The following is a 121,896-nucleotide window of genomic DNA, read 5'->3' as shown; positions in this document are numbered from 1 at the left end:
TCCTTCCCCCAACGCTGGCCATCGTCTGGCCTCTCCCTTGACCATTCATTTGCTCGCCTGCTCTCTTTGCCACTGCATGCGCCATCCAAGAGAGGGGGGCCTCATTCCCCCCACCCCCGTTCACAGCGTATCCTCAGTGCCCAGAACACTGCCCGCAGCCCATATATGTCCCAAATGTCCTTGTTGAACAGTGACTGTGGCAGAGGACATATCGGACCCTGGGCCTGACACCAAAGTTCTTGTTCTGTCCACCGGGCACAGGACTGGCTTCAGGACCCGGAGCAGCATGGAAACGCAGGGCCTTCTGGAGCACAGAGCCCCGGGTGACCGCCCAGGCCACACGCCCTCGTCGGGGGGGGCGGGGGCGGGTAGCTGGCACCATTTTACAGCACTGGCCGCTGATGCTGGGACATGACTTGTGGCCACACTGCAGTGCTCACGGAACTAAGGTAGGGCCAGCCCAGGGCCTGCGTTCCATGGAGTGGGGGGCTTGAGACCCTGCCCCACTCGGCCACCTCCTCCGTCACCAGAGAGCCGTGGCTGGGAGAGGGCGGGTGGGAAGGACCGAGTGCCAGGGAAGGCAGCGCTGTCCTCCCGGGCCAGGTGCACTTTGTCTCTGTCCAAACAGCTGTCGCAAATCCAGAGACTTTGGAGAGTCCTGTGTTTTTCCTCTTCTATTTTTATTTCCTCAAATCTAAGACCAAGAGAGGCCGGGGCCAGAGTCTTGAAGGGGTCTGAGCCAGGAGGACCCGATCCACAGGCAGAGGGGAAGCATGTCTAGGTCACGGTCAGTATCCCTAGAAGGGGTGGACGGGCTCCAACCTGAGTGCAGGGCTGGGGCCCCGAGAAGGACTGGGTCCTGGGAGAGAGGGTAGGAAGTTGCCCAAGGTCCCACAGCTAACAAAATGAGTTAGGCTTTGAGCTGGCGCTGATCCCAGGCCCCTCTGCCCAGCATGCACTCCCTCTGTGGCCCGAGGATTCACCTCCATCTCAAATAAATATGTGTAAGAAGGCAGCAGAGGTCTTCTCCCAGGGGAAGCGAGCGTGCTCTCAGCTGCCTCCGTGTGTGACCTTGACCGGGTGCCACTTCCCATCCCAAACGCCAGGTAGAGGGGTCTGAGTGCTCACCCCACCTCCAGCCTCTGCAGATGGGAGACGGGAAAGGCTCAACTGGGGCAGGGAAGATTAAAATGCCACGTCCTCCTTGAAGCCCTCCCTTATTCCCTTACCCCCCCCCCCAGCTCTTCCCATCAAGTCCTCTCCTGCTCTTAGCACGTCCTATGACCCCACTGCCAAGTCCCTCTGGGGCACTCAAAGCCTTTGCCTCGCTGACTTCATTCCTGCCTGACTCACTCCGCTCCGGCCACAAGGGCGGGCTTCCTTGCTGTTCCTCCAACCTGGCAAGCAAGTCCCACCTCAGGGCCTTTGCACGTGCAAATCCTTCAGGCAGAAATGCTCTTGCCCATGGGGACCCCCATCGCTCCCCACTCAGAGTCCTTCCCTGACCATGCTTTCCAAGAGCCTCTCTGCTGACACCACCCACCCCTCCCTGGCTCACTCTTTCTTCCCAGCACTCATCACTAAATGGGTCACCCCCAGCCGGCTTGTCCATCAGGCACAGCAGACACCGTGCTCGGGAGCCACGGTACTTTTAGGAGCCCACAAAAAATATTTTAATATCTTCTGAAATGAGAAGATAAAAAAATATGATGCAGCCTGGTTAATATTCATCTCTATACCAACACAATCGTGAAGGAAAATCTGTATTATTTTATACGGAGGAAGAAGCCCGCGCAGCCGTGGTGCGGTACCAGATACTATTTGTTTCCTGTGCCCTCGAACATGTGCTTCCCTGAGCGGATGCTTTGCTCCTGTATCTCCAGCGCCCGCAGCCTGGCACACAGAGGACGCACAAGGAACTAGTGAATGAGCGAATGAATGAATGAAGGCTCCTGGCCAAAGAGGAAGCCTGTGCAGCCCTCAGAGACACCTTTGCACCTGTGAAGGGCACTGTGGTTCAGCCATCCTTGTTTATGGTCTGCCCACTCCTCCAGAGCTGACACGGCCCGGCACCCTGTGCTGCACCTGGCTGCAGCATGACTGGGTGAAGGCTCAGAGCTGGGGGGAAGCTGGGCTGGGCTCCCAAGCCCCTTTCTAGTCGTGGGACGAGACAAGGAGCTGCAGCGCTCACACAGCAGCACGGACGGCAGCCAGGGGCATTGTGAGGACCACGGTGCTCTACGAGGTCCCAAAACTCTGCAGCAGGAAAGCGGGGGCAAGGCCTCAGGGGCGGCACGTGTAGCTTCATGATAGTGGACTGAACGGTGGTACCCCAAAAGATACGTCCACATCCTAATCCCTAGTACCCGGGAATGTGACCTTATTTGGAAAAAAGGTCTTTGCAGATGTAATTAAGGATCTCAAGGCGAGGAGATCATCCTGGATTATCTGGGTGAACCCTAAATCCAGTGACAAGTGTCCTTTTAAGAGACATGCAGAGGAGGACATAGAAAAATGGAGAAGCCATGTGAAGACAGTGGCAGAGATTGGAGAGATGCAGCCACAAGCCAAGGATGCCGGCAGCCACCAAAGGATGGAAGAGACACGGAAGGTTCCTCCCCTGAAGCATCTGTAGGGAGTATGGCCCCAAGGACACCTTGAGTTTGGACTTACAGCCTCCAGAACTGTGAGGATAAATTTCTAGTTTTTTAAATCACTAGTTTGTACTTTGTGATGGCAGCCTCAGGAAATTAATACACTCAGCTTCTCCAAAAGATCTGGACAGAGGGAAGGACTCAAAATGTACATGTGAGAATTTTCCGAGCAGATGGCCCCAGTGACCACTGCTGACCCTCCCAGGCTCCCAGCAAGGTCCACACACTACCGTCACCAGGCAACGAGGCAGAAATCGGAGGTCAGGCAAGCTATACTGTACAGCAGGCAGGGCTGGCGGGCCCAGCCAGGGGGGAAGCTAGAAGTTCGGCAACACGCTCACAGATGAAGGCCCTCGAGCTGCTTGGAAGCAGGAGGGAGACCAAAAGCCTGAGCTTGTGGTCCAGGAACTTGGCATGGGTTCAGGGATGGACGTAGGGAATTGGGGAAGGTCGTTTGGAGAGTAAGGGCTGGGGGCCGGGAATCCCCACATTTCGTGAGCAGACCCAGGAGACTCTTAACTCAGGGAAGCATGGGATCGAGCCCAGGCTTTGGGTCCCAATTCCGGTTCCAGCAATTATTAGCCGGTGAGTAAATTCCTTCACTTTTTCAGGCCCTCTCAGCACGGCCAGCGACGATGTCAGGCCAAGTGGTGGGAGCCGTGGTCCCTGACAGAGGTGCTCTGTGAGCGGGACAGGGAGAAGAGGCGCCAACGCAAAATGCTCCAAGGTAACAATGAGCAAGAGAGGTGGGAACCAGGAGAGGGCAAGGTGAAGGCCAAAGATGAGGCCACCTGTGGTGCTGCAGCCACAGACACACCTGCTTACAGGGGTCCAGCTGGAAAGGGGAAAGTGAGCCAGAAGTGAACAAAAGGCTTCTCCTCTTCCCCCAGAGTGTGTGGCTCTTTCAGTCCAGCCTTTACTTTCCTACTCTTAATAGAGACATGGGGACAAATCAATAAATACCTACAATTTTTAAAACAGCAACTGACATTCGCACCTTCATGAGATAGACAATAGGGAGCAGTGGAGACTGTGGCAACAACTGCTCTTTGGCTCCAGCCGGGAGCTGCCACGCAGGAACGGGGCCCAGGGTGGCCAGATCTGCAGGCTGCTCAAGGGAAGGCAGAATCTGAGGGTTTTTTTCACCCCAATCTTCTGAGTTTCAAAAATGTGTTGGCAACGAATTCAACCATGCAGGAGGAATAAGATACGTCTGCAGGCTGCATCTGGCCCTCTGGTTTGCAGCTCTGGTCTTCAGCCTGGAAACAGAACAAAAGCTAGATCACGCATCAGGACAATGACAGGAGGGTTTGGAAATCACAGGGGCTGGAACTTGTTAGGAGCGGCTGCTTCATTTGAGGCAACAGGGCAAGAGCAAGCAGCCGGCCAGGGAATGGGCCCAGATTCTAACCATCAGGTGACCTCAGCGTGCACTTCAAAGCGGAAGGGGACCCAAGACGCTGCTCCACGCTGCACGGCTGCATGTTGCTGCATGCACAGCGGGTCCCTGGCTACCTTCACCAGGCCCGCTGTGGGCCATCGACGGCTCAAGCCGGGAGCCAGCAGCAGCCCCCAAGCCGCTGAAATAATCTGCACTGGACAGTGTTGGCTCCGGGGTCTGCGCCGCTTTAAAGTTTTGGGTGTACACTCCCCCTACCCCCACTACTATTTCTTTTTCTTTCTTGTGCCTCTATTTTATTGGGATGACTAAATCTTTCAACTATGTTAGCAGTAAACACAGCTAATTTACCCCCTGCCTCTTTGAAACAGCTGCTGACAGCTGCACTGTAATTCAATCAAGGATCTTTGTAGTTGAGCCTACCAAATCCACATTTGCCGTTTGGTTCCGTCTCTCCTGCCCGGAGCCCCACACAGCTGCATCAAATATTGACGAGCGTCCCTCTCTCCCCAGGGCCTGAATGATAAACAGCGTGTTAATGGTGGAGGCCAAGGCAAAGAGTTCTCAGCACACCAAGAGAACTCCAATATCCAGGCGCTAAGAGAAAAAAACAACACAGACATACACAGGCCCAAAACCAGAACCCTTTTTATTTTGTCTATTTATACAGCATTTTCTCTGAGGACTGCTCTATGTAACGGCTGAAGGTACATTGGTCTGACCATTAATAAATAGTCTTAAATAAGAAAATAAACAGGTTGGAGGGAAGCGAGTAAGCTCATCGTCCTGAACAAGGGATTGGAGAGGGTCTAAAATGAGCTTCAGACGGACATAAATAATTTCTTTGTTTAGTAACAACTATTTACATGCTTCAGTGTACAAATGATGCTAGCCAGATGTCGGCCGGGGTATACGTGGTGACAAAACTTGCACCAGGAGGGAATCACAGCAAAATCCCCAGATCTGTCAACAGACAAAACAAAATGTAACAAAAACACCGACTCTTCCCCATTGACCAGGCAGAGTGAAGGCTGCAGCCCAAGCTACTGAAGAAGAAAACATAAAAGAAAATGAAAACAGGGTCCCTGTGTTTCCAGGAACCAACTTAATCAACACGGAGAAGCAGTTTCCCACTAGACCAGATCCCAGGGGCCACAGGCCTTGCCGGGATAATCCTGTTCTTTGTTCACAGAGAGCTTGATCGTCTCCAAGGCTGTACTGCAGCTGGAGGTGGGGTGCACACCATTTAGGGGACCCACCAGCTAAGGCAAGGGAGGCTCATGGCAAGAGCCACGTCAGAAATGGCACCTTCGAGTCAGGACACTCTCACGACAGCGTCTGGAGCCTTCTGTTTGAGATTCACATCTGCACACCCTGCATCCAGCAGACCTCCCACCGTGTCACCTTTCCCTTACTTCAAGGGGCCGATTCTTGCACAGAGACTTCTAAAAGCGGTCTGCAAATGAAAAGAGGTGACCACGGAGGCCCTCGTCAGAGCCCAGACTCCAGGACGCTGCTATCGATGACCAACTTGGGAGACTGACGGTCCCCCTGCCCACCCACCCCTGCTGAAGGCTAGCGTGCTTCTGAAAATAGGGCTATGGTGGCCGGAACTCAGGATCAAGCTGCAAGTTCTGTCCTGAGTTGTCCTCCTCCATCTGCCAACCCTCACTGACTTCCTACCATGGGGAGTGTTGGAAAACCAATTCCAGGCGTCTGCCGGTGCGTCACATGCCTATTTTAATTTCTGCCACCACGCACTGGGCTGAATGATGGAACCTATTTATTCTTCAAGGTCAACTCCAAGCAGAAAATTTCCGTCTCCCCTGCTGGCCAAATCTTGGCTTTTGGGTGAGTTTACGTAAACAGTGGGCTTCGGCAAGCCTCAGAATGAAACCGGAATGGCACGGAGAGGGGGCCTCCCCTCCCTCCGCCGGCCACAGCTTCTGTTTATGGAAATCAGAGTAAACCAAGAAATGGGGATAAATTGTTTAGGAAAATATATCTCTACCATCCTAACCATTTTCATTCATTCGTTTTATTGTGACATTTATTACAGGGACTTCCGCGTTAGTCTTCCTCTCGCACAGAGACGGACGTGCCCACCCCTGGCCGCGCCCCCTTCCTCTCGCTGCTGGTGGCCGGGCTGAAGGGTGTCATCATTACCCCTGGGAACGAGTCGGTGCACAGCTGAGACTTCACAGCCAGCGATCGGGGCCCGGCAATTTTTCCTGATATATGTTTTCCCTGTTAGGTTTTGCCTGCAGCAGCTTGCAGGATCTTGTCTGTAGGATGCCGACGAAAAATGGATCAAAAGCCATCTGCCTCTCAAATTCCTTAACACTCCTACAGCGCTGCAGTTGGGGAGGGGGACGGGAAGGCCTCGCGAAAGGCAGTTGGTCTGCGGGCTCCTCGCCGAGGTGGTGGGAGAGACCCAGGATCTGGAAAAACGTGGCCCCGAAGCGTCTGACTTCCAGGAGGGGCTAGTGGCAACCACAGGCCCGGACAACCATGTTTCTGTATTTCTTCAGGATGACGTTGGAACTGTCATCGAAGTAGAGCACGGAAATGGCATTGAGCTGAGTCGGAGCACAGCAAGGCTTGGGCACCGTTTCCGGGTTGATGAAGTGCACCTGGAACACACACCAAAACGGTGGCAGTGGTGAGACCCGGTGAGTCACGCCTCCCTGGCCTCAGTACTTCTAAAAGGAACAGGTACTGCTTGGACAAAAATCCCCGCAGGTGACACTTACCGCTCACTCCCAGTTCTAAGCGCTTGATGGGTAACTAACTCAGTTCTGGGGTTATTCTTGATTCACAGATGAGAGAACCAAAGCATAGAGGGTCACACAGCACACGGCTAGGAAGACACTTGGGGCCAGGATGTGGGGCTGTCCTGTGCACTGCGGGAGGTTTAACAGCATCCCTGGGCTGCACCCACTAGAGGTCGGAGGCACGCCACCCCCCCCACCCCCACTGTGACAACTAAAAATGTCTCCAGACATTGTCAAATATCCCCTGGGAGGCAAAACTGCCCCAACTGGAGAACCACTGGGCTAGATGAGGGTCGGCCTGCAGGCCGATCCCTGCTCCACCACCTGTTTGTACGAATAAAGTTTTATTGGCACACGGCCACGCCCATTCGTCTACACAGCATCTGTGTCTGCTTCTGCTTCTGCATTACACAGCATCTGTGGTGAAAAGGTGCAGCATAGACTTTCAACTCTCAAAGTTGAAAATATTTACTATCTGGCCCTTTCCAGAAAAAGGTTGCTGACCTCTGGGCCAGTCCTGTCCTGTCCAAGAAAAATATCATGCAAATCACATGTGTAATTTAAAATGTTCTAGTAGCCACATTTTAAAAGTTGAAAAAGAAAGAGGTGAAATTAATTTAAACAGTATATTTACTCTAACCCCAGATTTCAAAAAATTATCATTTCAACATATACTTAGCATAAGAAATCATTAATGAGATATTTTACATTTTTTTATACTAAGTCTTCAAAACCCAGTGTGTATTTTGTAGTTGTAAAACAGCTCGATTCAGACTGGCCACGTTTCAAGTACTCAAGAGCCACACTTAAAAGTGGTTACTCTATTGGATGGTGTGAGTCTAGACTATATTAGGCTATTCTGCATCTTGAGCAATAACAATGAGAGGAAAAGAATTCGGGCAAACACTTGAGTGGACGTCAACAAGAAAGGAGAAGGTCCAGAAGGTAAGAATGAAGAAAGAAGTCAGCCAGTTGCCCAGGTTTATTGTTCCTTCTGGCTCGTGGGCTCCTACGCACGTTACAGGTGGTGGGGCTCAGGGACAAACAAATTCAAACGACGGCAGGGGCCACGCAAGTGCCACGGATGACCAAACTGGGCCAGGAGTCAGACCATAGGGTCCAGTGAGGACTGGGGCAAACCAAAGGGAGACGGACACGAGCTGCCCAAAGCCAGTGCGATCAGATGTACCGAGTGCTCAGGACAGGCCAGCTGTCAGTCCTGTTTTGTTTTTATGAGAAACTTCCAGGTTTCTAACACAGCACGTGGGCCAACCGAAAACCCTGTGGATGACCCACTGCCCCCAAGGCCCAGTCTATGACCTCCCACGTAGGTCAGCGCGCTTTTTAAACTGTTTTTTATGGATCGCCTCAAACCTTACAAATCTAAACCCTCCCCCATCTCCTCCATCCTTGAATAATGTTAAAGCAAATCCCAGATGTTAGCTCACTTCCTCTGTATTTCACTAGGACTCTCTAGAAAGCAAGGATTCACCTCCTTTTCAAACATGACCTTCGTTTCAGAATAATCAAAGGACTCATTCTGATCCTGGAGCTTTCTGGTGAATTGCAGATTGAGAGGGTGTCACAGGGCGGCCGGGCTTCTGCTCCGTGGGCCATGAAGGCAGGGCTCAAAGAAGGGTGGAGGTGTGCTCCTGGCAGCCTGGGAGACACCCCCGTCACTCTGGTCCTCGGAGCAGGACAGAACAGGGGGACACTGGCACGGGGGACAAGTTCAGGCCAAGGAACAGGCTGGGGTGACTATTCATTTCCAGCCTGAAGACCTTCAGTCCTGAATAGGGCTTCAGAGTTTACTGCTGTGGGAGAGGGGGTCCTGGCAAAGCAATGCTTAAAAAAAGAGGCCTTCCCTCAAAGGGCAGAGCCTGATCCAAACAAACGGAACAGGGGAGTGAGAAGTAACATATGGGGCAGGGACAGGGAAGAGGAAGGCAGGTTACTAAGCAAAAGAAGCACAAAGCTCTGCAACAAACAGACCCGCGGTACAGAGGAGATGGGCCTGGGTAGTGAGCTCTCTGTCACTAGAAGCATTCAAGCCAGAGAGATGACCAGTTGTCAGGGAAGGCCCAGATAATGTTCACAGCAAGGAGGAAGATAACCAACGTCTCTGAACCTCAGATTCTAAGCTAAAGAACAAAGTCTCTAACTCGTATCACTCTTGTTGTTGGTAAAGTAGTAAAAATAACATCTATTGAGTGTCCTCCGCGCTGGATACCCCGTTAAGAGCTTTAATTGCATCATCACACTGAATCCTCCAATGACCCCGTGAAAGTTCAAAGAGCCCCACGGCTACCCCCCATCTCTCTATCCTATTATCCTGTTTGCCATCTTCCTGTCGTTCCCCTCTCCCTGAAGTTCCCGCATTTGTTTACTTGACTGTTTCCTTGCCTGGAAAATGAGGCTCTGAGTGCAGGGACCACGTCTGTGATGTTCCCTGTATGCTGTTCCCTGCAGCGTCCCCAGCTGCCAGTGCAGGGTCTACATGTAGTAGATGCTCAATAAACACCCTTGAATGGCCGAATCACAAAGTTCAAGGCTAGGAGGCAAAGCCATGAGCTCTGGGAGGGGATGAGCCCTCAAGCCTACCCAACCTGGAGGAAGCCCAGACGTTGCAGGGCCTGTGGATGTGGATGCTGACAACCAGGGACAACGGTCGCCTGACAGAGGCAGGGCCAGCGCGACTGCCGTTAGGCACAGGACCTTTACCCATGACACCTTTAGAAGCCCGTGAAACTGTTCTAACTGCTTTTACAATTAGGAGAAATAAATGCACTCTGGGGTTGCAGACATACACGAAGATTATAATGCATGTTACTAAATATAATTTTTAATCTTGTTTTATGGAGGTAGGGCCCACGAAAGCAAAAGTGCCCTGGGCTCCTGAAAGTCATGACATGGTCTTGCCCAGAGACCTGCTGTGGCCCCAGCTCGGAGGAGCACGAGGCGGGATCTGGTGGCCCTGCCCCCCCAGCTGCCCACAGCCCGGCCGGCGCGCAGGCTACTCACCAGCGTCTGCACGATGGCATGGTTGGTGGCGTTCATGTAGGAGTTCAGAGGGAAGGCACACTCCCCCTCGCAGTAGTAGGCGGCATAGCCTTCGGGCGCTATGATCCAGTCCTGCGGGAGAGAGCGGAGGACCAGGCGGGGCGCGGGTTCAGAACCACGTGGAAAGTGGGAGCCACAGGGTCCTGCCCTCTAGGCCGAAACATTCCTCCTGTGGGCCGGACCCCGAAGCTCCCAGAGGTCAAAGGCATGGCCCACCTCCTCCTGGGCAGCTGGGGCTCCTACAGAGGTAGCCTTTCATGGTCCCAACAGACTGCAGAGTGAGGGAAAGACCACCGGGGGCTGGGCTGAGCCCAGAAGGAACACTTGATCTTCATCGGAAGGTGGCACCGGGAGGGGTGATTAGGGTGGCATCACCCTTACCCCTACTAGGTGGTAACCCGTGGGCGGTTTGCTTTAAACAAAGCCTCCAGGCCTCACTTCAGCCACCCAGGAGAGAGACGACAGTATAGCCAAGCCAGCACAGTGCCCGGTACACGTGTGCGACTCAGTAAAGGACGCACGTGGTCGGGTTAGCACAGAAATGTTGTGGTAGCAATACATATACCCCTCAGGGACCCAAGTGCATCTGGGGGCTCTGTTCCAGCACTAGAACGTAAGCGCGGCCTGGCACCTCTTAGACCATGGATGTTGTCATAAGAGTGAGGACACAGTCACAGGAGGACTCCAAGCCGGCTGTGTGCACAAGTGCCCTGGGGGTGTATCTGAGGACATGATGCCCTGGGAAGAATCTGGACCCTCCCACTGAACTACAAGCTCGCTGAAGGGAGAACAACAAAACCAGTGGCCCTGATGATCTTATGACGACACCCTGTCCGGGGATATTTGGGCTCCATGAGGGCAGGCACATTGCTATGCCCAGGGCTGCACCTCTAGTGCCTAGAAAAGGGCCCAGAATGTCATAGATACTCATAAATAGTGGAGATAACTCTTTTTCTAGGATTCAACCCCTGCCCTTTGCCCTGCTCCAGTCAAATGATTCCAGAGGGGCAGCCATGGTCCTAGGACATGATCCCAGCCCTAAAACAGCTGATTGGTTCAGGAACAAGCACCTGACCCGAGCTGGGCCAATCAGCACCTTCTCTGGGAATTGGAATCACAGACGGGGGAAGGAGGAGGAGACAGGGCAGAGGGTGGAAGCCCGTCCCCCAGGCAGCTGGATTCCAGCACACGGACTCGGCCATGTCTGAGAGAAGCAGCCAGTGCAGGATGGAAATGGGGTTCACGTGGAGAATGAGGTCCAGAGTCCCCATTGTTTGGGTTTCTGGTTCTAGCTTGAGTCTCAACCATGTTTCTGCTCTTGGGTTTCATGGGGCATCCCTGGAGCCTCTAGCTAGGACGCGATACCGGAGTCTCAAGAGATGAGAAACACGGCTCACTGCACATGTGGGGCCCAGCCCCACCACCGGGGGAGCACGGGGGAGCCCACACTAGAGGCCTCACACATCCGGGGCCGATCCAGCCACCCCCCACCCCCTTACCTGCCAGCCCAGGTCCCGGAAGCTGACGTACAGCTCGTGCTTCTTACAGGCCTGCCTCTGGTCGCTGCTGCTGTTTTCTGAGGAGCAGCACCGGGGAGAGGAAAAGGAGACACACACAGATTAGAGTTTCCTCAATCTAAGACAGTGGTGTGATCCCAAGCAAACTCTGAAAGCTGGAGGGTGACCTTCCTGACACAGAAGCCGTTCAAGCACCTGTAGCCTCAAAACTCATTTCCATCCCCAGCAAACGGCCTCTGTAAGGGAGGTACCAATGTCCCCGTCTCCCTTACGCAGTCTTGGCTCACAGCTCTCTCTGGACCCTTCTGTGGACGCTGTTTTCTCTTGTTTGGATGCTGACATCTGCGTGGGTTCCATCTCCATCCACCTCCCACACGCTGGCTGCAAGAGGCTGCCCAGAGGGGCTGCTTCCACTCAACCTCGCTTTGTGAGGCCCGCCCGCCTCACCATGCTCAGCCCCGTGGAGCGGGCAGGAGGAGACACGGACAGGGCCTGGGACAAAGCCCCACCATCGAGAAGAAATAAGAGGGCAAAAAGTCAAGTCCCACTGACCTTCCAGAAAAACACAATACTGAGGTTTCTCTGAGGAACGAAAATGATGCACTGGGGTTTTCCAGAAGTATGTAAAGTTTGTAGGAACTTTGGGTTAGGAATTGAGCCCTTGTAAACACGTAGAAATCTGTTTCTCTATCTCTCTCTTTGTGTCTATGTCTCTCTCTGTCTCTATCTCTCTCTGACACACACACACACACACACACACATACACACACACCTGCCACTGCACAACCTTCCTGAACCCAGAAGCCAGAGGGATTCATTTTTTTTCTTAACCACGACCTGTCTCTCCTCCACCTAAAACTTCCCAGGGGCTTCCTATCAGCTTTTTTGAATATCCCCAACTGTACACGTATCTTTATGTCTAGAGTTCAGAAAAGCAATTTTTTAAAATGTACACACCAATGAGGAAAGGACACAATTGATTACGACAGAATTGCGTGTGTCTTTCTAGGAGGGATCCTGGCTCCTAGGAGACACTCAGAAGCAGTGAGAGGATCTCAGTGAGGGGGGCATAGACTGGGGGGGGGGAAGCACCCACCTTCGGGTATCTCGGGCCCTCATGACCTTGGTGCCTGGTGAGTCACTGATTCATTCATTCATACAAATTGTTAATGTCTACAGGTTTGCAGATGCTGTTTTGGGCAGTGGAGCTACAAGTGTGAACAAAACAAAGCCCTGCCACTGAGGGGCTTATCTTCCAGCGAGAGAGGCAGATAATCACCAAATGAGGAAACACCAATTACGTTCCATCTAGATGAGCACCGTGGAGGAACTAAGGGAGGAGAGGAGGACAGGAAGGGCGGCCGAGGGGTCCGTGCCACGGGCGCTAACCAAGGCCTCCCGAGGAAGTGATGCTCGTGTGAGAACAAAGGAAGTGAGAGGGCGGGCCAGGGAGGAATCCAAGGGAGGCGATTCCAGGATGAGGACGGAGCAGGATGGAGAGGAGGGTTAGGAGGTCGGCAAGAACCAGGACGGGAGTGGCGGTTGGCAGAGGGACAGGCAGCAGGCACTAGAGCCTTCCAGGAATGAGGAGGCAGCGCCGGGGTCAGCGGCCGGCAGCGCGGAGGGGGGAGGTCTGCTTCGCTGGACTGAGTTCCACGGCTGGGGGTGGGGAGGTTAGGGAGGATGGAGCAGGAATGAGGAGTCCTGGGCCCCCCTTCCCCACTTTGGGACCTAGCCTGAGGGCCTTGAGAGAGAGAAAACCAGCTGCAGGGGTAGTAGGGCTGCTGGAGGGCCAGGTGGTCATCGATATACAAAGGTCAAGGTCAAGGGAACCATCAGAGGCGAGCCCAGGAACCTCCTGGACCATTCACTGTGCCATATGGAAGGCACAGACACTGAGCGGAAATCCAGGAAGGCCTCCATTGCTGTGGCCGTGCCTGTGGCCCCAGGCGGCAGCCCCACAAGCCTTCTTCCCCTCCTTCCCTGTAGGGAGGCAGAAGGTAGGGGGGAGAGGGGGGAGCAGCCTCAGCCCGGTGATGTTGTGTGAAGCAACCTGAACAAGACAAAGGTCTGAGCACGTTAGCCTAGGCCAGGGATGTGGCAAAGAAGGCGTGCGTGGAGGGCCAACACTGCTGGTTGTTTGTTGCCCTGAGTAAAGAAGGATCCGAAGCTTTGTGCGGGCTCGGTGAGAAGAATGTGCCAGGATTGATTAGCAATGTCTGCCATGAGCAGAGGAAGGGCGAGTAGGGACCTTACTGCCACTTTTCCCAACCCTGTCTGAAAACAAAGCAATGATATGTGGCTTCATGTTGAAGCCCAAGGGCCAACAGACCAAGGACAAGAGCAGCTCATGAAGCTAGCTGTGGGCATATCAGTATGGGGTGGGCCCTGGCCCTGCCATCAGGGACCTCAGACACCTGGGTCCTTCAGGCCTCCTTGGAACATGGCTGCTCCAGGAAGAAGTGGTTGGAACTCCTATTTCACTCTGACCTCTTATTAGCAGAAAGACGAGGAAAGGGAAGAAAAGAGATGCTCAACAAGTAGAACCCCAGTTCCCCCGTCCCTCCTGCCCTGCCCACCCATCCCAGGCCGCAGCAGGCGGGCAGCAGGAGTGGAGGGGCTGCTGCTCACGCACCTCCGCGAGCCCGGCCTGAGCAGCTGCCAAGTTATAACCGGTGCTGGGGCTCGGCGCCCACCCCCGTGGGTCGTCTGGTGAAAACGCCTAACGACTAGGGAGTGGGGTCCAGTCGTGGGTGAGAAGCAAGTGGAAGGGAGGCGAGGGACCCACTTTCTCACCCCAAACCACACGGTCTGAAGAGCAGTTGAAGGCCTTTGCGGGGTGGGGCTGGCCTGCAGGACGTGTCTCTCCAGCACACAAGGGCTGCCGTGGGCGAGAGGATTCTACTCGTGTGGCCCTGCAGCAGGATTCCCAGCTCATCACAGGGGGCACAGCACTTCAACCGGGCACGTGTGCACAAACTCACACTCAGAGATTCTGGTTTACTAAGCCTGCAGCGGGGCCCAGGCTTCGGTGTTCTTTTAAAATTAAACTTCCAGGCAGGGTTTAGATGAACTTCAAACAGGGCCAGGAAGTAGAAATCCAGAGCAAGGAAGTAGACCCCAGGCAAGGTAGAACAGCTGCCACGTGAGATAGTGAGAGCTCCGTCCTGTGGGGTTATGTAAGTGGAGACCTGATGGGGGTCTGGTGAGGATGCAGTGGGGGAAGCTGAGTGTCCAATTTTAAGATTTTGAGACCCGTCCCTCCCCTTTCATTACCTCGGTTAGACCGTTACACCTGACAGACCTCCGAACCACGGGAGTCTCTGCGGGGATGACGTTTGCTAGCCCTTCCTGCCTGATTGATATAGAAAAGCCTCTCACAAATCTTCCTATTCCAACCCTCCCTGAGTGCCCCGCCCTGCTCCCCACCATTCTCAGAGCAGCCAGAATGAGCTTCTTATCAACCCCACCCTGCATCATAGCTGGAAACTCTGCAAAGGCTTCCAAATTTGCTTTGGATGAAATTCAAACTCAAGATGTGGCTCCCGAGAGGACACTCCCCAGCCCAGCCACGTGGCCTGCCCCGCTCCACCCTCCCTCCCAGAGCTGCCACAAAAACTCCCTCCACCTGCAGGTCCCACTGCCTGCAGCGCTGGCCTCCAGCCCACCCGGCCTGGCCCCTGGGGCACCAGCTCGCCTCGGAGCTCTCAGCTGGAAAGTCTTCTCTGAACCACCCCCTAAAGAGTCCCTCGTCACCACATTCCAACTCCCCGGCCTGGTGTCAGTGTGGCTGCGAAGGACGGCAGCCTCCTGCCCATCCTGAACCATCTCTGCACCACGGCTGGGCTTTCACTGTTGAATCCCAGCCCCCCAGAGCCCAGCGCAGAGGAGGCTCCTAATACAAATGAAGAGATTCAGTTGGGTTTTAATTTGCGGGATCACAGATTCCCTTTGAGCAGCCTAAAAAAGAATGGATGCACCTGCCAGAAGAGAATCTAAAGATTCTTTCAGATTCAAAATCTCTCCACACAAACTCTGGAGCCACACGTACCCACTAGGATCCACCCAGCAGGATGACCTGCTCTTAAAAATATCACCAACCACAGTAACTATAATTTTCTTTTCCCTCGGAAAGGAAAACGAACAGAAATTTCCAAATTGTCCAGGTAAGGCAGAAGAAGCTATTGACAATATAAGTGAATTTGAGGGCGGCGGCTCCTTTCCCACCTCACCATCACCCTTCTAAACACCCCCATGTCCCCCTTCCACGCTTCCTCCGACCAGCCCCAGGCCTCTCCCAGGTCACGATGAACCCAGAGCCGGGACGGCTCCACAAGAAAATCGTACCAGCCATATTCAACAAGTGTTAAAATTTGCCATGAGTTTCAAATGTTTTTCACTTGAAGAAATAAAATTAAAGATACAGAAAACTCCCCTCTTTTCCTCCTCCCCTCTCCCCGGGCAGCAGCCTCTGTCCCTCCGGAGGCTGGTGTGAAGTCTTCCCTCCATTTATTTGTAGCTATTGTTTCGTCCGCTTAGAAATTTACATGATTGGCATCTTGTTATACTCATGTTTTGCTACTTGCATTTCGAAATGAATTTATGGCACAATTTATACCCTGAAGATGGTGAGCTCTGGGGTGGAAGGGATTCTGTGCTTCTTGCTGCATTGGTTCCAGAACCATCTGTCAAGCACATGCATGGATTTTGAGTCCCACCCCAACTGGGGTCCCACAGGGGGCCCCCTGTGGGCTCCTCGGTGGGGGGGGTGTCCATGTGTTAACCCTCCAGCCCCCAGGCGTACCTGCGACGTTGGCCACACGCAGGGCTTCCTGGTTCTTGGGTGTCTTGGAGCGGTTCTGGCTGCGCTGCTTGCCCCCCGTGGAACGGGTGCTGCGGAGGTGGACCTCGGTGGCCTTGAAGAAGGCCACCATGAAGGGCTGCTTGTTCTGGGGCCCCTGCCGCCCGATCAGGCCTGCCAACTTGGGGTTGATGCTCTGCCCTAGACGGGAAGGAGTCAAAGGCACAGAGGAGCGGTTACAGGAGAGGCGGTTAGTGGGAAGGGCTGCACAGACGCCGGTTCATCCGAGGTTCACGACCCATCCGCGCGCCCACCACCCGTCCATCGCAAGTGTGGCCTCAGCTCTGACCCTACGCCAGGTTGCTCTAGGAGCTTGGAACACGGTGGGAACCACAGAGAGGAAACTCCCTGGCCCCTGGGTGCGCCCACTGGTGGGGAAGGCGGCCAGGAAACACGCAGGGCAGGGAGCCCGTGGTGATACGTGTGTGGAGACAAATGGAGCAGGGGAGGGGCAGGACGAGGAGGTTTGCAGAAGGACTCCAGCTGGTGCAAGTTCCACTCACATCTCATTGGCCAAATCAGGTCATGTGATCCACCTAAATTCAAAGGGTGGGGTCAGTCCCGCTTGGTGCCCAGGGGGGTGGGAGCAGTCACAAGCAGCCCCAGTGACTGCCACCTTCTGCGCGGAGGGACCTCTTGAGCAGAGAGGTGGGTAACAGCGAGGGAGGGAGCCACATGGATGTCAGGGACGGGGGCACTGCAAAGGCAAAGGCCCGGAGGTGGCGGGGGGGCAGTGAGGAAACTGGCCTCCTCTTGGAGCAGAGACTAAGGGCGAGAGGGCCGGGGGAGTTCAGGGGAAAAGTGGTGGGCACAGCAGGGGGCAGAAGCAACGCAGGGTCCTGGGGGCATCAGCAAGCCCTTTACCTTCATTCCGTTTACTCCCGCAAGTTCACGTCCACCCAGAACCTCAGGATGCGACCTTATTTGAAAATAGCATCTTTGTAGATGTAATTAGTTAAGATCATACTGGATTAGGGTGGGTCCTAATCCAATGACTGGTGTCCTTAGAAGAAGGTCACGTGAAGACAGGGAGATGCATACACACACACACACACACACACACACACACACACACACACACAGACACGGCAGCCGTGTGAAGACAGAGCCCAAGGAACACCAATGGCCACCAGAAGCTGGAAGAGGCCAGGAAGGACTCTTCCCTGGTGCCTTTGGAAGGAGTGTGGCCCAGGACACCTTGGTTTTGGACTTGCAGCCTCCTGACTGTGACAGAATAAAGCTCTGCTGCTTTAAGTCCCAGGACACACACCCTGTCTGCATGAAGTGGAAACCACGGGGTGTTTGGCTGAGGAGTGGGCAGCTGGAATTGTTTGTAAAAGACCAACCCAGGCCACTGCGGGAGACTGAACTGCAGGGGGCGAGGCTGGAAGTGCGCGTCCAGGCAGAGGCGACGGAATAGCGCAGGAAGACGTGACAGGGACAGGACGGGGGGCAGTGAGGGCAGAGGCGGCCGCAAACCCTCAGATCCTCGATGGTTCATTTTTAAATCCATCTTTAGAATTTATTTTATTTTCAATGTCTTGTTTTGGAATAATTACAGATTCACAGGAAATTGTGATAAAAATGTACAGGGAGGCCCCATGTACCCTTCAGGAGGTGGGGAAACCAAGGCGGGGTTAGTAGGCGTGGGGAGAAGACCTGGGAAGGGGAGGGCAGAGGACAAAACGGTGTGACTGAGCGGCTCCTGTCTGAAATCCCCAACAGACGCACAAGGAAAACGGGCAGTGGACAGCAGAACATTCCAGCCCGGGCCTGGCTCCTGATCCAGGGGGAGAGACAGCCTTGGAGACAAGACGCGCTCTGGCCCAGGGCCCGCCTTCCCGGGTTCGCATCCCACCTCCGCCATTCAACACACAGACGCTCCTCCCAGCAGAGCTCTGCACACCGGAAGTGCTCACTAACCACCAGCTGAGGGCAGCGGTCCAGGCCGGAGCGGAGACTGGACGCGTGCACCCCGGGGAGAGTGTGTAGCTAGACAAGCAACGTGAGGACTGAGCCCAGATGCCCTGTCTCCACCTGAGAGATCCGGGGAATGCAGCAGAGGCTGTGCACGAGTGCCCGGCGGGGAAGGATCTGGAAGAAGCTTGAACAGGAGGAAAGGGGGATGCCAGGAGGATATGGGGCTCTGGATTCTGGGGGAGAAGGCGGATGAAGCAGTCATAGTGTCCTGTGCTCTGCGGGCGGGTCGAGTGTGACGGGGGCCTAGAACAGGCTACCAGCTCCGGCAACCATGAGACCATTGGCCAGTATATACTTAACATCACATCTGGTGGTGATAAGTATTCCAAAGGAAGGTAAAGCAAGAGGACAAAGAAAGCCCATCTCACTCATGACAAAACAGCTCAGAGAGGCTGAATCACTTGCCCAAGGACACCCAGCTTGGAAACAAGGGAGCTGAATCTGAACCCAGGTGAGGCGGCTTAACCACAACAAATATGGTGCCTGCAAGCTGGGTGAGAAGAGTCAGAGGTCAGCGAAAGCAGTGCTTCTGAAGGCCCTGGGCCCATCCACATCTGGAATCAGCTTCACCTGGAGCCCTCCAGACGGGCCAGATGTCCCGAAACCCAGCCTCCCAAGGACCAGATCAGCAGCAGGGGGTTCACTCTGGTTGTTTAACAACAAACGTTTAAAAGAGCGAGCTCCTTCACCCACCACTACTTCACCTTAGTCCCTTTTAACGCCGGCTTTCCTGCATTCTTTAGCGGGGTTTCCTCGAGTTCACCCATCTATAATTTGAATGATTCTATAAAAGAAACCATTAAAGCCGAGCCCTTCGGAATTGTGTCCCCCCTGGAAGGCTTTTAGGGCAAAATAAAAATGCCTCCCTGAAAACCTGACGCTGTTCCAGATCCAGTGAATCCAACAAGCACTGCTGGCAGTCGCCGTGCATCCGAGGGAGGGTGTCTGGCTCGCTCTGGCCACTGTCAGGACAGCCACGTCCAGGGACTCACAGCCTCAGCTGAGACATGGGCAGACAGAGAGGAAAGAGGAGGGTCTCCAGGGGCTTGAAACCCACATCTGCCGCTGACCAGCCTGTGTGGGCTGAGAGAGGGGAAGTCACGTGCTGGGGCCTCCATTTCCTCATCTGTGAAATAGGGATGATGCCATTTGTCTCACCCATGCCCTCTTTTTCTTCCTACCCCACCCAATTGTTATTTAGGCAGCCGTGCCTTAGAGTGACTCCAGCCTGGCCATAGAGGGCAGGACCTGCGGTCTTATACGTGGCAACCAACCCTCCAGCTACAGCGACTGGTTCAGGAACGGGCACATGACCCAATTTAGTCAATGAATGGAGCACAGGTATCCTGGAAGTTTCCAAGTCCAGAGCAGCCCTCTCTTTCCCTGGACAGCATTGAGGGAGGAGGGATGGAGAGAGTCCCAGAAACAGCTTCCATCTGGCAACCACGAGTAGACCACATTTCCAAATGGGGCTGACCTGGTGGAAGGAAGAGCAGAGAGACAAACAGACACGCGTGATCTCTGGTGGTATCACCGAGCCACTGGATCACACCATTCCTGAAGCTGATTCTTGCCCCAGCCAGCCAAACGAATAAACCCCTTTGATTGTTCAGTCCGAGTTGCCATTTTAGGGTTGTCCTTGCCCCTTTTTTAGAGGCTGGAGAACTAGGGAACAGGGTAGCAAGCCATCTTGGGCCTGGTAGAGAGCAGGCACTCACAGGGCAGGTGTGGACCATTCCCCTTCTATCACCAAGTGTGAGAAAAGATGAAAGCTTTCAAGGTAAAACTGACTGTCACCACAACAGACATTCACCTTCAACAAAAAACAGGCATATGGAACACTACGGTGAAATATCACTTCGCTCCCACTAAAATGGCGAAAATAAAGGCAGACAAAAGACAAGTATTGGTGAGGATGTGGAGAGAGTGGAACCCTCTTACACTGCTGATGGGGTTATAAAAATGCCTCAGATATTTTGGAAAACAGTTTGGCAGTTCCTCGAAGAGTTAAATGGAGAGCTCTCATTCGACCCAGCAATTCCATCCCTAAGTACATACCCAAGAGAACTAAAAACACAGGTTCACAAGTGTTCACAGCAGCATTATTCATAATAGCCAGAACGTGGAAACAACCCAAGTGTCCATTAGCTAATGAGTGGATAAACAAAACATGGTGTATCTATACAATGGAATATTATTCTCCATAAAAAGAAATGAAGGGCTTCCCTGGTGGTGCAGTGGTTGAGAGTCCACCTGCCAATGCAGGGGACGCGGGTTCGAGCCCTGGTCTGGGAAGATCCCACATGCCACGGAGCAACTGGGCCCGTGAGCCACAACTGCTGAGCCTGCGCGTCTGGAGCCTGTGCTCCACAACGAGAGGCCGCGATAGTGAGAGGCCCGCGCACCGCGATGAAGAGTGGCCCCCGCTTGCCACAACTAGAGAAAGCCCTCGCACAGAAACGAAGACCCAACACAGCCAAAACTAAATAAATAAATAAATAAATTTATAAAAACCAAACTCTTTAAAAAAAAAAAAAGATATGAAGTACGGATCCATGTTACAACATGTATGAACTTTGAAAACATTATGCTACGTGAAAGAAACCAGTCAAAAACATCCCATGTTGTATGATTTCCAGAATAGGTAAATCCATAGAAACAGAAAGTAGATTAGTGGTTGCCAGGGCCCAGGAGAAGGAAGGGAATGGGGTGAGTGCTAATGGATAGGAAGTGTCTTCTGGGGATGACGGAAATATTCTGGAATTGGACAGTGGGATGGCTGCACAACAAGGCGAATGTACTAAAAAGCACTAGACGGTACCCTTTAAGATGGTGAATTCCATGTATGTGAATTATATCTTAACTTTTGAAGCACATAAATTACAAAAAAAAAACAGGAGTAGGAATGACCCATCAACCAAACCCCGGGGGATAGTTTTCGTTAATAAACAGTATAAGGATGTCCGTCATAGTGCCTGGCACTCGTGGGCTCCTGATGACCGTTTACTAAATGAACACACGTCTCCTGTGCCAACAGTGGACCGAGAGCTCACAGCCCAGCCAACCCTCTACACGGCCCCATGGGGCAGACATCGTGATGTCACTTTTCAAAGAGGAACAAGGCTCCCGCGATAAAGGCCTTGCAGCAGGTCAGTGGTGGAGCCAGTATTCGAACCCTGTTCTGCTGGAAGCCAAAGTCTGAGTTCTCAGCTTCACACCAGTGTGTCCTGGGCTGCCCCATGTGCTAAAAAGGGGTCAAGGTTCCCCAACACAGGGTGGGAGCTGCATGTGAGCTCGGAGGCTCCCCTGGCCCAGGACCACATCGCAAAGAGCCACCTGGAGGTGGAGAGGAGACGGCTTTCTCCCAGGCTGGTCTTCATCTCCCTGGTATTCCTTGAAACGTCAACTATGCGACCACGGTCATTTGGAAGAATGTGGAATGAAGGACCCTGAACTGAGTGCATCCCCCTGGCTTCCTCTTGGGGTGGGAGGGTTATAAAAACTCTGCCTGGTGTCTGCAACCAGAGCAAAGTGCAGAGAAGAAAGTGGGTCCTCCTGTTCACAGCCCATTTGGGGTTCTAGAAGATGGACTGATCTCCCAGCCGTCCCCGGGCACCAGGACTGGCTACAGAATCTGCGGGTCCCAGTGCAAAGTGCAAATGCAGGACCTCTTGACCTAATGTTATTAAAAATCGCAAGACGGAGACAGCAGAGCATCAAACCAAACATGGGGTCCTAGTACAGGGTCCTGTGCAGGTCACACACCCGTGAAGCCATTCCCGTCATGCACGTATAGACACACGGAAACACGTGTGTGCAATTCCTCATAACTGGGATGTGTGTCCCTGCTGATTCACATAAACCTGGGTTGGGGGCAATGTACTGTGGACATCTTTCCTCGTCAATGAAACACATGCTGATCTCGTCTCTTGCAGCTGCAGAGGGGCCTCGCATTTGGAAATCCCTTTGCCTCATCCTCTTCCGTCCCAGGCTTGAACAAACAACTTGTTTATTCATTTAGCAGCTCAGTCAACAACGATTCATGAAGCCCCCTCTGTGTGCCAGGCACCGTGCCAGGTGCGGGTACAGCAGCAAACAAGGTGACAGCCCCCAGGAGCTGACCAGAGAGGTAGATGCGCTCAGGGACAAGGGGGGGACCGGTCAGGGGCCGGGTCATGCGGGGCCTCGGATCACGTTCTAGGTCTGGCAGGGGGACATGGCCAGAGTTCTGTGATGAGAGGCCCCCTGGGGCTGGTGTGTGGCGAACAGATAGGGTGGGGAGAGAGGAAGCCGCGTGGAGGTCCAGAAACCAGCCCCCTCCCACCACGCCCTCCTCTGGACCCCCGTAACGCTCAGGGCGGTCTCTCGGGGCCCTGCACACATGTTGTCTTCCTCCAGAAGCTCAGTAACTCAGGGCAGGGATGGTCCCCTTCACCCACCGTCCCTGCACAGGTGAGAGCTCTAAGATGGGGCCCAAAGCACGTTCACCAAGCAGGCGATTGCAAACACAGCCGGCCTCTCCACCTGGCACCGGGCGTTTGGGCTGATGGTCCTCTGGGGTGCTGTCGTGGGCACTGCAGGAGGTGCAGCACCCCTGGCTGCTCCCAAAAATGCATCCCCAAAATGTTTCCCGACCTTGCCAAGCGTCCCTGGGAGGCAAAACGTCCCAGGTCGAGAGCCAGGTGTTACATATACCCTTCCTAAAGTAAGCCAGGCAGCACAGACATGCAAAGATAAGTTACTGCGGTCAAGTTTTTCGCTGCGAAACCCACAGACAATGTGGTGCTTTATTAAGACACGATAATTAAATGAGGGGGCACGGGCATGAAGTACCAACCAGTCACCTAAACAATTTACTCATCTATTTACAAATATTCCTGGCTCACACGCCCCGAGCCCAGCAAAGCTCTGCACCCTGGGGGTTACCACGGGGACAAGACAGGTCCAGGCTCTCGTGGGACCGACAGAAGGAAGGGCTGCCAAGTGAGGGGCAGAACATGATACAGTGTGATTCCACATGGGAGAAAAGAAATTTGAAGCATATACCAACATATGTGGATATGTATATACGTAAAGTTTATTTCTGTTTTAATACTCCCACAAAGAGCAGAGAAAGGTTACACTGGGGGAGAGGACCTGTGGGTTAGCTGAGAGAGGGATTCCTTTTCGTTTTATGCTGTTACAATATAAAGGCTTCACTTAGCACTTGCAAGTATTTGTTTTGATTATTTGTATTTAAACCTCCAGAGCAAGCCACACTGAATAGGGAGCCAGGCCAAACGTATTAGGCAGAGGGACTGAGGTGGGTGAATTCATTAAGCTAGGCAGGAAGAAAAGATACACGTAATATTTTAACATAGGCCTGTATCTTCGGGAAAGTTGAAAAAGATTTATATTCTAGACAAGGATTAATAGGTTAAAAAAACCCTGAAGATTTGCCCAAGGATGGGGTTATCCAATTTTGCAAATAAAAATACAGGATGCCCAGTTAAGTTTGAATTTCAGATAAATGAATAACGTTTGCAATATGTGGGACAAACTTATATTAAGCAATTATTTGTTGTTTATCTGAAATTTAAATTTAAGCGTGCATCTGTATTTTATCTGCCAAGAGGTGCTCCTTAAGTCAGGAAAGAAAGCCTTTCTTGGCCTATGATGGTAACTGACCCTGCTATACTGTAGCAACCATGATGGGGTCTCTGGCCCACCCAACAAGCAGGTAACAACTCTGCCGATTTCTTCATCCTTAGGATTCATGGCTTGCCTCTAGCAGAGTAAGTGTTTTGTTTCTGTTCCTGTTTTTTGGCTTTTCTTAAATTTTAGTTTTCAGATTAACATCTAGTAAAATTGACTTTTATTTGGTATCCAGATCTGTCAGTTTTAACGCGTGTATAGGTTCACGTTAGCACCACTTCTCTCAGGATACAGAGCAGCTCCTGCATCCCAAAGAACTCCCTTGTGCTGCTTTACCGCAAAGCTTTACGTTGGTGCATCCAACCAGGGGTGAGCCCGCCCCCCGCAGGGGACATTGGCAACGTCTGGAGACATTTTTGGTTTTCGCAGCTTGGGGCAGGGGTGCTACTGGCATCAAGCGGGTGGAGGCCAGAGCTGCCGCTGAACATCCTACAGCGCACAGGACGCACCCCGTCCCAACGCACACACAGAGGTTGCCCAGGCACGGATGTGGGCAGCCTACGGGGGCCTCCAGGGGAAGGAAGGATCCACCGAGGCTCTGAGGGGAGGTCCCTCCAGAGGCGAGCCAGGTGGGCAGGGCTGTGGATGCAGGGCTCCGGGAAGTTGAGCTGAGGACAGGGACGAGCCAGCGCATCAGGCCACCCCTGGCAGGCCTGGGCGGCCTGGGCAGAAAGAGCACGCCCAGTCCAGAAGAGCCCCGGAGCAGGCAGGGAGCACAAATGGGGCCTCTTAGGGAAGGAGGGGATGTAACTCGCCCACAGAGAGGGTGGCATCTTGGTTTTCTTGTGGTTTCTCTGTTTTCCAGGGCTAGAGCCATCGGGTGCCCCTCGGAGGCCCACAGCATAAGAATGTTCCTCCTTGATTGTGCAAAACGCATTAATTCCAGCCACTTCTGATGGACCAAGGCCTGAGTGACAAGTGAGAACGCAGTTAATACTTGTGACATCTGCCTGGCCCAGTTACCTAAGGCCTCCCCAGCCGCCACTGCCCACTGGCCCTGGAAGTTCCCAGCCCAGCCTCTGGGTCACCAAGGCCTCTTCTTCGCTCTCTTGCTTAGGCTTCTGGACAAACAGGATGTGAAGCAATCGCAAGGGCGAAGGCACCTGGAAGCCAGCTGCGCCGTGGGCGGGATCGCTCACCAACCTCGGCTTTACGGGGCTTCGTCTCCGCAGCCTCCGTGGGCGAAGGCTCACTCCCGGGTCCCGTCTTCAGCTGCCGCGGCCGGCATCACACTTACACGGCATACGCCCTCAATCCTTTAAATGCCTCACAATCCCATTTGATCCCATCTGGGATGATCAAGAACAGGGATACGTGCTCTCGCGGGCCCCAGAGAGAAGCTCGAGGCCCTCTTTGCATGCAGACGTCCAGGATGTGCCTGCGTCTGCCCTCCTGGAGGCAGAAGAAGGGGCCCTCCTGGTCTTGGAGCTCCGGGGATGTCGAGCAGCAGCTGGAGGCCCCCAGCGAGGGAGCGTGGGAGGGGGAAATGAGGCCCCCAGTTCGTCTTCTTGGATCAGAGAGCCAGGGCCGATCGACACCACGGGCCTCCTGAGCCGTCAAGTGATCTCTTCTGTGGACAAGGGAGAGGAGGAAGACCCTGTCAACGAGGACAAGATGTTGGAGGCCTCGCCTTGGGAACAAAGGACTAGGTGCTTCTGTATCTGCAAAGACGATGGAGTCTCCAGCCCAAAGCAGTCTTCACCTCCCCGCCGCTTTGGGATGGACAGCGGCACCAGGAACACCGTGTGCAGGAAGCCCTCCGGAGCCGTCCTCGGAACCTCAGAACTTGTCTTCAGGGCCTCATCCCTGACCTTCAGCATATGGTCCCTTCACCATCTGCCTCTTCCTATGAGAATGTGAGCAAAAGCCTTGTCCTATCCAAGCCGTAGCCCCGGTGCCTGCCACAGTCCCGGGTCCATCATAGCTCCACACAAATGTTTGTTGAGTGAATAAATGTGCTTTCAACACGGGCAAAAGGCTCTTGACTGTAGGAAGCCGGTTCTGACCACCAGGTGCTGGGGCTGGGAAGGTTCAACATTGCTCTACAGGCTGGGATCCGTCAGGCACCGTGGCCAGACCCACAGCACTTTTAGGGGCCTGGGAAAACGTTATAACGTCTCTTAAAATCAGAAGAAAAAACATGAACTTTTTAGGGTTGGAGAAAATGTTTTCATTTTTAATCCAGCCAGGATTATATTCATCGTTATACCAAGATGGTCATAAGCCAAGTTTTAACATTTTTGAATGCAGGGAGGACCCCCTGGCCACTTCTGAGACGCTGCCTCCTCCACTTAGTCCTGTGGGAAGCCCACTGTCTTCCGGGTCCTTTTTCAAACTCTCTTCCCAGGAAAGGGATGTGGAGAGAAGAGCCAGGCAGAAACCAGGATGCTATAGGGTCCCAGGCTCTCTGTCTGGGTGGCCCAGCCGTGCACCCAGCAGGGGCCTGTTAATTACACACTGCCCCTCAAGGTGTGGCCACTGGTGACCACATTCCTTGAAAGGCTTTCCAGCAACGAGCAAGTCTGGAGTCAGTCAGAATCTGCAGCAAAGCCCAGGTCTACCCTGGGAGTAGAGTAACTTTAGTCAAGTTGCTTGGCCTTCTCGGCCTCTGTCTCCTCACCTGTAAGATGCTGGCCATAACAAACGTGCTACCTGGGCAGGGTCACTGTGAGAATTAAACACATCGATAACAGCAATAATAATATCTAACACTCACGCATGTGGACAGGGTGCCGGCCCAGGGCTCAGCATTTTTACATGAATTCACTCTTTTCTTCCTCCCAGCCATAATTATGCCCGAGGAACAGATGAAGGGACAAGGCATCAGGAGGTTGGACCAGCCGTCCCAGATTACATGAGGCCGCCCCGCGGAGCATCAGGCTATCGGGCACTGGAGTCAGTGCAGGAGCCGCCAGAATGTCCCCACTCTTGTCCTGTACCAGAACTGGGCACGGGGCCTGGCCGGCAGCGAGGGCACAGCTCTCACCGGCACCGCCTAGACAGCCCCCTTGCCAGCTGGCGAGCCCTCCACACTGGTGTCAGGTCCCCTCTGCTCAGGGTGCCTCTTCTCCCCTCTCCCACTGCCCTGGGGGTTCAGGGGGCCGCAGCCTGTGTGGCTTGGGAGGTGGAGGGGCTGCCTCCCCTCTTGTCCTCCGTACAAGGAAAGACAGAAGACGCCAGCCCTCCTTCCCGCAGCGTCCTGTCCTCAGAGATGAGACGAGGCTCCCTGCTGGGCTCCTGATGAGCCCCAGGTGCCCAGGGGGTTTACGGGCTTCTCCCCACACAGGCTCGCTGGCTGGCGGAGGCCTCAGCTGTGCCGCTCCGCTCTACTCCGAGGGGTGACTAACAGAAGGGCCGCAGCTGGAGGAAGGGGGAACAGGCACACGCTTCCCGGGTGGTCTCAGGCCGCATTTGGAGACCCGGTGAGCTGGGGCTCACCTCACGTCGCACCAAATATCAGGAAAGAGGGTCTGTGACGTCTGTGCCTCACTAAGCAAGCTGGCCCGAATTACTATCATCAACGTGCCCATTGTATGGGTGAGGAAACTGAGGCCCCGGAGGTGACCTGGCTGCATATTCTGGCAGGTGCCCAGTGGCTGCAGGATGCTGTACCCCGACTCAGTGCCCCATCTCCTCCCCTCCCAGACGGGGCACTGGGAGCTGGGCACGGGTGCCACGCCCTGAAACCCCGTCTTCTCCAGGTGCTGTCGGAGTTTAGGTTAATGCTAGTAGGTGGTCCCAGGGCAGGGGCCCGGCTGTCCCTACAGGCAACACAGGGCTGGCACACAGTATGTGCGCATCGGCCTGCCCATCAAATGCACCCCAGAATCCACGGACTCCCCAGCAGCCCCTGCTGGTCTTTCACCCGTGTAGGCATCCAACATGAAAAGGTTCTGACTCAGGTTTAGACCTGAATGGAGTTGGCCAGCCCAGGCACCATCTTATAAACAGGGTACCCCAAAACACGGGGCAGAGTGTTATCACTGGGCCAGACCCCAAGTTACAAGGAGCCTGTGAGAAAAGGCAGATTCCTGGGCCCATCCTTGGGGAATCGCCATCAGTGGGTCTGGGAGTGGAGCCCGGGAATCCGCATGCTCAGTGTGCCACCCAGGGGGATTGTGACGGACAACACGTGGGAGAAACACCATGGAGGGAAACGATGTCCCAGCCAGGAGCCTGTGGTCTCAGAGATGCTGGGCTCACTTGCTTCTTATCTCATCCCCCAAAAGATGTAAAAACTCATACGCCCAGTTGGCCATTGAATACTTTCCTCCTCCCTGACGGTCTGGGTGGGCGGTCCTTCCCTGACCCAGGCAACCAGGCTAAACTTGCCGCGTCGGCGTGCACAGCACCTGGACAAGCCGGGTCCTAGGGCGGCAGCATCCATGCCCGGCCCCCAGGGCCCCATGTAGGAGGGGAGGAGATGCGGCATCAAGTCAGGGGCATGGCGTCTAATCCTTACCCTGGCTCTAGGCAGCATCTTGCGGCCACTAGGCTACGCTCCCCCTGGATGGAGAGGGGTCCCCAGGCCTCAGCACCTCTCAGGGGCCCCAGTTTCGTCACCTGTCCCTCGGGGATGTTAATGATAGCATCTGCCCCGCTGGTAATGGTGAGGATCACAGGAGACAATGGCAGAAAGCACTTACTTTGTGCTTAGCAGCTACCACATGTTAAGCAATTAAGCTCTTCACTTGCATGAGCTCATCTAATCCTTTGCAACCACCCTGGGAGGTGGAAACTATTATTAACCCCATTTTCCAGATGAGGGACATTAAGTGACTCACTCTGGGTCATGTGGCTAGAAACAGCAGAGCTGGGACTTGAACCTGGGGAGTCTGGCCAGCTCCTGAGCCCGAGCCCATGTCACCATCAGGCTGTGCCACGTCAGTAAACACTGAGCCTCAGCCACAGGTTGGGGGGAGCAGACGCTGGAGGCAAAAGGGGGACAAAGTCCCTGACTGTGGGGGAGAAAGGGGATGGCAGGCCTGGGTTGAGTGTCACTTAAGAGAAAAACCAAACCTGTGCCACCCTGAGCCAGAAAGGCAGGCAGGATAAAGGAGCACATGACCCACTGGATCAAGTTGGCAGGTCAAGCCCAATACCCACAAGTTCAGGGAAACGGTCACTCTGAAGAGGTCAATCAAGTCTCCCTTAGCCTCATTTGTGCCTCATCTCCACTATGTTCCACTTTTTTTTAAAAAAGGGGCTTTTAAGGACAAACAAGGGTTGAATGATTCTATCGCCAAATAAGTTTGGAATTCTTCTATGCTGTATACCCTATCAGGAGATTCACAATGGATATCAGCAAAATAAAGGCTCTGATAAGTCCTGCAGTGAAACCTGTTTAGTTTATCCAACCTAGCATTTCTTGCACTTAACTGATCATGACTCTTCACGGAACACAGTTTGAGAAATTCTGGTATAGAGCAGAGGTTGCAAACTCCTTCTGTAAATAGTATTTCTGAAAATAATATTTTCAGCTTTGTGGGCCATAGCGTCTCTGTTACAACTACTCAACTCTGCTGCTGCAGCACAAAAGCAGGCCCAGGTGATATACATAAACCAGTAAGTGTGACTGTGTACTAATAAAACTTTATTTATGGACATCAAAACGTGAATTTCCTATAATTCTATGTGTCACAAAATATTCTTCTTTTTAAAATTTTTCTTAGCCATTTAAAATTTTGAAAACTACTCTTAGCGCACAGGCACCCAAAAACAGGCTGGAGGCTGAATTTGGTCCACCGTGCATAGTTTGCCAACCCACTATAGAGCAATGGGAAACTCCAGCATCTTCTAGGACCCCACTATAAAGTGTCAGGGGTATGAAAAGGGGAAGGTTTGGAGGGGTGGGGAGCCTGGGGGAGACCATCAGTAAAAAGAAGACCAGACTGGAAAGAAGACAAGTGTGGTCCTAAACTCTGTGGCCCCCTCCCACATAGCATGTGACCTTAGGCGGATAATTCTGGGGAAAACATTATAAAATTTATCTATATTTTCCAAATCCACTTAGCCAAACCCAGCATTAACCACAGTAAAAAGAAGAACTAAAAGCTGGAACAATATTTGCAGCTCAAATCGCAAAGGGCAAAATGTCCCTAAAATATAAAGCAGAAAAAGACCGACACCCTATGCAAGCAATGGGCAGAGGAGACAGAGGTTCGCAGGGAGGGAACTGCAAACGGCGTATTCGAGAAAGGGCCCAGCCTCGCACAGAGGAGAGAAAAGCAAAGCAAAACTACAAGATCCCACGCATCATCTATCGGATTAGCAAAGACAGGTACATTTGAGAGGTTGTCCCGACAAAGAAGGGGACACGGGTGCCCTCGTGCATTGCCGGTGGCGGGTGCAAATGGAAAGACCTCTCCGGAGGGTAAACTGGCAATACTGATCAAAACTACAAACAGGGACTTCCCTGGGGGTCCAGTGGGTAAGACTCTGAGCTCCCAATGCAGGGGGCCCGGGTTCAATCCCTGCTCGGGGAACTAGATCCCACATGCGTGCCGCAACGAAGAGCCTGCATGCCGCAACTAAAAGATCCTGTGTGCCGCCTAAACAAATAAATAAAATATTACAAAAAAAAAAAAAACTACAGACATGTCACTTTCAGGAATTGTTCCTAGACCTACACCTACTCAAGTGTCCAAGGACATGTGCGCTGAGGTTCTCCACTGCAGCCCTGTTTATGGGAGCGGAAGATGGGAAAACCCTAGACGTCCATCCCGGGTGGATTGGATGTGTTACTCTTGGTGGTAGTAAAACAACAAAAACAACAACGACAACGACTTCTCTCATTTAGGGCACGTGTATTACGAGCCGGGCCCTGTTCTCAGCCCTCACTACTCAAAGCACTGTCCAGGGACCGGCAGCCTCTGCATCACTTGGGGGCTGTTTGGACCACAGCCTCCCATCCGTCCCAGACCTGCTGAAACAGAATCTGCATTTTCGCAAGAGTCCCAGGGAATTCCTTTGTACCTTCGGGCATTATTTTTAAAACTCTTCCTGTATTAACTCACTCATTCTCAGAACAACCTGATAACCCAGGCTCTCTTATTACCCAAGGGTTGGAGATGAGGAGCCAAGGCTCTGGGACGTAGGCGAAGTTGTCCAAAGTCACACAGTGAGTGAGCGGCAGAGCTGCGTCCACTCCACACGTACACAAAGACACAACAGCCTCTAAAGACTAAGGAAGCTCTTTAACAGCGGAGAAAAGACCAACCTCCGAGATACGTTGTCTGGTGAAAAAAGCAAAGCGAACAACACTGTATATACTATGATAGTATTTGTGGGAGGAAAAAAAAAAAGGAAAGCGGGATCTATATGTAATTGCTTAGATACCCAGAATGCATCTCTGAACAGAAAGACACCCAATAACGTGGAGATAGCTGCCGCTGGGAGGTGGAACTCAGCAGCTGGAGGAAGGAGGTCAGAGGGAAACTACTCACTGTTGCACAGGGCTGTAACTTTTGAATTTTGAGCCAGGCACATGTATTACCTATTCTAAAATAATTCTTTTGTAAACCGGTGTAAGGAAGAAGTTACCCACCCTAAAGGCATCCCCACTTAATAAGAAATATGCTTTGGGGAAGGAGAGATCGGCACAGCCGGGCCCACCCTAGTCCCGCACGCGCTTTCCTGTCTGCCCTTCTCAGAAAAGATGGGCGTGGGGTGCAGGGGAGGTGCTGGGGGAGGGCGGGCGGACAGCGCATTCTCCAAGTATCTGGGACTCAGCACCACATTCAGTCTCTTGGAAGAGGGTTAATGCCTCGTATCAGTGCGGTGGTCCTTAACCGGGGCAACTGTGCCCCGCATGGGACACTTGGCAACGTCTGGAGACATTTTTTGGGTGTCACAAGTGGAAGAGGCTATCTATCTATCTAGTGGGTAGAGGCCGGGGGTACTGTTAAACATCCAACAATGCCCAGGACACCCCAGGATGTCCTGTGTCCTGAGTTTAAGGAGCCTGCATCAGCACGTTCTATGTTCGGGCATCACCGGAGGCTCAGCTAAAGTGCAGGTTCTGATGCAGCAGGCCTGGGACGGGCCAGAGAGTCTGCATTTTGAACAGGGGGAGGCCACCCATGCTGCTGTGAGCAACTAGGCCTCACCCACCCCAGCTCTGGCCAACTGTGTAATCATCTTATGCAAAAGGGGTAGGGACTGCTTTCGTTTTGGATCAAAAAGCTGGACAGTAAGTACTGACGGGGGAGGGGGCAGGGGAAGCCTGGTCCTGATGGAGACGAGCACGTGGACCGCCGAGATCCTCCTCGAGTCCACGGCTGCGGGCCGCACCGGCACGAGCTGGCGTGGTGGCGGGGACTTACCATCCAGGGTCTCCACCGAGAGCTGCAGGCCCAGGTTGTGCCGTGGGTTGACCACCCAGTGGTTGCTGGTGGCCGTGATGTCGAACACCAGCCAGCCCTCCTCCGAGGCCCAGAGGGTGCGGCTGTCGAGCAGGAACAGGTCCGACTCCCTGCAAGAGAGGAGAGAGACGCAGGCTCCGGGTCAGCAGGTCATGGCTCGGTGCCCCCGTCAGCCAGCCAGCCACTGGCGGACAGGAGGACCTTGTGAGGCAGGGGAGCTGGCAGGAGGTCTGTCAGTCCCCCCAAAGTGGGTTCATCAGACCAAGAGCCAGCCATGGAGATCCCCAGGTAGCAGCCGTGGTGGGGAGACGGAATGCAGAAGAGGTGTAAAGAGATACGTGCAGGAGACAGGGAGCTGCTACGAGACAGATGCGCCCTTCAGATTCGTTAGGGGGGATGCCAGTGAGACAGAGCACAGGAAGGCAGCAATTTCACAGCCTCCGTGAGGCCGGAAGTCTCAGGGAACAGCAGTCCCCTTTCGTTGGCTTATTCACCACTCGCCAGGCGCTGTCCCCAGTGTGGTACACACATTCTCATTCAGTTCTCACAACCCTAAGCTGTGGGAGTACTATCATCTCCCATGAATCCATGGTAAAACCATGACATGCCCAAGGTCATGTAGCCAGGAAGTTGCTAGACTGGGGGTTTGAGCCCAGGCAGCTGAGCACCAGTGCAGACGCTCCTCATTTCCACACTGTGCAACTTCTTCATGAGCCCACCAAGTGTTAGGAGGTGGACCCCCATGCAGACTGACATCATTAATAGAGGGAGTCCTTTAATTCTCTCTTCCTCAGATTTGTAGTAGCCAAATGGGTAAAACCACAATTGACCTTGTAGTGGATGGAGGATGGATGGATGGATGGATGGAAGATGGATGGATGGATGGATGGATGGATGGATGGATGGATAGATGGAAGATGGATGGATAGATGGATGGATGGATGGATGGAAGATGGATGGATGGATGGATGGATGGATGGATAGATGGATGGATGGATGGAAGATGGATGGATGGATAGATGGAAGATGGATGGATAGATGGATGGATGTATGGATGAATGGATGAACAGATGGATGGATGGATGGATTTTTACATTCCTAGGTAGTAGAATTCTAGTATGTAAAATATCTTAATGTCTCTTTTGCACTTTTAATTATAAGGATTCAAAGTTTAAATATTTTGAGCCCTTCGATAGTCAATTAGGATATTTGAGCTCCTACACTGTACCAGGCTGTGGGTCCAATGATGAACAGCACCCAACCAGCTCCTGCCCCAGGGTACTGACAGTCTCTATCATACCTGGAGGGATCTAATTTTCCTGGGAATTCAGGTGAATTTTCTCTGCTCACACCTTATCAGATGTACCAACTACTGATTGAGCACTTACCACCTGCCAAGCCCTGGGTTGAACTGCCTGCCCAGATCATGTCACTGAGTTCCTACAATAACTCTCTGAGGTGGGTACTATTAACTGTACCACTGTGCAGGTCTCAGAAGAGAGGCTCAGAAAGGCAAAGCTGTTTGCACAGGGTTACACTGCTAGCACACAGCTGAGGCAGGCCTGGAACCGAACCGGGCCCCCTGTGAGGCTTGCAACCATACAAGAAGAGAAGGTCTTCCGGAAGCTGCCTTTGCTCAAGTGTCGTTGTCATCATTTAAGAGCCTTTGGCGAATTAAACCCATTGTATATAACTCACTAAGCCATCGGCCGAAGCGAGCAGCAGATACCCCCTCCTTGAGATGAGGCACAATCTCCCTATTGACCCCATCCCCTGCTCTCCCTCCTAAAACTAGTGCTGACCACCCTCTTCATCTTTCCTGTGTGGTCTGGAGACCTCCAAGTTTGTGAGATCTCTGTTGCATCATAACACATTAGACATTTACCAAGCATATTAAAATGTACAAGACTCAGAGAAGGCATGCATGCAGAAAACAAATTGGTAATGTTACCCAGTGTCTCAAATTTACTTTCACTCGGAACCCAGCGGAAATGTACTGGGAGATTAACGGGTCACTCAGAGAAGTCTACACAGGGTGGAGAGGCAGGCTCAGAAGCAGACAGGAGCCAAGACAGCTGAGAGGGTGCAGGGCTGTCTCATCAAGGCACAGTTTTTGGGAGTGAGGGAATGAATTTGAGCTGTATTTCCCTCTTTGACTCTCTCCATCCAAAAGTCTGAGGGCAGAGGATCTAGTTGGCCTCGTCAAGTCCCTGCCCCACCCTTGGCCACGGGAGGGCTGGGCACCCCACTCCACGGTGATGGACAACATCACCAGGACCACAAGATGGAAACAGGAGTTATCCCCACCTCACGCCCCCCAAAATCCCACTTTTTAAGTGATACTCAGTAATCGCCAGAACCCAATTCAGAAAATGCTGAATTACATTATGCCACGCACGTGAACGAGATACGACTTCTGATCTTACGGCCAGCAGAACGGAGCCACACTACAGGACAGTGCATTGTCTCTTGACCAGCCAAACCGAAGTCCCTGGTGACTGTAGGACACTTGCTGCCTCTGTAATACAGAGAGAGCAGGGGGGCAAGGACGTCTTTTTAGAGCCACAGAATATTTTGAGGACACTTTGACTTTCATGGCCAAACTGAATTAAAATAACGAGACAATCTTTCATGATCCGTTTACTTCTACTTCTTCCCAGTGCCTTTTCAGAGGTAGTTTCAGAACTGACTTGGGGGGACGTCCACACAGATTTTAAACTTCCAAACAAGAATTTCCACTGTCTTCATCTCCAATCTGCCTTGATGGCTTTCCTGGCTATGGAGATTACCAAGACTGTCAACGAACCAGTTCGCTGCTCTCGATAATTAACAGATGAGAGAAGAAACACCAGTCCGAATCAAAACAATTCCCTCACTCGCTTGGGCTCCCAGGGCCCCGGTAGGCAGCCTCTATACCACAGCACAGAAGTCACAGACCTGGGTGGCGACTTCGCTGGAAAATTATTTGCCGGAAAATGTGACCAGATATCTGGATAGGCCCTGATGGACAGTAAAACAATGAATAGCAACTTAGGGAATGGAATTGGGCCTTTGAACAGTGAACGCCTTGCCAAACGGTACTAAACGTTCTCTTATTACAGCCGGGACGCCGAGGGCCAGATGTTACAGGCGAGCGTTGACTCATCGTGAATCAACATGCGTGCGTGTGTGGACTCCCTCTCCTGAGCCCTAGTTCGCAGTTCGTTCCGGGCTTGCTGGGAAGAGCCGAACCTTCGTGGAAGGCATCGGGACAGGAAAGCCCTGTCGAGGCGGGGGGAGTGAGATGCTAACACAGACTCTGCTTTGAGACAGAAAGCCCAGCCCCAGGTTGGCCGCGTGAACGGGACAAGGGAGCAATTACCCAGCAGCCGCGTCCAGACTGACGGCCGGGGAAGTGGGAATGTCTCGCTGCCACCTCCAGCACCTTATTCGAACACAATGGTTCTTACAACTGGGAGGAACCAACAAGCCCTTTGTGATGTTTTTATTTACCATGAACATACTGGCCTCCCTGACGAGCCCAGGTGACAGCAGAGGCAGAACGGCTCAGGGTGGGAGCCCCGGGGAACCTAAATGCACTCCTTCCCCTTTCCCACTGCTAAGAATCTAGGTGCTTTCCATGCACCAGCTCCCTGATCTCCAACAGTCAGGTTACTGTTCCCATTTTATAGATGAGGGAAGTGAGGTTCAGCGAGGGGAAGCCAACTGCCCACATGGATAAACCTCCTAAGTGACAGGGGCTTCCCTGGTGGCGCAGTGGTTAAGAACTCGCCTGCCAATGCAGGGGACACGGGTTCGAGCCCTGGTCTGGGAAGATCCCACATGCCACGGAGCAACTAAGCCCGTGCGCCACAACTACTGAAGCCTGCGCGCCTAGAGCCTGTGCTCCACAACAAGAGAAGCCACCGCAATGAGAAGCCCGTGCACCGCAACAAAGACCCAATGCAGCCAAAAATAGATAATAAATAAATTAAAAAAAAAAACAAAAACCTTCTAAGTGACAGAACCAGGATACAGCGCCGGAAGTGTGACCTGAGGACTTGGTACTTAAGCCCCATCACCTCCTTAACTCACCCTCTGGCCAAGGGACAAGAGACCCAGGAGGTTGTTCAGTGCTGCACGATGCGTGTTATTGTCACAACACTGTGTGGAGCAGAGAAAATACTAGAGGGGCGATGACGTCCAGGTGGCAGGGAACAGAGAAGGCAAGCTAGCTCATTCCGGAGCCTCACTTTCCTCCTCTGTAAAATGGAGAGAATGCCCTCTTCTTCAGCAGCTGGGGAAGCCGAGTGAAGACTAGCCTAGTGACAAACTCCCACGGCTCCTAGACCATCGCTATAGTTACTACAAGTCATGTAAGTGCTGGTGTACTGTAGGAAATAGGACGGTAGGAAATTGGATGATAGGAAATTCTGTTGGACGGTAGGAAATTCTGGGATGGGAACTTTATCTATGTTGGTCCCGGTCATTACATGACTGCCCAAGATCCATGGAACAACAGACCACATGTCCATTCAAACAACGTTCGCCTCGGGCTCCAGCACTCATCAGACAAGTGTCTCCGGATGTTCGCAGCCGGAGATTTTCTGCAAATATGGCCATCAACCATTCCTCCTCTCCCTCCCCACATGCAGCTCTCTCATAAATCGGGGAGGAGGTCTGCTCCCACCTCTGACGTCTGCGCTGACCACCTGACTTGGTGTGGACTCAGTGGAAGGGAGGCCCTGCCGTGTCCAGGAGGAAGACGGAAGAGGCTTAGCAGATCTGCTTCTGCTGCCCACTGCACTGGCAACTCTGACTCTTCTGTGGGAGAGATGACATGGAAGGGGAAGGGGCAGAGGCTGCGGAGGAGGGGGGGTCTATGAGGGGAGAGAGAGAAAAGCCAAGCCAGCCCTCAGCAGACATGCCATCTAGGGTGTTCCAGCCCCAGCCAAGCTCTCAGCTTCATCAGGGACTACAGCAGACGCTACCAAGAGTAGAAAAACTGCCCAGCTGAGCCCTGCCCAAATTCCTGAGCAATTAAATGGTTGTTGTTTTAGCCACTGCGTTGTAGGTGGTTTGTTCACCACAGAGATAGAACCCAAACAACAGTCACACTGTTTAGAACAGAAAAACCGAAAACAAACCATCTACCGAGAGGGACGGGTAAAAACAGAGGCTGTATCCAAGCGCTACACAGCTGTGTCAAAGGACCATATAAATCCATACTTCTTGACAAGAGGGAAACACGGTATTAAGTAAAAAGGTGTCATAAAACAGGATGTGTAGTATGCAAATTTCTGGGAAAATACAATATGCTAAGATTGGTTAAAAAAAAAAAAGGAAGTAGAAAATTTGAGTCACCCAATATGCACTAACAAATTGAAATAGAAGTAAAAGGCCTTTCCCCACACCCAGATGGTTTTATACTGTATTTTTACCATATTATCAAGAGATAATTCCTTCTGGACTTCCCTGGTGGCGCAGTGGTTAAGAATCCGCCTGCCAATGCAGGGGACACGGGTTCGAGCCCTGGTCTGGGAAGATCCCACATGCCGCGGAGCAACTAAGCCCATGTGCCACAACTACTGAGCCTGCGCTCTACAGCCCGCGAGCCACAACTACTGAGCCCGCGTGCCACAACTACTGAAGCCCGTGCACCTAGAGCCCGTGCTCCGCAACAAGAGAAGCCACCGCAGTGAGAAGCCCGCGCGCCGCACCAAAGAGTAGCCCTTGCTCGCCGCAACTAGAGAAAGCCTGTGCGCAGCAATGAAGACCCAACGCAGCCAAAAATAAAATATATACATAAATAAATAAATTTTTTAAAAAAGAGATAATTCCTTCTTATACAAATTGGTCAAGAAAATGGAAGAGGGCAAAGTAAGAACCTGTATTGTAAAGCTAGCATGTTATTGATTCCAAAGATGGATAAGGCCAATTTGAACAGACATTTCTTTAAAGATATACAAATGGCCAGTGAACATATGAACAGAGGGTCAACATGATTAGCCATTAGGGAAATGCAAATCAGAACTACAGTAAGTTAGTACTTCACAGCCAGCAGGATAGCTAAAACCAGAAACACAGACAATAGTAAGTGTTGGCCAGGATGTGGAGGAATTGGAACCTTCAGACACTGCTGGTGGGAATGTGAAATAGTGCAGTGAATTTGGAAAATAGAACGGCAGTTTTTTAAGAGATAAAACATAGAGTTACCATATGACCCAATAATTTTACTACCCAAGAGAAATGAAAATCCTATACATGAATGTTCATAGCAGCATTACTCATAAGAGCCAAAAAAAAATGGAAACAACTCATCTATCCATCACATGATGAACAGATTAAACAAAACATACTAAGCCCATACCATGGAATACTATTTGGCAGTAAAAAGGAATGAAGCACTGACACATGCCACGACATGGGTGAACTTTGAAATCATTATGTTAAGTAAAAGAAGTCAGACACAAAGGACCACATATTGTATGATTCCATTTATATGAAATGTCCAGAAGAGGCAAATCCACAGAGACTGAAAAGATTAGTAGTTGCCAATAGCTGAGGATGGGGAAAAATGAGGGGAGGCCGGCTGCTAATGCGTATGGAGTTTGCTTTGGGGTGGTGAATATCATCTAAGATTAAATAGGGTAACCTTAAATAGCACAGCTCTGAATATACTAAAAACCAATGAATAACATACTTTACAAGATTGAAATGGATGGTATGTGAAATATATATCCCAATAAAGCTATATTTTAAAGAGTGAATAAGCCCAAAATATAGAGCACAGTGGCATGATGCTAAGAATTTTTTTAAGGTTAACACACCTATGCGTGGAAAGCCTAGATGCACATACTCGGGAGCTGCAGCAACAATCCCCCTGGGGCTGTTTCTCGCCTCTACACACACACACATCAATGTTGTCGCAAGTCAGCAAGCACAATCTATTTCTGAAAGAAGTGAGATAGTACGAGGTCCACATTGTTTCCATGTTTTACTGCGTCTGTGGAACAAACACAGGCAAGGTGGCTGGCCTGGCTTCACCCCCTCTTCTGGGTGGGGACAGTTCTGCCCGTTCCTCCAGGCTCACAGAGGCAGCCAGGCTGGGGAACAAACCCGGTCTTCCTCCTACTCATGCTGCTTCCGATGAAAGGAACAGCAGGAGACCCAGAAGGCAGACTTCACCCCTCCTGAAACCCAGCCTCCCCCAAAGCCCTGCTCTCCATGAGGCGTGAACCGCCAGTGACCCCAACTCCGTGGCAGAAGGGGTGTTAATATTTAACCACCGGTCTGGGGACACAGTGCTGCTGGGGCTTGCGGGCTCCTCCTGCCAGGGACACCATGAGAGCGGCCGAAATCTAACCCATGGAGGAAGCAGGAGGAAGCCCACACCATCACCTGACCTAGTTTCCAGCATCTCAGCCCACCTTCCCCTGGAAAGTCCGACCACAACGGAAAAGTGGGTATTTTTAAATCTCCAACGTGGGAAGGTGGAAAGTCCTTTTTTTTTTTTTTTGCCCTCTGGCTCCTTAGAGACTATTTAGAGACTGTGATCTCAAGGGCCTTCGCCCACGAGCCTCTCCCGGAGTAGTAAGAGCCCCACGCAGGATGCAAGATGCCACCCGCTGCGACCAGGGCCTCAGAGACATTGTTAATGCTTTGCATACACTCGGCTCCCAGGGAAACAGCCCCGGGACTGAGAATGGAAGCCTGGGGATTCCTCTGGCCCCCGGGGTTTTCCAGGCAGGAACAGGACCCAGGGGAAACGGATTCCCACGGGGCCACCCAGTGCCCATTGCCTGGTCACCTGGGACCGTCCCTGACCAGTCTCAGGACCTAGTTTCACTCTCCTTCCCCCCGACCCTAGAGCACTGTAGGAAGGACACCGCCTTCCACCTGCCAGTGGGGCCCAGCAGTGCAGGGTCTTCACAGCCAAAAAGGACCTTGGAAATCTACTCCGGATGCTTTAATTTTCAGCCCGGAAGACCAGAGTCTGGTGCACAGACCGCTGGTGGCTGCATGGGAATCAGAACCCAGCCCCGGGCCTCAGTCTAGGCCAGTGTGATGGAGGCCGAGACCCAGCTTGACTCCCTCTGGGATCCCTCAGACGCAGCCCATCACTGACAGGGAGCAGACGCAGGCTGGGGTTTGGAAGGGCCACATTCGGAGTCACCCAAGGTCTCTCCAGGAGGCCTCGCCGGTGGCAGGGGGCATCAGCACCCCAGCTCCGCATCCTGGGCACCTACTGTGCGCCAAGCTCTTGAGTGACATTCTTTCACCTAATCATTCCTCTTCCAACCAGGTAGACATAATCACAGCCCCTAGTTTATAGATGAGACAACTGAGCTGCAGGGGAGTTAAGACAGCATCCTCAGCTAGTGACCGGCCGGCCCCCGACCGGAAGTGACATGAAGCACATGGGCCCATTCTTCACATCGCTGCCCCCAGCCAAGAATCCCTCCCTGAGGTTAGAGGCGGTGGAGAGGATCCAAGAGAGAATGTGGCTGGCCCAGTGCCAAGGTTCCCCCCAACGCCACCAGAAAAAGGGAAAAGAACTTGACATTACGTGGTGTGTGGAATGATACCCCCTCAAAGACATCCACATCTAACCCCCAGGACCTGTGGATTACATGGCAAACGGGATTAAATCAAGGATTTCTGAGATGGGAGATTACCCTGGGTTATCCAGGTGGGCCCTTATGAGTGAAAGAAGATGACGGAAGGGTCAGAGAAGGAGATGTCGGACAGAGCAGAGGACCGAGTGATGTGACTGCTGGCGGGGGGCACCAGCCGAGGGGTTCAGGTGCCTCTAGAAGCTGGAAAAGTCAAGGAAACAGATTCTCCCTAGAGCCTGCAGAAGGAAGGTAGCCCTGGAGACATCTCCCTCTTAGCCCAGCGAGACCCATTTCAGACTTCTGACCTCCAGAACTAAAAGATAACAAATTTGTGTTACGCCACTAAGTTCGCGGTAATTTGTTACAGCAGCCAGAAGAACTTAAGAATTTCCCTCCTGAAACACACTCTGAACACCTCCTACGTCTCAGGAGTTCTGCTGGGAACCAGAGGCACAAAGGCAGCCACAGACGGAGCTCTGGGTCCATGGGCCATGGATGCATCCCATCGTGAGGGCAAGTCAACCCTGACTAAGTGGAATGGAGGAGAGGAAGTGCCCTCTGGGTGAGCAAGACAAAGGAAAGCACTGGATTTGGGGGGGTGAGGCTGTCCAGGGAGGACATTCCTTGGGAAGTGTCTCCTGAGGGAGGCCAGAGGGGTGAGCAAGGCCGGTGCAGCCAAGAGGGCAGGAAGGGCATTCCAGCAGAGGGAACAGAACACGCAAAGCCTCATGAGAGAGGCTACCGTGGAGGGGGTGCAGGTACTCGGTGAGCACAGAGGCGTGCGGTGGCACGGAGCTGCAGGGCGGCCTGGCCACGGGAAGGTTCAGATGCTGGGAGAACTGGGAGGCTGGCAAGAGTTTTAACCAGGGAGTGGAAATAACTGGCTTTGGGCAAACTCTCCCTCACCCCTGCTCTGACCCTCACCCTGTGGCTCTTTGGGAAACTGCATGGCTGGACATTTTATTTCAAAACCCTGCACGTTGTAAACCGCTTCTAGGTCCCGAGAACGTTCCTCAGAAGGCAGCGAGTGATGGAGAAGCCAGAGCTTTCCCAGGCTAACATGATGTCACGGAGCGGGGCAGTCATGGCGCTGCTGAGGCTGAGTCAGGCTGGGAAGCCAGCAGCCCGCTGTGCACCTGGAGACAGCCCAGCCTGCAAACACCAGCCCTGCAGGGAAGCCGGGAAGGAGATCAAAGGAGCCGGCAGAGGAAATGGGGCGTGGCTGTCATTCGGCTCCCGGGTCAGGCAGGACCCAGCCCAGGTCCCGCCACCCCACCTGGGGCTTCAGGGAATGCCCCACCTTCTTCCAAGTCACCCAGACAGTCCCTGGTGTCCCCGGGACGGGAAGATGAAGTCAGAGAGGTCCAAAGTTTTTTTTTTAACTTTTTTTTTTTTTTAAGGCTGCACCTATCCAGGAAGACTAAAATTAAGTCATTTGGGGAGAAAGGTGGAAAAATACACAAAGAAGCACAATATTCTCCTCCCGCAGCCAGAGCACGAGTCACCAGCCCACAGCTTCCCTGCCCTAGGACCATCTGCCTGTCTGTCTGTCTGTCTGTCTGTCTCTCCCTCCTCTCTTCCCTTCCCCATCCTCCACCTGGGCATTCACAGAAGGGTCAAGAACACCCCTGTCCAGGGTCCAAGAGGCCTGTGTCACTGGAGTCAGGGAGCAAATCAGCAGCTGTTAAGGCCTGGGTCTCAATCTGTCCGTCTGCAAGAGGAAGGACTTGGAGTTTATCAAGGTCTCAAAAACTGCTCCCCGGGCTTCCCTGATGGCGCAGTGGTTAAGAATCTGCCTGCCAATGCAGGGGACACGGGTTCGAGCCCTGGTCCAGGGAGATGCCACATGCCGCGGAGCAACAAAGCCCGTGCGCCACAACTACTGAGCCTGCAGTCTAGAACCCGCGAGCCACAACTACTGAGCCCGCATGCCACAACTACTGAGCCCGCACAGCACAACTACAGAAGCCCGCGCGCCTAGAGCCCGTGCTCCACAACAAGAGAAGCCACCGCAATGAGAAGCCCACGCACCGCAACGAAGAGTAGCCCCCGCTCGCCACAACTAGAGAAAGCCCACGTGCAGCAACAAAGACCCAACACAGGCAAAAATAAATAAATTAATTAATTAATTAAAAAAAAAAAAAAACTGCCTCCCATGAATAAGATGTCCAAGGGGGGAAATGACAGGGCTGAAAATCACAAAGGGTCTGTATTCAAGTAAGATCAGGAAGCACCACGTGATCACTGCTTCTTAACAGATTTCATGATGCACATTCGCTCTTTAAAGGTTCTGAGAAATCCTGCTGCAAAGAAATGTCTCCTCCAGCCATGGAGTGTGCTTGCAGAGGCTCTCAAACTTGTGTGTGAGAGCAGATCACGGGGGCAGGAGGGGAGAGGGATGAAGTCTGGACCTAAAAATGGGATGCAGCTACCAGCAGGAGGAAACAACCAGGAGGTCTAAGTGGAGCCCAGGATCCTCTTTGTGATGAAGTCGCCGGGGTGGTCCTTGGGTCACACTTTGGGGGGTCAGGGATGTATGCATTATGACACATGGCTTTGGGTCCTAGGAAAGGTGAAATCAAATCCCTGTGGAGTGACCCAGGGCAAGCCAACCTCTGTCCTTCAGGTTCTCTTGTTTGTCACGTGGGGATAACAATCAGGATTGTTCTAAGGATGCATCAGCTGGGATGGTACAGTCGAGGTGCCGGCACAGAGCTGAAGACTCAAGGCTGAAGGCTCCGGGGAGCAGCAGATTCCCTCACAACCACATCGTTCTGACTCTCATTCGAGATGCAATGATCATAGAACAGGTCTGGCGTGGAGACGGCCCACCGAGCCCTACGATACCTGAGAGGCAGGCAGGTGCTCTTGTCCCCTTGCACAGGCGGGAGACTGAGGCTCAGGGAAGCTTACAAATGCTCCCGGGGTGGAGGGAGAGCGGCCACCTGGAGGAACCTCAGAGCCTTCCTTCCACCCTCCTCCTCCCCCACTCCCTCTGTCCCCAGCAGCCGGCTAGGCTGTCAGAACCCCGATTCTAAACAGCTAACTGCCCTGCCCTAAACCCTTTATTAGGTCTTAGGATAAGAAAGCCAAAATTCACTAATGCGTTCCATGATAAGGGAGATGATGTAACTGCCGGTCCAAACTGGGAAACTCTGGGGAGAGGAAGGAGGCACTATTAATTCCAGGTGGGCACATGGGGGCATTTACTCACCCTCCCTATAGGTTCTGGGTGGTCTTGCCCCCTCCCTCCCCGACACCTCCTCTCACTCCACTGTCCTTCCACCTGCCCCCCAGGGCCAGCCACTCCAGCTTCCTTTTAGGCTGCCATCTATACCAGACTCTGGCCCACTCCAGGCCTTGGTACATGCTGTTCGCACTGCCTGGAAGACTGTTCACTATCCTTTCGCCTCTGTCGTACCTGGGCATCCTGCAGCTCCTCAGGGAAGCTTCCACTGACACCCTGATGGGTACATCCTCATTATACATCCTCGCAGCCTCTCCTTTCCAGCTCTCAGGCTAGAGTTTAAATGTGTTCATATGGTTCTTTGGGTTTTCCTCTTTCCCCAACACATTTTAAGCTCCTTATCGGCCAGAACCAGTCCTACTTTGCTCACCTCCGTCAGAGCCCCAGCACCTAGCAAACAACATAGCACATAGTAGGTCTCAAATAGAACACCACTGAATGAATGTGCTGGTATCTTTGGAGTTTCTATCAGCCAAGGAGGTTTTCTGATGTCACTCTCTGTAGTTTGTGTTATTAAAAAGGAAGAGTGAATGTTTTTTCTAAGGACTCAGGTGCTTCCAGAGATGGGTTTGCCTCCAGTGCCCTGGGCCTCAGCCCACCATCCACCCTGTACCCACCGGGAGCCCCTTCCCAGGTCATGGGCACTAGGCTGCCTGGTAACACACACTGGTCTGTCCCCAGGCACCTCCACGCTCTCCACCTTCCACAGGTCCTGGCTAGGTAATCACAGGGTAGCCAAACCTCCCCCAGCCAATCCCCAGCTGGAGGCCGCCCGGCTGCCTGGGCTTCACCTCCTCCATTTCTGTGCCCTCAGCACTCTGTCAAGGTCAGCTCCTTGGTCTGCACCTGTCAGGAGAAACCAAGAGGACGCAGACAGGCAGGGGGCTGCGGCTGGGAAGAAAGTCAATCTCAAATTTACTTTGGGACCCAACTGTTGTTCCTCTTTACTTAAGATCCCAAGGTTTGGGCCCCAGAATTTCCAGAACCCTGGAGACCTGGCATTCTGTTCACCCTGGGTGGGATGCATACGGAAACCAAACAATGAGAAGTGAGCCGCGCTGGGGATTTCAGTGCTCGGAGGTGAAACATAAAGGCCCCCGGGGTCGCCCCAGAACAACCAGGCCTTGTGGGGAGCGCCACGGAACTCTGAGATGGGAAATCCCACGTGGCTGGGCAGCTGCCTGCATCTGGCATCGTGGAGGTGGGCGGGCGAGACGCCGAGGATGGGAGACTCATCTTTCGAGACTTTCCCCGGTTGCCCCATTTCCTCCAGCCTCCAGCTCCAGACCAAAATAGCACAAGGTAAATGCAGCCTCTTTCACGCACACTCAAGGAATAAACACACCAACACAAACCCAGTTTTTGTGCTGTGTCATCTTTCCTACTTTTTTTTTTAAACAACCACAGGCTGTTTTAAGATTCCAAACCCAGACGAAGAAAAGTTAAGTGAACCAGGCAGACAAGGGAGAAAGAAAATGAACTCAGCGGTGCAGTCCGCAGACAGAAGCAAGTGTCGTGAGCACCACAGTCAAGGTTTTCGAAAACAAAGGCCAGATCCAACTCGATGCAGAGGAGGGAGGGGGTGTCTGAGACTGTGGCTCCTTAAACCGAAGAGTGGCGGCAGGAAGAGGCGAGGCTGAGGACATACCTGCTGTGCCAGGTGCCACAGGTGCCTTACGCTGCTGAGCCCCCGACAGCCTACCAGGGGCACACTCTCTCGTCCTCTGTCATATTCGGGGGCCCCCCAGGAGCAGATCCTGAGTCAAGGACTTGAATGCAAGTGGTTCGTCTGAGAAGTGACCCCAGGAACCACCTGGAGCGGGGCGGGAAGTGAGGCAGGGATGGAAAGAGGCCAAAACACGGAGCTGTGGGCATCTGGGGCTCACACCCGCTGGGCCCCTGGGGCGCTGCGTGAACACAGGTCAGCGTGGTGCTTCCTGGGTGCGAGGAGGCTGGGGTATATACCCACCTGCGATGGAAGGTGAGGGGCTTTGACTCTGCAGTGAGCTGCACACCCTCCTGGGGCAGAGAAAGCCCTGGGCAGGAGAGGCCGGTGCTGAGCGGAAGCACCTCGCGTGCAGCGCCAGTCAGCCGTTGCAGTGAGGAAGGACGGAGGCCCTGTCCCAGGTCACAGCTGGCGAGGCCAACACGGCAGGAGTTGCCCACCCTTGGAGGCCAGACATGGGCTTCAGGAGAAATTGCAGGGACCCTCCCCCTCCCACGATGGTCGGTAGGGGTGGGACCTGGGAGAGAAGACCCAGCGCTGAAGGGGAAGCTGGTGGGCGGTCCCTCTTCCAGCCCAGGAATCAAGACTATGGGCCTCACAGATTCTTCTCCTAGGGATTCAGGGTCACAGGGAGGCACCCCGATCCGCTGCACATGTAATGCCTGACAAAGCAGGGCTCTGATGGAAAGCGCTGTCCAAGGAGAATCCCCATTTCCTTTCCTTGGACGATGACCGATTCCTTTGGAGGCTGCTCGTTCTAACTCTTAGTCCCACTCGAAAACCCGGCTCACAAACCACCCCACTCCTCCACTTCCCCAGCCTACAGGCCCAACCCTGGAGTCAAAGGTTGAGCCCAAATCCCTAACCTCACGACATCAAGGGGAAATAAGAAGTCTGCTTTTGGACCCAAGTGTCATCTTTAAAGAGTCCCTAACTAGGTTCTGAGGAAGAGCCAAAAAAATTTAAAATCCTCCCCCCTAAAAGGCCCTCATAATCTAGTTTCCGTTCAAGAAGCGAAACCGCAGGCTTTGTGCCAGGCACCGGAAGGGGGTGGTGTGCAACGGTCGGAAGCCCCGGAGGCCACAGAGTGCTCCAAGCTGAGGACCTAGCGATGCTGACCACCTGCGTCCAGGTTCAGAGGATGCGGGATTCGAGTTGGAGTCTGAAAGAGGTAAGGTTGAGACAGACGAAGCAACAGTGGGAGAGGATTATGTATAAACACTCTGTCAAAAGCTGGTTGAGGGGCTTCCCTGGTGGCGCAGTGGTTAAGAACCCGCCTGCCAATGCAGGGGACCCAGGTTCGAGCCCTGGTCGAGGAAGATCCCACATGCTGCGGAGCAACTAAGTCCGTGCGCCACAACTACTGAAGCCCGAGAGCCACAACTACTGAAGCCCTCACACCACAGCTACTGAAGCCTGAGAGCCACAACTACTGAAGCCCACGCGCCTAGAGCCCGTGCTCTGCAACAAGAGAAGCCACCGCAATGAGAAGCCCGTGCACCGCAACAAAGAGTAGCCCCCGCTCGCCACAACTAGAGAAAACTTGCACGCAGCAACGAAGACCCAACGCAGCTGAAAATAAATAAATAAATTTATTAAAAAAAAAAAAAAGCGGGTTGACTGTCAAGGTCATCAGAAACAAGCAGAGCCTAAGAAACCCACAGGCAAGATGTGCCCAAGGAGAAGTGATGACTAAATGTCATGTGATGTCCTGGATGGGGTCCTGGAGCAGAAGAAAGACACTGGGTACAAACCAAGAAAATCTGGGTCAATTATTGACTTCAGTTCACAATAAAAATGCATCAACATGGGCTCCTTAACTATAGCAAATGCACCAAACTAATGTAAGAGGTTAACAGGGGAGCCCGGGTACAGTGTGTATGGGAGCTCTGTGTGCCATCTAGTCAATGTTTCTGTGAATCTAAACCCATTCTAAAAAGTAAGATCTAGTAATAAAAAGTAAATTATATTTTTCTAAAATCTGGTTTCCAGGGGGGTGGAGGGATTAAACTAGAGTGACAGGACTGAAGAGACAGGGAAGGGAGACCAGCTGGGGGAAAGCAGAGGCCAGAAAACAAGGTATCTCTGGAGAAAAGGGGGGTGTGTGAGAGCCAAGCTGGCTGGGCCATAGGTCGGGTGTGTGTGTGTGTGTGTGTGTGTGTCCCCATCTGTGTGTGTTGTGTGCCTGTGTGTCTCTGTGTGTGTATACATCTGTATGTGTATCTGTGTATGTTGTGTGCCTGTGTGTCTCTGTGTGTGTTGTGTGCCTGTGTGTCTGTGTGTGTGTATACGTCTGTATGTGTATCTGTGTGTGTCATGTGCCTGTGTGTCTCTGTGTGTGTATACGTCTGTATGTGTATCTGTGTGTGTCGTGTGCCTGTGTGTCTCTGTGTATGTATACGTCTGTATATCTGTGTGTGTTGTGTGCCCGTGTGCCTCTGTGTGTGTATACGTCTGTATGTGTATCTGTGTGTGTTGTGTGCCTGTGTGTCTCTGTGTATGTATACGTCTGTATATCTGTGTGTGTTGTGTGCCTGTGTGTCTCTGTGTGTGTATACGTCTGTATGTGTATCTGTGTGTGTTGTGTGCCTGTGTGTATCTGTGTGTGTATATGTCTGTATGTGTATCTCTGTGTGTTGTGTGCCTGTGTGTCTCTGTGTGTGCTGTGTGCCTGTGTGTCTCTGTGTGTGTATACGTCTGTATGTGTATCTGTGTGTGTTGTGTGCCTGTGTGTCTCTGTGTGTGTTGTGTGCCTGTGTGTCTCTGTGTGTGTATACGTCTGTATGTGTATCTGTGTGTGTTGTGTGCCTGTGTGTCTCTGTGTGTGCTGTGTGCCTGTGTGTCTCTGTGTGTGTATACGTCTGTATGTGTATCTGTGTGTGTTGCGTGCCTGTGTGTCTCTGTGTGTGTTGTGTGCCTGTGTGTCTCTGTGTAAACGTCTGTATGTGTATCTGTGTGTGTTGTGTGCCTGTGTGTCTCTGTGTGTGCTGTGTGCCTGTGTGTCTCTGCGTGTGCATACGTCTGTAAGTGTATCTGTGTGTCTCTGTGTGTGTGTGTATACAGGCGGCAGCTGGAGGTGAGGCTGGAGCTGGACTGTGGAAGGTGTGCACCCCTGGACTAAAGCACTGGACTTTCAAGGTACAGATGAGAAGCATTCATATGTGTATAGACAGCAACAGATATCTACACCCAGGTCGCCTGCAGGGCCAGCCTCACGGGCATGTGACCTGGGCGATCACCCAGGGTCCCGCACATACGAGGACTCCGTGCTTGGTTTAATGCTCGGCAGTCACTGCGTTGAAATCCTTAATGCATTTTTTTTTGGCCACGGTGCACGGCATATGGGATCTTACCCTGACCAGGATCGAACCCGGGGCCCCCTGCAGTGGGAGCACAGAGTCTTAACCACTGGACCACCAGGGAAGTCCCCCTTAATGCATTTTTAACAAGTAGTCCCACGTTTCCGTTTTGCACTGGGTCTCACAAAGTATGTGACCAGTCCTGGGAGCTTCTTTTTAACAATTAATAATAATAATTACATACTGTATGATTCTAACTGTATGACATTCTGCAAAAAGCCAATTTATGGAGATGGTAAGAAGATCAGCGGTTGCCAGGAGTTGAGGGGAGGGGAAGGATGAACAGGCAGGGCACAGAGGATTTTTAGGGCAGTGAAAATACTCCACATAAAGATACCGTGATGATGGATACATGTCATACACATCTGTCCAAAGCCATAAACTGTACACCAGGGGTCAATCCTGATGTAAACGAGGGACCCTGGGTGATAATGATGTGTTGATGGAGGTTCCTCAGTTGTAACAAATGTACCATCTCGTGTGGGATGTGGATAATGGGGAGGCTGTGCCCGTGTGGGGAAGGGGGGCTATAGGGGAAGTCTCTGTACCTTCCCTTCAATTTTGCTGTGAACCTGTAACTGCTCTAAAAAAAATCTTTTTAAAAAAGAAGAATACTAACAAAGACTTCTGGTCCTTACACCAGATTGGCTGGGGTTAAACACACGAATCTGAGTTTTTCTCTTTAAACGTGGTCCCGGGGGTCCCAACAACAGCTCAGCTTGGGCCCTCCCATCCCAGACCATGGGGCCGATGGACGCGTGTGAGCAGGTACGTGGCTGGAGCTTAGTGGGGCTTTAGGGGGAGGATAGCAGTGAGCCAGATGAATGGGAGGCAGGAAGGAGACAGGGTGGGGAGGGGCTCCCCACTCAAGCCTGGGTCAGGGCCAGCAGCACCCCCTCCGGCTCATCCACAAGCGCAGCATCTAAGATGCTTCTGCCTGGGCTCCGCGGCTCCCGGGGGCTTTCCCTCCCAGGCGCCAGCACCCCTTCACCTGTGAACATCCAGGGTGGAAGTGCCCCTCCCCCTCCCCAGGGGTCCCGCAGGGGACACGTGACAACGTCTGGAGACATCTTGGGTTGTCGCACCCTGGCAGTGCCACCTCACGAGCGGAGGCCAGGGAGGACGCTAAACACCCTATAGCGCACAGGGCAGCCCCAAATGTCCGTGATGCCAGGTTGAGAAACCTGCCTCAAACAGCGCTGGCGGATGAGGAGGTAGAAGCACTTCAGCTCCTTGACCCGTGAGTGGGGGGAGGGGTACGACTCACCTCCAGAAGTCCCTACAGGACGAGGGAGCCACAGTCACCTTCCGTGGGACTCTGCCCGGCCCCACCCCCTTGCCTGGCTGCCTGTCTTTCCAGGCCCACTTCCCCATGCACCTGCTTTTTCTGGAAACAGTTTCTAATCGTGCACTTTCACACAGTCTTCATCTCAGGGTCTGACTTCAGAGAAGCCTGATCTGAGACCGGTGGCCGGCAGGCTTCACTCGATGGCAGCTTCACTCAACTAGCAGCAGCTGCCTCAGCTAGTGGAGCTGTACTGAGGATTCAGGCCAAGGCCCGGGTAGGCAGGAAGAAGCTCTGTGATCCATTAGCGATGCCTGCCCTGGGTCCCTGAGGGGGTGTGGTGGCACGCTCGCTGGACTGCAGGCCAGGTGTCAGCTTTCCTTCCTCCATTTTCGGAGTGACAAAAGGCAAAGCCTTGGACATTGTGGAGAAAAGAAGAAAATGGTGCTGCTGGGGGCTGGCAACAGGAAGACAAAGGAAGGGCCAGTGTCTGGAAGAGCCTTGAGCATTTACCCAGATGCTGACCTCCAGCCTGAACTTGAAATAACCAAGGGCTTCCTTAACCATGGTTGACTCCTTTAAAACGTCCCTTTCCCGGTGAGCCTGCATTTCCCATCCTTACTGAGTTCACATCTGAGCAGGCACTTTTCTTCCCAGCTACAGATGACCGACTGCTCATGACCAAACTGAAAAATATTAATTCTCTCTGTCTCCTGCCAAAAAGGCTAAAGCAATTACAGGCCCTGATATGAAACACAGATGTTAATACATTTGGAAAAATAGACTCCTATGGACGAGCAGAGGTCCAAGTATGAAGTGCTTTTGGAATTAAAGCTCCGGGATCAAGTTATACAGCCAGCCCCCAATACTGAAGCTCATTCTTCCAAAATTCATTCCAGTGTAGGGAATCCGGGGCCATGGCACACACGCTGACATGTCCCCTACTTGCAGACGAGAACCAATCCACCCTTGGGTACCCACTGGCACACAAGCTCAAAATAATATAATTATAATCATCACAGGGAAACTTCCCTGGGATTGAAAAGTATTATAATTATGGGCAATTTTCACTTTTTGGAAATTGGGCTCAGATGCTGAGGAAAGGTTGCGAACGAGGCGTTCTCGGGTTTCAGCTCTGGAAGAGAGAACGCATTGGAAGGCTTGCTGGGACTGACGGGCCCAAGGTGGGAGGTGTGGGAAGTGTGAGAGGAGGGCCGGCACTCCCCCGGCCAGCAGGGACCTGTTTCACACGGCCTCGTACCAGCCCCCATGCTTGGTGCTGAAACTCCTCTGTGCAAGACGCAGCCACAGTCTGTCAAGTCAGGAAGCCCACAGCTAGAAGGGCAGATCCTTCATGTACACGTGTTTTGCTGAGCACCTACTATACGCCAGGTTCCAGGTACTAAGGATACAACAGTGAGCAAAACACACCAGACGCCTGCCCTCATGGAGAGCTCGTCTCTGGCCCTGCTGCTGGGCCACCATCACGGTCACCACAGCTCCCGCTCAGATCTTTGCTGAAGCCCGATGAGGCTTCTGGGGGGCCACGACCCACCCAAGTTCACGCAGCTTCCAAGTGGTGGAGTGGGAGGCAAATCCAATTGCCTCCAAAGCCCCTGGTCTTTACCAGCTGTCCACACAGCATCACTGGGGCAAGCGGGGCAGGGCTTCCATCTTCTCAGCCTCAGTTTCCTTGTGCAGAAAATACGTTTCCCTCCTATTACCCGATTCCTAGGATTGCTGTGAAGGGAAAAGGAAATGTGTATCCACCAGCCAAGGAGGAAAACCAGAAGTGACTGGGGACAGATGCAAACTTCCTTTCCTTAACCCTAACCTGCTACTGTGCCTCAGTTTCCTTGTCTGTAAAATGGGGTGGGTGATGGTACCTCCCTCAGGGGGTCGTGATGGGAAGGACAGAGTGCTGCATACTGAGTGCTCTGAACAATCAGCTTTGTCATTGTCACCGTCAGCAAAGGCAGCCAACCCTTCTCTCAGTTCGGAGAACTGTGATCCAAATGGGAGCGTGTCTATTACATCGTGAATTCGCAGGCATCTGCCGAATGGACAAGATGTAAAGGAGCGGCCCTTTCTACAAGGCAGGTCTGCAAGGGGACTGACTCACGGGACGTTTGGTCTCCTTGACCTTCACGGTCATTAAGCATTAAATCCATATGGAATGATGGGAACAAGGCAGACACAGAAGAGGCTCCTCATAAAGGCCCCTCATGGTCATCATCTGTAATCTCCTCTCCCGAAGAGGCACCTAGGCTGCCATCCGCTCACCTCGGGGAATCCCACACTGGCACTCGCCAGCATCATCCACATGTCACGCACTCCCGGGAGGGGACGCAGGGCAGGAGTCTCCACCCGCACTCAACGGATGCCGTGACTCCTGCAAGGTCCCACAGATCCTCAAAGGAGCAGGAAAGGACAGGGATCAAGTCCACTCTGGGGACTTTAAAAAAACTCAGTGTCAAGGCGATACAGGGACCCGTTACATCAGAATTCTGGGGGTGGGGACCCAGCACCCGAAATTTTACTTAGTGCCTGGTTTTGAACTGCAGGGAGGGTGGGACCTTGGGAGGGTCATTTGACCTCTCTGTGCCCCAAAGACCACATCCACGGAACGGGAGAATATAGACGTCTCAAGGTCATCGTGAGGACTTAGCGTGCGTGCAACTTGCAAGCACTTGACGCACAAGTTTGTCACCACCGACTCCCTGACCACTGCTAGTATCTTCCCTGTGAAGCCAGTTTGGGGATGAATTACGGAAGGAAACAAAAGGCACCAAGATTTTAAAAAGCACCAAGGCCCACGATGGCCTTAGCCCGCAGGACAGGAAACCAACGGATATGTGGACATTTGGTCCCGGGCTGCCGAGCAGGGCAGCCCAACTGCGATTTGACTGGCACAACACGGGCTGGACGCAGCAGCTTGCCATCTGGTCAGCCGGGGGGCCACTGGATGCAGGTTTTTTCCAGAGTGAGCCCGTTGGACACCTGAGTGGATCCCAAGGGGCCCTGGGTCCTGCTGAAGCCGCCCTGTGCTTGGATTTGGAGGGGGCCTGGGGGAAGGCAGCCAGAAGTGCCTGGGTGCCCTGGACCAAGCCGCTCTCCCTGGACCTTCCAGGACATTCCGGCCGTGCCTGGGCAGCCAGTGCTGCCTCCCTGCCCTCTGCGGAGCTGAACCAGAAACTCCCGAGAAAGCAGCTCAAAACCAGAGCTCACGCCCTGGGGCGGAGGTGTAGTGATGCGAGGTGAAAGCCAGGAGACGTGGAACCGGGCACGTAGGCCTTCCGTGGCAGCAGGAAGGCTCCAGGAGATTCCGGAAGCCTTCAGAACCAGAGCCCGCAGGACCTCCACCCTCAGCCTGCCCCTTCCCTGTGCCACTGAGACTGTTAATCAGGGCCTGGACCACACTTGGGGCTCAGTCCAATGGGAGAGAAACAGTGTTCTTGGAGAGACCAAGGCAAGAGGAACCTGGGGGCCTGGGCTAGAAGAAGTCTCTCCCCTTCTGTCTCCTGGGCGCGTAAGACGGCCCACAGAGGAGGGAGAAGAGAGGGCTCAGCCACCTGTTCTCAGCCCTGGCTACACAGAGAACCACCTGGGAGTTCACAAAATACTGAGGACCAGCCACGCCCCAGACCCTGATGTAGCCAGAGTCGGAAAAGCCCCCCCAGGTGATTCTAATGCACAGCCAAGGCTGAGGACAACAGCTGGGGACTCACAGTCGCCCTGTTTGAGCCTGTTTTCTCCAGGGAAGGAAATCCGTACAAGCAAGAAGCACCAGGGTGCTGCCGTGGCCAGGAACACAGGCCCTGGAGTCTAAGAGACCTGCGGCTGAGTCCTGCCTCTGCCCCATTTGAGCTGTGGGATCTCAGGTAAGTCACTTCCCCTCTGAGCCGGTCTCCACACCTGTAAAATGGGGCTATCAAGCCTTCGCAGGTTCATTTCCAAGGTCCTCAAGGAAGGTGAAGTGCCCTGGGGTGCGACCACGTCCCTCTGTCCAGACATGCTCACGGTGACTGAAGTCAGATTAAAAAGCAGTCTCGTGGGCTTCCCTGGCGGCGCGGTGGTTAGGAATCTGCCTGTCAATGCAGGGGACACGGGTTCGAGCCCTGGTCCGGGAAGATCCCACATGCCGCGGAGCAACTAAGCCCGTGAGCCACAACTACTGAGCCTGCGCTCTGGAGCCCACGAGCCACAACTACTGAGTCCGCGTGCCGCAACTACGGAAGCCAGTGCGCCTAGAGCCCGTGCTCCGCCACAAGAGAAGCCACCGCAATGAGAAGCCCGCGCACCGCAACAAGGAGCGGCCCCCGCTCGCTGCAGCTAGAGAAAGCCCGTGCGCAGCAACGAAGACCCAATGCAGCCAAAAATAAATAAATTAAAAAAAAAAAAAAGAAAAAAAAAAAGCAGTCTCGTTACCAAGTCCTTCACCTTTATCTGATGCGACAAAGACCTGGGAAGGGTCTGATGACCCGCTGCCCTGAGGCCGCCCTGGGGCGTGGGGACCACAATGTCCCCACAGTGGGAGGCCCTGTCCGCCCGGCGCCTTCCCACTCGCTTCTGTGCATCGCATCCCCTGGGAGCTTGTCAGACACACAGAAGCTCAGGCTGCACCCCGGCCACCTGACTTGGAAGCTGCGTTTTCACCTGATGCCGGAGGAGCCATGTCACTGAGCTGAGCTTTTAAAGGGCGAGGATGGCCCTGGGCTTGGGTCAGGGAAGCTCTGGATGAAGCTTCCTTCTCGAGGGAAGGCAGGAGCTGCAGCAGGCGTGCGAGTTCCTGGAGGGTGGGGACACCGGCTGAGGAGAGCCGTGGCATCTCCTCTGTGCGGGGAGCTGAGAGCCCTGAGGCGGGGCTGCTGGCGGGGCTGCAGGTTACAAGGTCCCCACGTGGGCAGCACAGGCACAGCGCTGGCCCCCACCCTCCTCAATGCCCGCGGCTGCCTTGGGGTGAAGGGAACTGGCGAGCAGCCCCTTGGCCCCCCACCCCCTCCGGCCCGTCACGGGGACAGTTCCCTCTTCCTCAGAGTGACTCAGGCTACGGCTGAGCCAATCTTGGCCCCAGAGACCACTCTGAGGTCACCCTCCTGGCAGCCAAGGTCCCTGAGACAGACCGAGGGACAGTTTTTATCCAGCTGTCAGCTTCATCTCGACCTTGGCAGTGACTGACTCCCTGCAAGCGGGTTCTGCTGGCCCGCGGGCCCCAGGGTGTCTCACTGACCAGCTGGACCCCCTACCGGTGGGGCAGCGCTGCGGGGAGAAAGCGTGGACCTGCGAGGAGAGGGCCGGGGCGGGGTGAGGCTGGAAAGTGCCCAGCCTGAGTTCCACGAATGAAGCCCGTTAGCTTGCAGGACGCCCACCTCAAACTGCCTCATCTGGAGCTGGAACCGGAGTTAGAGCCAAGGGGGACAGAAGTGGGAGCAGCTCCTGGAAGCCGAGCCTCGACTGGCCAGCCCCTGACCCGGGGTTCCGAAAAGGAGGGCAAGACTCCAATCCCTTCGCCGCCCTCCACCCTCCCCAGCAAGGCCACTGGAGCCAAGGCCACCATCCCAGACCTGCCTCTCGGCCCCCGCTCACCCCACAGCCGGCCAAGGGCGGCCTCTCCAGCTGCAAGTGGAGCCCAAAGGCTGTGGAAGGCCTCCAGCTCGGCTCATTATCGGAATTTAATCTGGATTCCAAGAGATCAAGAGGAATCTGTGGAAAGTGGCTGCCACAGGGGGAGTGATGCTGAGGCCGACCCGAAGCCAGCTAAGCCCCGGCACGCCCAGGGCTTTCCTGGGGCTCAGGCAGAGGCTCGCCAGATGTCCCAGCTCCGAGCTCTGCGCAGCTGGGCGGTCGGTGTCGGGGAGGCCGCGGCTCCCTTAGCAGAGGGAGCAGGGGGCCACACAGCAGGGCGGCGGGCGCGGGGTCAGGACTCGTCTCGGGGTCAGACGAGCCAAAGGCCTTCTGCTTGAAGAGGATGCGTGGCCCAGGCTGTGGAAATGCAAACAAGCACTCCCCCTCCAAGCCAGTTTAGGCCTCCATCCCCATCAGAAACTGCGAGATTAAGGGATTTAGCATAGAGGGCAAAGGCAGTACCACCACCCAGACCTGGAGCCCTTCCTTTTCCTAAGCAGGTCTCTGCATTCCCAGTGATGGTGGTGGTGATGGTGAGGACGGTGGTGATGGTGAGGACGGTGGTGGTGATGGTGAGGGTGGTGGTGATGGTGAGGGTGGTGGTGGTGATGGTGAGGACGGTGGTGATTGTGAGGGTGGTGGTGGTGATGGTGGCAGTGATGGTGATGATTCCAATATCTGGTAAACCTCTACTGAGCGCTTACTATGTTCTAAGTAAGTATGTTAATTCCCTTTATCCTCACCACAGCCCTGGGAGGTAGATTCAGTTATTATCCCCATTGTATAGAGGAGGAAACTGAGGCTCTGAGGGGTTACTACTTCCCAAGGTCACACTGGTACATAGTGTCGGGATGCGAATCTACACTCTTAAGAGCTGGGTTATCCCACCTGGGGAATAACATAATAGGATCATTTTGCTTCTGGATTCAAAAACAGAACCTACCCAGAAAAAAAATCAGTAATTTTTTGGAAAAAATGTTAACCTTTTAACTCTTGGAGAATGAGGGCCTTGCTTCCTTCTTTCAAGTATAGATAGGGGACTTCCCTGGTGGTGCAGTGGTTAAGAATCCGCCTGCCAAGGCAGGGGACACGGGTTCGGGTCCTGGTCCGGGAAGATCCCACATGTTGTGGTAGCAACAAAGCCCATGCACCACAACTACCGAGCCTGTGCTCTAGAACCCACAAGACACAACTACTGAAGCCCGTGCGTCTAGAGCCTGTGCTCCGCAAGAGAAGCCGCCGCAATGAGAAGCCCGCGCACCGCAACAAAGAGTAGCCCCCGCTCGCCGCAACTAGAGAAAGCCCGCGTGCAGCAACGAAGACCCAACGCAGCCATAAATAAATAAATAAAAAATAAATAAATTTAAAAAAAAAAGTATAGATAGGAAGTTTAGAAATCTAAAGCAAGCAGCCCCTTCGTGCCCTCCTGCTGCCTCTCGGTCCACTCTCTGCTCTGCCGTATGCTTTGCACCTGCCATGTCCTCCTGTGTCTCCTCCTCTGTTTGACTGTGACCTCCTCGAGGGCTCGGACTGGGATCTGGTCACGTCCACCATCGCCCAGAACGGCAGGTACTCAAACATCTGCTGAGGGGGAACTCGGTCTCCCAGCAAAGCCCAAAGCCCCCCTGAGGCAGGAATTCCCAACGCTGGCCTGAGCGTCCCCAGAGATGGCCTGCGGCCAAGCTGCTCTTCGGGGCACCCTGCCACGCCAGCCACAGAGCCACTGACAGCTGTCCTGTCCCTCTTCCAACCACAGTGACTCAGGCCTTCTCCCCTCCCAGGGCCTCTGGATCCACCCCATGGAGCTAAGGCAGGGCCGAGGAGGCAGCCACTTCAAACCGCTACAGGACCAGTGCCCATGAAGTCAGCAGGTTGACATAGGCAGGAGGATGAGGAGCTGCCGGCAGGCGCCAGGGAAGCGAAGGCTTGTGTTTCTTCTAAGTGAGGACCCAGTGGCTCACACGCACCCCAACATCATCACCTCCCTTCTGTCCTTCTAACAAACATGCCTGTCTCCACCTTAGGACGGTGGCCCTTGCGGTTCCCCTGAGATACTCTCCCCGCGCCCCATTTCAGATCTTTCTAGTCCTTCAAATACCCCCAGCTCAACAGGCCGTCAAGGACCACCAGTCACCTTATCTGGCCAGTGGGCCTATTTATTTGCTTATTTGTTGACTGCCCGTCTTCGCCCCCTGTTATGGATGGAATTGTATCTCCTACAAAGATGCGCTCAAGTCCTACCACTGGTGTCTCTGAATGTGACCTTATTTGGAATTAGGGTCTTTATGAATACAATTAGTTAAGTAATGAAAAGTCATGCTGGAGCAGGCCGGCCCCTAAGCCCAGATGACTGGTCTCCTTATCAGAAGAGGAGAGAGGCACGCAGAGAGGATGCCAGAGCCGTGTGACAACGGAGGTGGAGATCGGAGCAGCGCAGCTGAGCGCCAGGAACGCAATCGACGGCCAGCGCCAGAAGCTGGAAGAGGCAGGAAGGATCCTCCCCTGCAAATTTCAGAAGGGACACAGCCCTGCTGACACCCGGATTTCAGACTTCCGGCCCCCAGCACTGTGAGAGAGCACATTTCTGTTGTTTCAAGCCGCCCAGTGTGTGGTGCTTCGTGAGGGCAGGAAACCAGTACACCCCTCACACAGAGTTGAGACGAGGTCCCTGCCCCCGCGACCCGGGCTGGTTTATCCCAGCGGTTTAGCAGCAGTGGTTGAATAAGCAGATGGCTGGGCTCCCACGGGTCTCTCCAAATGCAGTGGCCTCTGCGCAGCCCACCCGCACCGCGAGGGAGGCACGTGCACGCCAGGCCCGTCTCGCCCGTTGCCGGGTCTCCGCTGCTCTTCCCAGCGCGCGGAGTGGAGCGGGCGCGCACGGCAGGCGTGGGGCCGACGGGTGGGGTGCCCCTCGCGTCAAGGGCGGGGCCTGCGGATGCTCCAGTCACGAAGCAAGCTCCCACGCACGTGAGGGCGGGGCCCACATCAGCCGCATCCCAGCTCACCCCAGAGACCACCGGCCAGGCAGGGCGAATGCCTTCCTGCGTGGAGAACTTCGGGGAAGAGCTGCACAGGTGACACCAGGCAACACTCCCTGTCCTGCTCAGCCAAAGCCCATCGGGGCAGCTACATTCCTGAGGTTAAACCTCTGGATGGAGGTTTCTGAGGCAGGTTTGGGGAGCCTGCCAGGAGGCCCTGGGGTGTGAGCAGGGCTTGGCTTTCGCACAAGTGGACCGATGGAGTGCTACTGACAAATAGCCTCTGGGTACCTGCCTCGCCCCCAGTTAGTCAGCCTTCACGAGAAAAAAGTCAAACATGTGCTCTTGTTCAAGAGTCCCGGGGGATCTGTCAGAGTACAGAGCAAACATATGTTACCCTGGGGGACTGAACTCAATGCTTCTTATTGGAATTGGGTCTGGGAGCCAGGGTCCAGCGCACCAGGGTGAAGTGGGGCACCTGAGTGCCTTTAGTAAGATTCGGAGGTGATTGCCAAGGCTGCCTGCTGCCCGCCCCCCCCCCGAGCCACACCCACATTCTAGAAAGGTACCATCCCCTCAGGGAGGGTCTGCCATCGTCTCTAGCAGGGGAGCAGTACAGGGCAGTGCCTTCAAGCGGGGGCTCTAAAATGCAAATTGAATCCACACTGAGATGCCATGTGTCACCCATCAGACAGACTAAGATCGAAACAGTTCGATAAGAGCCCATGCTGGGGAACACATGGGGCCACAGGCCGCCTCTGTGTGGCTGGCAGAAGTATAAATTGACATAACCTCCAAAGGGAGCAGTTCAGCAAAATCTATCAGAGTCACCAATGTATGTGCCCCCGGACCCCACAATTCTATTTCTAGAACTATATCCAACTGATAGACAAGCACATGTGTTATCCGCCCCACCCACACCGTCTATAATTCGGAAAAATTGAGAATCCACCTTGTGCACGCAGGAAACTGGCTAAATACCTTAGAGCACAACCCACACGATTGGAGACGTGCGGTGATGAAAAGAACAGGATGCCCCCTGGGAAGGGACATGGAAGGATGGTCAAGGTTTACTGTCAAGATTGTCAAGGTTTAGTGATAGAAGTAGGTGCAGGAGAGACCCTATGACGAGATACCATTTGTGAAAAGATTTAAATGCACACATATATTTGCTGATTTGAGACAACTCAAGAAACTGTGGGCAGAGGCAGTTGACGAAGGCAAAACACTGGAAACACTCAAGAAAAGCTTGGTTTTCTTAGTATTTAAGATGACCTTCCAAATGACAGTGCTGGCCAACCCAGGTGCTGAGAGTCGCTATGTCCCCAAATGTGCTACGAGGTCCCCTTTGCCGCTGAAGACGCTAGGACAGCCCAGCAGAAGGGGGCGTCCACACCACCTTTCTTCCGTTATGAGGAGTGGCAGGTGGTGCGGGTGGGAGTAAAAGTCCAACAGCCCGCGATGTCCAAAAACCCAGCCACCAGGCGGCACCATCTTGGGACTGCAGGATGTCCCTGTTAGAAGTTCCAGCCCATTCTCTTAGCCTTCTCACCTCTCAGAGGACTTTGAAACGAAACGGAAGGGTCTCAAGAAATTAAAGTCCTTCAACACAAGCTTTTGGTTCCTTACCTCAAGATTCCTGGAAGGCTGAGAGTTCTCTACCTGTTTATTTTTGATTTGGGGATTTTTATCCCCTAGCATTTTATTACAAATGGCCACTTTCATTGGTGGCCTGACATCACAGGCTGGGTTTCAGTGATGAATGGGAGAGAGGCAGACCGTCAAAAACGCTTCTTCCTCTTCCTCGTCCCCCTAAACACAGGCTGACCCAGGCTACCCATCATTACCCACCGGGGCCACCCCATCCCAGGCTCACCTGGCTGTCCCCTATTCCTAACTCGATCTGCTGACGTGATAGTTTGAAGAGGTGGAGACATACACCATACACCATCTCTAAAAAAAGATGCTCCGTACAGGGCCTGGCACGTGGCCGGTGCTCCACGGGGGGAGCAGTCATGACCAGTCCGGTCGCATCCTCTAGCCACCAGCTCCTCTGTAGCTGAAGAAGCTCAGGACCTCTCCCAGGCACCAGTACAGCACCCACCTGCCCAAGTGCTCCTGCAGCACCTGGTAAACGCTGATCCGGAATGTCTCGTTAGCGAAGTGTTCCCGGATGTGGTCCTTGTAGATCCGGAATTCGGCTGCAGTCACCGCTTCCCCTTCTGGGATCTTGGAAAGATCAAACCGGAACTCCCGGTGGTGGTAGCGTGGGTGGAAGAACTCTTTGTCGTGTTCCACTGGAAAGGGGAGAAAACACACATCGGCACCAAAAGCTCATTAGTGACCGGGTTTCACTCTCCCAGCTCAGCGTCCAAGCATCTTGCCTGAGCTCGATAGAGAACTGCCCAGAGCCGGTGACCCCTGGTGATGACTGCCCGTTCCAGGCTGATCTGCAGCAGACTACAGGTCACAGGCTCAGACCCTTGGTCACCCAGGTGGGTCCAGGTGGTCACCTTGGACAGCAAGAACAAGGAACTCTGCATCAACTTGCTGGGGAGAGTGGGGTACCGACCAAGTCATCCCAGAGGCCCTGGACAGGCTGGGGTTCCGGGGACTCAGGCCTGGGCTCAAATCCGGACTCAGCCACTACCTAGCTGGGTGGGCTTGGACAAGTGCCAGGTAAGCTATCCGGACCTCAATTTCCTTATCTGAAAAATGGGAATAATAATCCTCCTTCACGGGTTGTTGTGAGAGTTAAGTGATCTAATTCACATAAATAGTTTAACCACTGGAAGGGCTGGATAGCTGTGAGCTACAGTGTAAACATCAACCTTACTATGCCTGTCACGGGTTACCTTAGGCCAGTGGTACTCAGCCCTGGCTGCCTGTGAGAGTCACCATGGGAACGTGGAGAAAACACTGATGCCCTAGCCCAGTGGGGGCTGGTAAATGTTTAATAACTGGCTCTCTAGGACCCGATCTGTAGTGTTGGCCAATTTTCATCTTGGAAGATTTCAAGCTACCAAAGTGAAGTCACTGAGGACAGAGATGGCAGACGGGCACAAAGTGGGCTCCAGCCCCCTGCCCCTCTCGCAACCAAATGAATCATTATCTTTGGGGAAGGGGCCCAGAAACCTGCACTTTTTAAAGCACCCCAGATGTCTCTAATAGCAGCCAGGGTTTACAAGCACAGCCTTAGTCAAAAAGCAGAAAAACAGGTGAATGGCAGTGTCTTGGCGGGAAGAGTGGGGGGTTCGGGAAAGGACTTCAGGACAAAATAAAGTAAAGGGACCAAGCCCTTCTCCCTTATACTGGCAGTGATACTAGACTAAGCCATTATGTCCACTTCGTAGACGGCGAACACCAAGATGGATAAAAGTCCAAGAACAATGCTTCTGGGAGTGGGCCCCTGGTTCGCAAGGATCATGCATCCTTTGGACTAAGACGGAGCAGCGGTGAAGGTGAGCCTCATCGATGTTGCAAAGATGCAGGACGGCCAAGCCCAGGTGGGCCTGCAGCATCTGCAGACACCCTTCATTTCCTGGGAGCCACAGCCCAATCTCCACTTCCTGCCTCGGGGGTGGGGAACCAGAGAGACAGGGAGGGAGAGTGAAACCAGCTTGGCCGGAAGGGAGGAGAAACATGACCAGCGAGCTTCAGCTTTCCGAGCTTGAAAGCCCTCAGGCTGGGTGGGTTAGGGCCGCCACAGGTACAAGCAGGACGTGAATGCGTGAATGCCCTTGAGGAAGGAGGTTCACAGCACTGGCAGCCCAAAGGCCCTTTAAAAACCAAAAATCTGTTTTAAACCTTAATAATATGACTGGCCCAGGGCATTTCCACTTTGATTTATGGAGAAGATGAGGATGCAGGGTCTACTGTGGCAGCCTCTACGAAGTGCCACCCACTGGGCATCAAGCGAGCCTCGGGAGGGGACCCCAGGGTAAGGGGGCCTCTGTCACTAGGGAAATGCCCCGGGCCAGTCTTGGTCACCCTTCCGGCTCATTCAGCCCTCACATCACCCTAGGAGGAGAGCACAATGCCGCGCTGGTAGGGGTAGGGGGGCACCTGAGACCCAAGAGGCGTGGTGTGGCCTCCCAGGGTCGGGGAGCTGGGACTCAAACCGGGGTACCACCCAACCCGAGGCCTTAACCACACATCTCAGTGGCAGTGCTGACGGCTCAGCAAGGGGAGTTCCTTGGCTTGTCTGTCAGAACGTTTTCACTGCATTACAACGTACGTGTTGTACGTGCACAACCACAGGGGTGCAGTTCAGTGAACTGTCACAGTGAACCCACCGTGGAACCTTCTCCCAGATCAGGAAACAGAACATCACCAGCGCCCCCTTCCTCTCCCCCAACTTCTCAAACCAGAGGTCAGTTTTGCTTGTTTCTGAACATTATAAACAGGGGATGATACAGTATCTATTCTTCTGTGCCAGGCTTCTTTCACTCAACAGCGTTTGTGCGATTCATCCATGTTGCTGTGGACGTCCATTCCTCTTCGTTGCTGTATAATATTCCACACTTCGGTTACAGCCCTGTTCACGGATCCGTCCTACAGGACACGGGCGTTTGCGTAGTTTCCAGTGCGGGGCTCTGAGAGCAGTGCCGCTGGGCACACGCGGGCACCCGTGTTTCCGGGGGGCGGGCACACCCAGAAGTGGAGTTGGGCGTGTTCGCTGTCGCGCCCGAGCACTTCTATGTGCGGGGGGCGGGGGTGACGGAAGAAGGCAAGTCTGTCCTGCCAAAGACGTGGGCACAGTCTGGGGGTGACTCCTGTTGTCCTCAGGCACTTTTCTGCAGGGGACTCTGGGTGGGGGGCTGGGGGGAGGCGACGACTCCTGGAGAGAATCCCTGTGCCCCAGCGAGCAGCCGGAGGGTGCACCCCCCTGCCCCCCCGAGCTCGCTCGCAGTGAACTCAGCCGCGTCGCCCCCAGCCCCAGCCCCGAACCCAAGCCAAGGTCACCAGAGACCTCCCACAACCAAATGGAAAGGACACCCTATGCTCACCATTTTGCTGGACCTCCAGGTAGCAGCCGCCAACATGTGGCTCTTCCAGCCTCGGCAAACCTTGCCTTCCTGCAGTTCCCTTCACTGTGAACACTTAGCTGTCTCCCGCCCACCCCACCCCATCCTTCTGGCTGCTCCTTGAAACATCCCCTTCGATATTTCCATTTACAGGAGTTGGCATGCAGCTCGGGAACATCCGGAGTGGCCCCCCATGCTGACAGACTACAAAGATACAGTCTCCGTTTCCAACCATCTTCCCTTCTCCCCCAGCGGAGCCAAACCCCCAAAGGCCAGAAAGAACCCCTGAGGTGTGCGATGCTTCAATATTCAGCGAGCAAGCCTGCTTCGTGCCGTTGTGCACAGGAGCCTCGGGCACAGTGCCTGGGACTCAGCGAGACCCCGACAGACCCCGGTCCCCCCGCTCCCAGCGCGGGGACAGACCACGCCTCACCACAGCTCCTCCTGGCAAACACAGCCGTCAACCCAAGCAGAGAATGGGGCAGTGGACCCCCCAATTTACAAATGAAGATGGCTGAAGAACCCAGAAGTGCAAAAAGGCACGTGCTCCGTGACGGTTCTCGCATTGAGCACTCTTGGCCGTCACGTGATGGATCCAGGAGAGGCAGGATTGAGCCCCATTTGACAGATGAGGAAACTGAAGCTCAGGGAGGAAAGGTAACTTGCCCAAGGTCACAAGTTAGGTGAGTGCCTGAGCTCCGAAACCCCACTCTTGACCTTTACACTACCTCGAGCCGGGTGGCCTGAGTTCAGATCTCAGCTGTGTGCTGCTTGTGGTCTTGGCCCAGTTACTTAACCTCTGTGCGTGTCCCCTTCCTCCAGGGATGTAACACTGGTCCTTTCTCATAGGGAAGATCACAGGAGGCGGCACTTACAACAGTGCCTGGCAGATGGGAAGTAATTTGTATTGGTCATTTTTACAGGGCCTCTCAAACAATGAGCTGTAAGAGTGACAATCAGTACAGAAAAAATAATATGTGCATGTGGGTATTTACATAGTTCAGCTATGATAACTTTATTTGAAAAAAATTACAATAGATCAAACAGAAAAGAAATGTTTGGATAAGCATGACATTAACACAGGTACAATCACTAAAGTCACAGGCAATGAAGAAAGAAAACACTGATATATAATCACAAATATAGTTTGTTGCAGCAGGTGTAACTTTTTTTAACGTGTAAGATAAAACATATCTTAACTGCTAAGACAGTTAAGATATCAGGGTTATAAGGTTTCTTTTTTAAAAAAAGATAAATGGATAAAGTGTCCCACTAAATTTCTTGCAAACATTTACAGGCTCTTTGGCATGGCTTCCTAAGTGAATTTCTTTCATTAATCATTTTAAGACAATGATTAGCATGAACCATGTCATTATTCTGTTCTTCCTGAAACCTACATAATCTTGTGATTTATCAAAGAAAAAACAGTCATTTTTTAAAAGAAGAGCAGCGACTAATTCAAAGTTCAAAGCAAATCCCAAATCTCCTCTTCCCAAGGTTTCCATTTTATATGGAAACCGCTCCACCGTGTGGAATCTACACCATTTCAGTCTCAGGGATCAAGATGGCTTAACAGTCACCACTAAAGCAGATGGAAACATGCATGTATTTTAGGGAGAAAACTGTCTTCACACTTTGTTGTTAAATTACTGTAGTTGATTACCCAAGACTCGAGTTTTAAAATAAATGCCTAGAGTTGATATCTCCCTGAGCCCATTAAGAAAAGCAACCTAAGGAAACCCAGAACCTAGGAAACCAGCTTTTTCTCCCACTGCCCTTTATATTCTAGAACACCACTGACTGAGAGAACGCACAGGAATGAACAAAGGACTTTCATCTTCAAAAGATTAAAAAAGTCCCAACCCCTGAGACCAAAAGCTAAGTCCAAAGAAAATAGATTCCAGAAAAACCATCCTGACAGCAACCAGCTTCACGACTGTCCCCAAAGCCGATTCTGGTGTCCTTCTTTTACAAAAGCCTGAAATAATAACCCCAAAGCTGGCCCTGGGAGGGCAAATTTTGGGCTGGAGGGTGCCAATAAAGGGTAGAGGCAGGTGGAACAGGAGGCCACTGACCTGGGTATCCCCTCTCATGACCCTCTGACATGTCAGGCAAGACCTCTGCCCCACATACAGGTCAAGCCTGATCCCCAAGCATCACCCAAGAGCGTTTGCCTCCTCTAAGCACCTAGGGTTTCTCTTCCCATTTACAGTCACAAGATATGTACAAGTGTGCCCCTCACTAAGTTAGGGTCCTCTGCACAACTGGATTACGATAACCAAAGGCAGCTTGCCATGCAGACTTGCAGAGGGCAGCAGGCATTTAAAGGGTACCTAAGTGGGGCTTCCCTGGTGGCGCAGTGGTTAAGAATCCGCCTGCCAGTGCAGGGGACACGGGTTCGAGCCCTGGTCCGGGAAGACCCCACGTGCTGAGGAGCAACTAAGCCCGTGAGTCACAACTACTGAGCCCACGTGCTGCAACTACCGAAGCCCGCGCACCTAGAGCCTGTGCTCCGCAGCAATGAGAAGCCCGCACACCGCAACAAAGAGTAGCCCCTGCTCTCCACAACTAGAGAAAGCCCGCGAGCGGCAACGAAGACCCAACGCGGCCAAAAATAAATAAAATTAAAAAATAAATAAATAAAGGGTACCTAATTGGAGGTTTCCAGAGCCATGCTTTATAGAACAGTATTTAACACTCTAAAAATTAGGGGTATGCCCCCCCCGATATACACATACTGATGGGCATACGTAATAATACACAAAGATAAATGAATACAATGAATTCTTATACACGTGAGAAAAGAGACATAGAAGATGCAATATTTCTCCTGCTCCCTAAGGGTTCATTTCGTGCTGAGACACAGCTCACTGTGATGTCACCAGTAGGTGCCACGTTCACGCCACTCTTTCTCTTGGAGAGCTTCATCGTGGCTCTTGCAATCAAGCCAAATGGTCCCAAGGGAGCCACCATCTTGTCCCATGACCTACTTCTCCAGAGTTGAGGGATGGGAGGGAACAAGCCCCAGGCTGGGCCAAACACAAGATTTCTTTTATCTTTACTGGTACCTGGTGGGAAAGAGCCCCGTTGGTTTTCTCTGCCTTAAACCCTAAGGATGTAATGTGGCACTCTGGCCAGCCACACACCACCGCCGCGCAGAGAAAGCTGGTCGGTGAGAAAGAAGATTCCAGGCAAGGAGGACAGAGCTCAGAATTAAGGGGGAAGCCTTCCAGGCTCGATCCCCTGGCCTGGTGGTCCCCGTCCTTCCTGAAGTTTGAGGTTTCAGTTCTTCTAATTTGTGAGTCACATGGAGACCCTTCAGACAAGTCCCGTGTAAGCTATTTAGAGTCAGGTCGCTGTCCTTTGCAACCAAGGCAGTTCTGAGCAAAACAGTTGAGCCCAATTATATACACACCCAGAAATGGATGGGCAGGAAACACACCCAGGTAATAGTGGGGATGTCCAGGTGACCATTTGCCGTGAAAGCTGCTTTCTTCAGACGTGGATAATTTCCAAGTATAAGATGACCGCTTGACCGAGCTCTGGGAACAGGGGCAGTGACGTCTCGATCATGAGCCTCCAGTGCCCCGCACAGCCTGATGCTTAGTAGGGCTCCATTAGTCTATTGGATTCAATATATTACTTCGTGTAATCCTCTTCTAGTCTTTAAGTCAACTACTTTACTGATAACATACATGCAGTAAAGCACACAGATCCTATGTGTTCATGAAGTTTGATGAAATCTCTCAATGCAAACGCACCCAGAGCAGGACACGGCACATTCGCTACTAGCACCAAAGACACCCCCCCGGGCCCCTCCCAAACACCAGCCCCTTACTCATCCCCGAAGGTGACCACCATCCGAACACCCACCACCACAGACTCACTCTGCCTGCCTGGGGCTTCCCCTTCTGCCTCTGCTTCCTTCACTTAACTGTGTCCACGCGCACCCTCTGTGGCTCTGCGGAGCGGTAATTCACTCATTTCCACTGCTGTATTGGACCCCATTGTATGAATAGGCCACTGCTGATTTTTCTATGGACATTTGGGGAGTTTCCAGTTTGGGACTATTACAAATCGGGCTACAATGAACATCCTTCCTTTTGGTGAACACAATTCTATTGGGTAAACACCCTGAAGCAGGACTGGGAATGGACAGAAGTCAAAGATTGGTCAAGGGCAAGCATTTTGAAGAGAGGGAAATCGAGAAGGGCTACCCAGTGCCGGCTAGGAATGCCTCGTGGGCAATAATGCCAGTGGTGGATAAAAGCACAGGAGCAAGAACTCCACAGGTGAAGTAGGAGGGAAGAAAACACGTGTAGATGCAGAAAGCTAAACTTGAGGTGACCTGTGGGAAATCCAAGTGGGAAATTTGACTGGGCAGTTGAATGTCCAATTGGGGGCTGTTGAATTGCACTGATGCATCTAGTTTTGTGGGAAAAATGCACATCCAATGAGAAAGATGAGCACCGCCTCGGACCACTACTTGGGGGGCTGTGTGGGAGATGGAAAACACGGCCACCGCAAGACCTTGGTCCAGGGGAAGGAGCAGGCCCAGAGACAGGCAAGATAAGATGACCAGATGGTAGCCAGAGTCAGATAACAGGGACAGGAAGACCACGCACGGGATTTGATCGTCGGCTGCTTACAGACCCCAGGAAGTGGTAACGGTGGAGACAGCCGTGCAGAAAAGGCAAAGAGAGCAAGACCATGGCCAGCTGCAGAGGACAGAATATTTGCATCGTGGGGTGGGGGACTGTCAGCCCGTACAAAGCTGCCTTCATTCCCTCCTTGAGCCGGTCTCCCGGCCAGGGCTAGGAAGACCTGATAAATAGTAGTAAGCAAGTTAATGGTCCAGCTGTTCCTTCCAAAATTTCATGGTTTTTAGAAAAAGCTTAGTTAACTTTCCAGACTATGCGGTCCTCTCACTGTCCCCAAAAGATGCCGCCAAACTATGAGAGAGGACTAAATATTTTATAAGCAAAGTGACGCTTTCCAAGTAAAAACTGCAAGTCCAGCATTAGAAGTCTGCTCTTTACGCAGCGTCCGGTTTCCCTGAGCTCAGACTGGACCATGAGTTCCAGTTATGGGCTGGGGGCAGACCCCTGAACGCCTTTCACGAGGCTCCGAGAACCAACCAAAGTCCAAAATATAACCAGAAACTAGAGCTGAGTTTTCAAAGACCCTTGACTTCTTAGGATCCTGTGGCCCAGCATCCCCCCACCCTGATTTCACTCTGAAACTTTCACCCCAGGCTCCTTCCTGTCCTACGGGGATACAATTCATCCAGAAGGTTCTGGCACACGCCAGAATGCACTGGAGCTGATGTTACCAAGGCTGCTGTCACTCGGCGATTTATGGCTCTGCAGCTTCAGGGATGTGAAATTTGATGATGGCTCTTCATTCATTCCAAGATTTACACGGCAAGATTAAGGAGCTTGAAAAAGCCGCCAGAGGCATGCCATAAATTGGGAGTCCTAGAGAACTGAAGAGACATACCAACGACCCTAACAGGAAAACGTTCTCTTAATAACAAGAGCGTTGATACACTGTGCTGCTCTTACAGAAGAAGGGAGACGGTCCTAAATATAGAGAAGAGGAAAACTGCATCAAAGTCTAACATGATAAACACTGCCAAGAAAATATTTCGGTGTCTCCTCACCCCCACTGTATTCATTCTACAAGTATTTCTTGACCGCCCGCTCTGGGGGAAAGAGCCCTCTCTTGACCTGCTAGAGGCGAGAGGTGGATAAAAGCTCACTTGGATTGCAGCTCTGTCACCTACCCAACCCCTGAGCTAGGTAACAGCCACCGTTTTAAAATTTTTATTTTTAATTGTGGTAAAAATACACACAGCATAAAATCTGCCATCTTAACCATTTTAAAGTGTACAGTTCAGTCGCGTTAAGTCCATTCACATGCTGTGCAAGCAATACGCAGAACTCTTTTACTCTTGCAAAACTGAAACTCTGGCCCCATTACACACCTCCCCATTCTGCACCCACCCCATCCCCTGGCATCCACCAGTCTACTTTCGGTCTCTATGACTTTGACAGCTCTCTGTACCTCGTACAGTGGAATCACACAGTATTTATCCTTTTGTGGCTGGCTTATTTCCCTGTGCCCAATGTCTTCCAGGTTCATCTATGTTGTAGCATGCTTCAGAATTTGTTTCATTTTCAAGGCTGAATAATATTCCATTGTGTGGATACACTACGTTTTGTTTATCCAGTCATCTGTCAGGGAACACTTGGCTTGCTTCCACCTTTTGGCTCTTGTGAATAATGCAGCTACAGATATGGGTGTGCAAATCTCTCTTTGAAACCCTGCTTTCCATCCTTTTGGATATATGCCCAGAAATGGAATTCCTGGATCATATGGTACTTCTATTTTTAATTTTTTGAGGACTTATCCTACTGTTTTCCATAGAGGCTGTACCATTTTACATTCCCACCAACAGCACACAGAAGTTCCAGTTTGTCCACATTCTCTCACCAGCACTTGTTATTTTCTGATGATTTGTTTTGTTTTGATAGCAGCCATCCTAACGATATGAGGAAGACGGGTACCATTATAAAAGCCCTCCCACTGGCCTGGATACCACATCACATGTATTACACACACATCATTTCCTCGAATCCTTATAAAACCCCCACTCAGAAGTAAGCACGTGCATCGTGTCCATTCTACAGATGCGGACACTGAGGCTCAGAGAGGTAAAGTCACTTGCCCACGGCCACACAGCTGGTCTGAATGCTTCACCACTTGGCCACACTCTCTCCCTCATGCCGGGAGCCACCGCCAACCTCTTAGCCATGGAGACGATTAAATAAAGACATCCCTGAAGTACACACCAAGCTCTCAGCACACACGACGCGGTCACAACATTAATCTCCTTAAAAGCTAAACTCAGAGAGCGAGGACCCTGCATCCCACTCAGGTCCCTCTCTGGTTTGTGAATGTTGCTCCTGCTGGTGGTAGAGTCACCCCAAGGGAGGGAGGGTGGCCGACCGCTTGAAGGTGGTATAGCCTTAACCCGTCTCCCCATCCTCCCTCCCCAGCCCCCCAAATCAGGGGGTGGGGCCCCGCCCGGCAGAGGGCACACAAGCGGCATTGTCTCCTCTGAACTGCCGCTTCAACTCTCGAACTTTCCACCAAATGCTTTGGCTGCCAGCAAGACCACCTGGAGCCCCAGCGCCGGGCGCTCCGAGAGGGTCTTCGGAGACACTGCCTCCTTGTTAGACGCAGGGGGCCGCGTCCCGAGCCGCGGGTGCGGAGGCGAGCCCGCTGGCGGCCAGGCGCTTTGTCATAAGCGTGGCAGCCGCGCAGATGTGGAGGGGGTGGAGCAGAGAATTGCTGCCCCGCGAGATTAAACACCCCGGCGTCAACATGTGTGCGCTGTTGCCTGAACAATGTTATCATTGTGAATTGAATGGACCAAAGGGTTTAGGGGATGGGGCGGGGAGACGGAGAAAAGATGGGTTTAATTATCTCTAGGGCCAAAGCCAGTTGTTTGCCTAAAAAGCCCCAGACGCTGGTAGAGCTGAAAAGAAAAACAGGCTGTGCGCTTACATCAACCTTTCCGCCATAAATCGAGGCAGCCATCCTTCACCCAGGGGTACCCCGTCTCCCCAGAGGGGGGGGGAACCCAGCCCTCGGGGACCTCTGGGTCCCCACCCCATCCTTAGCTAATTGAAAATGAGGGGAAAGAATGGAAACTAGTTACTATTTCAGCTAAACTAGTGATTCTTAGCCAGGGGCAATTTTGTCCTCCCCTCCCCTCCCCAGGGGCTCTTGGGCAATGCCTGCATTCCTTTTTGTTTGTCACAGCTTCGGGAACGTGTGCTACTGGCGTCTGGTGGGTAATGGCCAGGACATTGCTGAACATCCTACAGTGCCCAGGACAGGCCCCCCTACAGGGGGTGGTCCAGCCTCCACTGTCAACCACGCCGAGCTGAGAATCCGGGAGCTAACAGACACACAAGCCTCACGAGAGCCAGGCGGTTTCGGTCCCACCTGGGCTCTCCATCGGCTGGGTGGGACCCCGAGCTCCATGGGCCTCAGTTCTTCCCTCAGTAACAAAGGAATGGATGTCATTGGTCTGAAGTCCCCTTTCACTTCTGTTAGGTTGTACCATAAAAAGTTGTGAAATTTCCACCAATTTTGACCTATGTGTAGTTCAACCTAAACTTGAATTCTACATCTGCACGGTCCGGTATGGCAGCCACTAACCGCATGTGTCTACTGAGCAGTTGAAATGTGGCCGGTGTGGCAGTGTTTACATTTATTTCAGTGTCATCAGTTTAAATGTGCCCGGGGCGCCTGTACTGGACGGCAGATACGGAACATTTCCATCATCGGGGAACGTGCTATAGGACAGCGCTGTTCTGTAGCGTCAGTGCACTGGTTTCTGACAGCAGCATGACGACATAAAGAGCTTATCGCAAACCAGGGTCCAAGTCCGTGTTCTCAGAGAGACGGGGAGGTTCTTCCTCAAAAACAGGTTCCCAGTGTGAGAAATTCCATGGAAGTAGGGAGAACTTAATCCCGGAGCTGTGGGAGAGGCCTGGGACGCACGCTGGTGGCCCCTGGGCTCTCGGTTCCGTCTGTAAAACAGGAATGATGACCCCTGCCCCGGTCACAGGGCCACCTGGGAGTTTGTCACTTGCTGAGTGACGGTCAGGCTGGGTAATCATCAGACCCAGCAAGTTCAGGGGCTCTGCTTCAGGCCCACCCGGCGCCGAGACCCCTTCCCCTCGGCTGAGCTGGGCCGTTCACTCCCTCCCAGCCGCCCCTCCCCGTTCATTTCCTTCCAAGGGCTTAAGGAAGTGATTGATTGGCCCGTTGACCTGTTTATTAACCATCTTCTTTTCTAGGTTTTAACTCCCAGAGTAAGACCTGAGAGAAGGCAGGTACAGAACGTAAGAGGCTTGAACGTGGAGCCAGGCTCGGTGGGGGGAGTCCCGGCCCTGCCACCCACGGGGTGCTTGGGCAACTTACTCCTCATCTGTCAAATGGGAGGATGATGAGAATAACACTGACTTCCCTGGGTCGGTGTAGGATTAAAACAGACCAGGGATCCTCAAGCTTCGGCGTGTTCCAGAATCACCGGGCAGCCTGTTAAAACACAGACCACTGGACCGACTCCCAGTATTTGTAACATGGGAGATCTGGGGTGGGGCCCAAGAACTTGCACTTCTAACAGGTTGTCAGGAGATGCCGATGCCACCGGTCCAGGGACCCCACTTTGAGAACCGCCAGAATAGAGCCCGGCCGTGGAGTCCTTGGTGCGCAGAAAAGTCTTGAACGATGTCAGCTCTGATTATTTTGTTGTTCTCCACTGTTCCATCCACCATACTCACTTGCCTGGCACTTGGCAGGTTCTCAAGTATCTCAGTGAACAATCTTTGGAAACTTTCCCCATGGGTTCCCTTAGGAGGGCAGAAAAGCCCCTCTCGGTCTCACTCAGCTCTAGAAGCAGCAGAGAATTGGGGTTGAGATGGGGCCCTACGGCCTGGGTTCAGACTCGGACTCTGCCAGTCACCAGCGGTGACTCAGGACAAGTTAACCCATCTCTGGGAGGCTTAGCTTCCCCTTCAATAAAATGGGGACATGAAGAGGTCCCCAGTTATGGGGCCATCATGAGAATTCAAGAAGACAGAGGCCAGCGATCATGGGACATGACAAGGACAAGCGCCGGACCAGAGCAGGCCCCGGGGGCGGCCGGGGGTGGGAGAGGCAGTGCGGCAGCCCACGCGCCCCTCCCCAGGACAGAAGGGTGCCTGCTCAGACCTTTCCCCAAAGCAGCCAGAGACTCCTGGGTCAGCTGGGCAGGCACAGCTGGTTTAAGGTATTTTAGAAGCAAATCAAATCAAATGAGAATTTATAATCCTTCCTGAGGTCTGGGTTCCATCAACCTCAACTCATTAGGCCAGAGCAGTGCAGGTGCAGCTAAGGAAGAGATTGTTCTGCGTTTCCTTCATGCTGGACTCCCGTCTCCCTTTCACAATAAGAGTCTTCTCTAAACCCCACACTTGGAGCAAAACACACATCGCACAGGCATCAGCGTCCACTTCTGCAAATAGGACTGTAAAGAGATGTGCAGAAGCCGCCCCGGAGGCTTGCAGGGGGAGTCTGGTGGAAACCAGCAAACTTCAAGACCCTCATTCATTTCACGCTCACATTGCAACACACTGAACTTGACTTCCCAAGCTGAACTATCAAAACACCCTTAAAACTGCATTTTTGTCCCTTGAACCTATTTCTGGTAAGTGAAGGAGAATCCGAGGTCAAACCAAACAATGGTTCTGAAATTACAGTTTGGATTCTCTGTTGAATGTAACCGGCAGAGCGGCAAACAGATTTCCAAAGTGAGTCTCCTCTGGTTTACATGAAACAGGTCTAAATGGGGTCATCCTTCCAAATAATTGGAAATGATTGGTAGTGATTTAAGGGAACACTTGTACAATTAAATGGATAAAGTTTTAAAACAGGCAGCACTAGTCTATGGCGTTAGAAGACAGGATGGCAGTCGCCCTTGGGTGAGGCTGTGAGGGGGCTTCTGGCAGCTGGTCACGTTCTGTTTCTTGATCTGGGCACTGGTACCTGGGTGTGTTCACTTTGTGGCAATTCCTAACTGTTCTAGATTCGTGCACTGTTCTGTACACAAGTTAAACTTCAATAAACAGTTTTATTAACAATACGTATTGGCTGGCTTTATCCATCTCCAGTTGTACTCAAGAAGTATCTGTCACCATAGTCCCCCTATGATAAGAGGTACAATTTCATACCAGCTGTTTGGGGAAAAGATACTAACACGTTTATCAATTTTAAGACATCTTGGTTTCAGAAGCATCAATAATCAAAGAAATGGGATATTATGCCTAAAGCACCTAATTGGGAAACGTGTATGTGGCATCCTACTGCCCTGACCTATGACCCTCCCTGTTTATTCACCTGCTCCAAACCCATCCTTCAAGCCTGAGGAGCAGCTCGGGATCAAGTTTAAGAGGGAGGGCTCAGTAACTGGACCTCCAAATTCAAATACACTTTCTGGGCCGGCTACTTACTTCTCTGTGCTCAGTTTTCCCATCTCTAAAATAAGGAGGATAGTAATAGCTCCCACCTGAAACAGCTGTTATGAGAATTAAATTAGTAATGTACGTAAAGAGGATAAAGGGTACTTAGCACATAGTAAGCCCTTCACAAATGTTAGCTGCAAAGATTATTATTATTTTTATGGCTAGCTTAGCGATAGATCGTATACACACCCTCAACTCCCCAACCCAGCCATAAGGGGCCAAAGGCTGACTCTCAGAAACCTTATTTATGTAGCATGATCTACCTTCCAGACCCAACCGATTCATGAGTGAACATGTAATTCAAGCTAAGAGTCCCTCCCGAGGAATTTTATTTGGGTGCAGTAGCTCAACCAAGTCATCAAGAACTCAAGTTTCTTCCGTCTTTTTGCTCTGCCATCGCCTGCACATTGATGTTCAGTCCTTAAGCTTATTGCCTAATGGTCATAAGATGGCTGCCATGGCTCCAAACATCACATCTTCACGGAACAACATTCAAGGTAAGAAAAGGGAGAAAAGTATAGACAGTTCTGTTTGTTCATCTGTCACTCATCAGGAAGCAAAATATTTTTCAGAACCATCTCCTACCCCTTTCTATTCCCAGCAGATTTGCTCTGGTGCCTCACTGGTTAGAACACCATCCCATGTCCATTCCATCCTGCTAGGGAAGCTGGTAAGGCAAGTATGTGGCTAGCCAGAGAGCTGTGACTACAAGTTGCTGTGGGTGGCCATCTTTCTCCCAATAGGCAGGGTAGCAGAGAAATCCAGTGGGGCAGAGAGGTCAGAGGGAAACTATTCAGTGAGGGACATGGAGAGAATAACCCCTGGACTCTCTAAGGACATTCTAGTTGCTGTTATGTCCTTTCCCAGGTCTTGGGGATGCATCAATTTCCTATTTTTTCTCCTTAAACTAGTTTGAATATAATTTTCTTGCCTGCAACCAAAAAATTCTGTTACATATAATTTTGTTCACACCAAACACACACTGCACAGAAACAACACCCGAAAACACCTTCTACCTCCTTTTCCACTGATCATCTCTTCCAACCAGTGGGCCTAGGGATATACCCAGACCCTCTCACATCGGTCTCTCTTGGAAACAAGCAGAAGTAACCCATGTGCCCAGAAACCACTTACTGGAAAAAGTTCTTACAGGCTTTCAGGGTACAAACAAGGTTCTACCAGGATAGCAGGGCTTCTGTCCAAGTAGCTCTCCACCCTCGGCTCACCAACAATGACACAGATCAACATGCCTTGAGTATCTTGATCTGTTCATCCTCTACCCAGAGGGAAACAGGAGCCACCTGTCCCACAAGCAGAACTCAGACCAAGCCCCACCTGGCCTCTGTTTTCTTCCAGGGGACAATGATTCTGACCTTTTCAGATCATTTTCAAGAAGTTTTGCCACTTGTCTAAGGAGATGGTGATAAAATAAATATAGTTTTCAGCACGCAACTGGCTGTTGGCCAGAATCCCACACAGTCTTCAAAGTCAGGGCGAGAGGTGTACCTACTCACAGGTTCGAGTTTAAAGAGAAACTGAAGTCTCTCCATGGGCTGCAGAGGGTCTGGTTGAATTAATGCCAACATGCAACCCAACTTCTGCATATATTCGCTGCGGCACGCTATTATTTGGAGACTTTGGAAACTAGCTTAGGGTCCCCATTTATCTGGGCACAGTGAAGAGTTGAGTCAAATCACATGTGCAGATAATTTCTGTAAATCCAACTATACACCACATAGGCAACAACAACAAAGAGGGAGAGAGAAACAACTTAGATTATTTGAATGTGGCTACGTAACGAACACTTCCAATGCACTTTCCTTCCCCACGCTTTCCCTCCTACTGTGTGGGCCAGAAGCCAGTTTCATTCCTTTCCATCCTTCCTTGTAGCAAGATCTGGCCTTGTGAACCAGTTTGGGCCAGGGGACTTACAGAGAAGTCTTCTAGGAAATGTCTAGGAAGCCAGGAGACAGATAAGCAAGGAGAGCTCTTTGGACCCTTTCCCTTTCTCCTGCCTTGAACGTGAGGTTATATGAAGATGTGATGTCTGGGGCTGTAGCAGCCATCCTGTAACCGTGAGGTAACAGACATAATAAGGCATTTGAGGATGGTGAAGGCAAGGGGGAAAGTTCGTGGATACCTGGATGATATTACTGAGCTGCTACTTCAAACTTGGAATCACTTCATAGAAGACGTGCTGTTATGGGAGATACTGACATGTTTCTAATGCTGAAGCCACTGTTAGGCAGGTATACTGTGACTTAGAACAAGTCCTAAATGAGACATCATTCCTCTCCACAGAAACAAGGAGCAGGCTTTGGGAGGTGTATATCTTACAGCACTTCCTGTTCATGAGAGTGGTGCTAGTGTTTAAAAATAAGTATTTTGGGGGACTTCCTGGCGATCCAGTGGTTAAGAATCCGCCTTCCAATACAGGGGACGCGGGTTCGATCCCTGGTCGGGGAACTAAGAGGCCGCATGCCGCGGGGCAACTAAGCCCGCGAGCCACAACTAGAGAGAAGCCACAACTAGAGAGAAGCCCGCGAGCCCCAACAAAAGATCCCGTGTGCTGCAACCAAGACTCGATGCAGCCAAAAAATAAATAAATAAATAAATAAATATATATATTTTTTAGAAAGATATTTTGGTATAATATGGCACTAAACTTAAGCCAACTGTTTCATCTCATGGGCCATGGAAGAAGTGGCAAACTACCCCAACGCTGGAAGAAAAACCAGCAGCAGGGACTTGTACAGAGTGTGTCTATCTCCAACATGGCAGCTTCCTAAGGGATTCCAAGGGTAATTTTCACTCCGCCCAATTTCTGTCTGACCCACTGCCCCCACAAAGGGGCAAATGCAGCATCACACTGTTCTTAAAATGTCCAGGCCTCGTCAAAATCTATAATGGGAGTTGAATAAATAATATAAATACGATTTTTCAAATGTGAAGCTACTTAGGAAAATGCAGGGTCTTAAATGTGAGGACCCAAGTTGGACCTGGAGAGGAACTTACAGGCGTCCCCAGTGAGGACGAATCAGGACATCAGGCCATAGCCACGTTTACAGAAGGACCTAAAAGAGATTCTGCAGCCAGACTGGGCTCCAAAGGCAGTACCAGGAGCAGCCCGTTTACTGAGAGATGGCTGCCATCATCCCATTTAATCCCAGCTGCCCTGGGCCCTATGCCACACCATATGAGAGGGGAACTGCTATGAACTAAATTGGGTCCCCCAAATTCATGTGTTGAACCCCAACCTCCAACAGGATGGTATTAGGAGGCGGGGTCTTTGGGAGGTGGTCAGGTGTAGATGAGGTCATGAAGGGATGGGATTAGTGCCCTTATAAAAAGAGGAAGAGACTTGAGCCCTCTCCCCATCATGTAAGGACACAGCAAGAGGGCAGCCGTCTGCAAGCCAGAGAGAACAGAACCCAGCCATGCACGCACCCTGATCTCGGACTTCCAGCCTCCAAAACTACGAGAGATAAACGTCTGATGTTTCAGCTACCCAGGAAATGGTATTTTGTTATGGGAGCCCAAGCTGACTAAGACAGAAGCTGGGTCCCAGAGCACTTGAATGCCTTCAGTCACCTGCATGAGGTCACACACCAGTGACCTGGGACTCAAAGCCAGACAGACCTGTTGTCCCCAAAGCTGGGTAAATGACTTGTCACCCCTGAGTCCCAGTTTCCTCACACATAAGAATAAATGTGGAAATCGTGCTATTTGAAGAATGACCGGCCTGGGTGGGTCCTCACTTCAGGTGGAGGTCAGTTGCTCATGTCAAAAAATGTCGGAGGCTTCCCTGGTGGCGCAGTGGTTGAGAATCTGCCTGCTAATGCAGGGGACACGGGTTCGAGCCCTGGTCTGGGAAGATCCCACATGCCGCGGAGCAACTAGGCCCGTGAGCCACAACTACTGAGCCTGCGCGTCTGGAGCCTGTGCTCCGCAACAAGAGAGGCCACGATGGTGACAGGCCCGCACACCGCGATGAAGAGTGGCCCCCGCTTGCTGCAACTAGAGAAAGCCCTTGCACACAAACGAAGACCCAACACAGCCAAAAATGAATAAATAAATAAGAATGATTAATATAGCTATATACTACTATGGAATATTCTCTAGAATATATTGTTAAGTAAAAATAGCAAAGTGAAAAAAAAAATGTCGGACACAGGAAATGCTACTAAGTCTGACATAAACAGAATTCAGAAAAAAAAAAAAAAGAGAGAGAAAAGGGTACAATTTTACTGTGAAATTTTTATTATTCATTTTTTTAAAGAGTAGGCCAGCCCATAGACAAGTGTCTAAATCTGAGGGGTTGTCTGTGCCCTAAGCTGGCGGACATACGGAGGGCTAGACCTGATGATCTGGTGTTTCCTTAAACCTCTGCATCGATAAACACAGATTATAATCAGCAAGAGGTAACTTTCTAGTCTAACAGGACTTGTAATAACAAAAGCTGCTTCCTGGTTTGCCTCATGCCCAGTCAACTGAGGCCAGCTTCCAGCCTCATCACGGGGCATCCCGGCTAAGGGGGGACCACCCCGACCCAAATCCCGCGGCGCTCAGTTGGTGGGACACGTGCCCACGCCGCTCCCATCCCCAGAAGGTGCCGGGCGGTGCATCCCACTGCCCTACATGCCAGGGGGAGCTGCACGGAGGACCTGCACAGGCAGGCCACCCCCAGAGTGGTCCGAGTTTTGGTCAGGCGAGTGACAGCATTGTTGCCGGCCACTAACGTTACGTATGGGGCACCAGCTGCCATGGGGGCACCACGCTCAGCTCTCCTCCCGCCACCGCGGAGGGGACGGATCCTCACAGCAGTCCAGGTGGCAGGCGCCAACACGAACCCAGAGGAGGAAATGGGGACCCAGAGTTTCATAACCTGCCCAAGGTCACAGAGCTAACAAGTAGCAGAGGTGGGATTTAGGCTCAGGTCCGACCCCAGAGCCAGTCTTAACTACCACCTAAGACATTTTAGGACAATTTTTTTAAAAAGAGAACATGGGACGGGGCTGCTGGGATGAAGTGAATTTCGGAAAAGCTGTGCAGTCTACCTGATCACTTTGGTGGGAATTTGTGACGCACGACCCACATGAAAGATGCCAGGAAGTCTTCAGAGGAGCAATCTGTTTAACTAAGAGTTTGTTCAAACTCAGAGGAGGCCCTCCGACATCCGGGAAGGGAGAGGGTTGTCTATGTGTCACTGGACGTCTGCAGAGGACAGAGGGGTCAGATAAACCTCAGACTTTTTTACTATTTACCCTTCCCCAGGTAGAGGGTATAGGCAGTCTAAAGCAGGAGTCAGCAAACTTCCACAGCAGGCCAGATAATAAATATTCTAGGCTTTGGAGACCCCACCGTCTCTGTTGCAACCACTCAGCTCTGTGGATGGAGCATGAAAGCAGCCACGGACAAGACGCAAACAAAACGAGTTCCGATAAAGCTTTATAGACACTGGAGTCTGAATTTCATCTCATTTTCACATCATGGAATATGCTTCTTTTATCACCCTTTTTGAAAAATGTAAAAGCCATTCCGGCTCACAGTCTGCACAAAAATCAGCGGGTCTCCCTGCTTTATTTATTATAGCTCTGAGCCGCAGTGAGAAATGGAAAATGCAGCTTCCTTGCTCACCGCCCCTCCCCCCAGCAAGTTACCTGCTGGAGGGGAACAAGGTAAGAGAGAGGTTTGCCCTATTTCCTCCTGAGAAGCTGGCGGAGGCAAATAAAGAGAGACCAGTTCTAAGTGTGTGTTTAATAAGTTTTTAGTATCATCGGGCAAAAGGTGCTGTAAAAATATTTTGGTTCCCGGGAGACGATGCCTGCCCTTGAGAGATTTGACCTCCTTTTCATCTCCAGGCTGTTTCAAATCCAGGCAGAGCCGGGTCCCCAGGAGAGGGCTCACGTTTTGATTGCACTCTGTCTTCCTTTCAACCGGAAATCGATCCATCCATCCGAAAATGCCGCTTTCCCCGCTCACGATCATGCGCCAATGGGTTTGAAGCAAAGGCTCCCAAGTCAGTTTCCAAGTTGGAGGAAAGTTGCCCTAAACCAGTGGTTCTCCACCGGGGGCTCCTTTGCCCCTCAGGGCACATCTGGCTATGTCTGGAGACACTGTGGTTGTCAAACTGGAGACCACTCCTGGCCGCGCATGCGTGGAGCTCAGGAATGCTCCTTAACATTCTGCAGCGCACAGGATTGCCCCCCCAGCGCACAGGATGCCCCCCAGCGGAGAAGAGTCGGGCTGAAAATGTCACCAGCGCTGCGGCTGGGAAACCCTGCTCTACACCGACCTGAAGAGGCCACTTCCAAGTTCCTAGGGTGTTTGAGGCACATGAGACCCAGAGGTTTCTGGATCTCCTCTCCCATCCCCCCGCACCCTCCCCCCCCTCCCCCCAGTATATTAAGACAATTAGGAGCTCCGGGTTTGAGTAGGTATAAGGCAAGTGGCTTCATTTACTGTTTCCTCCTAAAGGAAATGACCAACCAGCGCCTCCACCCTATAAACGTTTACTAGCCCTGGAAGGTTCTGAGGCCCCACTGCCATTTTTAAGGGCTTCTCCCTCAACAAATGTTAGGTCAAGTGAGTCAGAAAATGGAACCTGAGAAGGGGGAAGAGGGTGGGGGGACATTTCACAAAGTTCAAGACCAAGAGGAAAACTGAAAGACCTAAAACGACCCCCTACCCTCTCTTTCTTGCTTATAAACGGAGGACTGCTTTACACGGGGTATCTCGTGAACCGAGGCAGGGAGAGTTTTAAAGGTCTCGGGACACTGCCACGTGGGGTTTTCATTTGCTGGCTGAGGCCCCGTCATGTTAATGGATCTGTGGATTGATGAGTTATTGGCCTTTGGGGCGTGATACCCTGAATACACTCTAAGACGGGCTCCCTGGGGCCACACCACCAAGAGCCACTTCAGGGCTGAGCTTCCGGCCAAGACTCTCTTGTCTCCAGGAGGAGAGATTTCTGATTCGTTGGTGCTCAGAAAAATGAAATCACAAAGAAGAATGCAGAGGAAAATGTAACTAATATCCAGGTACCCACAACTAAGAATTTGCAGGAGTTAATATCACGGTTGCTTCCTGTTTTTCCCATAAACTTTTTATTTTAGAATAACTTTATAGAAAAGTTGCAAAGACAGTATAAAGTTCCCGTGGACCCTCACCCGGCTTCCCCCAAGGTTCACATCTTCCATAACCGTGGGACACTTGTCAAAAATAAGAATTTAATATCGATCGGTTACTGTTAACCAGACTCCTGATTTTTTTCAGATTGCGCCCGTTTTTCCACTATTGTCCTTGTTCTGTTCCAAGATCCAGTCCAGGATACCACACTGCACTTCCGAATGGTTTCTTATTATTAAAATAAAGGAAACTTGACCAGAACAGTTGGAATTTATTTAAAATTTCTCCCCAATCCCATCCCCTTGCCTGCCTCCCCAAAGGCGGTTGGTGTGAGTCGTACCGCCGTGTTTCCATAGTGTTACCACACATATATGAGCCCACAAACGATACACAGTATTATCTGGTGCTCTTGTGTGTGTCTGTTTTGACACAACGACAAACGCTTACACCCTAAACATCCTCCTACAACTGGCTTTCTCCCTCTTGACATTCTGTTTGAGTCTAAGGTGATACATAAAAAAGAAATTCCTGCATTCCCTTCTGGTTTATTACACATTTATAAATAAATTTATTACAAATTTATTTCTCCAATCCCCTGCTCATGGACATTTAGGCTGGTGGTGACTTGATGCTATTACAAACAATATGCAATATTTATTCCAGTACATATGGTAAAAACCACCTCCATGATCTTTTCAATACAGCGTCTTGAGGTATCGCTATTAAAATACCAGTCCCTAGCTGCCTCTGGAATTTTCCCATCAAGTGGGTGCGGGGTGCATGCAGGAGCCCCAGTACATGGGCACTCGGGGCCCTTTGCCCTGTCGATAATTCTTAAGCCATAGAGACAGAGCAGAGGGGAGTTTCCACAAGCAGGATGGAGAATGAAGGGGAAGGCGTGAGCTGCTTATCTTTATCTTCCTCTTCAGAGCACAGAACCACAAAGTCAAGGTCAAGGGCTTGGAGGCTGTTCTGGTGGTCTCATCACCACTGCCCTTGTGCCCCGTCTCCCCCATTCACACACCTCCACGGGGCCAGGAGGAAGAGTGAATGGGTTTACATTCAGCAAGAGCTGGTTTCAAACGCCAACCCCACCGCTTCCGAGCTCTGCAAGTTCGGGGCCCTTCAGTCCCTTCCTCCTTAAAATGGGAATGATACGACTTGCTTTGCAGAACCTGAGAGAATTAAATAAGGAGCCTGATAAGGGAGGCTGTTATAAATCCATTAGTGCTACAGAAAGATCGCAACCCTCCCACGTTATCACTATGATTTATTTCAGCGATGCATTTAGATAATGAAGGAGTCTCTGAATTCAGTTTCTAGGTTCAGCCTTGCAAGATCCTGCCTGGACGAGGAAGTGCCTCTGAAGCCCAGGAAGAAAAAGCAAGACTTCATGACAAGACAGTCACCCGCACAGCCCGGACAAACACCGGCTAGGGCAAGAGCCTCTTGAGCTGGGACCAGAGTCAGGCTCCTTAATTCTCTGGGTAGTGAACCCGAGTGCAGCTGAAGCGTGCTTTTGCTGAAAGACAAGTCCTAAAGCGGCGAGTCATTTTACAAGTGGGAATGGAGAGAAGTGGTTATTCTTGTTGAACCACGTGAATACCTCAGTGATCAGGAAGATTCTAGAAACACTGGTCTCCAAAATGGGGTGCAAGCACTTAGGGGAGGCAAGAGGGATCCACTGGGACATGGGGCGGGAAATATTATAATCGCAACTAAGTAAATTTCAAGAACTGATGGACGTCAGGGAAGATGGGAATTTACTGGCTGAGCTTCAACAAACATCTCTGCATAACTGATGGATGAGACTGAAAAACACAGACCTTGTTTTCAGTAACGCAGCCAACAATTCACCTGTTCTATTTCCATCGTTTTACCCCGGGAGAGAGCCTTTGCCTACGACAGTGTGGTCGTCATGAGTGCCACTTCCCAGGCTCTATCTGGTGCTCCCCTTTCCAAGCTTGGGGGGGGGGGGGACTGTCATCTCCTGCCACCTTGGGTCAGGTCTGACCATGTGACAGGCTGTGACCAATGAAATGCAGGCAGAAGCGCCCGTGTAGCTTCCTGCTGGAAAGATGAAAAGCCCGTGCACAAGCCGCACTGTCTTTCCCTTTGGGACCATAACTGGCGACATTCAAGAGGGCGGCAGCCCCATCGGCCTGGAGATCTGAACACCCTCCCGCCCGGCCAATGTGCAGAGCCCCCTGCCAACCCACGATGCAGCCATAACAAAAGAACAACAAAGCTCTGTGGTTTCAAGCTACCGAGATTGTGGGGTTCTTTGTGAACTCTTGATGCTGACGAGACGAAGGAAAAAATAATCAAAATTTAGGGCCAGACCTTTCGCTCGCTGACCCCAGACTGTTGAACCATGAGCTGTGAAAGATCAGATTCCATCACACTGAAAATCTTAGGGATAGCAAAATTACATTTGTCTTGCTAATGAATTAAACTTGTAATCTTTGCATTAATTACTAATGATGCATGAGTTAAAAGGCGTATTAATGAACATCAGAATTTTGTATTTTTTTTTATCTTTAGTGCCTCCTACTTAAACTTCTATTTTAGTCTTTGTTTTATAAGGTGCACACCATCCTAAAACAGCAGTAGTTATACGATCTATTTCTGTTTAGGGTGCGTACTCGAAGATTTCCTAGCGGGGATGCAAGATCAAAAACACTTGAAGAGGGCTTCCCTGGTGGCGCAGTGGCTGAGAATCTGCCTGCCAAGGCAGGGGACACGGGTTCGAGTCCTGGTCTGGGAGGATCCCACACGCCGCGGAGCGGCTGGGCCCGTGAGCCACAGTTACCGAGCCTGCGCATCTGGAGCCTGTGCTCCGCAACAAGAGAGGCCGTGACAGTGAGAGGCCCGCGCACCGCGATGAAGAGTGGCCCCCGCTTGCCGCAACTGGAGAAAGCCCTCGCACAGAAACGAAGACCCAACACAGCCATAAATAAATAAATAAATACATAAACAAACAAACAAACAAACAAAAAACACTTGAAGACACTGCCGTGTAACATCCTCACCCCCTTCACGCACGCAAGCTGCCAATGTCTGAGTACCTTCTGTGCCATGAGAATTCTGCAAGGCAGTGCTAGAGCGGGACGGGGAGAACGTGTGAGAAAACAGTCAAGAAGAAAGTCCTTTATCAAAGGCCAAAACACAAGCCATCGAAACCACAGAATAACCCGCCTGCCTTTGAGTGCACTGTTAAATTGCTGGGCGGATGAGCGCTGGGACCATTCTAGGTGGATGGTCATGCTAACTGCTTGGATTCTTTTTTTTTCTTCAAACTACATGAAGGCAAGAGAGAGGCTGGCATTACAAGACGGTACAGGTCTAACTCCAATGTTTAAAAACATGCAAGTCCGCAGTTTTGGAAACAGTGCAAGTTTTTATTCACAGCCAAATTTAATTAAGCCAGACAACAGAAGAGTGAAACTTGAAAGCTACTCTGGGGAGATAAAGATGTGAAAGAATAACACGTGACCTCAAAGACGTGGGAACCTTAATAGTCGCTAAGTCAGAGTTTTCTAACGGTACAGAAAGAGCTGAAGAGAATTTATGGGAAACCTTGTGTGAGAAAGCCCACCCCGAGACTCAGGCCCCGGAGACCTTCACCATCCTCTGGTCTCCAGAGGCTTCTAAAGGCACTGAATCCACTTGGGACTTTGTTATCCCAACCCCAGCTGGGAGAGCAGGGGTGAGGGGTGGGTAGTCTTGCACCTGCTCCCATAAAAAGTGGGGAAGTTGTGCTGGTCTGTTAATGAATGCTTTGAGCTTGTCACTCCCTTGAAGGAAAAGACAATTTGTACTTTGACCACCTTCCAGGAAGGGGTGGGAAGAAATATGTCAGTAATGCGAGTTTTTGAAATTAAAAGTTTTTGTTTTGGAATAATTTTCGATTCAGAGAAAAGTTGCAAGGATAGTACAGAGAGTTCCTGTACACCCCTCACACAAGTTTTAGGTTCCCTAGTAGGAAAGTTTTTAAATAGCCATAGATGCTTAAAATCGAGAGAAAGTCAGCATTAGACTCTACTTATCCTCAAATAAGTTTGGTGTGCTCAAATTTCACTGATCTCTGAAGAGGAGGAAAATGCATGTGTCGGGGCGGTGGGGGGGATACACATATATACAAAGATATACATCTTTGGGGCCATTTTCTTCACATCTCTAAAACGACATGGGTGGCTTAATCTTGGTACTTTAAGATCAAGTACTTAAAAACGGAAATTTGGACTATTATACCAAAGTGAATAGTGATCTGGCCACCAAAATACAAACAAGGTTTACCATTTATTGTGCACCTACTTGGTGCCCGACTCTACCCACGAGAGATATGATTTTGTCTTCATGAGGGTCTGTGGAGGAGGGGACTCCTAACCAGATTTCTAAAACGAAGAAACAAACTCAGAGACGTTAAGTAACTTGCTCAAGGTCACACAGCTAATAGGCAACCATAGTGGAAACAGACACAGGGGTTGAAGCTGGGTCTAAAGAGAATCAGTGTGGATGCCATTCCGTTCTCTCTTGCCAAGTCACACCCTCTGCTGTCACCGAGGACTTCCGTTACACGGCAGTGAAGCCCCCCAACCCCCCCACTCCATATATCACCCAGAATTAGCTGCAAAGTGTCAGGAAACTTGGCCAGGCAGCCCCAAGCATCAGCGAGGGCTGGAAGCCTTCACCGTGAAGCCCTTTATAGAAAGCCGCAGTTGGCAGCCCCTGCTCCTGCATGGGAACAAATTAACATTGGCATTCCAAACACAGGAAAGGAAGGAAATTGGAAACACAGTTTATACTTGGCCAGCTCTTTGAAATACTGTACCATGCTACCGACATCAATTAATGAAAAGCAGGGTTGTGCTGAGAGGCCCTGGTTTGCAAATGCATTAACACACGTTAAACATGTTTGTACAGGAACTGTATTATAAGCACCCTGGCTCCAAAACAATAAAGCAATTTACCCTAAAACTGGTGCTCTCGGAGTTGTCATTAATTCAATCCACTCCACGCGGATCAGCAACGGCTCTTCTCGGCTCCCAGCAATGCCTCCCGACACAAATGTTGAAAGGACGGCATCGCGTGTGCTACTCTGAGTTTCACATAAGTAAGTGTCAAGCTTCATGCACTGCTAATATGCCCCCAAATCATAAACACTCCACTTTGGAGAGCAGGGGAATCACACAGCGGCAGCCCTGGTATTCATCGGCACTGCCATTTCACATCGGGTTAGAGCAATTTTTCCCCGCAGAAGGTTAACTGGGAAATATCTGTTCCATATTAAGAAATACCAAGTCACATTTTTTGTCAAATATTATTTGTCAAATGCCATTTGCTGCAAAACCCAGATTTCAAGTGCAGCTGAACACACAGCTAATACCGAACGGTTCACATAATAGCTGTGGTTGTACATGGGATCATTTGCAGTGAAAGCACCCCCCTTCCTCTATAAACTGTTTCAGGAATTGGAAAGAAAAGCATCTGAAGCTCTGGAATAAATAAAGTACTGTGCCTTGAGCTGCCCAGTACAAAGGACCCAGCATGCTGGGAGAACAGACGCAAAACAACCAAAAAGGCAACTGCCGCTTCGCTTCACAATTTTGTAAGAATGCTTAAAAGGTTCTACATCACGGGGGTGAATCGCAACATATCTGGCTTGCAAAGACAGAGTCGGCTAGTTTCTCGAAAGACCAGCCTCTTCATGCACTGCACCCACCGGTACAGGCACCTGCGACCCACATCCTGGGTCCAGGCGACAAACATCACTGAGGTGGCCGCCCTGCTCCCTCGCCCAGGTGACATCACCCCACGACTCCACATTGATCCAGGATCCATCAAATCGGAGCACTTTGGGTGTGCAAAGCTAAATGTGTTATCATTTTTACCACAAATTAACAGTTTCTATGTAAATATTGGTATTTCCTCACCCCACGAAGGCGAGAGGAGGCAAAATGGCACCGGCGCATTTGATTTAAACTAATTAAAAGCAGAGGGTCATGCAATTCAGCGTATTGATTTTACCAGTGGGACTTAAATCTTTTATAATAAGTGTACACAGCTGCAGCGCTCTCCCACCGCCACGTTTTACAGGCTAATCCGTGCATTCCTTCTGACAATAACGTGACAGGTCCCACACATCCCTGCCTGTGCCCTAACCCCGGTGACACTGCCAGAGTGCATTAAAGCAGAGGCCGGCCAAAAAGCAGCCGTGCCGACAGCCCCCAGCTAGGCCTGAAGAGTGATCGCCAAAGAATGAACGTGGCCAGCCACTTGGTGCAAAGGGCTCTCCATTCAAAACAGTCAGCTGGTGAAATGGATGGGCAGGCTGGGGAAGGGTGGAGACTGGGGGAGTGTTAGGACACTCTGATTCTTGCAATGGGCCAAATATGACCTTACCCAATAGGGAAAAAAAAAAGATATTAAAGCGATAGGGGTGATCAATCAACTTAGATGAGGTTCTCCCTGGAATGAAGTCATCATCGTCTCCGAGCTCAGTGGACACGTGATATTTGCTCACATCGCAGGCACGCTGGTGGTCAAGGGTTCGCGGGCCAGCTGTGTTTATCTCGGCAGAGGCTTGACAGGCTAAGACGCTACGGAAGGCCCCGACCCGAAGCTCGCAGGAGCTGCATCTCAGAAGCTGTTTCCTCTCTCTGTGCGTTCAGAGAAGCCCCCCCAGCCCCGCTTCGCTTACCTAGGCCTCCTCCCTTACCCCTTCAAGGGCCACCCCACAACCAAGTGACAACTCTGGAATGAACACCAAAACCGGCCACGCGAGCTGGCATCCAGGCTTCGGCCTTAACCTGCTCTGATTCCAGAAGGGAAATACAAAGACCCCCCCCCCAAAGTTCAAATCTGGGTCACATATATCCTTGGGGGGAGGGGGGAGAAGATCTTTGATTTATATAGGCAGGAAAACGAGGTTTAAAAGAAGTGATGTTGAAAGGGTTACTAAAAACACAGCTGTTGGTGCACTCCTATAGCGAAGACACTCTGCAGAAAGAGAGAAAGAAAGAAAGAAGGAGGGAAGGCTGTGTGACATCTATATTAACCTCTGGCCGCTCACCAGTGAGGGCCGGCACTCCAGCGCTGGAATGTGGGGCAGCCCCTTCCAAATTTTAACACAAGCCGGGTTACAGCTGCGAGCGCCTGCAGCCCGTGCTCCCTCGGCAAGCACTCCCTGAAGGAAATTTTTAAACTGTAACAGAATCTTTTTCTAATACTCTACAGTGGTAGGGCCTGTTCTGAAGGGGCAAAAGGAGAGATCTTAATGCCAAACACTTGTCAACAAAAAGGATCGCCAGATGGTATAAAATAAAAGTAAAACTGAACGGCCTTCTCCCCACTCCTCGGCTACATTAACAAAAGCCACTTTTAGACACTGAGCCCAATAAGGATAGGTTTCCAACTTCCCCTTTTTTTAATTTAGCTTCAAAGATTAAACAAATTTGGTTCCTTCAGAACCTGGACCAGAGATAAATGTGTATCGCAACACCCCCAGTGCCAGGGGGCTTCTTGAGAAGATCCCAAAAGGAGCTGCTGGATTTCTCCAAAGAAAGAAGAGGGGGAGGGAGGGCAGCTATCTTCGGGATTCAGTCTGCAGAACTCACATTGCCTGGGGACAGTTTAAGAGAGGGTAGCCTGTTTTGAATTCCAAACTTAAGTCTGCACAGAGGAGTTGGGGGCTTGTTAATCCAAACCAGTTTACAAATCTCGCCATTGAACTTAAGAGGCCCAGCCTGGGAAGATGTGAGTCTCCCTCCGGCAGCTCAGCTAGCATTACAGGGGCTTTATTGTACAGGCTGGTCTTTGTCACAAGGTGCGGTCTGAGGCCCTCATTCTCAGCACCTGGTTTTGTCATAAATTCTCCTCTAGTTCCCTCTCTAGTTTAGATCCCACTCAGCCTGGCAAAAAGCTTGAATTCTGAGGAGAACGACTTAGAGGAACAAAAACCCGTTTGGCTGCAGACGGAAGAATAAACGCACCAGCTCTGCAAAAGCCTTCAGACTTCAGGCCGAAGTCCCCCAGAGCACTGCAGGACAGCAGCGGTATGCAATGAGGGAGGAGGGGGTGGTGGAAGGAGGAGGGGGGCTTTGAGGGGAGGAGAGGGTGGTGGAGAAGGTCAGTCTCCCTTCAAGGTCTCCCCCAGGTCCCCTGCAAGGTAACAAGTAATAGCTGCATATGAACAAACGACGTTTTTCTCACTCTTAGTAAAGTGTGAGACTAAACGCACCTTTAGAAAACTTTGTATGTTACAGGTCAGTATGATCTGCAATCCAAGGGAAAATCATGTGCTTTTTCTCAGCTTCCAAGCAGGTCTCCTACCTGCCCCCTCCAACCCCACAGCCCCTCCTGTGGCAAAATCCCAGAACTCCACAAAATGGAAGGGACAGGCGGTTTATTCCCATGCTGCTGCCAAACAGAAATTAGAGGGCAACCTTAGAAACATCTACAGGAAGAGTCTTGCCCAACTGCGGTCCAGGTCTTCACCCAACTAATTACCGAGAAAGTTTTAGGGACTGAGAAAGAAAGAAAACAAGGTCAGTGCACTCTGTTAAAAGCCGCTCTGCCATCTAATTTGGAGTGATGCCCCAGAAAGCAAGACCTGAGAAAGTCAGGACTGTCCCACAAAGCCCAAAGCCAGCCTGACTGATTAAGAGGCTCAGACAAGCCGGTCTTTGTCCTTTCAAGATGAAAGAAATGGGACTAACGGGTTGAAAGGTGTGTGTACAGCCAGAGGAGGAAAACCACCCAGCTGTGGTCTTCCCAAACAAGTCCCAGCTTGCTCCCCCCTACCAAGGGGCAGCAAACAGCCCTGCCCAAGTGTCCCAGAGGTGCCCGGTTGGCAACCTGGTCCTTTTCTGGCATGGGAGGAGCCCGGGTCTGGCCACGCGGTTGGTCCGTAAGCAGCAGGGTGCTTTTTGCACTGCGTTTGCAGAGCCCTCCACAGAAGCCAGGGCTTACAAATACCTTTTTAATGACCTCAGCCAGGCTCTGAAGGCCGCCACTGGGACCTGCTGGCATTCACTGGGAGTCACAGGTATCCAACAGAACAGAAGATACCATAAATCCCCAGCCAGAGAAAGGGCCCTGGTTAACCCCTGGCTTCAGGATGGATACAGAGCTCTGCTTTAATTAATTTATTTATATGTACGTATTTGGGATTTTTCTTTAGCTTCTAGCATAGGTCACAAACACACATTGAAAAAAAAATCATACACAAAACTGCAGACAATGAAAAATCAGGCCCCAGCTCCCAAATCCCTAAGGCCCCAACCCCAGTTCTGCCCTGCCCCCATAAAATCTATTTCCAATCCATGTCGTCTTCCTCCAGTGGGAAAGCATGATATACAAGCACGTATGTAACCTCACTGATCTGCACCTTGCTTTTTTCCACCCCATACATCTTGGAGATTGTTCTAAATCAGGACATATGGAGCTGTCTCATTCTAACAGGCTGCCTAGTATAATTTAAACTTTCTTGAAGTCATTTTGGCATCTAAACCTCCCACCCCTTGCTCGCTGAAACTCGTTGCACTATTTGATTTTGGGCTATTATTAAGGACAGACAATGGCGTCCCGGGAACTCCAGGGACCTTATCTGGCGCGGGAAGCATTAAGGTTGATCCGCGCTTCCCGGCGCCCTCCATCCACGCCCCAGGTGCCCCGCGGGGGGCTTCAGGATCATTATTTCCCTGTTGACACAGCGCCGGTGGGCGTGAGTTTGCTGTCTTGACTTCGTTCGTATTTTCGCAGCAAGTGACACTTGTAGAATGAAAGCGGCTCGGGAAACAGCGCTATCGGGGCGTGTTATCTCAGAAACCAAATATTTGATCATGAGCCCTATAGCGCGCAGTCGGGGGTTAGTTTGAGCAAGTCTGGTGAACGTGCACAGATGGAGCGAGAGCACCACCCCCGCCGCAGCGGCAGCCTCCGATCCCCGGGGCCGTCGCGACTCCAGTCGGAAGCCGGGTCCCCTAGCCTCCCCCGGCGGCGTCTGCTGGGAGATCCCTCGCCACCCAATCGCCAGAAGCCGTGGTTTGCGCGCCACACGTGATAAACGCTGAAAATGGATTCTGCCAGTCCGGGACCTATCATTAAATATTTAAAATAGAAAGGTCGCAATGGCAACGTTTTTTTCCCCAGCTCCAGCCAGGAGAGCTGAGAGCGAGAGGGGCGCCCAGCGGTCAGGCAAGGGGCCCCGAGGCGCTCGGGGCGCGCAGCACGCTACGGCGGGCGCACCGCGAGGGGACAGGTAGGGCTTGCCAGGGCGGGGAAGGGAGCGCAACGCCCGCGATGCCGGGGCCAGGCAGGGCAGAGAGGGGCTCAGAAAGGGCGGGAAGTCAGCTTCGCGGGGCAGGGCCCTTTAAATCCAGGTAGCGCGGGCCGAGCCGGCCGGGCACAGCTCACATGACCGAGCCCCGCGCTTTGAACTGAGCCGCGGCCCGCCCGGCGCCTCCCGCCCCAGAGGTGCAGTCGCCGACTTAACCCGGAGAGGGCTTCAGACCGCTCCTTACTTCCCCTGAACTCCCACAGGCCAGATGAGCCCGGCTCGCCCTACCTGGGGCGCGCGCAGCTTGGGGTCCACTAAGGCAGGGGGGTGGGAGACCCTCGGCCAGGCACTGCCGTTCTGAAAACTACCGGGAGGGGAAAGATGGGCGGGCTGGATGTAAGACGCGGCGCCCTCCCTGTCCCAAAGCGACTCCTGGCCAAGACGCGCACCCCTCCCTCCCGCCTTCACTCACCGAGGTTGACGAAGCTCATGACCATGTCGGCGTCGGTGAGAAAGTGGCTGTCTTGCAGGCTGGCCAGAGGGGGGCCTTGGGTACTGAAGACGGCCTTGTAGGGGTAGGAGAAGCCCTGGCCGTCGGGCCCGCCGCCCTCCTCCACCGCCATGGCATTGTACAGGTCCAGCATGAACATGGGCGCCGAGTTGTGCTTGCCCTGGAGGTGGGGACGCGGGCGATGGGGCAAGCCCAAGATGGAGAGGATCTCGCGCTGCATCTCCCGCCGCTCCTGGCTGCGGAGGCGCCGGTGGATGAAGCTTGAGTGCACCTCGTTGTCCAGGCTGAAGTCGGCCAGGGCGGAGCGCAGCAGGAACAGGGGCGCCCAGAGCGCCACGAAGCTGTGGGGCGCCGCGGCGCGCAGCGAGCGCACGTGCATCGCGCCGGCTCTACGCGCGACCCGGGCTCCGGGCACCCGGCACCGGGGCCCGCGCCGCCCCAGGTGACGGAGGGGGGCAGGCGGCCGTCCACGCCGCTCGGTCACTTGCTGTAGACGGGCCCCTCTGCGCCCGCGCCGGACATGGCCCCTCCCCGGCCGTCTGCGCTCTGCCCGGACCCCCGCCCCCGGCTCGGCGCTGGCCCCGGGGCCCCTCGCCCCGCACTCGCCCGGGCGCACCGCGGGCTTGGAAGCCGGCTCGAGCGAGCGAGAGCGCGAGCAGAGAGGCGGGCGCGGGTGGGAGGAGCAGCCAGCAAACCTAGGAGCCGGGAGAGCGAGCGCCGGGGTGGCAGCGAGGCGGCGGGCGAGCGGGCGCTCCTTCCTCCGGCTCCTCTCGCGCTCTTGCTCTTGGGCGGCGGGGACCCACCCTCTTCCGAACTCCGGCGCCCAGAAGAGGGGCCCCAGGTCGCTCTCCCAGCCCTGCGCGCCCTTGATCGCACGAGAGGCCGCCTCGGGAGCCCCAGAGTGGTACGCGCTGGGGCCTGGGAGGAGGAGGAGGAGGGGGAGGAGGAGGACGGGCTTCCAAGGGCCCCTCCCGCGTCGGCGGCCTCCCACCTGCCCTCGGCCCCGCCCTCCCCCCAGCGGCGCCCAATGGGTTCATTCATTCCTTCTAGTGCGCTCTGCAAATATTTACCAAGTGCCCACAGGGTGCCCAGCGCCGGGCCGGGCGCCGCGGGGATGCGGAGAGAGGAATCCGAGCCGGCCCTGCTTTCTCCGCACTCGTAGTCCGGACAGGGAAGGAGGCCTGAGCAGGACCCGTGGGATTTGCGCTGCGGTAGAACAAGCTGGGGGAGTGTGGAGGAAGCGCGGCGAGAAGAGAAGGCTTCCTGGCGGAGGTGACACCCGAGCCCCTCTCGCCTTTTGCCCCCCCCCCCTTACTCCAGACACGCGGATCCCTCCCCGAACTTGTCGCCAGCTTGTTCTTGCACTTGCCAGTCCTTCTGCCTGGAACTCTCTTCTACCCCCCAGTCTCCCTCCCCACCCCTGCCATCTGGCCAACCCTCCACCTCCAGGTGCCACTCAGGTGCCACTTCCTCCCAGACCATCGGAGATAAGGTCCCTTCCCCTCCTCGTCCCCACGCACACCTGTTCTATTTTCTTTAACTCCTCCTCCCACCGTCTGGAGTTACTGTTTGAGTTATTCGTGCCTTCTTTATTGTCTCGCCTTCCCACTAGAAACAGAGCTCCCTGGGGGCCGAGGTGGGACTCGCTCAGATGTCCTTGAGCCCAGGGCCTGGTAGCCACTGCGGCTGCACAGTCATTATTTGTTGAATGACTGAAATTGTGTGAGCTGGAGAATTCCTCCCCACCTCCTTTCCTTTGGGGCCCAACCACTCCTCAGCCTGAGACCAGATATCCCGGACCGGCACTGCCCTTTTTTTTTTTTTAATATTTATTTATTTTTTAATTTATCTATTTACTTTGGTTGCGCCGGTCTTAGTTGCAGCATGCAGGATCTTTAGTTGTGGCGTGCGGACTTTAGTTGCGGCATGCGAACTCTCAGTTGCGGCATGCAAGCGGATGCGGAATCTAGTTTCCCGACCAGGGATCAAACCCGGGCCCCCTGCATTGGGAGCGTGGAGTCTTAGCCACTGGACCACTAGGGAAGTCCCCCGGTCACTGTCTGACCTTCTCCACCAGCCCCTGCCTGGCCACACCTGAGGAGCACACAGCTGGCCTTGCATCCAGTTCACCTCTGAGTGTCTGTGCCCGAGACCTCACCAGATGCTCCTGGCCTCCTTTCTTCCCTCCCCTCATTCATTCATCCCACGAATGACACTGAGCTGCCCACTTGGGGCCCAGCTCACACTGGGCATGGCACACAGGCGCCCCAGACAACTCAGAACCCGCTGTGGGACCTTGAGTGAACTACAGCTCTTCAGAGCCTCAGTTCCACTGTAAAACTGGGAGCAAAATAACACTTGACTCACAGTGGCAGTGAGGACCATGACCAAGTTCAGTCTTGCCTCCTCCCTTTCCTGCCCCGAGGAGGCAAACTCGCAAACCAGGGGTTGACAGATGATGGGCTAGATGAAGGGTGACCAGAGGGAGTTTGGGATGAAAGGTGAAGGGCTGAGTTTGGGGACAGGGGTGTCCTTTGGGGGGAGGGGTCTGGCTAAGCCTCACTTGGGGGAGGCAGAAGCTCCAGGGCTGGTAAAGAGGAACCTGATCTTCTGGAGTTTTCTGCAGCATAGGTGGTTCTCCCATACAGCCTTTTGGGGGCTTCTGGACAAGATGGCAGCCTGAGGGTCCACAAGGGTAGAGACAGGAGAGGCCAGGGGCCAGGTGAGAAGAGAAATGCAAGGCTGTGGGTCCTAGCCATTCCAATCACATCCTGGCCCCGTTACACAGGCTCCAGGCTGTGAGGTGGAGCAGGTCCTGGGCCCCCTGGCCCAGGGCTGGGCCTCTGCCCACCTGTCAATCAAGGCACTGTGAAAGCCTCCTCCACCTCCCTTCTTCCACTGACGCCTTCCTTCAACAAAGGTTTGTTGAGCACTTCCTGGGTGTCACGCAGGGTGGGCTCCACGGGCATGTGACCCGGTAGGTGCCCAGGCCCCCACGCTCACACCTGGCTTAATGCTCTGCTATTGCCACATTGCAGCTCTTCGTGATCTACGAATAAAGGGTCTCCGCTTTCATTCTGCACTGGGCCCATCCCAGTGCCAGCACAGTGCTGGGCTGGAGGGGACAGGAGAGGGTGAGCTCACCCAGCGGCCTCCACCACGAAGCTGGCTTTCAGGCCTGGGGAGCCGAAGCGGGACGCTGATACGTGGTTTAGGGGTGGGAGGGGAGGCCGTGCTCAGCCATCGGTTCTCTCAGGCCCGATGCAGCGCGCTCATCTGCTGGAGCCCGGCCAAGCGGGGCACGCAGGAGGGTCGAGGGGGAGAGCCCTGGGTGGGCACCGTGGCGGGTGAGAACCAACACAGGGACCTGCTGAGGCAGTCAGAGGGGCACCGGCTGGTCCAGTGTCCACCAGCGCGTATGCGACCCAGATCATGTCAGCCTGTGATAGAGTGAAGGAGTGGATAAACAGGGAGGGGTGGAGGGAGGTGGGAAGGGGATCTCCTGGAGGAGATGCCATTGACCTGAGTCCTGGAAGGATGAGAAAGACACGGCTTTGCCAGGGAGAGGCATCCCAGGCAGGGAGAGCAGCAAGTGCAACACAGGCCCTGCAGCGCGAGGAACGGCCATCAGGCTCCGTCTCCCCAGAGCTGCCTGTGCCCCCGGGGTTGGCCTTCCAGGGGCAAAGCCACTGCAACTGCTATGCCACCTCCAAAGCCAGCTGAGATGAAGGCGGTTACTTTCTTCCAGTCTGAAATGCTACTCCTCTGCAGCAGCCTTCTCTGCTTTTTAATCCACTGTCAAATCTCTTGGGGGGGGATTTTAACAAGCAAGTGAGGCTGGGAGTGGAGGCCGCGGGTATTGGTGCTACCAGTCTACATCTGAAAACAACTGATCGGCCGGCGTCTGCGCTGTTTCCCCCCGCGGCCAGGGGAAGGCCCTGAAGCAAGGGTTATGGTTTACCCTCTGTGCATCTCACCTGAGCCTGGCACACAGCAGGCACTCAATAAGTACCTGTTGAATGAAGAGCAGTAAGCACAGCCAACATCTAAAGAGCACAGTGGATTGAGGGCTGACTGCGCAGGCGCCAGGCTACGGCATCTCGTGGAGCCCTCACCCCGCCCCCCTTGCTCTGGGATGCCATCTTTTCCCCTGCGAGATGGAGACGATACGCTTTCCCTATCTGAGACCCGGAAGAGACCAGGTTCCCTCTGAACTCCCACCACTCCCTATTTAACCTTATTTTTCCTGTGATTCATGCCGGGGGTAGGGGGGCTCTTTATTTTCCCTGCTTCCTCCCTTAAAGGAGTCCCCCAGACTGCACCAGGCCCCCACTGAATGCGTGCTTCATTGCTGAATGAATGAATGCACTCGTGCAAACGAGAATATCTGCCTGGAAGCACATCAGATGCTGGTTTGAGAGCGGAGGCCACCAGCAAAGGCTTCTAGATTGTTTAGAGAAAGTCTTGGGTGGGAGCTGGCAGCCTGGGTTCACACCTCAGCCCTGCCACTTGCAGCCATGTACCAGGGATTTAACCTCTCTGTGCCTCAGTTCCCCCATCTGTATAATGGGGGGGCAAATAGCACCTGTTTCCTAGGGTTGCTGGGAGGATTCAGAAGTTAATTCAACTCATGTAAAGGACTTCGCAAGGTGCCTGGGGCACAGAGAAAGCGTTTGATAGATGTTAGTTACCATCTGGATGAAAAGGAAAATATGTTAACAGGAAAGCCTCCTAAGCTTAAAAATAACAACGCAACTTTTCATGATGGTCTGCTTTTTGGCCAAACAGAGGAAAGCAAATGTATCCTGACTAGGAGAGATCCAGGGCAGGGGCAAGAGCGTGAGAGCAGGAGAGAGCAGGGCAGAGAGGGAGAAGGGATCAGAGATGAAAGGGGGATCCCCGCATTCCGATCCCTCTCATTGTCCCCCAGCCCCCCCACCCCCCCACCCCCCGCCCCCCGCCCCATGCCATCCGGGGCCCAGGAACTTCCCTGGGGCCTATCTCATTTCCCCAGCAGACAGCCCCCAGCCACCCGCCCCCAGCTGTGGTTCCCCAAGCCGGGGCACCCAGCACTGGACTCCTGGGCCGTAACCCGATCTCCCCAATCTGCTCCACCCCTGGGCCAGCTTCTCCCAGATGAAAGATGGCCTGGAGATGTGAGGGGTGTTATTGTGTCTGGCCGGCCCCGGCCGAGTGTCCACAGCCCTCACTCGCCGGCCTCCCAGCACTGGGTAAGCAGTTTTCATTTCATACACCATCAGTCACATCTTGCTGAAGCGATTTTGACCAAGTCAGCATATGTCTCCAAAGCAATAAAAAGAAGAAAAGAATTCTGCTGACACGCACATTCAGCGGGAGATACGGACCTCATCTTCACGGGCAGAACTCTTATACCATCTGCCCTGGAGGAAGCGCAGCAGGCCTGAGGGCTCCCTGGGGGCGCCCTAAGCAGCCAAGGGAGCCTGAGGGCTGCTCCCGCCGTCCACCCACCCGGCCGAGGCCTGATGACCTGGGCCTCAGGCCCCAGTAGGGAATAGGGGGCCGAGAGCCTCCTCACGCACAGGCTTTAAAATCCTTGTGTGCAAAGAGATCGACCCTAGAGAGGAAATGATTTTAGCACACCTATAATTCAGTGTTGCTTTCCATGCAAATCTCATTGCACTGGAGATAAACTCATGCTTGCTCACGCTGGGACTTTCTCTGCACAATTTTTTAAACAGAGGAGTAAGATACTAAACAGTTTTTATCAGTCTTAAATACATGTGGCAGTAGCCACCGCTCCAAATGGAAAACACCGACAACAAAGACACACACACACACACACACACACACACACACACACCCCTCCAGAGAAAGCTGATGCCCAAGGAGGGATTTCCAGGGTCTCCCAAACAGCTAGTGGGAAGCTGCGGTTTTGTTTATTACTAGCATGGCTGATATTTCTTCCTCGATTGGAGGAAATCTGATTTGGTTTTGAGAACTTAACGATTCTCAATTCGGCTTTAGAGGGAGCCCTTTCCTCCCTCCCAGACATGAATAAGAGCTGCTGACAAGTCCAGGGCTTTCCCTTCTGCCAGGCACCTGCTAAGCCCCGCGCTGCCTTAGCTCGTGTCACCCTCCGGCACAGAGGGGCCTATCCTGCTTCTCAGACCGCAGGAAGGAGATGGAGACTCCGAGAGCGCCTTGCCCAAAGTCACACAGCTCATCTACGACGGAACCCTTATCCAAAGCCACATCCGTCTACACAGCCCAGGCTCCTCACCGTCTGGTGGTTTCGTGACCTCTTCCCCCCTGCTTGATCCTAAAGCAACACTTCTCCATCCGGACTGCACACACACCCCGGGGGAGCTGTCAAAATGCAGATTCCCACACGGCCAGTCCCAGTGGCGCCTGAGATTCTGCACTTTCCCCCAGTCCCCAGGGTGGGCCGCTGCTGCTGGTCTCAGGATTCTACACTGAGCAGCAAGGCTGTACATGTCCGAAGTTACCACTAACTTTCCTCTAAAGGGGACCATGAGCACAGACACACCGACAGGTGGCGAGGGACCCGGGGCCTAGATACCACAGGGGAGGGGTGGGGACCAAGGTGAACTGGAAACCACATTACCACGGGTGATGCCGTCCAGGAATTCGATCCCAGTGTTACCAGACAGCCCTAATTTTCAAGAGAAGCTGGAAATTTGGGTTTGTAGGCGAAAACTCTCAATGTGCATTTGTTGGCAACTAATTCCATTTGTTTTTGAACTGTTAGACCAAAGAAAACCCATCTACCAGTCTGATTCAGGAACCCAGCTTGCTTCTGGCCTTATAAAGGGCTCTGCTGGATTTGAAGGACTAACCCAGCCTTCCCCTTGCCCCAAGCCAAAGGACCACCAAGGCTGGGGCATTTCTAAGCAGCTCCATTTAATTTACTTTTCCAGGAACACTGAGTGAGAGGCGGAAAAGACAGAACCTGCCACTCTCTCGCCTCCAGGCAAAGTCAGACCCTCACCCTCTCCAGAGTCTGCTTCCCGCTGGCACTCCGGTTCTAACTGATTTTCTGATAAACTCACCCTCCCGCCCAGGTCAGAAAATTCACCCAGAAACATCAAAACTCAGAATTCTTTCTTTAGGAGCAAGAGTGTTGGTCATTGTTGCTTCCAAGCACCTCCCTCCTACCAGCTACATCTGAACCCTTTTCTTAAAAAAATTTTATTTATTTTTGGCTGTGTTGGGTCTTTTTTGCTGCGCACGGGCTTTCTCTAGTTGCAGCGAGCGGGGGCTACTCTTTGTTGCGGTGCGCGGGCTTCCCATTGCGGTGGCTTCTCTTTGTTGTGGAGCACGGGCTCTAGGCACACGGGCTTCAGTAGTTGTGGCTCGCAGGCTCAGTAATTGTGCCTCACGGGCTCTAGAGCGCAGGCTCAGTAGTTGTGGCGCACGGGCTTAGTTGCTCCGCAGCATGTGGGATCTTCCCGGACCAGGGCTCGAACCCGTGTCCCCTGCACTGGCAGGCGGATTCTTAACCACTGCGCCACCAGGGAAGCCCCTGAACCTTTCCTTTTGTTTGTGAATTCCCCATCTCAGGAAGCAGCCCCTGCCCCCCCCCCATCCCCAAATAGGAGCTGAACACCCTGACATGCACTGTCCCAGCCTGCTTTGCAGAGAGAGAATTGGCATGTGACCAAGTCTCAGCCAATCAGAGGCATCCACCCCAGAAGCTATTATCCTGCAGAGCATTTGGGGGCCATCTTCCCAGCTGCAGAGCCCCCAAGCCTGGTTCTCTGGCCTTTCTGGGGCTCCTGTAAGCCTCTCAAGATCCTTTGGTGAGCACTTTTTCTGCACCAGTTAGCCCCAGATGGTTTCTGTTGCCTACAGCTATGAACCCTGCAGAATACAGCATCAGGGAGCTGGGAGGGGCCATGGAAATCATGCTGATCTAAAGCTTACAGACCTTCTCTTTTTTTCAGCTGCTGAAACTTTTGGTCAAGAAGCTTTTCCCAGATGCTCAACACAGAAAACAGAAACAGAGCTTCTCTGGTTCAACAGAGCAAGAAAGGGGTCTAGGGTTGCTATACTTAGCAAATAAAAATATAGGATGCCCAGTTAAATTTGAACTTCAGATAAACAAGGAATAATTTTTAGTTTAAGTATGTCCTATGTGTTATTTGGGACATACTTATGCTGGAAGTTTATTTCTTTGTTTATTGAAAAAGATGTTTGATAGTTTAAGCCGTTGTATACTGAGTTTCCAGTGAGTTACAACCAAAGTCCTGCCAGTGTGTGGTTCATTTCTTTCATCCTGAAGATAGAGAAACTGAGACCCAGAAGAAAACTGTGGGGCTCCAAACCTTACAGTGAGTCAGGGCAGAGCTGGGATTCGAACTGGGGCTCCTGGCCTTCAGGGTTCTGGGAGCTCTTCACTGCACCGCACCATGCTTCTCTCCGTCCCTGTTTCTTCTTCCTTCTCTTCCCTCCCTCACTCTGTTTCTGACCCCCTTTTTTTTTTTTAATTATTCTGTCTTCTACTTTGGGTTTTATCTTTATTATCTCCCCCGCCAGGCACAGCCTCACTCTAAATAGGTTAGTCCTGACTCATGTAAAAAGATGATTTGGGAAGATTAACAGATTTCAGCTCATCTATCACACAGATGCGAAGACTAATGAGTGCTACATTAATGACACAGCTAACGCTAATGAGAGTTACATTAATGACATTAATTGAGCACATTACAGATTCTCTCTCTTTTTTTTTGGCCACGTCGCACTTCACGCGGGATCTTAGTTCCCCGACCAGTAAACGAACCCGCGCCCCCAGCCGTGGAAGCACCGAGTCTTAACCACTGGACCGCCAGGGAATTCCTATTACAGATTATCTTGAATCTTCGAATGGCCCTGAAATTAGATGCCGCATCTCCCATTTCACAGATGAAGATGTGGAGGCACCGACGTCAAAGACCTTGGCCAAGACCACATGGCTAGTGAAGGCCAAAGCCAGCATTCAAATCCCGGGCAACCTGATTCTGACTCCCTTATTTCTTCCAGCCATACCTCTCCATAGAGCCAGCCCACAACTTTTATTTCCATAGCTCACACAATGACTAACCGCTGAGTAAGGTTGCCAGATTTAGCAACTAAAAATATAGGTCACCCAGTTAGATTTGAATTTCAGATACACATGATTAATTTTAAAATATAAATATGTCCCAAACTGTGTGGGACATACTTATACTAAAACTTAGTCATTGTGTATCTGAAATTCAAATTTAACTGGACAATCCACATTTTATATCTGCCAATTCTACACTAAGGGGCTCTTCTGGGTAAAGCAAGAAGCATCAGTTGTGTCCTAGGTTCTGCCTTGTAGTAAAATGCCCACCTCAGGGCCTTTGCACTTGCTGCATCATCTTCCTGGAAGGCTCATCTGCCAATATCCACACGGCTCCCTCCTTCACCTCCTTCAAGTCTGTGCTCGAGGGACTTCCCTGGTGGCGCAGTGGTTAAGAATCCACCTGCCAATGCAGGGGACACAGGTTCGAGCCCTGGTCCGGGAGGATCCCACATGCCACGGAGCAGCTGAGCCAGTGCACCACAACTACTGAGGCCACGTGCTGCAACTACTGAAGCCCGCAGGCTTAGAACCCATGCTCTGCAACAAAGAGAAACCACCGCAATGAGAAGCCCGCGCACTGCAACGAAGAGTAGCTCCCACTCGCCGCAACTAGAGAAAGCCCGCACGCAGCGGTGAAAACCCAACGCAGACCAAAACATAAATTAATTAATTTAATTTAATTAAAATAAAATTACAGAAATGGAAAAAATATTTTTAAAAAGTCTCTGCTCAAATGTCATTGAAGCCTTCCCCGCCCACCCTACCAGAATCAATCTCTCCCCACTCCTGCCTTCCTTTCCTCCTCTCCATGCTTTTTCTCTATAACACTTACCACCACCAGAAATATTATATAGTCACATGTTTATTGTTTCTCTCCCCCACTGGAATGTGGGTGCAGATTTTGGTCTGATTTGTTCACTAGAGCCCAGAAGAGCGTCTCGTATATAGTTGACACTCACAAATAATTGCTGAGTAAATGAATGCACTCCCTGAGAGCAATTCTTGGTTTCTGTCAGGAACACTGCCTGACTCAGAATCAGGAGCTGGGATTGTCACTGGTACCCTGTCCCCGAGGCACCATCCTTAATGTCACCTTATAGCCCAGCATCACAGGGGAAGTCAGGTGACAAAACAACCTCAACAGTGGCTACAGATTAGAAAAGCCACATGTTCAAGTATTCGAGTGTGGTTTCCTTTTCTCATCCAAGGGCTCGTGCCCCCAGACAACTGAGTCTGTGTCAGATGGAAGGAAAACACACTTACAGACATTCTTATCAACAGTAGCTAAATAGTTTAGGTTTCCCGGCACTTTATCTGCATGACTGCACTTAATCGTCATAGCACTTTGGAAATCAGTATTTTGAAATCAGTCCTTTTTACAGATGAGGAAACTGAGGTTCAGAAAGAGTAAGCAGTTTTCCCAGGGTTTCTCTACCACACAGCAATAAAATCAAACATGAGCTCAGACGGCCCGATATCAGGCTCTGAGCCCATTTCCTCACCTGTAAAACAGGTTTAATAACAATACCACCTGGCGGGGATGTTGTGTGAAGTACCTGCATGGGCCCGAGTGCCCACCACAGGCAACCCTGTCCCTTCTCTAGCCAGAGATGATTAGGCTAGAGGAGGCCACCTAAGGGCCACCATTCCATGCTGGCCAGAGTGATCAATGACATGGCTTAGAGCAAGACACTAGCCAGGCTTATCAGATTCACTCTCTTGAGTATTCAAAGTAGAAAATTCCAGAAAAATGAGGCATATCATGAGAAAATGGGAGTGAGTCCAGGTCAGGAGGTAGAAAGTGAAGTGAACACAGCCATGATGGGCTGTGAGCAAGCCGGCATCGCAAAGGAGCTCAGGGCCTCCACGTCCAGAGGTACAGGTTGTGCACTACATTCCCTTGGATCACCATTCCCATCCTTGTCTGAGAGTGGTGACCTCCGGACTTGTGCAGTGCACACCCTGAGTGACTGTACCTGGCAGTCCTGAGATTTTATTTATTCATGATTCATTTGCATATATGTATTTAGTTTCTACCATGTGGCAGTCTCTATACAGGCCCTGAGGTAGCAGCTGTGGAAAGACATTCAAAATTTCTTATATTCAAGCTGGGGGGGACAGACGAGAAACGAGTGAGTGAGAAGTTCCAAAGAGGAAAACAGAGCCAAGAGAGAGGCTCAGGGAAACAGGAGGGGGAGACCTGTCTGAAAAGCAGATGTCTGAGAAGAAGTCAGGCATGTGACAAACAGGGAATAGTTGCTCCTGGTAGCGGCAACAGCCAGTGCAAAGGCCCTGAGGTGACTCTCAAGAGCATCTGGGCTGCTTAACTCTGGAAATAACTTCTAACTCCAGTTTTTCCTGGGGTCTGATGGTTCCCTGTGCCCAGATCCCCGGACACGAGTGTCTTTACGATACCAACATATTCCCAGGGTTGACTTAAGCGGGTGCCTAATTCTTAGAGCCAAGAGAACTCAGCCCAAACCAGCCTGGGCCTCTGTCCCCAAGCAGAGTTCAGACTCGGTGTTGCTGAGTGCTCATCCATTTCTCCTGGTCTGAAGCTCAGCATCCTCACCAGCCAGACCCTGCCCAGCCACGTCTGAAGACCGTGTTCCCAGTAAGCTATCTGCAGTTGCAAAGCCAGGATTCGTGATGTTCCCAGACATCAAAGAGGTTACAAAGATTGCAGTCACCTCAGAGCCAGACCTTTTCCTGCAGCTGCTGTTTAGACACTGAGTCTGACATGTTTTCTTTAGGCTCCGGCGAAGGGTAGAAGCTGCTGAGGCCTCCAGCCACCCCCATCCCCACCGTAATCTGTGGCTCCCATGTCCCTCCATGTCTCTGGCACTATGGCCCTGATTTTGTTTTTATGGGGTAATATTCTTTGATTCCCAAATGCCTTGTGGGAATTTGCTGGGGCTGGGAGGTGGGAACCCGAGAAACAAAAGGATGATTTACAGTGGTTCAAAAGCATCATTATAACCAGAAAATTTAATTTACAGACTTTTGGTTCTTTCCTATCCATTTTTGAAAGAGGAAAAAAAAAATCCACTGAGTGTGACCACACTGAGTCCCCCTTGCTTGGAGGTTAGTTCAAGGCATCTGTGTCTTCAGAAAGCCTTCTTGGCATTAAGCAATAAACAGGCCAAGGAGATAAAACCATCCTGTGTTTAAAAAGCTGGTCTGTCTCCGAGGCAGAATTTTTATAGATAAAACAACGGAATGTGACTCAGAGAAGTCATCTTGTAAAAATGGTCCCATGTGGACACAGATCTCTTCACTCAGGAAGTGAACCCTACAAGAGGCAGGAAGGTTTGGGGGGATTTAGATAATTCCCTACTTCTGGCTTCAAGAAGCTACCTCGAAGCCCCATTGCCCAGATGAGGTTTTATGTCGCAAATATTACCTCCACACCTCTGCTGTCTCATCACCTGGAATGCGCCGTCTCTTTCTCCCTGGTCATCAAAATGTCTGCACGTGTCCTGTGGAAAAAGGAATTTCTGGTCAAGTAAGTTTAAGAAATGATGAGCTCAAGAAAGATAAACAGGTTTCTTCACTGCGGGCCTCCTCAGTCCTTAATTAAAGTGCAGAGTTTCCCTGAGCTGTTACAGTAAGTCAGGGGGGTCTATCAAGTCCCAGTGGCATCAGCCCAAATCCAAGTGGTGCCGCTAAAAGGGAGCTCTGTCTGGGCTGTGCTGGGGCTTACGGTGCTTTCTTCTCTGTGGCTTAGTTTCTCTCTGTCTCTCTCTTTTGATTCAGCATCTGTCTGAATGTTCATTTTTTCCTACCACAGACGAGCTTTCTTTGCATGGCAGGGGGTCTCAGCCACCGTACAGTGTTGGCTGGTGACCATGGGGGCGGAGGGGGGATCCACTCCCAGGAGAGGATGTCCAGATCTTGGCTCACCTCGTGGACCAGTTAATGGAGCACCTGGATTTCCTGACTTGGGTCACCTGACTGCCCCTGGGTCAGGGTGGGGATCAAGGCACTGAAAGCCTCACCAGAGAGCCATGCCTGCCGTGGGGCAGGAGCAGTTCCTCCACAACAAGGGGATGCTGTCACTAGAAAAAGCGGGGAAGGGATACCAGGTGGGTGAAAATGAAACAGCAGATACCAGCACCACCTTTGATCAAAGAATCCCCTTTCTGGTCAAGCATCCAGCTGAGCTGGGGTTTTGCAGACAGAGAGACACCCTGGGGAACCAGAATTATCACTGCCACGTGGCCTCTCCATCCTCCAAATCCCAGCCCTGCTTGACTGCTGGCCGAACGTTAGGAGCGGACGCCTCGTGCCCAATGCTTTCTGAGGTCCCAGAGGGCACACTAGATACCGTTGTTTTATACTTTCTGTGTCTAACTCGGGACCCTGCACAGTCAGTGCTCAATAAATACCTGCTTGACAGAGGAGATGCAGAGCCCCCTGCACGTTTTCTGCCACAGCCTAACTCACCTCGCTTCAGTGCAGCTCCTGGTCTCTTGTCCACCTCCCTCACTAAAACGGCAGAGTCCACCTGCCTTGAGCTCTGATGACAGTGCCTGGCACGTGGTCGGAGACGCTAATTAGGGGTGCATGTCATTTGCCAGTGGTTTTTGCTTGTGTGTTGGCTAGCTTTTCCCTGTGTTTGCTCCTACCTTGCACCTTAAACTCTTTTCTTCCTCTTCTTCAAGAGCAAGCGTTCATCCTTCTAGAGGTTCATCCTGTTTGCATGCAATAAGTATTTATGGTGCATAACTACGTGCCCGGCAGGCACCCTCCTGAGAACGGTGGGTACAGGGTGAACAACAAGGACCAAATACAATTCCCGACTTGTCGAGCTTCTATCCTAATGGGGCTGTCAGACAGAAGACCCAGTAAGGCAGAGCGTGGGTTCAGAGAGAGACAAGAGCGCTACTTTAGCTACAGTAGTCAGGTAAACCCTCCTGGAGGACATGTGTCTAACCAGAGCCTGCTGAAGGCAGCGGGGAGGGAGCTGCTCACATCCCTGCGGAAAAGCATTCTAGGTCAAGGGAACAGAAAGTGCAAAGGCCCTGAAGCAAGACATGCTTGTGTGTTTAAGGCAGCCAGAGGTCCCTGTGGCTGGAGCATTAGGGAACAAAGTTGGAGGGCGGTCTTTGGCTAACGGTCAGCAAGGAACTGTGTCCTGTCAACAACCACATGAACTTGGAAGCAGATCTTTCCACAGGTGAGCCTTCAGATGAGAACCCAGCCCTGGCCAATACCTTTACTGCAGTCCCGCAAAGGACCCAGCTAGGCTAACAGAGACTCCTGACCCACAGAAACTAAAAGATGATAAACATGTGTTATTTTAAGTCACTAAGTTTGTAAGAATGTTGAACTGATTGGATTCTGGATTCCTTTTGAAGACAGATCAACAGGATTTCCAGATGGACTGGATGTAGGGCATGGGGGAAAGAGAGACTAAGGATGATGTCAAGGTTTTTGGCCTGAATTACCAGGTAAAGGGTGGTGCCATGGACTGAGGTGGGGAACGGGGAGGAAGAAGAGGTTGGGGGCTGGGGGACCCTGTGAAGAGCTCTGCTTACTAAACTTAAAAAGGTACTGCATAGAAGGTGATGTGTTTGGGATGTGTTTGGCTGTAGGGAAACCCTGGCTGGTGTCTTAAATGATACAGCTATTATATGATCTCAAAGAACAACAGGTAAGGAGGAAAATGGTTTTAGAATTGGCTCAGAAATTCAACAGAGTCACCAAGGACTCAGGCTGTCTCCACCTCCCTTCTCTGCCCTCCTCATTGGGTTGGCTTTTCTTTCTCTGACTTGTTACCTTAAGGTCACAAATGGCTGCCACAGATCCAGGTTATTATGCCCTCACACAACTTGCGCCAAAGAGAGAAGGGATTGGGCGTGGGAACCTCTCCTCTGCCCCTCTCTCTTTTTATTGGGACTGAAGATTTTCCCAGAAGTCCCCAGTGGACCTCCCTTTCATCCCATTGGTCAGAGCAGGTCACATGGCCACACCTGGCTGCAAGGGAGACTGGGAAAATAAGTCCCAGGTTTAGCTCCTCTGCTGTTGTAAGAAGCAGGTGGAGAGGGACTGCTGGATGGACAAACAACAGTGATGCTATGGGAGTGTATTATTCAGGGTTCTCCAGAGAAACAGAACCAATATTTATCGATATTTATTACAGGTATTGGCTCACGCAATGATGGAGGTCACAAAGTCCCACAATCTACCCTCTGAAAGCTAAAGAAACAGGAACCCTGGTGGTGTAATTCAGTCCGAGTCTGAAGGCCTGAGAACCAGGAGTGAGGATGTCCAAGGGCAGGAGATGGATGTCCCAGCTCAGGCAGAGAGACTGAACTGGCACTTCCACCACATTTCACTCTTTTCAGACCCTCAGTGGATCGGATGACGCCCACCCCCGCTGGTGAGGGTGATCTTCTCTACTCAGTTGACCAGCTCAAATACTAATCTCTTCCAGAAACACTCTTACAGACACACCCAGAAATAATGTTTTACCAGCTGTCTGGGCATCTTTTAGCCCAGTCAAGTTGACACTTAAAATTAACCATCGTATTGGGCAAGAAGGCTCCACCCTCAAGCCTCTACAAGCATGTGGTGGGTGAGTTGCAGGTACCAGTACCCGGGGGCACAGGGATGATTCAGACAGAGGTCAACTGTGTCCTTGGGGAAAGGAGAGAAACAGGCACAATTTATGACAGCATGAAAAATGCAAAGGCATTGTTCTTTCCACTTCTTTACCCAACCTCCTAACTGCTCACTGAATTAAAGGGGAGAAAAGGCATTAAAATTGATACCATGACAAAACATGCCACCTTACCACCCTACCCATCATTCAAGATGCCCAAGAGGTCAAAGATTTCACTTCTGACATTACCAACACTGAATATCAATCACTTATAAATACTCACTATGCATCCAGAACTGGACTGGTTTGCATGTGGCTGTATTAACAGAAACCTGCCCATAATGGCTTGACCAAAAGAGGGTGTGTTTTTTTCCCATACCGCAAGTGTACAGGTAGGAAGTCCAAGGTTGATGCAGCTTCTCAGAGAACACCACAAGTACCTTCCTCTTCTTAAGCTTCCTGCCCTGCTGTCCGAAGCCTGTGGTTTGCTTCCTCATGGTTTCTGTGTCCTTCCGGTTGCCCAGCTCCAGCCATCACATCAGTCTTCCAGGAAGGATGAACGGAAGGAGGAGGGGGACAAGGGGAAACAACAGCCTTTCCTGAGAGCAACATATCTCATCCTCATATCTCAGCCATCGCAGGGCCACACAGCCATCCTTAGCTGCAACAGAGGCTAATCAGCGGGTACTTTTAACTGGCATCATGTTGGTTCTGGTAGAAAGGAAGGAGGGGAGAAGGGATACAGGGCCAGCAACCAGCAGCATCTGTCTCAGCACGTCACGGGCCTAACTCATTTCAGCCTCCCTACATCTCTGTGAGGTGCAGACTGTGCATCTAGTCTAGGGACTAGGTCAGGGGTCAGCAAACTATGGCCCACAGGCCACATTCAGTCACCTATTTTAGTTAATAAAGTTGTACTGGAACACAGCTACGCCAGTTGTTTACATATTATCTATGGCTGTTTTCATGCTGCACAGCAGAGTTGAATAGCTGGGACAGAGACCATATGGTCTGCAGAGCCAAAAATATTTACAATCTGTAAACCACACTTTACAGAAAACGTTGACCGGCTCCTGCATTAAATCCTTGATTCTCAACGTGTGGTTGGTGGGCCAGCAGCACTGGCATCGCTGGGAGCAGAACCTCAAGCCCACCCAGGCCTGCCGATCAGAACCTTCCACCTGCTCACTGTGGGAGCCTGCACAGTTTACTGATCCTTTCCGAGTCTCCATTCTCCCATCTGTAAAATGGGGAGACTTATTTCTCTCATTTATCTCCCCCATGTTGCCAGGAAGAGTCAGCGAGAAAATCCATGGAAAGTGCCCATCAAATGCTAACTACTTAAGAAATGGTGACTAAGGGACTTCCCTGGTGGCACAGTGGTTAAGAATCCGCCTGCCAAGGCAGGGGACACAGGTTCGATCCCTGGCCCGGGAAGATTCCACATGCTGCGGAGCAACTAAGCCCGTGCACCACAACTACTGAGCCTGTGCTCTAGAGCCCGTGAGCCACAACTACTGAGCCCTCGTGCCACAACTACTGAGCCCTCGTGCCACAACTACTGAAGCCTGCGTGCCTAGAGCCCATGCTCCGCAACAAGAGGAGCCACCGCAACGAGAAGCCCGTGCACTGCAACCAAGAGTAACCCTCGCTCGCCACAACCAGAGAAAGCCCGTGTGCAGCAACGAAGACCCAACGCAGCCAAAAATAAATTGATAAAATAAATAATAATTTAAAAAAAAAAGAAATGGTAACTAGGGCTTCCCTGGTGGCGCAGTGGTTAAGAATCCGCCTGCCAATGCAGGGGACACGGGTTTGAGCCCTGGCCCGGGAAGATCCCACATGCCACGGAGCAACTAAGCCCGTGTGCCACAGCTACTGAGCCTGTGCTCTAGAGCCCGTGAGCCACAACTACTGAGCCCCCGTGCCACAACTACTGAAGCCCGCACACCTAGAGCCCGTGCTCCACAACAAGAGAAGCCACCACAATGAGAAGCCCGCGCACCGCAACGAAGAGCAGCCCCCGCTCGCCACAACTAGAGAGAGCCCGCGCGCAGCAACAAAGACCCAATGCGGCCAAAAATAATAAATACATACAATAAATAAATTTATTAAAAAAAAAAAGAAATGGTGACTGATCACAAGTACTGGTCTCGTGACAGCCTCATAACCCTCACTGCCCCAGACGGGCACTTAGGAATTCCACGGGGGATAAGGAAAGACAGGGGCCTGGACTCCGGGGCTGCTGGGCACCAGGAGAGGTGACATCCACCTGGCACTGAATTCCCTTCGGGGCTTTTATTCGACATCACACGGAAATGCTTCCACCCAGCCGTTCCCGCGTCGCTTTCTGGCTAGTTCTTTGATGTCTGCACCGGAGGGTCCTCCTCGGGCCTTAACAGACACATTTTCCCCCAAGTTGAGGCCCAAACAGTAAGACTTGTTCCTTTGACTCCTTTTGTTCAGAGCTACTCATGAGCTGGGATGAAAACGGTTCTGAGCTGCATCAGGCCCTGCGCAGCAAAAAGAGCCCACAACCCCACGAGCCGACCATTCTGGAAAAATCTGGACGAGGAACCTCGAGGTCAAATAAGATAAGCTTCTCAACCTCGTCTCCCTAGGAATTTCATCTTTGCCAATACAGAAAAAAATAGAACTAAAAATGAATTTTAGAAAACCAAAAATATAAAAATTTAAAAATTTAAAAATTTAACCTCTTTTAGATGGTCTATTCCAAAGAATAGGCAGCACTGAGCTTCTTTTGTGTCCCAGAAAGCTGGCCACAAAAATTCCCATCCCCTCACGACACACAAGCAGCTCCACTTCGGGGCAATTCTCCCTGTTTCCGGACGGTTCAGGAAGCTTACCACAAACGCCCCTACCTGTTTGGAACTTCTCAGCAGCAGAAAATCACTGACCACAAAGCTTCCAGGGCAGGCACTGAAAATCAACCCAAAGACACTCCCTTTCACACGCCTCTGCCTCTGTATACTTTTTCACAATCAGGTTCCACACTGTTCCTCGCAGACAGGATGCGCATCCAAGCCAGGAATTCTTTTAAGGTGCTCTGTACGCATAAATATGATCACCTTGAGCTTGGGCAGGAAAAGGAGCACTCCAGTTACCAGGGGCTTTCGAAGGCTTTTACTAGGAAACATTTGTGCCAAATAAAAAGGCTTCTCCTTGCATTTTGCTTTCGTTGTAAATTATCTGCTCCAAAGATCCATCCAGAAATCTCTGTGGAGGGCGAACTGCGAGGCATGGCTGGATCCGGATTTGCGGCTTAGCGCAGATAGATTTTCAGCTGCTGCATCCAAACTGCAACCAGGGGGACAATAAGAACAGAACTTCTTTTGTTCTGATTAAACTGTTTTTAATGGTCCCTTCTAGGCCGGGCCTTAGTGGAAGTCTCAACAAGGCCACTCATTGAGCTGTCCTTGAAAGAGCCAAGTGGGGCAGAGCACAAGGGAACCGTTGGGAGGGGCTGGCGGCCCTTTGCTCAGCCTTGGTGGTCCTGCCGCAAAGTAGAACAGGGCTGTTTTATTTGTTGTCTAAAATGGAAAAGGGAAGGGGGCTGGTGTGAGGCGGACTGTCCCACAAATTTCCATAATTAGTGTCTGCAACGTGTTAGAGACTCAAACATGCGTGCACACACACACACACACACACACACACACACACACACACACACACACACTCTCAAAGTAACATCAAATGTTATCCCAGAGGGACAGGGGTTCCCAAAAGCTGAAAACCCAGGAGCTGGTAGAGCCAATGTACTAAGTGCAACATGTGTTTCCCTGGCCCGAGAACCCAGCCTGCATTGGGGGAGCCACATTCGGACCCCTGTGCTTTCATGTGGAGGCCTCAGGGTCCCTTTGGTTCCCGCAGGATCTGACATACAAGGGAAGAAACAGACTGAAATGTACCAGCCACTCACAGGTCACAACGTGCTGCCTGCTCAACACCCCTGTTAAAACCTGAGGTCCACCTGAGTGTCCTCTGAGGGTCTCCCAGGTGGACCTGAAGGATGCTGTCTATGTAACAACAGGGACCAGAGAGACAAGAAACAAAAGGTGTGATTTATCCCTCCGAGAAAGTTTCCCCTCTTTTAATTATACATGTGCAAGTGAGATTTTAATTGTGCTCATTTGTTCTTTTCTAAAGAACATACTTGGGTTCTCCCCACATCAGTGAAGTCTGGATCAGTCGTTCTCAGCCAGGGGTGAAGATTCTGCCCCCAGGGGACAGGTGTCAATGTCTGGGGACATTTTTAGTTATTCACAACTGCAGGGGGTGCTACTGGCATCTGGTGGATAGAGGCCAGGGATGCTGGTCACCGTCCGACAGTACACGGGACAGGCCCACAGCAGAGAAGGATCTGACCCAGATGTCCACAGTACCGAGGCTGAGAAACCCTGGGCTAAGAGTGACCCAGACCCACGGCCAAGGTTGCAAGGATCCGGATCCTCACTTAGTTAAAGGTTAGGAGAGATGGAATTGCTTTCTGACTGGGGGCGGGGTTGGGGGTGGGGAGGGAGGAGGCACAATTTCTCCCTCCCAAATGCATTCGAACAGGAAGGGGGACTGCTGCTCTTTGAAGCAAGGGCTTTGAGGTTAGTCTTTATTTGGCACTAAATCATCTTAAATTGCATGGGGAAATGGAATACAATTCAAGTTATATTACTAATCAATCTTCCAGTGGAATAAATCATGTGGAATGATATTCTATTAAATCTGTAAGTAATTAAAGGTCATGTGGACTTCGTGGGGAAAATTCTGGACTTTCATCAAGTTTCCCTCATGCTCACCCCCTCCCAAAAAAACACACCTGCTTCTATCACAGGGGACTGTCTGGAGGTAAACCATGTTTATTATGTGACATATTGATTTATTAATCACTTCCCTTTTGCTCCAAGAAGTAATGGGAAGGGGCTGATATCAGAGAACATTGAATAGAGAAGACGGTGAAACTTAGGATCCGAAGCCCGAGATTTGAGTCTCGGCCCGGCCAGCTGTGTGACCTTGGGCTACCTGCCCCTGCTCCCCCGAACCTTGGGTTTTCTCATCTATAAAAGGGGAATAAAAATAATTCCTTTCTCCTAGGGTTCTTAACAAGATTAAAATGAGATCCCGGATGCAAGCTGCTCCGCATACCCCCCAGCCCCTGGGAAGAGGTCAGGAGACGCTGGCTATCTTTCTGGTCCAGCTTTGTCCTTCTGCAGGTCCGGGGAAGCCTGGGGTAATGAGGTCCCCCCTGTATTCCTGGGGCACCCCCCACCTCTCTGCATCCACGTGATTCTAGTAGCCATTAGGACACTTGTGACTTGGAATCTGCCTTCCCCTCGAGAATGTAAGCTGTATGAGAGCAGAGCAGGTCTGCCTCGGCGCCAGGCACAGGCACACAGCAAGCACTCAATAAATGCTTGTGAAATGAATGAACGGTGGACAACATTTGACCAACATCAAGAGCCTGGACCTCTAGTCCTCTCTCTGCAAGTTATTAGCTGTGGACTTGGAATAACAAAAACAACAGCCTTCTCTTTCTCTCTCACACACCTAGTCTATCAGCAGGTGCCGCCCCCTCTACCTTCAAGGTATATTGTGACTCCACCCACTTCTCACGCCTGCACCCAGACCCAGGCCACAGTTCACAGTTGCTCTGCCTTTCTGGCTGCCCTTGCTGCTCTGGCTCCATTCCAGATGTCCCAGCCACCCTGGCCTCCTCCAACATCAGCACCCAGACCACCTCAGAGGAGCCTCTTCTACTCCGCAGTGTTACAAACTGAAGGTGCTGCCGCTGAAGTGATCAGTCTCAAAATGCATTTTAGTTAAGCTTCTTCAGGAATCCGATGACACTGATCCACAAAATGAGACAACTCCACACTATCCCCCTCGGTTTCAAAAGATTCTTGGCTCTTCCCTCCCCTCACATGGACTACTTTCCTGGTGACTAGAGGTCTTGGGGGTACTCTCTGAGGTCCCCACATAATTTTTCCTTTTATGGGTGCCTTTGAGGGTGGTAGCCAAGCACAGACTGACTGAAATCTGAGCTTTGTCTTGCATCAAGGTCCAACCCAGCATTCTCTTTTAATTTCATGTTAGCTCTTACAGACAACAAAAACCAAAGCATTATATTGAATATATTTTGCTTTTTTTTCTTATTAGTTTACATTTCCTGATGCATCCAGTGAACCAACTCCCTAGGAGTTGGATCCAACTCTGAATTCCATTAGCAATTTTTATCTTTAGTAACTGACTGCAGCACTCCTGCTGTTCCACACCATGGGTGACCACGTGGCCACCCAGGAATCAAAAGTCCCTCATCCCCCACCCTTTCATCCTCTCTCTTCTCAAGCCACATGTTTCCATGAGCCAGGGCTGTTCTAACAAATCCCACTCCTGACACCAACGATATGCTCTGTTTCTACTCCCAACACTTCTGACACCAAATGTGTGTGTGGGTTTTTTCCTGCACCAACCGATTCTCCAACTCTCTGGATACCGATTGTGTATCCTACAATTCAATTCAATTCTGACACTAACGACCTGGAGTTAGACCCCACAGGTTAAGGGCTCAGTCCCAAAAGACTAACTTGACATTAGATATCAAACACAAGTCCTGGACCTCCTGCGTTTCTGACCAACCAGCTATAAATTGGGGGTTCCCATGACCCCTCTCCTCAGGTTCAGTAATTTGCTATAACTGCTCACAGAACTCAAGGACTACTTACATTTACTGGTTTATTAAAAAGGATATTATAAAGAATAAAAATGAACAGCCAGATGAAGAGGTACATAGGGCAAGGCTGGGAAGGGTCAAACCAGGAGCTTCTGTTCCTGTGGAGCTGGAGTGCTCCACCCTCCCAGCATGTGGATGTGTTCGCTAACACGGAAGCTCCCTGAATATCAGCATTTAGAGTTTTTTATGGAAGTTTCATCACATACGCATGATCAACTATTAACTCAATCCCCAGCCCCTCGCCCTTCCCCTGAGATGGGGAGCGGGGGTAGGGCTGAAAGTCCCAAGCTCCTAATCAAGATCCAGTGTTTCCGGTGACCAGTCCCCATCATGAAGCTATTCAGGGATCTGCCCAGAGTCGTCTCATTAGAGCAAAACATGTTCCTATCACAAAATTCCAAAGGCTTTAGGAGCTCTGTGTCAGGAACCAGAGCCAAACACCAAATATTATAACAAAAGATGCTCCTATCACCCCTATTACTCAGAAAATTCCAAAGGTTTTAAGAGTTTCAAATTATACGATAGCCTCTCCACCCCACCCCTTATCTTCCTTCCTGTTACTACCGGTATCTGTAATGCTTTTTACTCATCTGCTGTATGTTGTCTTTCTCTCTCATAGGAGCAGGGACTTTATCTTCCTTATCACTGTATTCCCAATGCCTAGAACAGTGCCTGGCCCATTTAAAAAACTCAATAAATATTTATTGAATGAATATAAAGATTTTTTAAAAATAACTGATGATTGATTAATTACTGATGAAGAGCTTGGGTTCAGAAGCCAGACTGCTCGAGTTCAAATTCTGGCTGCTCTACGTTCCACTGAATGTCCTAGGGTATGTGATTCTGGACATGTGAGCCTCAGTTTCCTCATCCATAAAATGGGGAACAGTCGTATCCATCCCTGGGGTTGTCGCAGGATTAAGTGGGGTCCACAGTACGTGCTGACTTAGCCCAGTGCTGGCATCTCGGAGACACTCAGCGACTACCTGTGGGATGACTTAATGCCTGTATCGGTACAACACTTAACCACTTTCAAAACACTCCCATGCTCTTTCCTTTTTAACTGATTCAGGTAGAACCTTATGGAATTACTGATATTTGGCCATTTTTGACCTACCAAAAAAAAAAACAAAATAGAGTTCAGTCTAAATACATAGGCAGAACAAGTATATTACTGCTCCTGTTTTGCACATGAGTAAAATCATAGTCAAGCAAAAGCCAGGGACCTTTCCCCAGGCCACATAACGGGGAAACGCTGGAGCCAGTCTGAATCCAGAACTTCTGCTCGGTGTTCTAACTGGGACCCTGTGTGCCTTTAGAAGAGGTTGGCATATGGTGCCAAAAGAACTTCAGAATCCCTTTGTTCTCTCCTGGGTGCAGGAAAGAGGCAACCGCCGAAACAGAGGTGCCGGCAAGGGGTGGGAGCAACAGGGGGAAGGCCTGGCAGGGACCACTTTCCAGCTGAGTGGGAAATGAGCTCATTCTGTGATAAGAAGAGATGTTCCCCCACCCCCCGGGAGAGCCCTGTCCTCTAAGCACATCACACGGTTTCCTTTCTTCCCTTCCCCATCCCTCCCCCATCACTCCTCCCTCCCTCTTTCCTTCCTTCCTTCCTCCCCTTCTTTCCTTCCTTCTTTCCCTTCTTCATTTTTTAATTAAACAATGACGGGATTCCTTTCTAGCGGTTTCACAAGAGGTGAAATCACGTAGCAACCTTAATTATTTTCAACTTAATAACTTCCTGGGGTGGGGGGAGAGGCCAAGCCCCTGGTGGGTGAAATGCCTTGCTGGGTAAGCTGCTCAGAGGACGGCATTTGACCAAATACTTCTCATATTTTCCCTCTCCCCGGTAAGCGCCTTTGTTTGGAGTGAACCTTTTTTTCTCTTCGTGATAAACATGAGTGACTACAGTTGACTGCAATTTTTTCAGCTGGCTCTAGCTTCAAAGGTTTGCGGGTTTTGAATTCCAGGCTTCTAAATTACTTTTTTTTGCTCTCAGACACACCTATAGTAGATAGTAGAAATATGAATTTCATCTTCAAATAAAAGAGAAATAGGGAGGTGTGTTTTGGGGAGTTGTTATCAGTGGGGTCAGATCGGCGTGAACAGTTTCTAGTGATGGAAACCCTGTAGATCACTGTAACCCTCTGAGGAATGACGGGTGTGGGGACAGAGGGGGCCATGTTGCCGGAGTCCGGCCCACCGCTGCCCAATTATCACAGAAAACAAGTACTGAGCCCTGACCATGAGCCCCTCACGGAGATAGAAAGTCATGGAGCCTCAAACCACCCTAGGAGGCAGGTGCCAGGATTCCTAATCGAGAAGCTGAGGCACAGAGAGGTTAAGCAACTCACGCTGGGTCACACAGCTCCATGTGAAGCTGAACCTGAAAGTGGTTTGCCCCAAAGCCGGCCTGCCTCCCCAAAGTCACTCCTTGTACCGAAGGACTAACACTCTATGAGCAAGCAGCTATAAATCAAGACTAATAAAATACCTACTTTGAAGTGCTGCCATAGTGATTCAATGAGATAAAGGGCATGAAAGATTCTGGTACGTGATTCCTTAAGAAACATTTGCCCATTTCCTGCCTCTCCCAGCTGGCAGAATACACTTTTAAATACCAAAGACAAAGATTCAGACAGATTAGGGTTCAAACTGGGCACCCATCCTCTCCTGGCCATGTGATTTTGGGTGAGTCACTTAACCCTTTCTGAGCCTCAACAATCCTCATCTGGAAAATGGAGCTGATGACAGAGCAGACCTCATGGGGCTGGGGTGACAATCAAGGGAGAAAGACGAGGTGGTATTGGATAAATGTCATCTGTATTTTTTAAAAAACAGTAACAAGCTGGCAGAACTCCAGAGAAGGGCTGATCCTGGAGCGCACTGCCCAGATGGTATCTTTGATGAACCAGGAATTTTATGAAACAGCCTGAATATACCCCCAAAGATCATTTATTCAGCATCCACTTGTGCCAGGCACTGTGCTACGCTCCACCCATGAACTGACCCAAGAGCTTTGCTATGATTCTTTCATTGAACCCTGGCAACAACACTGGAACTAGGTCCAGGTGTCAGCTCCGTTTTTACAGGCAAGGAAACTGAGGCTCAGAGAGAAGTGACTTCTTCAAGATCACACAGTGAGGGCAGGGCGGAGGGAGAGTTTAAACCCAGGCCAGGGCACAGCACCCCTCCCACTGCCCACCCCCAGCTCTTGTTCACTCCACTGTATCACTCTCTGCCACATTTCTATTCATTAAAGGTTCAGTATCCACTATTCTGTGTCAGCTGCTGAGTGACCTGACACTGGCATCAGACGGCACAGTCGTGACATCCTTACCCAACCCCTTTGCTGTTTAGAAATGATTCAATAAGCAGCAGATTTGAGGGAAACCTCTGGGATTCTTCTTTATAGCTACTTCCTTCCCAATACAGCTTGCAGCGCCCGCTGCCAGAGGTGAACGTGGGTCAGGGTTCTCAAAAAGACCCAAATCCCACAAAGCAGCTGGCCTGAGACCTGTGGGGTGCCCCACACCCCACCCCAAGCAGAGTCGAAGCAAATCCCTGAATTCCTAGAGCCTCCCACCGGCCCCCTGCCCCACTCCCTGCCCCCAGAGCGCAGGTCTGGTGGGATCTTCCAACCTCCTAGCTGGTGTCAGGAGACCAAGCCATTCTTTGTCATGTTAATGAATCATGTTAACAGGGTGTTTTAACAGAAACATTCATCACCTTTTGTGCAACAAGGCTTTCCTTTTTTGTTCGACTTAAATGGTTAAGTAGGTAATAAACGCCTATCAGCTCCGCCACTACAGGCTGGTAATCCCTCCAAACCATAAATCATCCCGAAGATCATTATTGTCCTGATAAATCAGCACTCGGAGGAAACTGGTAAGTCAGGGTTGGGGGTTGTCTGTCCAAAGGAGCAAGGAAGAAAAGCTGGGTTTTCTCTGAGATGTTGATCTGCTGACCAGTGCGGGTCTGGGAAAAGGAGGCCCCAGCTCCCGCCCACTGAGGCTGCCCAGCGATGGTCAGTCTCTCTCCCTGCAAAGCCCGCCCCGCCCCCTTCTGTCAGTTACCAAAGGTCTTACACTGTGCCAGGCACTTTGCTAGGCCTGAGACAACAGAGAGAAGGAACCAGATGGCACGCTCGTCTGCCAGAACGAATGGTTTCCTGGGGAGCCGGCAAGGATGCCCAGTGACCCAACGCGACTTAACCACGCACGGCACGGCTGGCACCAGTAAGGAGCTGGGCAGGGGCCCAGCTCAGGGCTCCTCCTTGAGGTGGTGACGTTCATCTAAGAGGCTGGGTGGCTCTGATACACTGCCGTGGCCAGTCTGGGACCTGTTTCCTGGAACTCCCTTCTCTGCGGTGCCTGGGTAGGGGGTTGCATTCACTTCCTAGAGCTGCTATAACAAAGCACCCAAAACGTAGATGGCTTAAAATGACAGGAATTTATTCTCTCGAAATTCTGGAGGCTAGAAGTCCAAAATCAAGGTATCAAATTAGGGCCAAAGCCTTTAAGGGAGGATCCTTCCTGGCCTCTCCCAGCTTCCGGCGGCTCCCGTGTTCTGGGCTTATGGCTGCACCCTTCTGATCTCTGCCTCCATCTTTACGTCGTCTTCTTTCCATGTATCTGTGTCCACCTTGCCCTCTCCCTTCAAGGACACCAGCCCTACTGGATTGGGAGCCCACCCTACTCTAACAGGACTTCATCTTATCACCGCAACTAATTACCAAATAGGATCTGCATCGACTCCATCTCCAAATGAGGTCACGCGCTGAGACCCTGGGGGTTAGGACTTCAGCATATCTTCTGGCGGGGACACAATTCGACCCATAACTGGGGGCTGCCACTGCCCCCCCTTCTCCTGGCTCCTCCATCGGTTCCTCCAGCTCCTGGGCCGGGCGTGTGTTCAGCTCCTTGGTGAAGGTCCCGGCCATAGCAAGACACCCCCATCACCACGGTCAGAGGAGACAAGAAACAACACAGGTTCCAGTCCGTCCTCGTGGGCTCCAGCTCACGCTTGTGGGTTCTGGAAGGTTCCTCCTCCACTGAACATCCATTTTCCTGGTCCCACTGTCTGCCCTGCAGATCCCAAGTGCCAGCGTCTGCCTGTGCCTCCTCGGATCCCCCTCTCTGCTTCTGTGCTCCCCTCCTGCCGCTCCCTCCAGAGCTTGGCACCTGGGCAGCTGCTCCTGCTGTGTCACAGGCCCAGGGAGCCAAAGACACCTGGCTGTTGAGGTCCCAGCGGCCCTTAGCCGACGACCGAGAGTCCAGCCCCTGCCTCCAGGTAGGCTGAGCTCCGAGTGTCACTCACACTCTGGACAGAACTCCCACCAGGCAGGGTCCTGAGCTTGGCATTGGGCACGCCTGAAAACCCCCCATGCTTGGTGTCTTCCCGCCCCGTCCAGCTGCCCTGGACACACATGCTCAGGAAGTCACGGGCACGTGAATCCGTGTCTCAGCGTCTGCTTCAGGGGGACTCGGCCTAAGGCAGAGACATTTAGCAAAACTGGTTTCAAACAGCAGGTTACAGGTCAAACTGACTGTTAAAGGTTTGAGAAGCCAAAACCAGAAGGATCAATGAGCCAACGAGTGTGTGTTTTGAGCCATTTCTCCATCGGGCCATGCTCTGTATCAGTGGGGGCCACACGGGGCTGGAGGACGGACAAAGGAGAGACCCCGACCCACAGGCCCCATAGGTCTAGTTACACAGGTTGCCCTGCCCCGGGGACAGGAAATCAAGCCCAGTAGGACGGAGGAAAGGGTGCCTTTTCTTGTTAACATTTTGTTTTGGAAGTAATTTTAAACTTGCAGCAAAGTTGCAAACACAGGACAGAGGGTTCAGCGTGCCCCTCACCCTGCTACCCCTAATGTTAACATCCCACCTAATCGTGGTGCAGGGGCGTCTTGTACAAATTCACACAAGGGTCCCCCCGGCTGGCAGGGACACTCTGCCCAGAGGGAGGGGTCACTCAAGGAAACTGCTGTTGCAGGAGGGGGTAACCCTACCCTGTCCCTGGGGCTGGGGTGAGGGGTGGTATTCTGGGAAGACAGACCAGCTTGTGCAAAGGTTCGGAGGAGAAAACATATGGTCAGTTGGCTGCAGCTGGAGGCTGGGGTGTGAGCGGAGGTGCGGGGATGCCCCGGGAGGAAGGACTGTCAGCCCCAGGCCCACCATACTGAGCAATCTGGACTTGACCTTAGATGGGGGGGACACCTGGCGGTCTCTCAGGGCGTCACCCGCACCCCAGAGCTTGCTGTCTTCACTCCGAGACAGACAGAAAAAGAAAGTGGGCAGGTGAAGAT

At 52.0% G+C, this 121,896-nt stretch overlaps 1 protein-coding gene across 4 annotated transcripts; it reads right to left on the bottom strand.

The window, feature by feature from the left end:
- Positions 1-3,610: 3,610 nt before the first annotated feature.
- Positions 3,611-94,088, bottom strand: BMP7 (bone morphogenetic protein 7). Of its 4 annotated transcripts, XM_082428158.1 has the most exons (8): positions 93,110-94,088; positions 61,224-61,416; positions 32,264-32,412; positions 16,209-16,406; positions 11,387-11,463; positions 9,849-9,959; positions 4,477-4,569; positions 3,611-3,913 (listed from the first exon to the last, which is right to left on the bottom strand). In XM_082428158.1, exons 1-8 carry the CDS (start codon positions 93,525-93,527, stop codon positions 3,797-3,799), a joined length of 1,356 nt encoding a protein of 451 aa, XP_082284284.1. In that variant the 5' UTR covers positions 93,528-94,088; the 3' UTR covers positions 3,611-3,796. The 4 variants fall into 4 exon arrangements, with proteins under 4 accessions (XP_082284284.1, XP_082284286.1, XP_082284285.1 ...); XM_082428160.1 differs by lacking the exon at positions 4,477-4,569 and having other exon boundaries at positions 93,110-94,086; XM_082428159.1 differs by lacking the exons at positions 3,611-3,913; positions 4,477-4,569 and adding an exon at positions 4,676-6,686 and having other exon boundaries at positions 93,110-94,085.
- Positions 94,089-121,896: the final 27,808 nt, after the last annotated feature.

Source organism: Balaenoptera physalus (assembly GCF_965194825.1).
Source record: "Balaenoptera physalus genome assembly, chromosome: 16".
Lineage (NCBI taxonomy): Eukaryota > Metazoa > Chordata > Mammalia > Artiodactyla > Balaenopteridae > Balaenoptera > Balaenoptera physalus.
Note: the sequence above shows the minus strand (reverse complement) of the source record. Positions and strands in the feature narration are given on the sequence as shown.

Bases quoted from the DNA above. Each gene is read 5' to 3' on its own strand.
- BMP7 (XM_082428158.1), bottom strand. From the start codon at position 93,527: ATGCACGTGCGCTCGCTGCGCGCCGCGGCGCCCCACAGCTTCGTGGCG. The intron at 11,464-16,208 runs GTACGCCTGGGG...GCTGCTCCTCAG, and splicing joins GCGTGTGGCCAACGTCGCAG to AAAACAGCAGCAGCGACCAG. The intron at 9,960-11,386 runs GTAAGGGGGTGG...TCTCTCCCGCAG, and splicing joins TCCGGGACCTGGGCTGGCAG to GACTGGATCATAGCGCCCGA.